Source organism: Sinohyriopsis cumingii, chromosome 6 (genome assembly GCF_028554795.1).
Source record: "Sinohyriopsis cumingii isolate HCF-2022 chromosome 6, ASM2855479v2, whole genome shotgun sequence".
Classification (NCBI taxonomy): domain Eukaryota; kingdom Metazoa; phylum Mollusca; class Bivalvia; order Unionida; family Unionidae; genus Sinohyriopsis; species Sinohyriopsis cumingii.
This window is the reverse complement of record NC_142966.1, coordinates 24,424,621-24,526,104: the sequence shown is the minus strand read 5'-3', so window position 1 is coordinate 24,526,104 and position 101,484 is coordinate 24,424,621. Positions and strand designations below refer to the sequence as shown.

Here is a 101,484-nt window from a genome sequence, read left to right as displayed (position 1 = left end):
TTAGAAATTTAAAGAAAAAGAATTTCCCCGGGTGACCTCACTGGTTAAACTCGATATTTAAAAAGGACCTTGTATATCTTAGGTATTATTCAAAGAACCTTTAATTCCCGTTATTTTGATATATGATTGATGGGTGTAATCGGGGTTATAGAGTATACAGCTTGGCCTTACTTCAAATGTGCATCTTTAAAAAAAATTGTCTGCTCCGCTTGGTCATTTTCACTTTCTGGACTTCAGAGGTATATTGTTAAAAAAAAAAAAAAAAAAAAAAAAAAAAATTCTTTGCATTTTATATATTAGTTTTGTCTAGCCTGGCAAAATTCATTTTCCCTAATTTAATACTTGATACTGATAGTGTACTTTAGACTAAATCAGGCTGATTTTTTAGTACAAAGGAGCAGTCATTTTAGTTAGCTGTGTGGTTAGATCATTTACAATCTCTTCAAGTACAATATCCAAGGAAATTTCAGGCACAGTGCATGAAAGTAACATAGAGGTATGCCAAAATTCTCTCCACTGTGCATGTTGCAAATGTAAATAACTTCACCTTACACCCACCACTTTCTCAGAAGTTCATAATATCTGTAGAAAATAATTCTGGTATTTTCGTTTGTTCCGGTTTGTTCAAGTTTATTCTGGTAAATAGTCTGACGCCTTGACCGGAACAATCCGGAACAAACTGAATCTTCCGGAACAGACACGAAATATAACACCCTCATTAAGTCCCATTTTTCACTGGTCGAGTTTATCTGACGTGAGTGACGAGTGGTAAATTTGTTTTCCCCAGTTCTTTGGTATAATCATATTTAGGTCGCTACCTTTTCGGTGAGTTTATATTTATTGTATATATTTGCATAATATGAACATTGAATCTGTTCAAAAAGAACGAAAACAATGCAGTATATTGCAGAGTATAAATAACAAGGAAGTATATAAGAGGAAATTGCGTCTTAAGTTTTTAAAACAAAACATACATGCAGAACTATTTCAGAAGTATAGTGTTAATGATTTCAGGACTGGAATATCTCTTTCCCCAAATTTCTTCCGTCATATATTGTACACTACACAGTACAGTTGAGTCTTTCGATTTTTATTTGTTTCCATAGGCGAATTTCTCGATCTTAAAGTTAAATGAAATGTTTTTGAACTTTATTTTTGTTGTTGTCATATTTGGAAAATGACGATAATGAGATTGCCTAAAATTCTAACAAACTAAACCCACTTTAAAAACTATTTATACTTTCTGTAGTCCCCTGCAACCTTGCAAGTCATATATTTGTGATTACTATATTGGGGGAGGGGGATATCGGGCAAAGACTGCATTGCACTATCTTTGATGTGGTCTGTACGAAAAATGTCTTAAAACTGAGAAGATATTTTATGGTAAATCTGGTTTGCAGGGTTGAGAGTTTTTGATTTTACTGAATATTTAATGTTCAAGTCATAGCAAACATTTTGATTGTACCAAACATAGTTGTACAATGTAAGACATCGACCCTGATATACCCAGAACATACATGTCTTATATTGTAAGCCTAGTAACAAACCGTGAAAGTCAGTTGTCAGAAAAATCTTTAAAAAGTTTGATAAATAATATTGTAATGACCATGGCTACAGTCACAATGACTTGGATACTATTTTCAGTCTTTGCTTCTATAAAGTTTGTTTTTATAAATATGGTACATATGAATATGAATTATAATGCATGGCAGTTATATTATCTCTAATGTCTATGGACTGTCAAACTAGCAGCCAATCCTGGCAACCGATCTTAACATGTGTAACCTATTTTCGAGGTAGAGGTACTTTCGGTACAACGTCTTTGAAAGTCTGTCATAAAGTTTTCAGAGTGTACTGTTTAGCTTATTTCCTACACATATTATGCACTTATGCTATAACTGTTTGTAATCTATGTAAAATACCTACAAAATCATGATGAGAAAAGTCCATGTATATCCTTGTATCACGATGTCCGCCATTTCGGATTAGCATGAGAGTTTCGTACTTAGATATTCTATAATTTTGCATTTGAAATTATTCTCTCTAATGATAGTAGAGTACTGATAAGAAAGTAATTTGCATGTTTTAGTGATAACATCATTGCATTACCGTTGTATCCATGTATGCAATTCATGTTTTGATGTGACAATAGCCGTCGTCTGCATCAAGTGCAGAACCCTCGTCTACATGAATCGATTCAGTTTATTCAAGACTTAAATTATTATCATAATGTTTAATTTCACACAAACTTGAGCCCATAAAATGTTCTTATTTGTTTCATAGATAAGCCCTACAGCATTCGAATACTTATTGTCATATAATTTATATATTTGTAATGTTAACATTGTATATCATGCAAAACTATTGTTTACAATGCAATACAGGGCACACCATACCTGATTGGTTTCATGGGTTGCCGTGCATTCAGGAGTTGGTTGAATTGTCTCAAGTGGTGTCCAGGAAAGTTAATAAATAAAGGAGTGCTGTCATTTTTGGTCAGAAAACTGACTAGTACAGTCAACGCCAAAATTCAAAGTAATAGAAAAAAAAAAGCAGTGTCGAGTTAGTACGTTTTGGATCTTTAAAAATAGCAAATTTTACAATATCAAATAAACAAGAATAACAGATTTATTCCAACAAAAATAGATTGTAACAGTTGTCTGCCACCACACCTCACAGCCCCCCTCCAGTTTGTTATATTAGAATTACCATCATGTCGGCCATTTCTGCGCGTCAGGTAATTCTGCGCAACGATACGTAATTTCTGTAAACATTGGATCACAAATTACTTGGGTTTAAAAATCCGTTTTATATCAAGAAAGGACGATCATACTTTAATTAAGAAAAGTGATGTTCATAAAGTGTAAAAGTGTACAAAAGTTTCCCACATTTAGGCTCGAAATCCACACGAAAATGTGATTTCTAACTGGCAACATGTAGACCCACTCCATGACCTTCTTGAACATGTAACCCAGAAATTCCGATTTACTATGCATCTTTTAGAATCATACAAATAAATACATTATATAAAAGATGGAAAAGTGTACCTTAAAACAATACTGCATTTTAATCCAAGTTTCCAATTTTGCAAGACGTTGTCCCACACGTACAAAATCGCCTGCTACCCAACATGTCAGCTTGCTGCTAGAACATAAATTCTCAAGAAATTCCCCTGGCATATAGTCTGTTTTTAAATTCTTTAGTAATTTTTCCCCATCAACAAGACGTAAACACATTGCATCGTATTCATTGTTGTTTTTCATCCACATAATAGCTTTTTTTAAAAACAAAATGTTGAACTTTACTTTTTTACAAGATCGATTTAGTTTGATTAATATCTCTTGCCATTTATTGGCATTGTTACATTGAATTTTGTCAAACTAACTTTAAACCTGACATAATTAGTAGACTGAACTGCTGACAGAAACAGTCCAAAGTAATGTATTTCATTTCTATAGCCCAATGGATAAACATTAAATCTTTTCAAAGCGGTGCACAGAATAGGCCAACATATCACGAGGCAGGAAAACACCGGGATGGTATCCCGTGTGTCCAAAATTAAAATTATTTTGAACAGAATATTCTGGTGACAACTGCCTCTTTTCCAATAGTGAGCATTGCTTTATTTTATTTTCGTCAATTGGTCAAAATTCAGTATGCGTTTTGCTTCAGTATTGGGGACGGAAACCTTAGGTGCGCAGAAGTGCCCGACAGCGTTGTCTAGTCATGCACAATAACTATAGCTCTTATTTATTTATTTATTTTTATAAATCATTAAACATTGTCCAATTGTTCTCAATTTTATGTTGATGATATAACCCCTCTTCCGTGGCCCCAACCCCAAGCTTTTGACCTTTTCTAACATAACACTCCCTGTTCCTTTGTACAAATATATGTAGCACCCTTAAGGACCAAAAAGGGTCTTACAATATAAAGATCTTTTTGGATGAGGCAGAATCAACATGCTCAATATTAATATCTTCAAGTCAGATCCAGTAGGTTGTCATACAGGGAAGAGTTGCCCAAATTTAATTTGCTAGATTACAACTCTTCAAAATGTAAACATTTGTAAAAGCACTAATCACCATCAAGGCATGTGTTTGTAGAGCTCATTAGAATGTATTTGACCATGGAAAACACAGATAAGTTCAGATACCATATGAAATATTTTAGAAGGGGAAGAAACTAAATGATTCACATATGTTCATATTGGAATCATTAAAGTGGCCTTCTTTTGGTTACATTAATAGATTCATCAAAGCCCTGAAAGGATTTGATGCCATTTTATAATTTTATTTAGAATATCATGTGTTGTATATATTTAATTTGCAAATATTTTGTTGTTTTTGTCTTTCATTGATTTTGGTTTCACAAACATGTTTATCTCAATCTGAGTCAAGAACTTTGGAAATTTCCCATGAATTCCATGTGTACCTGTTGTTTACTACATTTTATATTACAATTTTAGTAATAGACTTGTAATTATAGCTGAGATTTATCTTGTAAACATTCGGAGCCTTCCAGAAGGCCGCTTTCCATTAGGTAATAGGTTTTTTCAGGAAATGCTAATTGTGCCCTGAGATCGGGCAGAGGTCTACATAATCTTGTTTTTCTAGAAATTATTCATTTGTGCTGTAAGATCTTAGCAAAATCAGTTTTATTATTGTTGTGTCCAGAAATTCTTTTGGGCTGGAATTTATTTATTCAGATTATTTATTCAAGTGATTCTTTGGAAATACAATGTGCTAAAAAATAACATACATGGAAATAGAGATTTGAATTTTAGGGAGAAGTGACTTCTCCTTTTGAATAGTACAGGGAGAAGTGAGAGCTCAACAGGGAGCAGTGGTTGCGAAGCAAGAAACGCAATATATATATATATATAGATGTATACACTGTATATACAATGTGTATTCTCTTATTTGAATTAAGCCCGTAGTTTCCCAGTCTTCATTTTTGCATTTAACATTGGATTTAATCAATACTTTATTTTCAAGTAGAAAATTTTCTGAGTTATTTTGGCCATATGACCCTAAAAGAAAATAATAGAAACTGTATTGTAATTTATTTTAACTGCTTAACCAAATTACATTATTGTAATCGCAAATTAGTCCAAATGCTTAATCAAGTACCCATAATCAATTTTTTAAAATTCTTTTATTTTTTTATTCTTGCTAAAAGTTCACAGTAATTGCACTTTCAAAGATTCTAAACGTCTTTGAAACAACCCCTGTACCATGTACATGAGGGCAAATGCACATGTGTCTTCAGATCATACAGTTTGTCCTCATTTCTTTGTTGCAGATAAAACATTACTGTGACCATTCATACATAATACACTACAATGCATAAAATTACAGACATGGCTCCTTTATAGTTGGTATATGAACTAAACCCTTCTTTCCAACTAAATCAACACCGATGTGAGTCCATCTGATTTTAGAAGGAGGGATTTTTGTAATGTAATCACTCACTTTATATAGCTTCATTACAACAGTCCATTGACAGATTGCAAATTTATGGTTTATTTATTTGTCTATGTACTTGCAGTAATTTTAGCCACTGGTAGTATCTGCTTTGCTGCTTTTTTCCATATTTTCACAAATACGAGTCAAGTCAGAAAACAACTTTGATCTTACAACACTTCTCATGAATTCCACAACATAGCATTGTTCGATACATTTCTGGTCTACATAACTGCATTTTAAAGTTAAATCTTAAATAGAATAATACCTAGGCATTGCTTTCAATGAATTTTGTATTTTTTCTGAATATATTTGCCCGATAATTTATGAAAACAGACAATCTAATAAACTGGTAATTCCCAGGAAATGTGATGTCTGCCATTATTACCCGGTTACTGGTTCACTTACAGTCTGAAGCTAATTTTATGACAAAATATTGTACAAGAGGCAGTTAAAATAGCCAGATCATTGATTCTGATATTAAAACACTCAAATTGCTATTTACATACTATTGTTAAAGTTTCAAAACAAGTTTGTATGTTTTTATCATCAAAGGATAGCATGCGGAAATCGAGCAGTGAATGTGCATGAGTTTGTTTGTCAAAGTAATTGATATCAAAACTAGGCCTAGCTACTGATGGCTTGATGAATACATTTCACTACAACACAACACCAGAACCAACCTGGCTAAGGCGAGGGGGCATCTAAAAAGTATGGTCAGGCAAAGTACCTCTAAAAAAAATCACAGGGCAAAGTTGTTTTCGCTTTCCTAAAAGAAGAAGGCGAAGTTGACCTTTTTTTTGCGACTTTGTTACCCACCTCTCCAGGTAGCATGACTCCTGAGGATATATTCTTGGATTGTATTATTGTGATCCATCAAAAGACTGTTGGCACATGACCACTATATGGACCACAACATACACATCAACACCTTCAGTGTTGGATTTAATTTGGATTTGCACTAAAGTTTATTCAGAACTTTAATCATTAGGACTTGTGTCTGTAATTCTTGAATTATTTTGGGATTCTCAATACTCTAGTCTAAGTTCCTTTATTTTCATTTTCACTTTGTATTCCTGAAAAAAAAGATTATTTGTTTAATTTTAGAAAGCTTGCTGCTTTTCACTCGTTTCTGTTACTTGTTTTAAGATGATAGAGTCATAATATATGTAGCAAGATATCATATCATGTTCCTAATAAGAAAGTTTTAGAAATACCTCCCACTTTTTTCACTGGTTTATCTCTAAAACTTTGCAACATTCTATTTTTAAAATTATCTCCAGGCATAAGTCTAAACATAAGAAATGCACACTCTTAATTTTTACAAATAACAATCTTGAATAAGTCTCAGTTTCTGTGTATTACAAAATCATTATTTAACAATTGATGGGAACATGCCTGTGTTGCATTCATAGCTAATAATAAATTCTCTTCCCTAAAAGGCCAGTTTAATGAAAACCATATTGAAGCTGATCCAATATGTGATTATACAATCATTAAGTTATTAAACAGTCATTTTTTCTTTTTGTCGAAAGTCGTAAGTCTAATCAAGAAAGATGAATCCTATTTATATCTGGACAATTAATTCAAATGTATGATGCATATTATTATGATATGCTCCAAACCTTTCTTCTATGAATATGTTGTAATTTGTTGAATTTCGCAAAGTTTATGATTTTATGCTACACAGGGTCTTCATTTGGATCTTCTTAAGACAGTTCCTTACAGTACTGCTGAAATAGATATGGAAGAGTCTCATCAGGACCAGGGACATGGTTTCAGTAACAAGGTTTGTATTAGATACTATATATTCAACTTGTATCATTACGTATTTTTTTAAATTACAATTTCGTTTTTATACAAGGACACTGAAAATTGATAAGAAAACCCCACATATATCAAATGCTGTTTGCCAATTAGCTAAAAGACAATTGCACACAATTAATTTTGATGCAAAATAATTTGTATACATTTCTTGAAGTACGTACAGTGTTTAAGATTTGCTAAAAGAAAAGTAATGAACCACAAGTTAATCATGCTGCTTTTACACTGATACAAACGCAAGTACATCAGAAACTGAGATTACCCATAATTTTAGTTAACCTATATACAGAATACAGATACTTTCATAACAAATGTTTTCTTTTAAATTCTGGATAATGTGTATACAATCCTAGAAATCCAACTTTATTTGACTAATTTAACACAAGACAGAATGAATATTTTTTTGAACTTTAAAATTTCATATATATCAATGATGACTTTACAAACAGCATTAATAAAAACGTAATGGAAATAATGGATATTGAAAACCACTTCTAAAAGACTAGAAAGATAAATCAACCCGCAAATCTGTGTTGATACTGAGGAACAATTCATTCATTATGATTACAGGTGTGGGGCTGATTTATCAGCCTGCAAAAATACATGAAGGTATTTGCATGGTAGTTGATAAAAGTTTGAATCAAATTCTCAAACACATGCATTATTATATTTCCAGGACTGCTTCAGAGTCAGCATTTCCTTTTAAATGGTAAAACAGTGTTATGATGGACATTTAAGTTAATATGTCAAGAAAAACTTAAGACTAATATGTGTAAGTGCTTACAACACTAAATAACAGAAATCTTTGATATCTTAGCTGAATATGCCAATGGTTAATCCAGATGTTTGTCCTACAGGTTGGTGGAGCACCTGAATCTGCAGACATAAGCAGTATCAAAGTGGCAGTGGAGGATGTGGAACACTGCATGATTGGGTAATGTATCTGATCAGGTCTGAGACTCACTCACATACACACACACACATAATTGTATCTCACAGTTGAGTTCTTTGCCAACTATATTGAAATTCAGAGCATATTTGGTTCAATATTGAAGTTTACATGAAAATATCCATTCTTAGGCTTTTAATAAATGCTGTTGATAACTATGATGATGATGGCTATGCTGATGATGAAAATCATACTACTACTAATATTATTATTTTATTATTAGTATTCTTCTTCTTATTATTATTGTTATTTGTATTAGTGAAATGTCTTAACTGATAGGGATACACCATTTCCAATTGTAGTCAGTCTTAATTGTCTCTTCAGTAAAAATGTACTTTTTTCATAGGAATGACCTGGTGTGAGTGAAACACTAGTTTGTTTTCTCTAGTCTTTTCACAGGAAGTGAGAGCCAAAGCATTTGTGTCAACACGAAGCATTTTCATGATAAAAATAGTAGAAATTAATGATGCTGGTTGAATCAGAGTATAAGGACACATAAATTGTATGTTAGAATTGGTGTGAGGAACCAGCTGGTGGTATTTGGTAGTCATCCTACATTTTTCGTTATCCAAACATATTCCATTAAGCTCTTAGTGCCATTGCTTTCTCATGTCTATTCGTAAGTCCATATATATCCATATCATTACATATGTCTGATTCGGACACACTACATACCAAAGTGATCAGAAAACTCTTAATGTACACATACTAAATTTAGTACCTTCATGTATCACTACTAGCATATGTTTTTGTTTATTAGACTTTCACACATTTTAGGCATTTAGCATCATTTATTTTGCTACCTCTGGGGGATTTTTTTCTATTTTCTCCATTTTTTGTGAAAATCACACAGAAAGTGTTTGATGTAACAAAAATGCCAACAAAGGCTTGGGTATATGCCTAGACAGATAATCTAATTGGGATTGGATGCTATTCAGAAAATTTTGGTATGTTTTACTATTTGGGAGACTGTAAACTTGAAGCTTGTTATCTAATACAAATCTAGTTTTCAGTCATATTTCATTTCACTTGCAGTATCTTGCGACATCTAAGGAAATTGACACTTGATCTGCTCTTGCGTTTGTGTGACCTCTGCTCCAGACTGGGTAAGATGTAAAAAATCTATGAGGTCTTGTGAAAATATAGTTCATATCAGAATGTCCATAACGGAGGAAAGGTATTGTGTGTTGTGCATCAGTAAAGAAAAATATCAGATCATAGTCCTGTCTGTATTCATATGCATTGTATTTTGGCCTCGTGACTTAAGAGCACTGTAGAAGCTCAACACTGTAATAAATTTCAATTGATAGGAGTAACTAGATTACATTATTATAATTGCAAATTAGTAAGAATGCTTAATCAACTGCCCTTGAACAAGAATTTTATTTTACTTTATGAAAGTTCACTGTAAAATGGCAGTTGAACTTTTAAAAAAACAAACAGGTTTTAGACAACCTCTGTAACAAGTACATGAAAGCAAATGCACACTTCTTCATACCATATTGTTCATCTCAATATCCTTGTTACCAATAAAACAGTACCATAACTATTCATAGATAACACATTGAAGCATTAAAGTCAGTATATGAATGCACTAAAACCTTTCCAACTGAATTGAAACAACCAACACATGAGTGCATCTGTTTTTAGAACGATGGGCTTAATGTAACCACTCACATACTAGCTGTGATACAACAGTCCACTGATGAGATTACTAATTTATGGTTTTATTATTTGTCTACATATGTGTATTAATGTCAGGCATTGGTCAAATGGTATTTGCTTTCGCAGCTTGTTTTCCCTGTATTTTAAAAAATTAGTGAAAACAACCTTGACCTTAAAGCACTTCTCAGAGTCTGCTAAAAGTATCTAATTTGTTTTAAATAATTTATGTGCAATGAATTATGCATTATTAAATACATTTAATGATGATGACTTGAAAACTTACTGAGCTAAAGATAAGATAAAATTTGTGGTGCTGTGTGTAATGAACTATACAGTAGTCCCCCTCTTGAACGGCCCCCCTGACCAGCGGCCACCCGCTCCTTATGGCCAGAATCCGTTGGCACCGACGAGTTTGTGTTCAAAAGTACCCCTCGCGAAAGGCCACCCGCCTAACGCGACCAGCGGCCAGCATATTAGTGCAAAATCATAAAATTTACCCGTCACAAGCGGCCGCATTTTATTTGAATATGTATCCAGAACCAGTATTGTATTCATAACGTGTGTTAAGTAATTTGATTTCTGTTTCCCGATGTCAGGTTTTCGTTACTGAAAGAAGTGTTGAGTAAAGTACATTTACCACTAAGGTTAATATTATATCATTTACACCTCACGAGAAGCCAAATTTATTCTATAAAAACCGAGAAAGACTCAAATTTTAATCCAGACAAAAGGGTACGTACATGTAATCGAATTAGCCTTATTGCTGTGTTATCATAAGATGTCCGGTTTAGTCACTCTGATAATTGTTAAGAATACAATTATCGAACAGTAGTAACAGCTGAGAAGTGGCAGTATCGATGTACAATACCAAAGTCAGCAGGAAAATGGTTTAATAGCCTTTATGGCTTCCCTTAGTAAGATGTTGAGCTTGTTCACTTTGGTAATCAGTGGCTATTACTACTGACAATAATTGTCAAAATTACGAATCCTAGCGGCCGCGAGGTCAAATATGCGTGATGTTAATGGTACACATCTAAGTCGTTTTGGTTTCTCTCACCTAGTTTCAAGAAATGTATAAAACAATAGGGTACCAGACTGCGACTAACGAATCACGTGACAAGATCACTTCCTTTAAAAACACACGGCAATTTGTTTAGATGCATACAAAATTGTTTTATCAGTATTGTAGTTGGCAACATGAATAACTTACTGCAAAAAGATCAACATGTCATCGAGGAAAATAAAAATTCTCAGTTTAGAGGAGAACGTTAAAGTTATTCAACTGACGGGGGGGGGGGGGGGAGGGTGCGTCGAGGATCCTTGCAGAAAACTAACGTCGGGAAGACTCAGATAAACAATATCTTGAAAGATAATGAAACAATTCTGCAGAAGTGGAAAGGTGAAATGGACGGAGAAAGGAAGATTGTCTGAGCCAGGAGACGTTTGTATCCTGATTTGAAAGACAAGAAAAAGCAAAAATTTTGTCAGTTGAACTGGGATATGACGAATTTACCGCAAGTAACGGATGGTTGCACAAGTTTCAAGTGCGACACAATATCAAGTGTTGTGTCATTAGCGGCGAATCAGCTGATGTTAATAATGAAGTTGTCGAAGGCTGGAACAAAAGACTAAACGATATATGCAGGGGATATGACAGCAAGGATATTTTTAATGTGATGAGACTGGTTTGTTTTTAGACTGTTACCAACAAAGTGTCGTGATGTGAACTGTAACATAATTATAAAGACAGTTTAAAAACTGTATCAATGGTTATTCATAACATTCTTTTGCAAACGATGACAAAGTTTGTTTTACATTATTTCACATCATGCATGTGATTTTTTAATTAAAATATTATATATTTAAAATTAAATGTACTGTTGACTTTTTTCATATGTATTTACTATTCGCATTTGTCATCCCCCTCTAGAAAGGCCACCCGCATTATAAGGCCACTTCCCTGTTGCATTAGGGGTGGCCTTATAAGAGGGGGACTACTGTATTGTCATGGTGTTGACTTATGATGCTGTCTTTTATGAATGCAGTTCCTGCAAAGGTTAGAAACTCATTCATTTCATTTTCTGACTGTTGTTTTCAACATAATTTTCTCCACTCTTTACAAGTAATAAATCATGCAATGATGAGACTGATAGATTAGCTTTTGTACTGGTAAAATGTAGTCTTGTACCAGTATGAGGACCTGGTAGTAGCAGAAACACTGGATCATTTCTTTTCAGTTTCTCAGAGACTTTAAAAGTTGCACTTCATCGAATTAAGTTATCAACTTAACAGGAGTAAAGATAAGTGTGGAAAAAAAACAGAATGATTTTTTCGGGATTTTAGTCTGCTGTTCCAAATCAAATAATGCAGATATCTGGTCAGAAATATGTAACAGTAAATCCTGAATTTATTTATCCTGTATTCATCCTTTTTCTATATATGTCCTAACAACTGGTATATTTACTAGTGAAACTCAGACATGACTTTTCTCCATTTTAAAGCGGAATCCAACTTTTCATATGATGAGAAAAATCTGATTATTGATGTAATCCATTTTTTTTGTATCATCTCCAATCTGATTTGTAACAAATATTTTCTATGGCCCCACTCAGCAATGATCCTTGTAAAGTATTCGTTTCTTCTGTTAGTTCACACATGAATGTTATAAAGGGTATTCTGCTTGGTCAGAAGTCCCTACTCATTCAGTGAATCTTTGAGTAACAGAAACTGATGGAAATGGAAAGAAAAAAGCATTGTTGCAAGAGAGAAAAGAACACAAACATGTTTGATAAATGTTAGATAAATGTATTTAAATGGCAATGGCAGAAGTGGAAAGTTGATTGAAATTTAGCTGCTCAGTTCATAAAAAAGGCTGAATGCCAGAGGACTGGCATTTTGTGATCTTTGCAAGAAAGATTTGAATTAAGCTAATCGCGGTTGAAAGAGTTTGGAACAGCAGACAGTACCTCCAAAAGAAGCTGCATACAGAGAAATTTAGTATCAGAAGCACAACTTACAGCCAGTATGAAGAGGTGCTTGAAAGGAAAAAAAGATCCTTGTTGAGAGAAAAATTAAAGATTGAACACTGAGCCAAAAACATCAGTGGTGACAAAAAGGAAAACAAAAGAAATCCTTGCCAAGACTAGCATATCAGTATCAACAGGTTGTGTCCAGTGGGGGACAGGTGTCCTTGGGTGAATTATATAAGACATTTGTTTCTAAAAAAGAAGTGTAATATTGCTCTAAATACAGACAAATTATTGTGACTGAATAACTATGTGAACACTGACATGCACATGTAACAAATTCAGCGCTAATATTATTGGAGAAGTCAAAGTGATAATTATCATTGTGAAATTCTTCAAGTATTGTTGGAAGTTTCATAAAGTTTTTCAAATGATGTTTGTTTGGAACAAAGTTAAACTTTGCAATGTATTGTGACTCTAAGGGCCACCAGGAGCAGTTTAATATGACTGTACAGTGCATTTTTGGCTGGAAACCATTGGCCCCTGGGGCCCCAGATCAAGGGCAGAGTGCCTTGAGACCCCGTTGGGGGAGGATCCCCAGTCCCCCTTTTACACATTTTTAATTTTTTCTATGGAGGACCAAAATCATGTCTGGAAACTAACACACTTTGCTGTTAACAAGGTTTGTCAGTATCATAACCAGTAGCAAACTCTGTGACATCACATGCACTGGACATTCTGTGATGAAAAATGATTTTGTCTTTGTAAAATGTTTAATATATTTTGGAAGGACACTTGCTTCTTGATTTATAATGTGTAAAAACACAAAGTAAAGTCTTAAATATTAATGGTTACAGAACTGCTTCTGGGGCTGTTTTTTATATGCAGTAAATGAAATGTGCAGTATCAGCATCAGAATGAACAAAATTATTCGTTTTTCTATTTCTCTAAACTATTTCCATGAAAATAAGAACTGTGGTAAACAGAATCTCAAATGAGTAATGATCTAATGTTACATTTATGAAACCCATTGAATGACCTCCATCTGAGATCGTCTTTGTTTTTTTGTGTGTGTGTGTGACTGGAACATGGGAGATATCAAACATTGATGAGAGAGACATGAGAGATTGCTGATAGTGGGAGAATAGACCTCCCACTCTGGCATTTAACATGTACGAAAGCTGAATATTCTTAATGCCAAGATATTTCTGTCAGAATTGATCAGATTGTATTAAACAGTTTAAGAGAAGAGGCTTCTTTTAAGGCTTTCTAGTTTTAGCAGTGGCAACCCTATATGATATCATATTGGAATGGTTTGTGCAAAAAGAAAGTGCATCACTCCAGGATGCTTTCTGGCGATGTATTTTGTTAAATTCTTTTAAGCTGTTTTTCAGAAAAAAGTCATTGAAATATTTTCTAGTTTTAGTAACTACAACTTAGTAATATTTGAGAGTGTAGCGCCATACATTTTACAAACTTGAAAGTTCTTTATGCCAAAATGCTTTGTTGGAATTCTCTTGAGTGGTATTTGAAAACTCACTTAAATGTTTGTCTCTTTATAGAAATGGTGGCTTTAGTTGATAATTGAGTGGTATTATTTGTATAAAATTGAAAGTCATTCATGATAGGATGCTATCAGTTAAATATCACCTATTCTGTTGAGCAGTTTTTGAAAAGAAGTCATTCAGAAATTTTCCTGTTATTAGTAATGGTGGATATGCTTTACTTCTGAGTGTTATTATTTATATAAATTTGAAAGCCCTTGTGGTAGTAAATTTGTACCAACATTGTATTTGTAAAAGTGGTGGCCATATTTGTGTATTAAACCCCAAATTCTGTTGATTTCTTTTTTAGTAGAAGTCATTTAAATGTCTTTTTTCTTTATAGCATGATCTTTATAAATGTGAAAGGACTGCCAGGATGCTTCCTGTCAAGTTTGTTTAAAATTGGTCAGTTAGTGTATCAGAAGAATTGGAAAGTTGAAAATAGCAATTGTTGACAAACTCTTGAGAGACAATGCACGAGTTAATTAATTGTTCTACCATAGAAGCTTTTATGGGGAAACTTAAATTATCAGCTTAGTTTAATCATATAAAGAGAATGAACTCAGTGACCCAAAAAATGTTATGCTTATTTTAAGGTAGCTTCACCAAACAAATTATGTTATGCTTCATGTTAGCTCGTCTATTCGTAAGGCCATTCAGTCAGTATGGTCCTGTGTTGGGCATGTATTGTCCTTTAGTGATTGCTTTTGTCAAATTCTTCTTGACGAAGGATACACCAGATTCAGCCAAACTTTGATGTATTTTAGCAAGAACTCTTAGATTTGTACAGTGATTTAGAATTTCCATAAAATTATTAGCCAATTACTGAAAGAAAAACATAGCACTTAAATTAATTTTTCTCGGAATATTATGACTAGAGTTTTACCAAATCTGACAGAAAACATCCTGGCATAAATACCTTTCAGATTCTTGCAAACTAATGCAGATCTGCCTTCAAATATGTCTGCTGTTATGTAATAGTGCCCCAGGCAAGGGATACTTTTGTTGCCCCCAACTTGAAAGAAAACCATAAACTCTGTAAAATGGTGCTCCCTAGGGCTAAGTCCTTGGGCAGTTGCCCATTTTGCCCACACCTTATGACAGCCCTTTTGATGATACAAGTCATGAAGAAAATTACTAGGTCATTAATCTCATTTCAGTGATGGATTGCTGCAAAATCTTCCTTGAATGGTAATGCTCCATAAAAGTAGAAGTAGACATTATGATTCTGTTAACTATTTAAGACGAGTGACGTTAATCACATCATGCAAAATCATTACACTTGTTATTAATTGCTTTAAAGAACAGGCATGAAATAATCTCATGGTGAATTATATAAAAAGATATGTAAATGAAAGAGATTATGCAATTAACTGGGAGTAGAGGAGGGTGCTTTCCTTGGATCCTACATGAGAATACTTGATAACATTAGCAGAGTCTTTAAATATGAATAAATGACATCAAAATACAGGTTAGAGAATTTTTAATTTGTTCTCTAGGTCCTGTAAAATATGAAACAAGGAATGTTCAAAGTAAGAAATGTGCATGTGCACTGTGATATTAAGCTCGCAACATTTGTTACTAAAATGGGCCAGTCACCAAGCACATTGTCCCAACTTTTATTGTTGGATTTCAGAATATACAGTTTGGCACCAATTTCATGGCAAGGTCAACAGTTTGTAGAAGTCCACATTTTAGTTTAAGGTATAAGTTAATTTCCAATCAAAATATGCAATGATTTGGGAAAAAAATATTCAGTTGAACCTTTGAAAATGTATCTTCATTTACAATTTCCTTTGTTTTGTAACTTATAAATCATGGTTTGTATATTCATATAAGAATTCATTCTATGGGGATTCTTATTATAGTACATCCTGCTCATTTAATGGTCAATTTTAAACTATCAGAGCAATAAATTTATAGTGATATTCTTTTCCAGAATCACTCCTGATAGAGACAAAGATGTTTGAATGGACTCTGTGTAAAGGAGGCAGTTTTTCTGACATTTGTGAGACTCTTTGATGAAATATTTTTATTGTCAGTTTTTTAAATAATGAATTTTGGTTACACTTTATAATTTATTTGATAGATTATATGGTGAAGTATTTATTTACACTGTTAATATCTTTTAATGTACTATGTATATTTTTCTGCAAAATGCAACAATCAACATATTTTTCATATCTCACTACATATTTCATATCATTTATATCATGTTATTGTACACTTTTATATATAATTTTATATCACTCTGCTTTTGAGAAAAATACATATCAAAGTTCATAATTTAAATTTACTTTTACTAATTCTATTTTTATAGCAGTTTAAGATCATTATGAAAAAGGAATTCAGAATAAAATTTGCATAAATATAGCAATCCATTATGAAAATAATATTTCTTTCACCCACAGTTTCTACTAAAGTCACCATCCAGCTGGTATTGAATATGCTTTTGAGAAGATATGTTTATGCCCACCATAAAGCAGGGCATGTTATGTTATGATGTTGTCTCTCAAACCATCTGTTACCAGTTTCATTTTGAAACAATGACTCCAGTTCCCACTGTACTAGATGTAAGGAAGAACTTGTTGACTTTGGGATTAAAGGTCAGAGTCATTGTGACCAAAATAAAAAATGGTTTTTGCAAAGCAAAATTAGTTGTACACTACTTAACTGAGCAAACCTTTGTGAATTACTTGCACTTAGGGTAGGAAGAATCCTTTCTATCTTGGAGTTAAAAGGTCAAAGGGCAAAGTCACTGTTACTTAAATGAATGAATGGTTTCCAGTAATAACAGTTCTACATCACATATATTGAACACACTTTCTAGATGACTTGCACATGGGGGTAAGAGATGATTCTGTTACAGTAGAGGTTAAAGATCAACGGTCAAATACACTGATGGAAAGAAGAATGCTGGTTTCCACTTTAAAAACTTTCAGTTCTTGACTGTGAACTTTCACCAATGTTTGTTGATGACTTGCAAGTTAAATAATACATAAGCCTGATATCATAAGGTTTAAGGTCTAGGTCACTGACTTAAAGACTTTACATAATCACTATAGTTCTTGACCAGGGTTTATAAATGGTTTACACTTATTGTATGGAAGAGGTCTGTTGATTTGGGGGTCCAAAGGTCAGGCTCATTGCATAATAACTTTATTTTTGAGTATGTTCCTTGTCCAAACTTTGTGTATGCTTGCACTTAGGTTAATATAGAGAAGTGTATTTTCTTGGGTCAGAAGGTCAGAGGTCACACTCATGGTGAGTCTGAGAAGAAAATAATGGTTTCAGCACAGTAAGTTTAGGTTGTGATGGCAGAGCTTGACCAAAGGTCCAGGCCATTGAGACTCACTGGCTAATCATGACCTACAATTGCCAGTATAGCACCTATTAAAGACAGGGCAGCAGATTAATGTGTTGTTCACGATACTGTTTTTTTTCATTGGGATAAATATAAATACATCAATGCTTAATATGGTTTCTTTTATTGGATAGAAATTATAATTTAATAAAATATTTTGCATCTATTCTTCATCTTATATAAGAATGTTATGTATTTTACAGAGAATAAATAGGCAGAGTGAACTATATCTAATAATATCTTTTTGAAGATCCTCTAAGTGATTGGACCTTAACTGGTGGGAGGAGTACATGTAAAGTCATAAGCTGGAGCAATGGAATTGGACAAATTCAGTGTAAGAATTTTTATTTAGACAATATTAAATTCAATGGAAACACACTCTGCAAATTCTTTTTGGTTTCTATATTAATTTGGAAAGGTCTTGTTTCAGCATTTTCTAACTTAATTTTAAAATCCTAATGTTTTTGTGGTTTTGAGTAATATTACAAGTTTGGATTTCAGAATGAAGCATATTTATTATCAGACCAAATAAATATGGGTCAACTCATCACATGAATGATTGTGTCAACATTTTTGGATATAAAATTCTCATACATCAGGTAATTATTCACATGATACTGCCATCATGTTAATTAAACTATTTTGGCAATTTTTTTATGCAGTTAGAAATGGTATTTTGTTGCAACCTTCTCTTCTGTAACATATTTATCCTATCAAGGATGTTCTTTTTGTCCTAGAAAAGGAATGAAGTGAAACTCATTTTTGTTGAGTTCCTATGGGCTGAATCAACATGTCTTAAAATATTTATTGCCTTGTAGCATATCACTTGGTCCTTGTAGATTTTTACTACCAACTAATGTATTTTTACTAACGACTAATGTTTCTTTACCATTAAGATCCATCAGAATTGTTTTCAGTGTTTCATGTTTAATGAGTGATTCATATTTAATCAGAAGTCCACTTGCTGTTGCTTATTTTGTTTTGGAACATCATTTTGTTTTTTTTCTCGTTAGGTTTTGTTGATAAACTACTGTAATTTTATGCATTAATCTAGCTTTATTTGAACCTGACAGTTATCAGCAGTGTTTTGGTGCAGAAGAACTTTATAGCTGAGTGCCAACACACTCTAAGAATATTCAGTGATTACTTCAGGGTTGGAAAAATCAAACATAAACCACATGTATTTTCTTTCTTTTACTTTTGTTTTCCTTTAGTATTTAGCAATATACTGTCCAGTTCTGTCCTTCATTTGCTGTGGTGCAATGAAGACTTCAAGGATACTATGCTACCAGATTTATCTAGGCCTTTCACTTGATGACATTATTCTTCAGTTATAATGACTGCAACCTCTTTACTAATATACTTTATTTCAATCTTCTCAAGTAAGGTTAAACTAGAAATAACTTGGATTAAGTTAAAACTGCCTGAATCCCCATTTAAGTAGAGGTGTCGATCCCTACCAGCTGTAGAGTTTGTAATTGGTATTATGTAGGTGATACTAAATGGGGATTCCAAGTGAGGATAAAAGAACTCTTGAGGGATATCCATAATCAAAAAGATTCCCCAGTGTCCCTGACAACAACGTATCAGTCATCATCTTCCTTTGAAATTGGAGAATGTTAAATGGTACAGGCCAAACAGGACATTTTTCAAATATTGAAATATGAAGACAGAATCTGTATGTTCTGTAACCTCAATATTATACAAACAGAACATCATTTTCTCTCTTCTTGTCCGACATTTATTGTACTGAATGTTCAGTATCTACCAGTGTGTTTGTATAGAAACCCACATTTGAATGCTTGGAAAAGGAAAAACAATCATTATCACATCAGTTTGTACATATATACTATATAGGAAAAAAATCAACTGAAACAAAATTTATTTCTGTTTCAGTATTTACTGTTAAACTATTGCTTGAACATTAAAACAATGACCAAATTTAAATTGTATACACAAAGTAGAACCATTAAGAAAATATGAAAGTTCAATTTAATCGGATATTTGGACAACATAAAAAAATAACATGGGAATACATCATCCTACATAATTGTTTTCTTTTCTTCAGGTGTTGTGCCAGATTTGGACTTTTCAGATTTGACACAAAGGAGAACAAACAATTTGAAAAGGAGAGGCAGTGAGATGCTGGATGTGAATGAAAGCGTTCTACCCCATCCAGGGAAAGCAATCAAGCCAAGGGCAAGACAGTTGTATTTAGAAGGTGAATTGTTATTACAACTCAGTATTTCTTTCTTTTCAAAATATTGTTTCATGACATTAACATAGAAATTTGATATATTCCAAATATATTCAATGGCAAACATTGCTTAAATTAAATAGTGCTAGGTTTAACAGTAATGTAAGTTAATTTTTAACAAAATGATTATGTACTTGTCCATGCCATTGAAGTTGGACATACTTGTATTAAACAATTCATTTTGGTATAATTACTGTCAAAATATGTAATAGTAAAATGTTTTCAAGAAACAACATACATTATATAATTACACGTTATCATGAAAAATAAAATGATAAGTGAATAAGTTTTACCATCTGATGAAAGTGTCAGCATATATATATATATATATATATATATATATATATATATATATATATATATCAGCCATTGAATCATAGAAATCACTTTTATGTGCCAATGTCTTTGTTTATGACTAGTTAATTAGTTCTTTATTTATTTGGATGGAAAGAAAGTTTCAATACTCAACTGTTTTCAGTTAATCTGAAATTTGGTGATGGTATGTTTTTCAGTGACATGCAAATGCTCATATAGATTTGTATTTAAAGAGACATGTTTTTTCCATCTTTTTCTGACTGATGAATACTCAGTCATTTTCACTACAATCAGAATTCAAGAGAGATTTACTTTGATCAGTACTTGGTCAACATGCAGGTAGAGAATGATAGTTAATGGATATTTCTAATTTATATAGTCAAAATACTAACAAAACAAAATCATTTCTTTTTCATGCTTGAATGTTTTAATTACATTGAACCAGCAGCTTGTGGTTCCAAAGTTCTGATTATGAATGAGGTGTAATTATCATGTCTTTGTTACATGGTACCTTTGTTTGGCATATATTAATAAATTAGGAATGATATATGATTATTACACTTTTGTTCCCTGGCACATTTTTGTTTAAATGGTTGCCATTGTTTATCTGGCTTTAGTATGTCAGGTGATAAAAATGTTATAACTGAGCTGATTTTCTCAAGGGAACGACACAAATCAAATACTATAACAAAAGTTAACAAAGGAACAATGACAAGCCTTTGGGAATACATGTTAGTAATGTGGCTGGGGAAGTTAAACTCACATCTTATAATAAAAGAAACATTAAGAAAAAAGTAAAACAACTTAAAATCTGACAATAAACATTACAAAAACTAGTTTTTTAAATTGACTAATCAAATCTATGTTGGGTTTGCACCAAGACAGTAAATCCCAGTCAAGGAGATACATTGCTGCCCACAAGGCTCTGCCTCATGGGGGAGACAAATAATGTAACCCTGTGACTGGGATGTTCTTGTCTTGTTACAGCAATGACATTATCCATCCCCAATGATTCTCAGCTGGTCGATTAGTTCAGACCAGTCAGCACAGTGAGAGAAAAAGAGGAATGGGGAAACTGACCTTTAGATATCTTAATATTTAAAAAATCATCTGTTTTAGAACATGATTATTAGCTAAAAATAAAAAAAACATGAAAAACATGCATTCAAATAAATTACAGTATTTGTATGCCTCCTAACCAAGAAATGTACTGTGAAGTCTCAACAGGCTATTGCATATCTTTATCATTAGTATTGTGAACACTGTAGATAAATCCCATGCAAAATGTACACATGATGTTACAATAACCAACTTGAATGTTATATATAAATATTATTTGCGTGTGTGTGTGTATTCATTTGCATGGGTGGATCATAGTTTTATATACCAACAGTATTGATATATATAAAATTGCTTTGTACCAACACTTGAAAAGTCATATTATATTGTCATATTATATTTAATATGTGATATATATATATATATATATATATATATATATATATATATATATATATATATATATATATAACATACATACGTACATACACATGCAGATGGAGAAACATCTGTTTTAAAGGTGTTATGCACCTCCAACATGTACTATTATGAACAAAATCTTCCATTGAAGTAAAATTTATTGATTGAATTAAAATTAATATCTGTGCAAAAACTAATTAGGCCTATTCAGTTTTTTAAAATTTGGTTTAAATGATAGCATAACAGTTTTCTTTTAAGGTACCAGAGATACAAAACAACTAAGTTTGCTGTTCAGTACATCAAGTGGTGCAAATAATAGAGGTGGTGGAACTGAGGCACCACCTCAGGGACAAGGCATTGTGCCTCAAGAGCCAGCTTATAACACTTCCAGAGGTAGGTCAAATGTGTAAATGCATCAAGAGGAAGATCTGGGTATAAAGTGACTTGTTTGTGTTGAGGTTTCATTCTTGTGTGACGATGGTGTTTCATTGCATAATACTTTTCCACATTCATTTAACAGCTAAACATCAAATACTAGTTATTTTGTATAATACTTAAAGAAAAGGGTGAAAAGTAATATTACTTTTGCAATATGACATTTACTATTGCAGCTGTTCCATGAATTCTGATAAAAATGTCTAATTTACAAGTTCAGATAAAATTTTGCTTTCACTTAACAATAAGATCCAGCAAATAAAATAAAGTAGTTTTCATTGTGCAAGCCTTGTCAAGGTTCTTTGTGTCAGAGATTAAAGATGACTTGAGAATGAAGAGAAACTAAAAATGGTCCTGTCCTAGTGATAAATCTAATCAATTCATCTTATTTTCACATTCATCTCCTTGCATATTAACATGAGTACCCATTGAACCTGATCTGTTGGAAATGTAAAATTGGGAAAAGTGCATAAACTAGAACAGATCTGGCTTATGAGAAAATAAACTTCAAGGCGCCAACAGATGAATCAAGCCTGAAGTGGTGACTTTGTAAAACCCATTTTGAAGAAAAAAAGTTTAGACCCATTTCATGTTTAGTGCCATATCAATATTTCAAGCCAGGTAATTCACTTGTCTCATTTATACAGGAAGAGGAGTACCTGTAGACATAAAACAAGAAAATGAAGCCCTTCGGAAGATGATCAACTGTATTGTATGTATTGATAAACGCAGATGTGTTGTCTTCTTGCCATGTGGCCACATGATACTGTGCTCGGATTGTGCTGTCCATGTAGAGAAAGAATGTCCAGTTTGTCAAAGAGACATTTTGGACAGAAAAATTGCTCAGTTTAATTAGGACTTATTTATCAGTTTATAATGTATTTAAATTAAGGTTGCAACATTTTCATGTATAAATAGCTTAATTTCATTTACAAAATCAGTAAGTGTGTAAATGAACAAAACTACAAACTCCAATAAATTATATAGTTTCAGATTCCTGCTTCAGATCACTGTTTAGTAAGATTTTTCTATTCATTCTTTTTCTACAGTAATGATATTTTTTCAGATAAAATGTAGCATCACTAGGAAATCCATGGTTGAGAAGAATTTGTTATACCACAACAACCATTATACATCAGGTTGATTTACTGATAACACTATTAAAAATATATTTAAGTCACATCAGTTGGCCTTCGAAAAACTTGCTGGAAAGCTAGTTTCGATTAAAGAGCAGCATTTGGGGTACTGCATACTGTGTAAATGTTATAGAAATGTTGGTAAATGTTGCAGCCTTAATTAAAATAGATATAACATTATATGCACAAAAAACAACTAAAAATAATTCTTAACACTTGTGTAAATAATATGAAATATTTCATCAATTGTATTTCATAGAATTATGTTTTAGCTTTCTTTTAAAAATTCGTTTATATAGTTTATTTAAAAAAATGAAAAGTAGTCATTTTGATTCTTAACTCTTGTTTTATATGAATAAGGCAGTGATGTATGATTCACTAAGGTGTTGCATTTTAAAAATATTTTGTGCTAAGCATATAGATATACCGGTAGACAATTAGATATACCTACCTACCTTCCTTCATGGGTCAGTAGCAGACAGTTTGAATAAATGGTGTTGTGTATGAAAAAATGTCAAAGTCAAGGACTAATCTGCAATCAATAAGTTTTGACTATAATGCAAATAACTCATTTCAGTGGTAACAGCCTTAAACAACCACATTGTCAGCAGCATATTGCAAAAAGGTATCGGGCTGAAAAACGTATTGGGCTGTGCAAGATTGTTGCTTCATCTAAAAGATGCAGAAGTCTCCAGTGGAAAAAATGCTCTAGATTAAAAATGGTATTCCATCATAGATCTATTTCTTGAGGAGGGGGAATGGGCTGGGTGGGGGGAGGGGAGGGGAGAAACTACCAGCTACACAGGTAAATTATATTATACTTCAAGATCATGTTGAAAACCATGTAGTATAATTTATTTTTCATTTTTACCTGCATATTATTGGGTGGTAACTCCATTTTTAACCCCCAAAACTGGGCCCTTTCTTGATCACTCAAAAACTGTGCACATGTTTAGGTGCATCCTAGATCAAAATAAAATCAAGAGAGTAAACATCATTCAAACATTAATAAATTTTCTATAAATCCAAATGTTTTCAAATTTTGTACACTGTACTTTAATTTCTTGGTAATTCATAATTAATCCTGATCCTTCACACACACACACACACACAAGAGCATGCATGCATACGCACATATTTGGTATGTCTTTTTTGTGTGCGTATGTTTGTATAGATAGATTAGATAGATAAAATAGATTGAGAGAGAGAGAGAGAGAGACAACATCCATATTTACAGTGATAGAGAAAGGAGAATGCTGAATATAAAAAGAAATGTGTCGTGAAATGTAAGCTATGCAATACAGTGGATATGTATTACCTCTGGAAAACACCTGTATGAATACACAGTTTCACTAACCGTGTGATGGAAGTTGATCAGAATCAGAAATTTTAGCTGTACGTCAATTTGGTTGAAGACAAAGAATCGGAGTAGAATAAAGTTGAAAGGATCCTACACATAGATGTAACTAAATTTCTTGGGTAGTCATTATTTTCCAAAATTAGGGAATGTACAGCAAGGAAAGTTTACAAGGAAAAGAAGATTTAGAAAGTGTCTCTAATCAAGTCACTATTTTTATCATGCCGTAACTTATATCCACCTAAGCATGATAATTATGACATCATGTTAAATAATAACATTCAGAAACCTGATTATTTCATCATTTTTATTAAGTCAAAGGTCAGCAACAAAACTGAAGGAGCCAGATTTTGGTATTAAGATACAAACATTTTTCCAAGACTTATAATAATATACCTTTTAAAATAAGTGAAGTTCATTTGTTTCTATTTCTGTAAACATGTGATAGAAAGATGGCATGTTTCTCATCCACAATCTCATAATGAGAAATAGAATTAATATTCTTTTTATAAATAAACACACAGACCTTTGAGAGCACAAGAAAAGTTTTGAAAATACTACTGTTAATCACAGTTGGTGTCATTTTGGGGTGGACATGTACTAAAAGCTTTACAAAAATGACATACACCTATTTGTATATATTTATCTTAATGTATATATATGTATTTATATTTTTTATATGTACATATGGAGTGGCTGAACCAGTGCACAGTGTATACAGAATCATGGTATTGGAAACTTTTACCAAAGTTTAGTAATAGACAAAACTAAACTTTTGAAAATTAGTTGCAAATTCTCTTCTTTCCCATCAATGAATTTGTTGTTTCTTTACAATGACGTTCAATTTAAAAGGGAGAGTTTTGCCAATGAGGTAAAGTGTGGTCATTGATGCCTTCAGTCATGTTTCAGATAACCTTCTAATTTTTCAGAGAAAGTATTGAGTAATTTTAACATGTTCAACTAGAATAGAGTACAAAGTTGTATTATATTTTGTACCAGATAAATAATTTTGCCATCAACCGATTGTCTCATAAATTTCCAGTACCACAAGCAGTGATCAACTTTCTGCAGTTTTTTTTAATAAAATTTAGCATGGTGAAACAACTGGTTCTCAGCTTCCAGTCATGTGGCTACCAATGATGCAACTAATAAAGAAATGAAATTAACGTATTTTATCTCAAAGACTGATACACCCACTCTATATAACTACAAATGCTTGTATATCATTTTATATTTTGTGTATTTATATTTTCTTTATATTCATACATATTAACCAAGAATATAATATACATTTTAAAATGAATTTTCTGCTATTTTAAGTCTGATCAATATCTTTATAATGCCAATTCAAATAGTGTTTTTGTAGCTACAGTCATTCAGTCAGTCACCTGTCTCAAAGTTTCTTTGTACCATCTCAGAAGGCCTGATGCTTATAATGGCAATGCTGATGGTGTGATAGAGGTCAGTCTAAGAGTGACAACTATTCTAGTTGTGTTTATAAGTTCATTGCAGGGTGACCTTTAGTCAGGAAGTTTAGTTCATTGTAGAAATCAATCTCTGTAAATGGTTTTTGTTTCTTTATTCATGATAAACCATAACACTATTTTATAACCATGTGTGAATATAAATATTGTATGATATTTTAAAGAATGGCTTCAAAACGTTTGTACTTTTACAAGGCTGAGTTTATGAGAGTTGTGAACCACTAACTCTACAAACAATATATACAAGCTAAAGGATGAATATACGTTAAACTCCGTTTGTGTCAAAACTTGTACCTAGATTAATTAACAAATATTAATGAAATAATTAATGAGCTGAATAATTAATAGGCATGCAAGGTTAATAAAACCCATCCAAAATTTTAAAATTGCTGTAATGCAATATCCAAACAATTTTGAATAATCTTACTTAGATATGGATTTAAGATACAATAAATAAAAATGTTTAATAATCAATCCCTAAGAAAACATATCATTACAATTTTATTGGTGGTGTATACAGATTCTCTGTATAATTTTTCCTGATTGATCAAAGGTATTGATACAATTATTGCTCGATATGTTGCAGCAGAACATAAAGAACAACTTTGCATTCATTATCATTCATGTAAAAAGTTTAAAGTCAGTGTGGAATTTTAGGATCAAATCCAGAAAAAGATAAGATATATTTTTATTTAAAATCCAGTAAAGCAAACCTGTCATTTGATCTTATTCATTTTGTGAAGAAAAAAAATGAAAGTAGCACATTCATCAGTATATCTATCATAAATGAAACCCTGATTATGATTTGCTTATTATTTGTTTCAGGTCTCTGTTTTTTGCATATAATTTGCATTACTTGAAAATCCTGTTTCAACTTCTGCAGCTGGAAAGGAGATCGAATACCAGGCTTCATGAGACAGATGAGTGAGACTTTTATTTTTGTAATATACTTGAAATAATGCTCTGTCTTTTTTATGTGGAGAAAGAAACTCGATCTTCACCCACCCATCCCATGATGAGTGCATTCTTTCTGATTCTGTTGTAAAATCATTTAATGGGAATATCTGGGAATCCAGGATGCATATACTTCAGAGCATTTAGATATTCTTTAAGTGTAAGATGACCCTCTAAAATATTGTTCTCTTCAGAAGAAGAGGTGTTTAAATAGAGATTCTATGTTTTAAAAAGAATTATTTTGTTAATTTGACAGTTTTGTTTAAATTTTAAAGGCTTGAATAAAACGTTTCCCGTTTCTATAGTATATGCATCATACTAATATCCTCTTTCAACACCATCCTAAAAAGTTGTCATGTTTGCCAAATAGTCTCTTTTCAAAGTTGCAAAACTATTCTTTTCTGCTTCCATATTTAATATCATTGTTTATTAATAAAAAAAAATTAATCATTCCTTTTATCTTTTCTTACCCAATTTCCTTAAATCTTGTCCTGTTTGACTTATACATTTTTGTTCCCTAATCCTGGATTAGTAATTGTGTTAAATTTGTCACAATATATTTTCTAGGACTGCATCTTTTCTTGCTTCTTGTTTCATTCCTCTAACCTTCATAGGATTCTCCATTTCCCCAAATATCACAAACAGTTATAACTTTCATTTCATATATTTAATCATCTCTAACAGCTCAAGTTAGTTTAGTAAGTAAGATACCACTAAAGTTATAAAAGTTAACTCACTCTCTCAAGGCATATGTGATTGCATCAAACTTTCGTGACAGATCTCATTTGATCACTAATATGTACTTAATTACAGATCTCATTTGATCACTAATATGTACTCAAGTTTAAAAACTTTCATAATATGATTATAAAAACTAGTATCAACTTCAAGAATCGTTACATTTTTGACATATTTTGGCTAGTATGCAAGCTAAGAAAGATTTTTTAAAAATTTCTTATATTTCTGACCTTTGTATTACATAAATCTTTTGAAGCCAAGGAATTTTATCATACCAACTACATATATGTATTCAAGGTGTTCACAGTATTCAGTTTATTTTGACATTTGTTTCAAATTGTATACATGTTTTGTAGGAAAAAAGCTTACAAAAATCCAAACCTGTCATCAAGGTCAATCATTGCAGGGCAGGGGTAACTAAGAGGAAACTCCAAAGGGCTGAGGCCAATATTTATAGGTAAAATAAATAAAAAATGAGCAGGGCCTAATTTTAGTTCTGGTTTTGGATGACTGCTGTAAACTATTGACCACCTGACAACAAAGGCAGTTTGTATTTTTGTATTTTGTTTGCTGTTTATTCACATTTTTGTTCTACTTTTTGTAAGATCATATAAATTCAGTTTTTGACATGAGCAATTTAGCAAGAGAAAATCACAGTTGGTCTATGGTGCACATTTCCATTAATGAATGACACAAAATTATCCTGAAAATTTACAATTCAGAAAAGATTATTTTGTCTCATCTTAAACTCAGATCACATAAATAGCTTGATGAGAAAAATTGTGATCATGATGATTTTTATTTTTAAAAATTATTTTAAAGAATCTGTACAGAGCATTTATCATTTCCAATCATTTGTTAAATCTTAAATGCACCTATTCTCAAAACGTGTGCCCTGAGAAAATCCAAATGGAAATTTAGGAAAATAAGAAATGAAAGGATTAACATTGTTCAGAAAACCATTATTTTATCTGTTATAAAGGAGAGTACATTACTGTTTCAAAAACATAATTTTACCTGCTGAGGAATATGAATTTTAGAACCTGATATCTATCATAATTTCTGAAGTACTCTTACCTGGAATTATTACATAGTAGTGGCACATTAAATGTTAAACATACTTTGTGAAAGAAACATTATTGAAGAAACAAAAAGGTTAATGTATATGCTTGGTCTTTTTTAAATATTAATTTTGTTTGCATTTGCTTGTAGTTTTATTTTCATGTACTTGATACATACATTAGGTTTTGTAAACATTCTAAGTCTCTATGTGTGGTTTCTTTCAAATCTTTTTCTCTCTGAATGTAGCTAATAAAAAATTATTTTAGAGAAATCTTGGGTTCTTTTTTTCCTTTTTCAAATATAAACACAGGTTTGATGAAGAATATTAAATTATATTTATCACTGAGATCACCTTCATAGAAGTTCCCATATCACGGACAATTGACTGAATGGTTAGGCCTTACATTTGTCATACTATAAGCATTAATTGGTACAAGTTGATTTTTGTCTGTAAACAGTCATGTCTCTTTGATTGTAGAAGGTGTTAAATTTATTTGGGAAATATAATTTGTATGGTCTCTCAAGTTATGCAGACTTTCTAAAGAAAGAGTATACATAACTGAGTTTGCTAAGGAGGCAAAGACAGACACGGGGTATAATCCTGTGGAACTGCTTGAATAAGTACAAGTTGGTTGTCTACTTATGCAGTATGCCTAAGATAAATCCAAAGATAGTGCATGCATTGTAGCAAAATGTATATCAAGTTCTCTCGAGTAACAAGCAGAATTTGTTTTCTTTTTTTGGGTTGTAGGGTGGAAGCCTTTGATCACTCTTCTCTCTGACAAGCGACAAGATTTACTGCAATAAAGTATTTAAAAAAAGAATCTCCACTCCTGAAACATAAAAAACAGTGTGCCAAGTCTTACCAAAATCCTTCTCGGAACTGTGGTGTTGAGGGGTTGCAAAAAAAACCCTAAACTTTAGCACTGAAATGATGTTGCCACTGCTGATGGCTGACAATGCTCACAATGTCTCAGATTTGTCTCATAAAAAAGTCAGGTAAAGAGTTTATAGAATGCTGAAGTGACAATGTGAACATTGTACAGTTACAGGCCATGACTTTACCATGTCGTGTAGAATGCTGAAAAAGAACCCAGATGAGATCTCTTAAATATTAAGCTACAAAATATTTGATTGAAATCTGCTTATTATAAAAAGAATTAGGAACTGAAGCATTTATTTTTCAGAGGGGTGGTGTTAGAATTTTTTTGTTTTCTTTTTCCTTAATGTATTTTTGTTCTACTAACATAATATATATAATTAAAGTTCTTTTTTATGCACAAATCAGAGCATGAATTGTTTCAAGGTGTATAGGGACCAGAAACTGAACAAAAGTCACTGCCTCCACACCTCATCCATATGAAATGGATGGCACCTTACTGTGAGGAAACAAAAGTCACTGCCTCCACACCTCATCCATATGAAATGGATGGCACCTTACTGTGAGGAAACAAAAGTCACTGCCTCCACACCTCATCCATATGAAATGGATGGCACCTTACTGTGAGGAAACAAAAGTCACTGCCTCCACACCTCATCCATATGAAATGGATGGCACCTTACTGTGAGGAAACAAAAGTCACTGCCTCCACACCTCATCCATATGAAATGGATGGCACCTTACTGTGAGGAAACAAAAGTCACTGCCTCCACACCTCATCCATATGAAATGGATGGCACCTTACTGTGAGGAAACAAAAGTCACTGCCTCCACACCTCATCCATATGAATTGGATGGCACCTTACTGTGAGGAAACAAAAGTCACTGCCTCCACACCTCATCCATATGAAATGGATGGCACCTTACTGTGAGGAAACAAAAGTCACTGCCTCCACACCTCATCCATATGAAATGGATGGCACCTTACTGTGAGGAAACAAAAGTCACTGCCTCCACACCTCATCCATATGAAATGGATGGCACCTTACTGTGAGGAAACAAAAGTCACTGCCTCCACACCTCATCCATATGAAATGGATGGCACCTTACTGTGAGGAAACAAAAGTCACTGCCTCCACACCTCATCCATATGAAATGGATGGCACCTTACTGTGAGGAAACAAAAGTCACTGCCTCCACACCTCATCCATATGAAATGGATGGCACCTTACTGTGAGGAAACAAAAGTCACTGCCTCCACACCTCATCCATATGAAATGGATGGCACCTTACTGTGAGGAAACAAAAGTCACTGCCTCCACACCTCATCCATATGAAATGGATGGCACCTTACTGTGAGGAAACAAAAGTCACTGCCTCCACACCTCATCCATATGAAATGGATGGCACCTTACTGTGAGGAAACAAAAGTCACTGCCTCCACACCTCATCCATATGAAATGGATGGCACCTTACTGTGAGGAAACAAAAGTCACTGCCTCCACACCTCATCCATATGAAATGGATGGCACCTTACTGTGAGGAAACAAAAGTCACTGCCTCCACACCGCATCCATATGAAATGGATGGCACCTTACTGTGAGGAAACAAAAGTCACTGCCTCCACACCTCATCCATATGAAATGGATGGCACCTTACTGTGAGGAAACAAAAGTCACTGCCTCCACACCTCATCCATATGAAATGGATGGCACCTTACTGTGAGGAAACAAAAGTCACTGCCTCCACACCTCATCCATATGAAATGGATGGCACCTTACTGTGAGGAAACAAAGAAGGATGCATTAAGCAGGTCAGGGTCATAACCCCATCAAAGGCACACAATGAATGCTTAATATGTTTGAACAACATTGTAAGAGATGTTTCCCTTTAACATTTCAATTACAGTGTATATGATTTAGATACTCTAAAGCATCACAAATGACCCATAGAAGGCATTCAGTTGGAAAAACTTAGCTAAAAGCCAGTGAATTTTTTTACTTACATGTCAATACATGTGTATAGAAATAAAATGGTGCAAAATGCCATCAGGTACCAGTAGCCATTATTTGTACAAGTTGATTTTCCCCAAAGTTACACAACACAGACAAATAAATCCTGCAGATATAAATAAACCCCTCTGTCATCAACCCATAATAGATGCAAATTGTGTACAGGCAAGATGAGTGCACATTTTAGCGAACATGCTCCCTCAAAGAGATACAATACAAATGTCAAAGGTCATGCAGCTAGAAGTGGCAGTTTGATTGGTCAGTAGCAACCACTTTCATTTCTTAAAAATAACTACAGTATAAACAAAGCCAAATGAGAGAGACTGATATCTGAATAATGACATGCTATGGATCCATTTCTTTATGCTTACAGATTTACTGATACAAGATTTAGATTTATCCTAAAAAATCACCCAGAAAGTTTCTGATTTTTGTACATTATATTCACAAATCAATTTGCCACTGCACTGCATGATCTTGTGACCAATAAGCTAATATTATCAAGAGATGTAGCTATTTTCATTATTGGCAGCGACTTTGCAATGAGGGTCTCTGGCATCTGATTGTTGTAGTTTTGTTATCACTGAATACCTTTTTACCACTTTAGAGGTTGTAATTTTAGTCCTATTTTGGTAAATTTGGTATACGGCTTATTTGTGTTTATCATCAAGGTCTTGGTTTAATTAGATTACTGGCAGCATCTGCACAGTTATATTAGTTACTTCTCTTGTGAGAGTTAGGAGTATGAGCCTCATCTGGGCCTCTTGGTTCTTTTTATTTTTAATTTTTATAGTTGCAATCAAAGTGAGTAGAACCATTAAATGATACCTTATCATCTCTTTAAAGCGTAACTTTAGATTTTCTTTCTCAAATCATTTGTAATATCCAAGTGATCGCTTGTGCGAAATAGTAAATTATACAGTACAACATTCTAAATGTCTGTAACAAAGTATTTCTCGAAGGAAAATGTGATAATTTGCTCAAATTTAAAGAATTCGGCATGCTATCTTTCAAGACTAATATGACTCCCAGGCATAGTTTTGTTATTGAGCATGATAATGCAAAGTTCCCACGCGAAGAAAATTGTTGAGAAATTTTGTGAAACTTTAGTCTAGCCATAAACTAATTCCCACTTTTAAACATCTAATTAACTTCTGTAGTAATTAAATTATTTTGAAAATGCAGGAGAAATGACAAAAGTGGTTGGGAAAAAACAAGCAAGCAATTAAAAATAAAATTATGAAGCATTTCACATATTAAATTTAGTCATGGTTTTTTAAAAATATGATTACTGGGTTCATGGCCACAGTGCATAAAATATACACTGTTCTGAATTCTGGGAATAAATTGTGCTCTAGTTTGTAAAGGAAATCAATGACAGATTTAGCTATCATGATTTTGCAGTTCACATTTGCAGGGCATCGTGGTAAATATCCAAATATTACTTATGGTCTTACTCACATTAGCATGGTAAGACAAGAATTATCATTTTCCACAATAATGTTGAGGTTTCTTCATTTGCAAGTCAGATATGGTATCATGGCGGATTCTTCAACACATTATGCGGTGTTTTCTTAAAATATTTATATTTCCTTTAGAAGCTTGAACAAGTATTCTGCTCAGTTTGGTGTCTCTTCTATGTCCATGTGCTGGTCTGTCACTGTATGTGTCTGACTTGCAAAAAGCAAGTCTAAAACAATGATGCAGTTACCATCACCTCTGCTCCTATAGTAATCTGACTTGCAAAACTTGGACACCAAATGCCACTGGAAAAGAGACATATGTCTCAATATGCAAATATGCAGGTATGTAAAAAAAAATCAAAGTTGATTAAATCATTAAGATGAATTTTGATTTCCACTGATCAATGGCAACAACAGTATTAGTATATAAACCATGAAATAGCGTTTGGGAGTAGAGTGGGATAGAATAAAAAGCTGCTTAGCAAAATCTTCATTTCTTAACATGAAGTTTTTGAATCAAAGTTGATTGTGCATGAACGATGCTTTACTATAATCATCTTATCTCTTGGAGATCAATGAAAGCTTTATGGTCCTAACCATGTAATAGATAAAAAGGGCGATAATATCACTGTTTGAGCTTCATATTTTTTCCTCTTTATTGGTATGGATATTTTTTTTTACAAGTGGAGAAAATGACGATAAAACTTTGGTGAATTTTTCATACTCTAAAATCTGTGCATGTGAAATAACATCAAACTTTTAAACTCATATTATCAAGAAAAATTATGATTATCAAACACATTATACAGCCTATTCTCATTCAGCTGACAATCACCAGTGCATTTAACGTTTTTTTTGATAAACCTGATTCTTGGATAAATATATACATGTAATGCCTACTGGTAAGAGCATTGTAGAATAGAATGCAAACATACACTTAAAACAATTGTACAAGTTCATTAGAGAGACTGCTATTTAGGTTTATTTACTGTTACAATAACCTCAAAACCTCGTGAACTTGGCACTGGACACATGAAGCTATCCATTTTCATGATTACACTACTTTTCCAGTATAAAACTACAAGACATGGGTTATCTATATATTTCTAGAATCTTTATAGCAAAATGAAACTGGTGGAGTCTGTATACAAGACTGTGAATTAAATTTGTAGCTTAGGTAAGTAAAGAAATGTTTACTAATATTTTGTTATACACATGTGACAGTTGGTGAACAAGAGATAAGGGAAAGTCAAAAGACTTTATATCATTTAAATCATTACTATATGTACAGTGAAACTTCCCTAACTGGCCACTGGGACCAAATATTTCTGACATTTTACAAAGGTGTTAAGTTTGGTTAAAACTAAGGACCAAAAGATGTGATAAGTCTGAAAATAAGAGAGGAATAATGAACGGCTGGTTTAGGGAAGTTTCAATGGATTTACAAAAATCTCGTCATCTCGAGGTCACAGTGAAAGTTCTAATGGAATCAGTTTCATACTAATAGGTCAAGTTTGGAGGAATGCAAAAAACTTGAAAAATAAAAGAAACAATATTTGTTTTGATAAAACATTTCACCACTGCAAACTAAAAAAGTCTAACTTTAAACAAATATGAAACAAAAAAATTTGCAAATTTACAAATGACATTCAGATATGGCCAACTGTGACTCAGGTGAAATATTCCAAAATAAATGATAAATTGTATAAAGGTCTTGTAGAGGTCTTGATTGCTTATAAAACACAAAGTTTATGAACCATTAAGTGGTAGCATCCCATACAAGATTGCAAGTATGTCCTTTATGAATAATCTTCCAACAGATTTACTCTCTTTTGCCCATACTAGGATACCACATAAACCTAGTGAAACGCATGTACCCACTTAGATGAACAATGAAAACCTTTAACCTTAAAACCCTGTAAGATGAATAGGATGCAAACATTAAAACATTTCAAACCAAAACAAATGAGATAAAGATGAGGTACTTTCTTTCAAAGGACATAGTTCAATAAGGGCTCATTTTGGCCCCCAATCAGATTCCTATGAAACTCATGCAAATAAAAGAGTCCCCTCTCTCTTCCTAAACTGTGTTTTTCATTCTTATCCAGGGTTGCTTTTAATACAGAAAATAGACTGTTAAGAAGCCAGTTTTTTTCCTCTGTTGTGGAAACTTTTCATGGATTACAGACAATATTGCTAACACACCCCTTTAAAGCTGACTGCCAAAAGAGAGATATCTAAAATTCTGCATTTGCACACAGAATGCCTAATAGTCAATGATAGTATGTAGAAATGTCCTTTTTTTAAAAAAAAATTTCTAAGTAATGAATATATTGATATTGAGTATAGTTGATTACCTCTGAAACCTATTTTCATTTTCGTTCAAACAGTTATATTTATGTTTATGTTTAACAATGATTAAGCATATCAAAATCTTGACTTGATAGCCACAGAATAACAATGTGTATTTCATTACTGTAAATAAATGCCCAAAAGCTGTGCAGATCTTTTATGTAGCAGCAATAGCTGTTATGTTGCTATAGTGTATAATTAAGAATCAAAACCAAATACATCAGTGATCAAAGTAGTTTTGTGTATCAGCGGGTTAAACCTTATATTATACTTTAGTTTATTACCAATTTGATAAAATTATTCCTTATATTGATCAATGATCACAAAATTAGAAACATAATATTTTTTTTTAATGAGCGAGAGTATATTAGCTGTACGGATTTGTTACATATTCATTGCAAAGACGATGAGTTGACAGGCACCAGTTTCATATTTGATATGATCTGTGACTTGAATGATGGGAAGGAGAATTTAAAAAAAAATTACTCTAAATGTATTTGTTTTAGGTGTACCCCACCCACTCCTCATCCCGCCATTATTTCATCAAGGTCATTACTGTCATCTAACCAATTAGAAGTCATAAAAAAATATTCTTGCTCTGATGTGTTGAAGTAAAAATTACCTATTATATCAATTGCATTAGTGGAAAAAATATTCAGCTAAAAGAAAGAAGAATCTACAGGGTAAAAAGGAAATCCGAACATACCATACCCTCCGAGAACTAAGCATAAAATCAAGCCTTGAATACAAGTACACCAGTTGTTTAATGTTGAATTTGATGATGAAACGAGGAATAATGAAACTTTCAGGTCTGATAAATGTCAAAAAATGCTTTTCTTTATATCAAATGGAATTCTGTTCAAAAGAATTTATAAACACTTAAGCATGCGTGGACATGCACACAGTCAGACATGACATAGAGCTGTTGTGCATTTGGTCTTTTTGTCAGTGGAGTAGCATACTTGAGGATAAATGTAATTTATACCTTATTTTAGGCTGGCAGTCTATTTATCATTTAAATATACATAATACAGGTCAAATTGAAAAATAGAAATAAGCATAAACATTCAAAATACAGCAACACTGGAAAAGCACTAAAGATATACCCAAAAAGCACCATCAGTGCCATATTTTTCTAGTCAGGGTAATTCAAATCTCTCTCTCTTGTCATGGATGGTCTTAGTCAAATATCAATGGAAATATACGCATGTATGATGCCTCAAATTCAGGTATAGCCATATCTCTGATGATATATAGACAGGCATACACGATAACACCATCTCCTCTTAATGGATACATCAGATAAGGTATTATGACCTAAAATTGATCCTCACAAGTCTCATGGGACAACTGACCTTGCATATTAAGTTTGTATAACCATATATTTTTTGCAGTTGAGCTGAGGCCTTATGAAAAGTACCAAAAATAATCTTTCTAAATTCAATTTACCTGAGACGTGCCACCCTTTGTGACATGGGACTCAAAATTTCATTTTTTATTGGGGGTTGGCTGGGAGGACATGTTTGCTTAGTTGGTAGAGTGTCAAATTTGTAATCTTAGAGTTGTGTGTATGATACCTTCCCAAGCCACAGCCTGGGCTGTCTCTCAGTGTCTTCTGGAAAGACACTTAGCTTCCACTTCCTTGGAATGGTATAGCCATCAATGTCTATAAACTGTTATTAAAACCCAACCAACACCCATCCCAGCATTTTTTGACAACATTAATTTGTAAGCCACCAGTAAAAATTACAGTATTTTTAAGAGAAAAAACATACTCTCAGTGTTATTTTAAAACTCATAATTCAAACCTTTGGATAGATAACAATTTGTTTATTCATCAGAAACATGTAACAAATGGAACATAAGACAGAAATAAAGAAATCGTGTGAACAGAATATGCATGAATTACAGAAAGCAAAACTAAACAGAAACTTATTTATATAAAATAAAAGCAAAAAAACCCCACAAAACCCCAAAGAAGCAAACAATAAATAAAAATTAAAGTCTATGTTCAGGCTTGAACAGCTACTGTTTGATATTATTAGTAAAGAATATGAAACGCTATACCTTTACATCAGTCTTCATTACTGGAGTAGTGACAATATATATATATATATATATACATACATACATACACACACACATACATACAATGATGTCGCCTGATGAGGTTCCAATAGATACAACCAAAGCTTCAGCTATCTGCTTTTTGTTTTCTTTTATGAAAAAAAAAACAGTAGATTGTATACATATTGTTGCACTAAAAGTAAACAAACTGCACAGTAATCATTTTCTTCATTATGTATTTCTTTGAAAACTGCTGCAATCAATGTTTTGTGTTATGATGTGACAGTAACCTAATGAGTATGCTAGATCTATTTTAAAGCATGTCTACAGATGATAATTTAAAGCTAGGCACTGTGTGTGTGTGATGTGGATTTATGATGTAGCTTTAAAAAAATTCAGACATATCGCTACAATGCCTGCAGTGTGGCAGTTTATGGTGATGTCTAGCACTGGGGCATCGTGCCGCAGACATGTAGCATGATGTCCCACCCAATCACATTATCATAACACCAGGCCGACCAGTCCTAACACTAACCTCTTAATGCTGAGCGCCTAGCGAGGCAGCTGTTAGTACTATTTTTATAAGTCTTTGGTATGACTTGGCCAGGGTTCGAACCCATGGCTTCCTGCATCCGAAACAGATGCTCTAATCACTAGGCCACAGAAGTGGTTAAGCTAGGTACAAAAATAATTCATGAAACTGAAGCAAATGAACAATGATATGAATGAATGTTGCATCTTTTACTGGATTCAGTGCGGATTTCAAAACCTTAATGCAAGGGTGTGCTTCACATTATTATTCATATGATCCTGAATGCCGATATTTTTTAAATCATAGAAGATTAGAAAATATAAAATAAATGTAACTAAGCATGATCAGGTAATAAAAAATACATGGAGATTTGTTTCCATTATTCCATTTTAGTCAAAAAGTACATCAGCTGCTTCGGTTGTTTCTTTATTGCCTTGAACATCATTCCTGAATGAACCTCTTCTACATTAAGCTGCTTCTTTCCCAAATATTGTGATTATTATTTTCACTAAAGAATGCATCACAATGTGACCTAAACAAAAATAAAAAAACAACATACTATCAGCCATACAAATAGTAAATGACATTTGAACATTAATTTTGTTTAAAGAAACATAAAATTGTGTTTTTACTGTGACGTCACACCCTGATATTGTATGGAAATGAAAATGGCAGCTGGTCTAAGTTGAGCGTTTTGCCTTCATTTTTCTGCTAGTCAGTGGCGAACGCAAATGAGAAACATATATAAAATGTGTTCTTGAATGCACTGTTAGTTTTTTAGGACTTCAAAGAGGTAGAAATCTGGCAAAACTTGAGGTTTTGACTGAACTCAGGCCAACTTGGGAACAAAATTAACTGTCAATTTCATGATGTTTTATTATGTCTTATGTAGATATGTTGCAGCTGATATGTAGTAGATATGGAATAACCATAACAAATACTCTTATAAAAAATTTAGTTTTTTGCTGATTTGGGGGCCAATTGGCCCTTATTGTACCTCTGCCTTTGGTCAAATTCTTTTGAGAAAAACTCACCTAAAGGTTTTTCTACTTGGTTGTAATGCTAGCTGTATCTGATGATGGATCATCATTCATTAGTAAACATCTGAAAGCAAATTATACCAGGATTCATCCTACGGAATATGGCCAAGTTATACTTGTCATTATGGTGGCTATATTTGATGGCAGATCAGCAGTAAGTGTACAAACTTAAAAGTTCTTCATACCTAAATTCTTGCTGCTAAATTTAGTTAAAACTGATCCAATGACTTTTGAGAAGTTTAAAATAGCAAATGCTGATGGACAAATGGTATGTAACCTATAATAAAATTCATTGATTTATCATATAAATTGATTTGAAATGAAGAACATTATGGATTTTTATTTTGTACTACATGAAGGTGGACAAAATGCAAGTTGTCAATTACTTATCACATATTCCACTCAATAATATATTATTTTACACGGGCTTTGTCTTTATTTTTCTTACTATCTATCTATCCTGCTTGGCTTGTTTATTTTTCCAAAGGAGAGTCAAAAAGAAATTAGCGTTTTAGTCAGGAGAATGTTCAACTTAGAGTTCAGTCAACTTGTAAATAAGTATATATGGTACTTTGTGTTTTGGGATTACATATTGCCAAACTAAATTTTCAAATAAATTTAAATCACTACTGTACACATATCTGGAATGAACAAAAGAGATAAATATTGATACTGAATTTCTGAAAAGCAAAGAAAAAAAATGTTTCTCATCTTTTAGTTTCTTACAAATAATACAAAGTCTTTCATCTCTTGATATTTTAAGATATTGTCCATCTTTATTTTGTAGGTCATGAGTACCTGAAGGTACTCACATTTCTGATGTAATGTTTCATAGTTTTGGGAAATTTAAAGTTCAAATTTGTTAAAAGTAAATGAATAATGACAGCTTTCCATCTGACATATTCTCTTGATTTCTCAAGGCAATTATAAAAAAGAACATTTCATTATATTTTTCTGAGATTGTAATATTTTTTTAAAGTTTGTGGTTTAGTCTCTCTATTTGATCATGCATAGTCCTTCATTTTCCTAAGGCACTGATCAGGAGGTTTTAATGTTTTCTGCAATAAATACAATATTTTAGGGGAATAAAGTTTTGGTCTTGTTTAATTCTTTGACTTTGTCTATGTTCTTTTTATTTGCCTCTAACACAACAATAAAGGTTTTTTTCTGTTTTTATATAACTGATCAGTGCTGATTGCAGCAACATGGGAAATCCAATAATCAAAACATAGTGTATGGTTCTGGTAGGTTCCTTTCTGGGGGGGTTACGATTCTTGAATGTTACCATGGGATAACTCTTGTTTAGATCTTCCCAAGGCACTGTGACTTGAATCTGTTTTTTTTGCAACCTGTTTTCAGCTCCTTGCAACTAGCTTTATGTTCCATTATTCACTTTCTTTATACTTTGTAACTCGTTGATTTTGTTAATTACTTTTTCACTTCAGTTGACCAATTCCATCTCATTTCATGTCTCAGGTTCTCATTTTCTCTGGTCACCCGGTTTTCACAGGACTTATCCTTATATTTCTGTTTATGCATCCATCAAATTACATTAATTTTTGGGGCCCCAAGTGGCCGAGTGGTCTAAAGCGCTCTCCGTCACTGTTCACTGCCATCTTACCTCTGTCTGCGTGGGTTTCAGTCTCAGATTTGGCCAATGTGGGTATGTGAGAAAGCTTGCCAGTAGCTTTTCATGGGTCGGTGGTTCTTTCCGGGGTTTTCCTGGGTTCCTCCTCCACCACTAATATTGGCTGCCATGTATAGCCTATTGTGTGCTGAAAAATGGCGTTAAACCCAACAACAACAACAACAACGTTAATTTTCTTTTTACATTTAAGTTTGTTTATTACATTAGACAGGACTAAAATAGTTTTGCAACTGGCTTCTGTTTATTTTTGTTGTTTCTGTAACATTTCAGTGTTCTTTTCTGGTGTTATTGTTATCAACTTCCATTGATGTTATTCACTAGGAGGAAAACACTTTTCAGCTCTTTGAGGCTCGTATTTGTTTAAACATTCAAGTGACTGCTGTTTGCATTGTCATAGTTTTATTCATTTGTTTTCTTTATTTTGGGTATTTGTTGAGAACTAAATACCTATTAATATGCAAAGTTTGACAGGCAAAAACCATGAATTGAAGAACCCATGAAAATGTCTTCTATTTTTTTTTTAAGCCACAAAAATTAAGCCTCACGAAATGAATGATACTACAATATTTCACTCATGTAACTCTTATCCATAAAATGTCTTCACTGTCCCTTTAATCAATGTCCTGCAGATTGGGCATTTCCTCATGGCTGGGGCACAGTCGGAACATGTCACAAGATGACCACAAGGCAGAAAAACCACACTGATGGTATTTTCTAAGCATATTTTACACAATGTTGCTTCACGTAATTCTCTGTGTTCTCTCACAATTTTTTCTGGATCTATATGGGATTCCTCTAACTGGGTATTTCCTGATGCTTCATGCCCTGCAAAAAAGAAGTATTATATATAGAAGTGGAATCTGGCTTATTCAGCTAGAAAGTTACTACAGGGTTCAGGCAACTTTGTAGATGGGAGTCCATTTATCTGGGCATATCACAAGCAGCAAATAGTAGATGCAACAGTTAGGCACTGCTTCAACGCAGGTTAACCAACACATGGTTTGAAAACATATTTACTTCCTGTTGATTCATAAATGCTATGGAGTCCAAAAAATGTTGTGGGTTTAATGCCATTTCTCAGCACAAGATAGGCTATATATGGCAGCCAGTATAATAAGTGGAGGAAGAACCCAGGAAAATCCTGGTAAGAACCACAATCCATGGGAAGCTAATGGAAGCTTTCTCACATACCCACACTGGCCGAGTCTGAGACTTGAACCCACGCAGACAGAGGTGAAATGACAGTGATTGGTAATGGTGAGTGCTTTAGATGACACGGCTATCCAGGGCCCCAGTCACAAAAATAAACTGCATTTACATGAAGACACTGTAATTATAATGAGGTTTGCTATAAATAAATATTGGTGGGCTATACACACAATGCACAAAAGGATATTTAATAATATCCAACATTATAACTGCTTTTCATTAGCTAAGAAATAAAATCGAGTGAAATGAAATAACTAGCTTAATTTATAGATTTAAATTTGGTGCAATTACACACACTTTATTAAAGGGCTACCTGATGATAAAGGTCATTATAGTGAAGGGCCACTGTATATGGTATACAAGGTCTCAACATTGTCCAGAAAACTTTGGAAAGAATTGAAAGCAATAGGCCATGCTCTCTGGGATAAAACCATCCCTCTAGTTTTGACAAACACCTGAACATAGCAAGCTTGCCATTTATGATCTGTCTATCTGATAAAAGTATTCTGTTTTTTAAATGAAAATAAGAACTCACAGATCATATGTCAGGGAGATGGATATATTTAACAGATTTTAGTTTTATTTATTATTTCTCTTATGAAACCTTGTATTCTTTTGTATATATATGCTAAAATTATGCCAATACATGTATATACAGTTCTTACCATGTTGTCGAACTTGTTCATTACTAGCTTGACTGCTCATATTAGCTGAAAAATTAACATGAACATAAATTAACCCCAAATTTCTCCTTGAATGAAATCACCAAGTAGAGGAGCTATATGGGTAAGCAACAGGTGATCAGGAAACTGACAACAACTTACTGTTAATGGCATGGGTTTCATCACATTAATGCCAGTAACTGTCTTTTGTTCAATCTGAGGGCCAAGCTGATTCAGAATTTTCAAAACCACAGCAACTACTACTTAGAACCCTCTGACACAACAGATTATATATTTTACAGAATGCAAATTGTCAAACCTGTGAACAATGTGATCATCATTTAATGCTAGCGAATTGTTAACTTAATCATAAGTGACAACATTTAAACGAACTACCAATGAGCAAAATTGTATTTTGGCAGAAGTTGTACCCCACCTTACAAAAACAAAGATGAGAATGGACTTTGTTGAAAATCCTTGAAACGTTAGCTTGGGGTTTGAGGGCTGCTTTAAGGCCCCAAATCAGGCTCCAGAGGTGAAGCCCTGGTGGGGGCTCTGGGGGCTTTCCCTCTGAAGCTTATGTATTTTGAATACATGTAGCATGCTGAATTTCAAAATCCTGAACTCTGACCTCTCCAGATCATCTTGCAAGCAAATAGGAAGAAAGTTTTATAACATCTGGGTGGGGGGTGGGGTGTCAAATAACATTACATTACATGTATATACAAATGGAACATCTTATCAACAACAAAAGCAACATATCAAAACAAGATATTCTTATCATCTGAAACTATTTTGTCAATCTACATATTGTAATCACCAGCTTTGCAGTCAGTATCATCATAACAACAGTGAGCACAATGCCTTTCCAGTTCTGTTACAACTCCAACAATTTTAATAACTTCATTTTATGATTTATCAATATATTAATCTATTGATCCAACCAAGCCCATGAAAACTTGTTTTTCACACTACCACCACTTCCTGAATCCAGTCATCATCTGATACATTTAGAGTTACATTCAACATTTTTCTGACAAATTGATGATAAGTATAACAGAGAAAACAAAGTAATTCCAATTAATCTTCACTGATATTGAATATTCAACAGCGCTAAATGCATCAAACCATTCATGCAACTAATATGTCTAAACTGTTGAAGAAAACAATGATTCTGATTAGACTGGTCTCAGAACTTCATTATTAGGATATGTACAAGTGACAGTAATCTAAAACTATGACTAGGCACAGAACAGTCCAGTAAATAAGCAACTGACCCTACCCCCACAATTTTCTGAATGAATTTACATAGTCCTGATAATAGTGATCCTGAAAATAGTGGAAAACCTCAAATTCACAGAAAATTTTCATTGCTGATGAAAAGCAATGTGCTTGCATACTATGCTTTGTTAAAAAAGACAAACTCAAGTGTTATTATCAAACTCCAATTGCATGTGACAAAAACTGCTGCCAATAATATGTTCAAACAAACAATCATGGTAGACACCTGCATTTCTATCATACATATTATTTCATGGCCTAAATTTATCAAGCATAAAATCTTAGTTAAAATTAGTTTTCTTGCTACATTCACAAAGACTGTAAGCTTGCTACAAAGGTAATGATTTATAGTAGTCCTTAAATTTGAATGGATTACAGATACTGATAAAGAAAGTAAATGATCTTCAAAAGCTTTAATACATGATGTTAATAATGTTATAAGATTCCAAATGAAGTGAATACTTGCCACGTAAAGGTACATATGATCAAGTTCTAAAAAAAAGACACCCATTACTGAAATAGTCTTTATTGAATTCCTACATGACCCATGTGACTTGTACTATAGATAGGGTTATCGGAACCTTGGCTAGCAAAATACATGTTCATTGAAACGTATTAACACTGATGCATCCTGTTTTGTAAATATGCTACTCTGTATTAGTGCCCTGAAAAATAAATTCACTGGAGCCAAGGGAGTGTGGTGGAGATGTGAGGAGTGCTTCACAATCTTAACATGTTGCTGGCCTATATTGGCACTGCATGAAATCTGTTAATAATACATCACAACAGCAATACATCATACCATTACTACAATGAAATCTCAATTGTTATTGTGTTATTTTAATGAGGCGATTTAGAGCCTATAAAACCATCCAGCACTCCAAATCGCAACTAAAATGGTTGGTCACATTTGTGACTAAATATCTGAAATGGTGACTGAAAATTGTCTGATGATCACCTCTCTGGTGACATTTGGTATTTACAGCAACCAGAAAATGATATCAACACTTTCTTTGTGCAAGTAAATACCATACTGTACAATAAATGCAAATGCAATTTAATCCCATTCTGATCATGAGACTGCAAGTTCCTATATAAATTTGCCATCTTTACATGTAATAGTCTGGCTTACAACCTCTAGGACTTATGCATGGCATGTGCAATCAATCACGGCTAATGGCACAAGTCTAGAGAAATTTGGACATGGAGACAAATAAGCAAAATTTGATCAGCTGGAAGAAGTACTGTCTGTCAGTTGAACTTCCACAAGATATAGCCAAATTTGTATTCATATAAACAATGATCTTAAGAAAAGGAAGGTTACCTTTATTTATCAATGAATCTGAGGCCAGGAAATATTTAGTGTGATTGCTTAGAGAACTCCAATTATAGTGAATTTCATGGGCTGGCCTGATGCTGAAACTGTTGAGAACTATTGACAGTTCTGTTAGACAAATCTATTTATGCTATTAAAAATATGTTAATCCTTTTTATAATTACTTGTTAATTTGCCTTCTAAACCCTTTGGATTTTGTCCTCAACTACCATTAATACCTCATTCAATTGATTTTCTGTTCTCGATATCTAAGGCAGACAAACAAAGTTTTACAATTTGGTGACCTAAATTTTGAAATGTCCTCTTCTACCATTAACAGACCATTTTGTTGGTTTCTATTCTCAACATCTAAAGTGTGCAAACAAATTATGTGACATAAATTTTGAAGCAGCCATTAAAAGTTTCAAATCTGAAAGGTACTAGAAGCACTACCATCAAGGATCATAACTCAATATTAAAACATTAAGTGTAACAATTATACTGTAGAACAATATCTATGACTTAAGTTTTCTTCTTCCCCTTTAGTCAAGATCTGGTCACATATAATAAACGGCAAAAGAAAATGTAGGTTTTCATGAACAATATCAACATTTCAACAAAAACCATTTCATCGTACAGAAAACTATAAATATTACTGCAACTTCCATGACTTCCCATGGAAAATCCTCTTTTTTCTTATTACAAACTGTTCTGCTCCTTCCCTTGACATCTTCCAACTTTTCACCTTGGGTTCATGACCCAAATTCTGTGACATCTATTATGTGCACTTGTGCTGTAACTGAACATGAAGTGATTGGCCAAAAAATATTCAAAAAGTCCCTGTAACTGCAATGTTTGTCTGTTTGACCTTTGATCATAGCCCAAACAACTGTAGCCATGTTGCAGATGGCAATAGTATGGGAAACTTACGGACAAAGTTTGGTGAATTTCCGTCCTGACAAGTTACATCCAGATGGAGAGACAGAAATCAACAATATCCTCAGAAAAATGTGGGGATCCTAAATAGCACTTGTGCTTGTAACACTCCTAACCCAATCAAATTTGTTGATCTATATATTTTAACATACTCATTTAGTAGCCATCATAACATGAACTACTATATGGCTTTAAGTAAACCAAACAAGAATTTATCTGATTGATTGTGTAACTTAGTTGTTTTGTATCCATCTTGTAGATCTCTATGACTGACTAAATTTTTTGTCACACAATGTTTCAAATAACAGCTACTATGTTCACAGCCTCTCTGAATTTTATTTTGGTTAGGTCTGTAGACACATGCAAACCTCATACAAAGGCAATAATTGCATAATGTACATGCAATTTCATTTTTATGTCTACCAGATTTATATTGTTATTCTCCACAAAGTGGTCATATTGAGAAAAAATAAGAAAAAGGTGTCTGCCTTGTAAATTTATTGAAAAGATGGGGATATGTTTATTAATTGACAAGGCTTATTTTTATCATACTTTTGCTAAACTTAAATAGAACTGGGGTAGGGGTTTATCGTCATATGTAGGTTTATAATTGGATAATAATGCTACTAACTCTCTTGCTGTCACAAATGGAAAAATTAAAAGTAAATTTGTTTCAAACAGTCACATATTACCTTTTTCACTGCTTTTATCTCCTTCAGCAGACTGCAAAGGTACTGGCTGAGTTTTATTCAGTGACTTGTCCTCTTCATCAATTTCAAACACAGCTTCCATTATAATTTGTCCAGTCAATTTTTCATTTCCTGGTCACAATTGAAAAAGCCACATTAAAACAAATTCTGAAATAAAGTCTTTTTGAATTAACTGACATTTTAAATAACCAGCATCAAAAACAAAGGTACTGGCTGAGTTTTATTCAGTGACTTGTCCTCTTCATCAATTTCAAACACAGCTTCCATTATAATTTGTCCAGTCAATTTTTCATTTCCTGGTCACAATTGAAAAAGCCACATTAAAACAAATTCTGAAATAAAGTCTTTTTGAATTAACTTACATTTTAAATAACCAGCATCAAAAACAAAATTACTAAAGACTGAAGAATTTGAATGGGTCCATTTTTTAATCTGAAGAGGCATATGAGGTATCAGACTGCCAAATTCATTTTTTAATCTAAAGAGGCATATGAGGTATCAGACTGCCAAATTTTTTAATCTAAAGAGGCATATGAGGTATCAGACTGTCAAATTTTTTAATCTAAAGAGGCATATGAGGTATCAGGCTGCCAAATTTAAGACAAACTTAACCTCAGAATGAAAGTTTGTTTACAGTTTTAGCAAGTCATGAAGGCCAGTAAAAAGATAAACTCTACAAGACTCAACCAATGTTTCATTACCCATGCAGTAGATATCTATGTGGATTGCAAAGGTTTGCACAAGACTGGCAGACCCACAACCTTGAATATTTCAGTGGATTGATATTTTTAACTGGCTTCACTCAAAGGAACACCTGTATCTTTTTTAACACAGGTGTATAAAGATTATGTCTATTCAGCTTATAGAGTATATGGCTTTATCACTAGTCAGGACATTTTTCATCACAGGGCACTGCCATGACATAAGAACAAAATACAGTGTATGTGTATCCACTGAATGACTTAATGTAGCTATAGGATTTATGAAATGCAACTCATCCTTACTGCTATATAATATTATGGAGGCTGTGCACATATATTTAAGAATTAAGCTAATTACATCTCAAACAGATGCAAAATAAAACATAAATGGAAGAATTTTTCTAAAGAAGTTGATAATATTCATTCAAAATGAATTTTTCTTTCATGCCCTTTGACGATTTAACTGAAAATTCTAAGTTATACATGAGCAATTTATTTAAACACAAATATAAAATGACCACTTGAGTACTCTATAATAAACTGTGCTTCTTGTGAAGCAATTCTTAAAATAATTTCATACCATTTAAACACCAACCATTCTTTATCAGCACCCTTTCAATGGCATGCAGTACCAGCTTGGGTTGATAGCCCATTTCTAGTACACTCTGAGCTGCATCTGTCAGCAAGTATTTATGTATCTCTGAATTGCCAGGAGACGGAGTGGATGTTGCCCCCATAACATTGCCATCTGTGGCTCCTACACTGCCTGGCAAGTCTTTGGAAGATGTGGAATTAGTTGTACCACTGTTTTCTGGAGCTATGGAAATGAAGGAAATTATTTCACTTTCAGTACATTAAGTCGGTCAACAGGTGATGTTATTCATTAAATATTTTATCACATGACTACCGATTTATTTGGAATAATATAACCATTATCATAATTTTCTGTATGTAACAAATATAACACCTCAAGGTATCATTAATGGCATCATTATGTGTATGGGAACTGTAAAAGTGTGCAAAGATTTTTTTTTATGATGAGCAGTGTAATTTTACAATCTATTAAAATGTCACCTTTATGAGAAGCTGTGGTAGTTTGTACTGAGTAAACGGTCACTGACACTTTTCTAAAAAATACAATAAAATAGTTATCACCTCAAAAATAAGACAACAAATATTTTGATAGCATATAATTGTAAGCTTCTGTTGTGCCACACTTACAACTCTACAATACCATTATATTATACCAGTTATATTATAACATCAATATGATGGGCTATATCCTTGTGTTTCCTCAAGTTTCGTTATCACAGTTTCCTTGTGGGTTATCCCCATATTACCTGAATCCTTTGCAGGAACTGCAGGGGCTGCTTCACTGCTATTTTGAAGTGCTTGGTTTCCTCCACCATTATTTCTTATGGTTTCCTCCTGATAATGAAAAAAAGTGAACCAAGTCTTAAAACTTTGGATTGAGTCTAACTTGGAAACTGTTGATACTAAAATGCTATATCCTACTGTCCTAAACCATGCTTTTACTCTATTTCATATGCTTTAGAGATTGTAGTTTAATATTACGAACAAGGAAGAGACAAGCAGATAGTTTCTAGACAAAACTCAGCTCTGTTAAATTTCTGATAAATCACCAGAAACAATCATATTTTTTCTCATTGGTGGTACTTTTAACTCATTACGTCCTGGGATTCTTTCAGTTTTAACCTGAAATGGGGTAGGAAATGCATCAACTGGTTACTTCTGAATACATTCAAAAATATGAGCAATTTTCATTTAGCCAGATGCCTTGATGAATAAAAAACACAATGCTTTTGATTTGCTGTTTGGCTTGTGCATGTGCTAAAGGGTAAAAATTTGACTGGCTTTGTTTTGATTAGGCATTATGGATCCACGATTTTTGTGTCCTGGCCACCTTTTACTCCAAATCTCAAACTTATACTACTTTTTGCATAGGTTCACCTGTCCATTTGTAATTTAGATTAGTCTGCTTTCTATGTCAAGGCCAGAAAGTCTTAAATCTTAAAGACAAAACTCTGATTCAGATTTTCAACCTAATAAAACAGGTTCTTAAAAATTATGTTTTTCACACTGTATTTTGTAATGCAAGTAGAAAGTCTACATTATTTGGTATCAATGTAGAGCTACATTTGTCTGCTTTTCTGTAATACAACCCAATTTGGTGTATCATAAATGATGTTGATGGCTCAGAGCTCTTAAGTAAGGGATAACCTCATTATGTGTAAATGGGGCATGCAGGGTTAAGGAATTAATATACTGATGTTAGAGATTCTTTAACTTTTAATAAAGCTAAAATTATGTGATTTACATTCTTAGTTGACATTAATGAATAAATGTGGAATCTATAAGAACTACACTACCAAAAACTTTGATAATGTTAAAAGACAGGATAAAGAAAAGGGGTTGGTGATGACTAATACAATATTGGAACAATACAATGGTCATCATGTAAAAAATCAATAAGCGTATTTTACATTTTTTAAGGAATTTGTTTTTGTTTTTCGTAAATGTAATACACTACCAATGCAGATTTAAATGTCTTACCCTCTCAGCTATCTCTACTGCCATCTTTACCTGGGAGACAAACTCCTTCCCCTTCATCTTGCGCACATATATACATTCAGTTGACCATCGGGCATGTTCAATCCATGGATCGTCTTCACTCATCCAATGTCGCAATCCAACACCACAATGAAAACAGCGCACACAATCACTGAATCCTTCAAATTAAGAAAGTAAAACTTTTTTCAGTATTAGTATATTTTGCATTGAATTAAGAATTTTTCAGAAATATTGTGATGTCAGGGTCGACTAAAAATGTATCGCAATTCATTCACTGTGTCATCAATAAACAAATGTAATTGGGAGATTTAGAATTTTTACCTGTGCTTATCCCCTTTTTCCTGATATAAATCCAAACAACTGTAGCAGGGCATAGGGTTCAAAATTGGCTAAAGCAACAAGTCTCGGGTTTTTAGTTTCAAGACTCAAAATCTAACATGAAGTCAATTATAAAATTTATCATGATACACCTGAAAAACAAAATCCATGCTTCTAACTAATCACCTCCCTTCCCAAACAAACATGTACTTAAAAACAAATGCACAAACAAACATAAACACACCAAACATGTATTCATATGGGTTAATGAAACTACTGAAGTACTATTTCTTTTGTGTTGTTTTGACAACAACAAAAAAGCATTTTCATGGGTACTTAAATTCATGCTTGTGAAAGTCAGCATATTTAAAGGCATTTAATTTAATGGTTAAATTGAATAAATACCTCAATTAAAACATAAAAAAGAACAAAACTATGGTCACAACAAAAATGATAGGTGCTTCAATAGTTACAACAATACAAACACCTGTACAAACACAAATCAAACAAATGTTAGGATAAATCATTTACACTTAACATTATAAATGAACTGATACAGTCAACAACACTAAACTAATGTTTACTGAAGTGCAAGTGTATGATCTCTTCCTAAAACACTGTCCATAAAGTTGCACCATTAATTATTTTCTGATGAAATGGTGGTTGAAGAGCGATAAAATTTCACCAAGTAAATCCCCATTAGCTCAGATAATGCCATAATTCCACTTGTGAACGCAACACATGACCAACTGGACCTTGCTCAATACTATTAGCAGGCAGTTTAAACATCTAATGTGCTTATGAGCCTGTCAATGTGTGAAGATGCTAACTAAATTTAAAAAAACATTGGAATCACTCCTTTGTTTGTGCCTGCCTCCACTTCAACCACCAGACTTTACTTAAAACCTCATCAATCAAGCCAATTCAGGCTGAATGGATGGCTCATGCAAAAATGTGTAAAAGAATGGACATAATTATCTATGGCTTTGGGAATGCTGGACTTATTCAATTTAGCAGTTTTAGCATTATTTAGTTGACAAATATTTTTGTGTACTAGCTTACTTGTTTGATGAGATGTTGATTTTGTGGTTTTACTTGAAAACCAGTGAAGTTTCAATATCAAGAGCTAATAAGTGTAAATACAGTGTTTCATTAGTAATTGTGCCTCAAGTGATAGTTTTAGTATTTTTAGTCACAGGGATTAAGCATGCATGGATAAAATGAGACATGCTTCAGACCTACCAACCCTAACAAGATCGTCTCAGTAAGACAGTTGATTCATTAAGTTTGACCAGTTTTCAATAATGTGTTAGAAAATATCATGTCCTGCTACTGTAAAGTTTGAAAACCGGTAATTTAAATTGTTTGATATTTGAAACTGATGCAGCAATGATAAACATTATGTTCAACTGAAAACTAAGTTTGTAACATACATGTAAATATTATTTACCTCTAGTAGAGTAGCATAAACTTCAGTTCCAAACACCATGCAGCTCAATGGCTCGTTACCATCTCTCAACATGACATAATTATTGGAAGTTTTTTAATTTCACATGAAGACAGCATTTATAACTTCTGCCATGAGACATAAATTGACACATGATGACTGATAAAATGTATTGTGTCCCTTCATGCTTTTATTCACAAGAATCTAAATATTCCTTTTTATTCTTCTGTACTGATTATTAACACATTTTAAGAGGTTATTTTCCCTTTCATCTTCAACATATATCACTTGTTGGACACCATATTCAAAATTTATATAATCAACAGTCTGATCATGAAGACTCTTGGCATGAAAAAATATATGCAGTTTAAAGTGTCTGAGGTACTACTGTAAAGCTAGTCTGTTTTCCCTGATTAACTCCACTAGATCTAATATGAAACCCAGACTAACATCAAACACTGATGAGCCAATTATCTGGATTTTAGTGCAACAATCTTATTTCTGTAGGTTTTGCCATTATTGATAAAGTGAGTATTTGAAAGGTCATTTTCGTAAAGCTTATGGCATGAAACACAGTGGAATAAATGGTGGGGAGCTTCTTTATCATATGTGACTAATTTTTCATTGGGTTATCATATGTGACTAACTTTTCATTGGGTTATCATGTGTGACTAATTTTTCATTGGGTTTTTAAATTCATGGTTCTAAGCAACAACAAAATCCACAAAAGTGATACCCCACAAAAAATAGTGATACTGTCATCAGATATATTTTCAAATATGGGCAAGTTAATATCAAAGTTTTAGGGACTTGGGTTAAATTGAAATTAGGGGTACAATTCATCAAATGCAATTTTGTCATTACATTTAATGCCTTGCACTTTATAAATTTTCCAAAGATAAGTTTATGCTATGCATCTACAAAAGCTGCTAAAGGAATTTTCATCTATGGATACCAGATGCATAATTTTCAAAGGATCTAATAATTGTGGGTTATCAGATATTGAAGTCAAAAACTGAATGTAAATGTACACAGACCGTCATCATGACCAGATGACTCTTCACCAAAAAAGTGCCAAAATTTCAATCGAGTCAGTTTTTAATATTTAATCCACACATGTAGATAGTGGTTTACATAAAGCTGGAGAGTGTATCAAAGCCTACTGTACCTGCATAGTAAAATCCACATTCAGCCATTTCCTCTGGCCTCTGTCGATGTTCTGCTGGCCATCCCTGGAATGACTTAATCCTTGTGTTCTTAACTGCATATTGTGGATACTTGGGTGGTGGCTCTTCCATGGAGTATGTGTCAGCTGAAACAGTCTGCACATTGTCTAATACATTTTGTCTCCCTGAAGCCATCAGCTGATTTGATGGTGAGCGTTTGTTAGTGACCAACATTTGGCGAGACGACGTGTTCAAAATGCTGACCTGATTCTGTTCACTTGATGGAAGCATCAAAAATGACCCACAATGTGCTGTGTCTGATTGACTTGAACCATCAGATCTTTGGATTGTGAGAAGACGAACATCTACAGTGGAATTTGCTTTTCTAATTGGAACATTGACTAAAGCATTACGTGTGAGAAAGCCACAATCTGGAGCCATGTTCTGGTGAATCAATAGTGGGATGTCTCTAAGAACCCAACTGTCCTTACGACTGCCACAGCAATAACATACAACCTGGTCTTGGTGTCCAGCATAATAAAATCCAGCTCCTACTATTCTAATGGCAAATGGTCGATCCTGTCCTGGAAAGGTTTTCATTGTGCAAAGTCGGAGCATCTCATATTTCATAGTAATCTGTGGTCCAGGTACGTTATCTGAAGCAAGCTGTCTTAACATTTCTCTCAGTTCTTCATGTTCAGCAGGAGGTAAGGTAGACCTTCCATGTCCATCACGGGTCTGTTCTTCAACAAATCCAACTATTGCATCCCTGTTAATTCTGGGCAGTGGAAGCCAATTTCTTGGAAGCCACACAATTTCTTTTAGATAGTCCTTTTTCTTATCCTTCAGGTCAATGTCTCTTGCAGTTCGCTTGCCAATTTTAACCACGTACTTCTTTTTCTGCTCACTGACATCAATGTCTGATAGGATATGCTGTTCAATTTTAGAAGCATCTTTCACCTGGTGAAGATTTTTATCGCCTGTTGCAAAGAAAGTTCTCACTGGTGAACTTACCCTATTCCTTCTACAAGACTGTAATTTAACTCCCTCTTTCAAATGTGTTAAGCCCTCTGCCTTTTTCTTGTTACTTTTCAAAGAAACAAAACTTGAAGGGTTCTCTGTGTTTATAAAATGTAATTCTGAACACAAGGCCTTCTTCTTCTTCTTCTTCTTCTCAGTCTCCAGAGAAATGAAGTCAGAGCATTTATCTGCAATTATTGAAGAATGGTCACAATTTTCGTCATTTATTTCCTTGTACTTCTGGGAAGAAGCATCATAAGATTCCTCTGTGGCTATTAATAGAAATTCTTCAGTGTTTGTAACAGGAGTAAAATCTTGTTGCACACCAATGACTGACAGTTCTGACTTTTTCCTGTGTTCCTGAAAACATTTTGCAATCTTGTCTTTCTTCTCTGACAAACCTGGGTCTCTGAATGGCAGGTTAATATCAGAATCTGGATTTTTCTTTAACCATTCCTGACTTGCCATTGAGGTGAAAGCTCCATTTCTTGCTTCACTTTCTATAAATATTATTACATATATATTTAATAGGAAATTCAAATAAATGTCTTCAGTTCCCAGTCATAAAAGTCTTTAGGATAAATACTAAATCTAATAAATACAGATCATTTTGAACTCTGCACTGGTCGAAATTAAAACAGAAAACTTCAGGATTTACATACGTTATGTGCTTCGGAACGTTTGCTTAATTTTCATGATGCTCAGAGAATTTAAGTGTGGCTTCTAATTCTGGATTTTATGATCCAATCTAAAAACAAAATCTTGGAGTTCTGTGACAATAGGGAAATCTCTCACACACACACACACTTTCTTCTTTCCTCTTGTGCAGGACATGCAAGGCTACTGATTAATACATAACTCTCCAAGGATTACGACTTTACTTTTTTCATTAACCTGGCTAAATGTTCTCTGAAAGTCATTGTTGTAAACCATGCATCAAAAACATTTTGTTTGAAAGTCTGTCTGAAACTTGAGATGTTTACTAAACTAAGCCATGAGTTCTCACTTTCCTGATTAATAAACATTTCCATCTTATGAATTTCAAAGAGGTGTTGGCTGCTTACATGTCTTGATGTAAATACTTTTATCTAAACCTTAACATGGTTGCTTGAATCAAACTTAAAATAACATAATTGCTTTCAAATGAAATTTCTTTCTTTTAAATGTGGGAGACAAGGTAGCTCAACTGGTAGAGCATCAGATTCATAATCCAAGGGTTGCAGGTTTAATACCTGCCAAAGCCAGCCTGTGTCCCATTGATGGGCACTTAGTTCCCATTTCTCCAGCATGATATAGCCTATAATGTGTTAAAAGTTTGATAAAACCAACAAAATAAAAAAATCTTGTAAATGTAACATTAAAAATTATTGTTTTGTTTGTAAGCTTGTTCACATATTGCCCTCTTCACCAAATTAACAGCAACAATGTGGACCCTCCTTAGTTTACCTTTAGCTCTGTAACTCTGTTTCTTGTGCTTTTCAGATGATTCCAATATTTCACCAAATTCATCCGGTTGATTTTTCCCCTTGTGTATATCTTGATAGTCGGAAATGTCATTTCTTCTGTATTCAATTTTATCACCTTCATATCTGCACTTTGCTTGGAGAAAGGGTTGATTCATCTTTACATCATCACCAATTTGAAAGTATTGTTCCTTGACCAATTCACATGAAGTAATAGTGTCATCATAGTTTTCATGTTCCTCCTCTTGTATAATCATCTGACACTCTGTCGTACAACTTTCAACATGTTCCTGCTGTGAGGCTTTTAATGTGGTTTTCGAAAATTCCTCAATTGACTTGAACTTACATACTTCTGCCCCTTCAATAGCTTCATCAATAACTTGAACAGATACTGTTCCTGTGAGGTTTTCTTCTACAGTGCTATTAGTGGTCTTGGCAGTGATTTTCACAGTTCCTTTCTTTCCTCTGAGATTTTCAACCTCTGTAAAAAGAGAAGTTTTGGGCAGTGACTTCGTAGAATTCCTTCTTTACTTTGAGATCCTCTACCCCTGTAATATCTGAAGTTTGTGTAGTAACTTCAAGAGTTTTTTTTACTTTACTATGAGGCCATTTAACCTCTGATTCTGTACTAATAAGTCTGGGCAGTGACATTTACAATTCTGCATATTTTTCTTATCAAATATATTTTTGTCCATCCTCTCCTCCGTCAACACTGCATATGACTCACAAAAACTTTAAAACAATTCCACTGGTGAAAAAAGATACCCAAGTCCTACATTTACTAAACATAGTGAGACTATGACACTGAATTAAATAACAATAATAAAAATAAATGCAGACTAATCATAGCAAACTGCATAAGATTTTTTTCTGCTGAATACAAGACAAAATATTAAGATGTCCATTGACTTCCCTTTATAGATAAACCACATCTTGGCTCATTCCAAACATCAGCACACATATCTATATTATAACGAAATTAATTTACATAAGGAAGAGTATATATTTGTTTCATCTGAATATAGCGAGTAATTTTGCAAAAATTTGTTTAGAAGATGAATATAAATATGTGCTAAGTTTCCTAAGATCAAACAAACAATATGAGACTAGTTAAAAGTTGCATTTACAAGATTCTATCATAAACTTCATTCAACTGCAAAATGAAAGGGGCAACAACTCTAAAAAAAATTGCAGGAAGACAGTAGGCACACACCATGAACCTAGCTGCATTCTCAGGATTCTGTCATACATCAAAATCTGGCTCCAAATATATAAAAACATACAATTACTGTATCATAAATTGCTAGGGAGCAGAGATTTGCTGATATGCACATCTTCAGATGGTGATCATATCTCAATTTCATGACAATTTATTTAAATATATGAGACAAAATGCAGAGGCCTACTAATTTGCATAGACATAATATGATACCAAGCTTCTTCCTAACCCTAAGTGAAAGCCATCCACAAAGTATGGTCCATGTCTGTGATGCTGTGTCAATGTGCAGTAACCATTGTTTCTTCTTTTAAGCCACAACAATCTTGACTTTTGACCTTCTGGCCCCAACATTAATAGGCTTCATCCCTAGCTGATGTTCAAGTTATTATGCAGAAACAAAGTTGGTAAAACATGGATGGACAGACATCATAACATAATACAAGCCATCTCATGGCAGGCTTATAAAAACTACAGAAAGAGAGGAATTTGTTGATGCCTATATCATTTGCTGATGATGATAAGATTTAGCATGTTTCACATCAACCCATCAAAAACTGCAGGACAAGTTGCACTAAATAGATTGTTTGCTGGATGGAAGGATAGACAGACAGACATAAGGATTCTTGTATATACTGTATACTGGATGGAAGGATAGATGGACAGACACAGGGATTCTTGTATCTAAAGATTGTACGCTGGATGGAAGGATAGATGGATAAATATAGGAATTCCTGTACAGACTGTATTGCTGGATGGAAGGACAGGTGGACAAACATAGGAATTCTTGCATTTAAAGACTATTGTGGATGGAAGGATATATGGACAGACAGGGATTCTTGTTTGGAAGGAAAGAAGAAAAGATATTGGAATTCTCATACAGACTATGCTGGATGGAAGGACAGATGGGCAGACATAGGGACTCTTCTCTAATTCCACTATTTAAGAGGCAGGGTTATAAAATATGAAACTACAGTAGCTTCTGTTTAAAATAAATTCAGATGTAATATCAGATACTATGAAGTGCATTGGAAATCTCTTCTAGTGTTTTATATAATATTCTGCCTTGGTTATAATATTAAGAAATATACATTGACCTGGGGGATCCTTGGGGCTGTATTAAGTCTTATGATTATTTCTATAAGTTTCTGAAATATTGTAAAGCATTTTTCAGTACTGATTTCATAGAATATATTCATCATGGAATGAGCATGAAGTCCTTGTAATTGATTCTTTCATGTAAATTTTAAGAGAGGTGACATACACAAATGACTTGGAAACCTAGGTAAATCAACAAAAAAACATTCCATAGCAAAAAGGTACCAGGATGCAGCCTTTAGCATGTTGCCAAGACTGATATAAATATGAAATATCTTATAATAAACCTTGCTTACATGTACATTTCAATGCTGTACATGTTGCTGTACTAACTGATTACATGTTATGAACATGTATTATATAGCAGATACTAAATGTACCTGTAGTAATTATAAAAACACCTTAAACCTGACCTAAATGCATAACATTAACCCAAGAGACATGGTAATTTTATATGTCCGCTACATTTGCAATGATAATAAAAACTGTACAAATCAGATAACTGTGATTAGGTACCAGACATTTGTTTTCTTTGTATCGAATTGCTTACCATAATCTGTACATAACTTTATGATGCAGTATGCAGTAAACCAACCAATTATAACACAAAGTATTCCACCTGAAAGAAATAGAGTTTTCTAAAGAGAATATCAACAAGGATATAGAGGTTGTTCACCACTACTTATAATTCTAACTTTGTGACTTTCTTAAAAGATAATATCTAAATGAGTTGCTACAGACAAAGTCAACATCTATCTGTTGACGATGTTAGAATTTAACAAACGAAACCCTATACTCTCCTATTTTTAGAATATAGTCGAGATCAATGTATTTAGTCTGGCCAATCAAACTGCAGCATATGTATACTGGCTTGTGTTAGACTGAGCAGCTGAACCAGTCTGACAGGTCATTCTTGTTGATCTACAGCTGAACCAGTCTGAAAGATCATTCTTGTCGACCCACACTTGAACCAGTCTGAAAGGTCATTTTTGTTGACCTACAGTAACAAAAAAGGTAACATCATTTGCAGCTAATAAAATTCTGTGACAGCTGTAGCTTGTCAATTTGTATGATTAGAATCATGCTGTTTCATTGACTTGCATAGGTCAGTGTCCACAATAGTTATCTGACAGATCAGCATCTGTTTTCAAATGGGTGTTTATGTCATAAGGAAGCTGAAATCCTATGTACAAACTATTTGAATAATTTGATACTTGCTATATTCAATATGTATGATGGTTTGATTCAGCAAGAAAATAATTTAAAACTGAAAGTGCAATAATTTATTACAACTCAAGAGTTTACTTCACTGTAAGAAAATTCAGTAATAAAGCAATGTTTGCTATTAGATTGGTCAATGTTAAAGTTTTAACTAGGTAACTCACATGTAAACATATAAGGTTCAGGGTTCTCAATAGATTTCAAAATGGACGAGTCATTTGACCCATGACCACATAATCTTGTGAGCCAAAATGAAAATCTTAATAGTCAAAACTGAAATCTCAATAGTCAAAACTGAAATCTCAGTAGTCAAAACTGAAATCTCAATAGTTAATCATGCTTTGACAGTCATGGGTTCTCAGCTGGGAGCGTTCACTATTCATGGAGCAAAGTGATGTTTAAGATATCTTGTCTCCTGCTGAATAAAGAAAAATTGCATAGTATTATGTAAGAAACAAACAAGCAGACAGTGAGATAGACATGGCCTAAATGATTTTTGTACAAGTGCTTATATTTTTAATGACTGTATATTTGGCATGTAAAAGAGAAAAAGGATTATCTTATACTTATCATATTCGTAACTTCTTAACATACATGTCATTCTATTTTTAACTTCTAAAATCATCTTTAAATGTATAAATATACCCATGCAACTATTTAAGTTAAATTGGAATCAAATATCTAATTTCTATACCACAACCAACTGAATCTAATCATCCAGTAAATTCTGCAAGGTTGCTTGCCCATGGACAAGTAAATTGTGGTCTGTAATTTGAAAAAGGCAATAGCTGTGTTTATGCAAGCATCATTCACACTTACCAGCAAGTGCAATTTATGTTATTTACACAGTGTATTCTGAAATGTATTAATCAGGACTGAAGCTAAATGCAGCTTCTGTAGTTGTAACCAACTCGAGCTCAGCTTTTGAAGATACTGTTTAGGCAATATCTTTCTTTATGGTTGCATCTCAACATATTTCATTGGCTGAGGAATAAGGCTTTTGAAGGAATCCGTTGTTTTGAACTCCTTGTAACTGTTTCCTTGTAACTGTTATGAGACAATATGATAAATATTTCCAGGAATGTATCTGGTTGGATAATTTTCTAATAAAGTTAGGACTGAATAGTGAAAAGTTTAATGAAAAGTCTGAATAATAGGCTAAACTAAAACTGAATATAACAGGAATATGATTTTAAAAAAAAGAAAATGACTTCGAAAGATTTCTAGCTGTTTGGAGTGTCCCAGACTTGAGTCCAACAGAGACTGAAAGGTCGCATCTTGCGACTTATGCAAGGGATACCTTGCAATTCCAGACAAAACCAGTGGACATCAAAAAAAGTGCAAAGCACAACATATGTCAATTAAAATTTAATCACGAAAACATTAAAGCTTTGAAAAAAGATGCCATGGGTGATTCAGACTGAGAGATCTGTCAATATAATGTGGGCCAAACCAAGCATTACTACTTTACACAGAATAATTTGCTATAGCAAAGCAGAGAAAATCTTTTTCTCTGCTAGATACAGATAGTCATGGCACTGAACTTGGAACTAATCACATCAACCAAACTGCATGTGGAGATCATCAACAATTATCTCTAAGGTCCTACTGAAAAATGTCAAGGATATAATATCAAGAGCTAAATTCATGCCCATTATTTCAGATACCAATATTGATTCAGCAGTTACCAAGAATGCATTCCTGTGAGATTTGAAGACCCTGCCCAATAACATCGAGCTGCTTGCTAATGTTGAGCATCAAGAAAGCTCAGATTCTAATGGTGTGTTTATTGCAGTTAAGAGAACACTTTGTAATATTGACATACAACTGGATGGTTCTGATAACACACAACATAACAGCCCTTAGCTTGTTGGCATTAACATGGATGGTGTTAAACATGTGAACCAAGAACATATTGATAATCCTGTCATTATAACAATGGGTAGTACATTGGTGTTTTGAAGGCAGCCAAGAAATTACCTCGCCAACAGCATTCTGAAAAGACAATTAAAAGATTATACAGATTTTAAATGACCTTCAGTCCTAAAAGTCTTGCAGATCTGCAGAAAAGTTTAGAAATATTAGCCAGTGAACTGACGCGTACTCTGACATCATGTCATTGATATGTGACAAGCCGAAGAAAGGTTGTAAATGTCATTTATATCGTCTTCAAGTAAGCAGTCATTCATTTAGAGCTGGTCCTAGAATCTTCAAAACACACAGACGAAAGTACGCAAGCTATGAAATTTAAGGATGATATAATTTAGGTAAAAATTTTAAAAATACATGCACATAATAATAATAACAATAATGTAACAGCTGTCAGTCAGATGTTGGAGACAAATGAGAAATCCGGGAAGTAGTGAAATGGATGCTCCATGACTTTCCGAGTGAATTGATGAAACTGTCCTTAAGCCCTAAGAGGTGCCTTGACTAAATGACAAAAATTTTTCTCACCTCTTCAAGGCCTCTTAGGGAAAGGAAAACTAACATGCTCCTTCCATGATGACTCTGATTCTCACCAAAAGATGTCCATGGTGGTAGAGGATTACATCTCTCTATAAAGGGAAACTTCATGCTCCAAAAGGGTTGTAAGAGATGATGGAAAGGAGTGAAAATCAGTCTGATCTTCCCTGGAAGAGTGCATAAAGTAGCTCTGTCCCTTTGCTTGGATAAAAAGGTAATGTGGAGGCAGGAGAAAATTTATCCTATCCCTGACCACAGGGGTCATGCTACCAGGCAAAGTGGGTGACTAAGTTGACTATAATATGAAAACTTCACTTCACCATGTGATTTTTTAGATGTAATTTTGAGTGACTGTAACTTTTTAGATGCTCCCTCACCGTAACTGATTATTTTTCGTCTTGTTTTAGCTTAACAGATGTGTTTGTAACAGTTTATCTTTTTCAGAGTTAACTATTTGTTTTTATTGCCAACACAAAGACCTGGTACAATAAAACAACAAAATACTTAAAGGTTTGAGTAAATTTGATTGTTTTGTCACTTGTCAAGTCTTAGTAAACCTTTTACAGCAAAAACAGGACAAGTTGAAATATCCAGTATATTTTACATGGCACAAATCAATATTGCATAAATTTAAGAGGTACAGCTTAAAAAGTAAACCTTTTAACAATCTTGTCTTCCTCTATTCTTTATAACTAAGAACAAAGTACAGACAAGTGTTGTTTAGATGGACAAGTAAACATTTTAATTTACTTGTCCATGGACAACTTGATTTTGACCAAATTTGCCACGTGACCCATGTTATACATTGAACAACATGAATGAGGCAAATTCAGGTTTATCAAGGATGAACATATGAGTCATCAACCTGAAGACTTGTACAAACCATTAAATTTATATCATTGTGGCTTACTTTAACTCATTAACCCCTGGCACCACTTTTACACATCAGAAGGTAGTAGCCTACGTCTGAGCTCTGAAGTGTCAAGGTCATGGATGATATAATAAAGTGGGTGGTATTATAGAAAGGTAGACAGATTTAACTCTACATTGATACCAAGAAATCTGGACATTCTAGGTGTACTACAAAATACAGAGGGAAAAACCTAACTTTGTGGACCTGATTATTTCCCACCCAAATTTCACCCATGGTCAGAATCTGATTTTGTCTCAGGATTTTTATACCTTTTGGTCTCAGATCTAAGGCAGTCCAGTCTGAACTGCACACAGGCGAACCTTTGCAAAAAGTAGGACAAGATGGGCATTTGGAGTGAAGAGTGGCCTCGATATGAAAATGATGGGTCTCTTAAGCACAAAAAAAAACCTTTAACCATTCTGCTCATGCGCGAGCAGAACAGCCAATGAAAAATGATGTTTCTAGCACAACTAGGCATTAGGTTAAGGGGAAATCTCTTGGAAATCAATATATTAGGATGTATTCAGAAATAGCCCCCAAAACGTGTTTCCTACTTGCATTTCAGGCAAAAACAACAAAAACCTCCAGGGGTTCATGAGTTAAACATCATATCCATCAAGACAAATTTGAAAAACAAAGTTGCATGATCCAACGGTCAAACGGTCAAATGGGCAAAAAACAATCTCGGGTAATTATTGTTATTGACCAAAGTCATATAATCATTAAACTTACATGAATATCACTTGTAATTCAACTTGTCAGAGAATTTACTTATAAGAAATGACAATTTTCATCAAATATGTTCGATTATGAATCTATGGGGTTGTGATCACTAAACACAATAATCAGAGACAGAGCTGAACCAATGTACACCTCAAAGTGTTGCAATGCCAATATCAAAGCCAAACATTCCTTCTTGATTGTGGCATAATTTCCCTGGTGTTTATTTATTTACTTAGAAAAAGAGCATGCTGGATGAAATACACCATTTGTGTCTTCTTGAATTAACACTGCTCCAACCCCAACATCACTTGCATCAACAGACATTTTAAACGATTGATATTTGTAGCTGAAAAAAAACTGGTATACTCTTAAGTATGGTCTTTAATTTATCAAAAGCATCCTGACATTTTTCAGACCAATAAAACTTTGTTTTCTTGCTCAACAAATTTGTTAGGGGTTCAGCCAACACTGATAAAAGGATCAAAATTTCTGATAGTATCAAGCCATACCCAAAAATCTCCTCAGTTGTTTTTAACTGATAGGCATAGGGAATTCAGAGATAGATTTGACCTTAGCATCTATAGGTTTAACTTGTCCATGCCCCACGATATGTCCTAGAAATGTACACAATGACATCATTGATGTAAGGATCGCAATTATCTGGACCAGATATTCATTAAACATTAAAAAGTACAATGTGAACATTTCATCCCAAATGGCATCATTTTTATTGATAAAGTCCATCTGATTGCATTCCATAATTTCCATTCTGACTGAGTAGAGTGCAGATTAGTTCTTGCAACCTCAAAAATTAGAAACATAATCAAGAAGTGTGTGTGTGTGTGTGATTTGGACTTTCAACATAGCTTTAAATGTTTTTCAGTCATATCTCTCAGATATCTGCAGTGTGGCAGTTTATAGTGATGTCTAGCTCTGGGGCATCATGCCGCTAACATGTAGCATAATGTCCCACCCAATCACATTATCCTGACACCAGGCCAACCAGTCCTAACATAACCTCTTCATGCTGAGTGCCATTTTTAGAAGTCTTTGGTATGACCCAGCCAGATCTCAATATGGCACAACATTTAGAAATCAAGTTTCTGATAAGACTTATCAGAAGTCCTTATCTCTTCCTACATATGCCTACTGCATGAGGAAACAAGATGTTAGTTCTGATTGCTACAAATTGAAACATAAGCAACAGAATCAAGAGAGACTTATTCCAAATGCTCTTATTTCATCAGTGGTAAAGGTCATGTATTAAAAGCAATACATTTGTTTGGTCAAACAAACCCCAATCTGATTTTATTATGGAGAATTATGAACCATTTTTGTTAACGGGTTCTATATTACTCATGGGTGATTCTGCCTATCCTATCCCTATCAAAATTTTAAGGGACACAGGAGCTTCTCACAGACTTCTATTATCAGGTACTTTGCCTTTTTCTGAGAAGTCTTCCTGCCGGTGATAAGGTTGTGGTTAATCCACTTGTAACTGACAGGTCATGTTGGGATCATAAAGTTGATCCTATTGAAAAAGAAAACCCTGATTTATACCCAGCTTGTGCAGTTACTAGAGCTATGGCAAAGAAATTTCTTGAGAATGACGTTAATCAGGAAATTATTCCTATTATTCCTTTAGCTGACATTTGTATTGCTCAAGCTTTTGATGAGTCTACTTTTGCTCCTAATTTGTATCAGTCAAAAGGTATTGATCACAGTGATCCTCATTTAATTAGTCATTCTCTTTATTCTAATCAGAGTGACAAAGAACATTCTCTTGTTGTCAGACAAGAAACACATCCTGAGATCTCCTGTTTGTTTCAGAGGGATATTAGCAAAACTGAAGCCACATAAGCACCTGTGTGTTATGTTGTTAAAAATGGGGTCATATGAGAAAATGGAGACCACTGGAGGTAAGGCTGGTGACGAGTGGTCAGTAAACTATCAAACTGAAGTTCCAAAGTTGTATAGACAGGAAAGTTTTAGTCTAACCCATGAAACTCCTCTAGCTGGTCATTTAGGGATCCATAAAATGTATCACACTATGTCTAGCACCTAGCATTTGGGCATGATGCCGCAGACATATAGCATGATGTTCCACCCAATCACATTATCCTGATACCAGGCCGACCAGTCCTAACACTAACCTCTTAATACTGAGCGCCAAGTGAGGCAGCTGTTAGTACCTTTTTTGTAAGTCTTTGGTATGACTCGGCCGGGGATCGAACCCACGACCTCCCACATCCGAGACGGACGCTCTAACCACTAGGCCACCGGAACGGTTTCTCTTTCTGTAGCTGCAACTGTCTTTCTCTCGTCTCAGTCTTTCTCAGTTTCATTCTTTATTTTAATTTCATTTCCATAACTTGCATGTTAGAGCCAGACAGAGACTTACTAACTAAACAAACCCAAAGCACTTTTATCCAAAAATAAACAAGATTTATATTTTAAACTAAGACGTAAAAAGATACCCTGGATAAGAGTCAAGTAAATCGTTCTAGAAGGATCTTAGTTATAAGTAGAAAGTCCATCACCAAAGTCACAATAAAACATATCACAATCATCACATAGTCTAGCTGTTAAACAAATGCAATGTCCTTGACTCAGTTGAAGATAATGATCCTCACTCAAAGAAAAAAGAAATGTATACAAAATTATAGGGCTTAGTAGGTGTGCATAACATGATATGGAGTTCCCTGGAAACCATTTGTTAGGTCCATGTGTCACCATGGTAAATCTTCCCCATTCAGCAATGATTGGTGCATTCCCCCTACTGTGATCTGTGATAAGGGGGAAGGGCATGGATGTATGCCATCTGAGATAGAGAGGGTCTCGTAGAACACTGGCAAAGATGATCGACCACCCTTTGATTCTTCCAATAAGTTCAGAGAAACTGGTTTTTGACAGTTGTAAATACAGTAGGACTGTTTCTCAGTGGCATGTGCTCTGGGGGCATTCCTGAGACCATTTTTTGGGGTTGCCTTGCAAATCCCGCCACTGTAGCTGAGACTGAGGGATGGAAAGAAGGTTTCCTTGGTGGTTTGTTCTGAATTCCAACAATCTGATCATTAAAGAAGAGATTAGATGATAAAGGTTGTGACCATAACTTGGCCTATGATGGTCCTGAAGAAAGGCGAAGGCAGAGAGTATTGCATCTTGTTCCACCTGCTGCAAGTTCATAGCTACTGTTACAGCCATGGTTATAGTATGTTAGAACTCTATGTTACAATGGGGACCAGTCTGTAAACATGATATCACTTATTCCATTGAGATTTGTGGTGGGAGAAGGTAAAATGTTTTCCAGCTATTGAAGATCATCAAAGGTATTAGATGATCCCATGGACACGATGTTTCGCATCAGGGGAAAAGAGAAGGCATTTGCAAGAAAAAAATACCCCAGACACTTGGAACTTGTAAATGATGATGTAAGCAGCCCCAAAATGTTAGTAACTTGTCAGATTGCGGTAGCAATTGAAAGTAGATTCTTCCATGGACAATGATCACCTGACGTCGGTACTGTAGACATGGTAAGTCATGTAGAGGAAAGATCACACAACTCCGATGGGAGTTGATGGAAAAGTTCTTCAGTCCAAGCCTACAAGGCGGGCTTTCACTTATCAAAGTAAGCTCCAATTACAACGAGGGAACTTGAGGGCCATTTTTTAATGGTTTTGGATCCAAGTAATGAAGCCCATGTCTCTTGTGCTACCTTCTAATTAGTTGGAGAAAATATTGAGCATATTGGCTCATTACACTTGCTGAACACTATGAATTAAATCCCCTTACTTCTAAGATATAACTAACCAGGGGCTCCCTTTGGTTGGCAGTGGTTTGAGGGCAAGTGAAGAGAAATCTCTTAGGAACTTTGAAGCCTAGATGGATAGCGTATGCCAGGACTGACCAGAGGTACTATGCAGGTAATAATGATCAATGAGAGTGCCCATATAAACTGGGTGTCCACAAGAAGTACCTGTCAGCAATATGCAGGTTAGACTGATCCATGGGAGTGCCTGTATGGATTGTGTGTCATCTGAAGGAAGTGCTTAGCAGCAGTTAGTCTGCTGTATAACTGGTTGCACAAAGTGGGTTCTTGGGTATTGCTACACTAGATGGGACACTGTACACAGGAAGTGCCTAGCAGCACTGTGTGAGTTGTGGAACTGGACAGTCAAGTTAATTTTGTGGTGGCTGATACTATATGATCGATTGCTGCTGTGGCGCATTGTGATCAGAGTTATATGGCCAAGCCCAGTCATGAAGGAACATGGCTATCTTGGATGGCATGATGTCATCTAGTTCTTGAGGCTGAGACGGGGTATGGGATATTGGTCCACGCAGCCAGTCCATAATATGATATGCAAGACTGTAAATGAGGCTGTTGCTCTCCATCTCACTCCCAAGTAAATGTTTTCAAACTCTTGTGTGAAACCTGATGTTTTCGTCCTTCAAGCTGCCCACTGACTTCTGTCCATGATATGCAAGTCCAACATATAATCAAGGAATGATCCAACATTTAATCAAGAAATGACCATCAGAGAAAACTACACATGCTGAGTGCTCAATAGACTGGTTTCACTCATGGTCTGAATCTGTAAGGCAAAACAGAGCAGACAATATATAGTCAAGTAGTGTAGTGAGTGTCCTGCTTTAAGAATTTATGAGTGTTGGTGCAGAGGTACCCACTAAGATAAATACCTGTAAAGGCATATACGTGGATACTAAATAATTATAGCAACAAGTAACCTGTGGGAAAATCAATTCTGACTGCGGATACAGGTAAAATCACTGAACTGTCACTTATAGCAACTGCATGCGCAAAGTGGAAGCCAAATAATCAATTCTAGTAAGAACATACCTATAGAAGGGCCAATTACAGAATGCCTATACAGGTAAAATCACTGAAGCATTGCTTATAGTAATTACATGTATGAGCTGAAGGCTACTGAGTAAACATTGTATAGAAAACGTACCTGTAATTATCCAACCGTTGTGGAAGCTATACAGTAATATAAACAAGTATTCTATGTTACATAAAATCTGCACATAAAGAGGAACTGAAGTGTCATTATTGATACTTATGAAGTAGACAACAATATTATGAGTCCATGGTACCTGTAGGAAAAGCAGAATGAAGTTCTATACAGGTAAAATCACTAAACCATCACATATATGGCTGCGAATTAGACACTAAGACAAGATAATACAGAAATTTAACTGTATGTGTTGAGATGTGATTTGGATTTTTAATGTAGCTTTAACAATTTTTCAGTCATATCGCTACGATGTCTGCAATGTGGCAGTTTATAGTGATGTCTAGCACTGGGGCATCATGCCGAAGACATGTAGCATGATGTCCCACCCAGTCACATTACCCTGACACCAGGCCGACCAGTCCTAACACTAACCTCTTAATGCTGAGCGCCAAGCGAGGTAGCTGTTATTACCATTTTTGTAAGTCTTTGGTATGACTCATCCGGGGATCAAACCCATGACCTCCTGCATAAGAGGCAGATGCTCTAACCACTAGACCACCGGAGTGGTCTTTAACTGTATGCATCCTGACTCTGGGGAAATAATACAGCTATGCTAAATGAGTTTTCTATATCATGCCCCAGATGTGCACTTAAAAATATGGTTATGGCAATGTGAGGGGACACCATCATGACCCGTGCAGGTGCATACCAGAGGCACCTAAGTGTATTTAGATGCCAAAGTGGTAACAGAATGTTAGGAAACTATGTTGATGACAACAGAAAGAACAGAAAACTTGAAAATATATAGATGCCTGGAGTATACTTCTCTTCAAAGAAAATAATTCTCCAACTTGTTTTTAGGTAGAAAATTTCCCATACTGCTTGTGCAGATTTTGCAATGCCTCTCTGTCTGTAGATAGCATGCTACTTGGCATGTGTGGAAATAGGAACTGTTGATTTCATGGGATTTGGTGCCATTCCTGGTATCAAAAAAAGCTCACTCTCTCTGCCTGCCACTCGGTGTGCAGATAAGTTTTAGTTTTTTAGCTAACAAATTTTAACATGAGAGGGCTGGATTGATGAGGTAGCAGTAGTTCTCCTAAGTTAATATGTTTTGAAGAAGAACCACTGACCCAAGGGAAGCTTTCTCACATATGCATATTGGCCATGCAGATAGAGGTGAGTTGGCAGTGATCAGTAAAGAGTGAACACCTTAGAACACATGACAACAATATGTGTGTGTGTGTGTGTGTGTGTGTGTGTGTATGGTGATGGTGTGTGTGTGTACTAATACTCATATTGACAGCCATGTTTACCTTCTGTCAGTATTAAGATCAAATACTGACCATGATACTTGGAATGAATGGCCTCAGAATCAACATCCTCAGTCTGGTTCATTTGTTGCTGTTTTGGATATGTATTTCGCTGGTACACAGAATGTTTGTCACAGTGGGACGTGTTATTTCTAAATGATGATCCAGGCTTTAATTTAATCTTTCTCCTTCCATTAAATTTCATCATATTGTATTTGTATCCAATTTGCTTATTTGGGAAGGATCCAAGTCTTTGGAAATCTTTCAACATTTGAATGCTATGTAAGGCAGCATCTAAAGGAAGGTTCAGTACAGGATAATACTTCTGCTGAAAAAAATAAATACATTTTAAAGCAGTCATATCTAAAGATTTTGACACTACTTAAGTCCTCCTTTACACAAAGCTATATAATATAATATAACATAATATAATATAATATAATATAATATAATATAATATAATATAATATAATATAATATAATATTTTTCAGAGTATTCCCACAATTTTAAAGAATTTCAAAACAAACTTTTACTCTGGTGTCTTATTGCACAGCTACACGAGTAGGTAAGTGCTTAGGCAATTTGAGTAAAGTGGCTTGCCCAAAGACACACCAAGGTAGTTGACCCGAGCTGTCTGACGGTAAGATCTAAACCTGCACACTTTCGGTCATGAGTTTGACACTAATTAATAAGCCACTGTGGCTCCTGAAGAAAAAAAACTTAATGTGTTATATTACAAGCAAATTTGAAATGAAATGGGTCTGATTTGCCATGTACAACAATTTTACAAATTTGATCCAATCTCAGAAGTGTATAGGATGGGGAGGAGGTAAATCAATAGACAATCAGTAATTGAGAAAAACTGTTAGAGATCATGCTGTTATGTCATGATACTGAGTTGACCTAAATAAAAAAACAGAATAAACTGAAAAGCATACTTATTCACTAAGAATCAGACAGCATTTGAGTATTCACTTGCTTTGTGGAAGGTAAATAAGGTGCAAAATAAAAAATATCTAAGATTCGATCACATACCTTTTTTTAATATAAAAAGGAATAATATAATTGAATTATTTATAATTTATTTCAAATCTTGAGGCTACTGAGTAACAAATTTAACTTATCTTTTACATAATTTTTAAGAGATGTGAAAGTGACAAGCATGCTTAGAATATTTAAGAATTTAATGGAAAAATGGCAGGTACCGGTAGTATCAGTTGGAATTTGGGAGGAGGTTACAGAATCAAACAAGGGTGAAGTGTCATGATCATCAGGCATTAGTTATAAAATCAAAGAAATCTTGGTACAAGGGGAGGTTAAAGACTTAATTCAACCTCTATGACCCAACTCTCAGCATCAAGTAAGTCTGCAAGCAACAGATAATATAAATAAAACAGTGAAACCAGTACATGAAGGAGACCCAAAGAACTATTCAAAAATTATATTCTTTGACAATAAGTGTCTTTTATATAGTGGGAAAAGTTAAAGTAAAAACCTGGCAGAAGGGTTTACATAACTTGTATTTTCCTTTATGAACATGCATCATATATATATATATATATATATATATATATATATATATATATATATATATATATATATATATATATAATTATGTTGAAGAAAATTGTTACGAAAACTTGGGATGACTGGTTTTAATAAAGTTTTTTTTATGAACAGGTGTCTTTTATGTTAAGGTGTCCAGGTTTCTCTGTAAATACAAACTGATATAAAAGTTGAAAAATAAAACTTTAATATCAATTGAAATTTACACAGTTTATTGAGAAAGTTTATAGACTTGTTAGGACAATTATTATGGCTCCCAGATAATAATGAAAATGATGAACATCTGAAAGCAAAATGAGTTTGCACAAACATTCTAAATCATTCATAACATAGAGTAACATATTCAGATACACAAAAACTGCATTCCAACATCAAGCAATAATCTTATTAGTGTGCACTGTACCTTCTCTTCTTTTTTGGCAATAATCAATGGCACAATCATAGATTACTTCTTAATGGTTGCAGAACATTCCCACATTTACCCGCTCAAAGATAAATATCAAGAACGTCTGTTTGCTGTGGTTTTTATATATAAATGTCCAACTCTAAGAGTCTCAGTTCATCTATAAAACAACCTCTGCAACACAAAATGTAGAATTCAGAAAACAAACTGCCATGATTGAGAGTAAATTACAACATATTACTGATCTGATCATCTTAATATCGTGCAAGAAGGGGTGGGGTGAGGGTTACGATAGCAAGTGTATTTTCAGACACATAAAGGGTTGGAAGGGATGCCCAACTTAGAACTTTAAAAGCAAAACATTTTTATTTTTCTACATTTTTCATGTGTATCAATGTGTATGCCTAGCTATGCTCCTGTTTTTGTTATTTTTGCCTTTTTTTTCATTGTCAGAGTGGCCATATTTTAAAATGACAATATATAATGCGGACACTAAAACCTGAAAGAATAAGGAGTCATTTATAAGTAACACAATAGGAAATATGACAGTTAAGGAAAATATCTTCTGAGTTGATAATTTCTCAAGGAAATTAAAAAGAATAAATAGAGAATATTTCTTTTCTTACATTAATACTAGCTGTATCTTATTACATGTATGTGGTAAAACAAATGTGATATATAATGAGTACTAAAAGATGAAATGTAACTAGTATTTAAACAGAATTTTTTTCCGCTTACCAAACTTGCTTTTCAATCAAAGCTTAAAAGATTAAACTCTCTCTTCAGTATTTACCATCTCCACCCCTTGTAGCATGGAGTTTTGTATGAATAGTGTTCCCTTACTTATTTAAATAGTTTTATGGACACTATACCAGTATATCATTGGAATAAAAATTATCTCCTCTTAACTTTGCTGTAAAACTGTTAGCTAAATCATATTATTACTAGAGCAATATAGATTGTAATCAGTACTGTTAAGACATTTTTACGACTGTCTCCAGGATTTGGGACCCCATCCCTTTAACTGGGAACTTTTCTTCATAAAATGAATAAGTTTGTGAATTTTAATGCATAGGTTTATTAATTTATACTTCTTAAACCTCATCACTCATAAGTTTTGTTACAATTTATTTTCAGACATCCCTTTACATGGATTAAAATATTAATCTTAAGTATAGTACCTGCTGTTTTTTGTGTTTTTGCTATTAAAGAATATGTTTTATAACAAGTCCTCAGTATGAAAAAATTATCAGGTTATTAAAATAACATTATATAATACAGATCTATGCTGCATTATAATAAATCTGTTAGTTATTTATGGGTGTTATTGAAGTAAAGGTGCCTTACATTGTTTATTTGGCATCATTAGTTTGTTTCACATCAGTTTAAAGGATAGGAATCTTTGCAGCATATTTACCAAGTAGTGACAAACCAACAATCTAGAATATTCAGTACTTTTGAAAATTACATTTTATTTTCAATTTCAAAACAGACCAGAAATAGATTCTGTCATACAATAAAGAAAAAATATTGCCTCAATAGAAGCAAACTAATAACAAAAAAGCTATTTAGCATTTTATGCCAGACAAAGCATACCTTGGTAGTAAATCTCAGGCCATGTGTTAAATATAAGCAATTCAAAGCATATACTGTGTCTTATTGACCATTACAAATCTGTACTGTTAACTATCAAAACTGCTGGACAAACAAAAATCATCTAATTAAGGAAGGACTACATATCTGTCTGCTCTCTTGTCCTAGCCAAGTATTGGTATTTCATTGTGTGTGTGTGATACAGATTTTTAACATAGCTTTAAGAATTTTTCAGTCATATCACTACGCTGTCTGCAGTGTGGCAGTTTAGAGTGATGTCTAGCACTGGGGCATCATGCCGCAGACATGTAGCATGATGTCCCACCCAGTCACATTATCCTGACACCAGGCCGACCAGTCCCAACTCTAACCTCTTAATGCTGAGCGCCAAGCGAGGCAGCTGTTAGTATCATTTTTGTAAGTCTTTGGTATGACTCGGCCGGGGATCGAACCCACGACCTCCTGCATTTGAGGCGGACACTCTAACCACTAGGCCACAGGAGCGGTTTTTCATTGTCTACATACTGCAAAGTAACTATGGGAACTATACAGGCTTCTCATCAATTTCAAGAACACAAGCCTAAAACACTTAATTCACAAATATATCCATACCTGCAACTTTTAAACAATAATATCTGAAAAAAGATACATCATAGCCTCAAGTTACTAACTCTGACAAGGGCAAGTTTATGAGACTATCCTCTGCCACCTATAGTTAGATGCACTCAAAGGTAATATCACACAATGCCAAAAACTTTGTTTCAAATCTTACCTAGGATGGGAGAGAGTCTATGAAGAAGAAGAGTTGCTTCAGCTTGTCAGAAATTATATTTCTGCAGAGAAAGCATCTTTAACAAAGAAAGAAATAAAGAAAATGTTTCATTCATTATTTGGTGGGAAAGGGAATTTTGGATATTAATGATCTGGGTTTGATTTGGCAAGTCTGTCTCTGGTTTTAATAGGAAATTAAAATTAAAAAACCAGATGGAACTGAAATTAGCAAAACTTCAGCTTCAGAAAGAAATAAAGGAAATGCAAATTCAGAAAGAGGAAAGGAGAGGCAAATACAGAGAGAGAGAGAGAGAGATAAATGCTGAGACAGGAAAGGAGGAGACAGAGAGAAAAGGAAGGGAATACAAATGCATATGCAGAGAGAAGAAAAGCAAATAAAGATACAGAGAGAAGAATTTAGGGAAATGCAAAAGAGATCAAGAGAATCTGAACTGGCAGGTTGACCACATTTACCCACAATTTCTGGTTTTGATGTTACCAGAAATATTTGGTTATTATTCCCTTTTCAGAAAGAGAAGTAGATACACATTTTCTTTCACTATGAGAAAATTGCTGAAAACTTTAAATGGCCGAAAAAGCATTGGACTTTGTTATTATAATATGAACTTACTGGCAAAACTCATGAAGTTTACACTTCACCACCATTACAACAGAGCGTGATAATGATGTGTTTAAGGAAAATATCTTGAAGGGTTATGAGATGGTAACTGAGTGAAAAAGAACAACTATTTGGTAGGTGATGCTCAACCAAGAAGATTGATAAAGATATCAATATCTTCAGACAAGTCATGTTAATTGAAGAGTTCAATTCAATCATAGTGATGACAAGACCAATCCTGATAAGCAAAAGTGGAAACTTTGGACAATGCTGCTCACACAACTGATGATTATTCATTGACTCAGAGTTTCATTTGTTAAAAAGACTTCCTCTCAGCATTTATTGGGGTAAAATCACCTTAGTCTCATATGAGCACTTCTAAATCTCAGTGTGGGACAACTTGTAGAAATTAGAAATCCATATCTCTTCCAACAACTTGTGGAAATCAGAAATCCTTATCTCTTCCTATGTGCATTTATTGCACATCATTTCAGATTGATACATGTTTAAGCAACATAATAAAGATTGAACTATTCCAAATGTTCTAACTTCAGATAGGTCAAGGTCACAGTCTTGTAGTGAAAGCAATATATTTGTTGGGTCAAATAAATCCCTGTCTTGTTCTATTTTGCAGACTTGTAAACGATTCGTGTCGGAAAGTTTCATATCACATATGGGTGATTTTGCCAAGCCTATTAAAATATTATGGACACAGGAGTTTCTCAGTGTCTTTTGTTATCAGATACTCTGCCTTTGTCTGGGAAGTCTTCTGCTAGAGAAAGTGTTCTTCAGGTAGTAGAGTGCATCTTTGTTATTGTTCCTCTCCACTGTGTCAATTTGGCATCAGACTTTAGTCTCAGGATCCATGAATGTTCATTTATTTCTAGGCAATGACCTAAATGCAGCTAAGGTTGTGGTTAATCCATATGTAACTGACAAGCTTTGCTTGGATTAAAATGTTGATCCTATTGAAATTTCAATCCCTGATATTAATCCTGCTTGTGCAGTTAACAGAGCTATGACAAAAAAGCCCTTGAGAATGATGCTGATCAGGAATTATTATTTTAGCTGACAAATTTATTGGTCAGTCTTTTAATGTGCTAATCATTACTCAGTCAGAAGGTATTGATCACAATGATCCTCTTTTACTACACATTTTCTTCTATTGTAATCAGGGTGACAAAAGATAATCACTCATTGTCAAACAGGAAAAAGACCATGAGATCACCCATTTGTTTCAGAGAGCTATTTGTGAAACTGAAGCCACAAAAGTTCCAGTTTGTTATTTTGTGGAAAATGGGGTCCTTATGAGAAAACGGAGACAACCAGATGTACCTGCTGGTGACGAGTGGTCAGTGACCTATCAAATTGTCATTTAGAGGTCATATCAACAGGAAATGTGTGACTGGGGAAACATAAAATGGAAGTTTGAATTTGGCTTTCATTGCGAACAAGTCCACTGGAGACTTCTCCTATAGACTGAATGCAGCTGCAACTCCTTGATACAAAGACCATTCTGTTAGGACTACCTTCAGTTGCCTGTTCTGAACAAACTGTCTGCAAGGATGTTTTTATTTCATGGAATGTGATCAACTCTGAATGTAATTACTTCTGGTTCTACCAACAAAGGTTCCAGACTTCCAAACAGAGAGAAGGACCTTGGGTACCTCCTTTGTTGTCTTAAGAATGCCTTGAATAATATGCTGTCCAAGGGAAACTTTGACATAATCTATGTACCATTTTAGGGTGAAGAACATGGCTTTTATTGATAAATTGTTGATGTGTTAGGAGACTTCTTTCTGTGGTCAATATACTTGGTGAAGTACTCCTTCTGGCTCTAAATGAGTCCCCACACTAGAATTGAACATGTCATTGTACAGAGAAAACTAGACTCTAGGGGCTTGCAAAGAAAACACCATGAAAAAATTGTTTTAATTAAACATGATCACTTCAGGTGGCACTGAAAAGTCAACCCTAGAGAAATTTAATCTGACAGAGAGGTCTTGTGAGTTTTCCATACTGATAAGACTAGAAAAGGAGGAGGGCATAAATGGAGTCTTCTTAGGGACACATGATCTGCTGTAGAATTTAAATTTCCCAGAAGAGAGAGAGAGAGAGAGAGAGAGAGAGAGAGAGAGAGAGAGAGATGTAAAGATGAAATGACAATGAAATCTTGGTCTGTAAGGTCTTGAAGAGATCCTGGATTTTGTGTATCCTTTCTGGGGAACATGAACCCTATCAGACAAAATCCTGAGAGGGGAAAAAGATCTAATTTCTCTAGGTTTGGAATAAGTCCTAGGTCACTACAGGCAAACAGCAGGTAATATGACATAATAGGGACTGTTTATTGTTGTACAGCAACCAGTTTACAAAGTATTAAATGAGTGGAATCCCCAGATACCTCAAGTGCATAGCTATTACTCCCATAATTATGGTGGAGATCCAAGGCACTGACACTTGACCAAACGACACAGCTAAGAACTGAAATACTTCCTGTCTGATCAAAACCCAGAAGTATCCATTGTGCTGAGGAAACTTTGATATGTGGAAATATGCATCCCAAAGATCAAAAGAAATGCCAAGTATGCAAGTCTTATAGCATTGTGAACTGATGTTGTTTCTGTCTTGAGGGTTTCCTCAAGCAGAAATTTGTTTATGGGGTAAAGATCTATAACCCTCCTTAGGGAGCAGAAATATCCTGGAGCAGAATGCTAGCAACTGAAAGGGGGGGGGGCACGGTGCACTTCTTCCTTTAACTTCATTACATTTGACTGATATAATATGGGTATCTATCAGAGAGGTGCGAGTTCTGTGAAGCACAGATGCTCAACCAGTCCTTTGAAAACAGGGCCAATGGAGCACCTGCTTGTGTTATAGGAAGAGTTATGCACTGCAGGAGAGGCGAGGTGTCCCCAAGGACCCCCTCCTCTTCCCCTTCTCACCTATTGCAAAAGGGAGAGTAGACAGTACCAGTATATTTTCTTCCCCTGCCAATCCAGTTTCTACATCTCATTTTTATGAAGTGGACTAGGAGAGCTGACTGTTTTGTTGTTGTGGTTGCATACCCTTATTTTCAAAATTTGGTTGCCCCAATGATTCGATCAGGTTGCATTGATTTATTGGCCAGTTTTGACAGGCTGGTAATGGGTGCAAAGGACCTATGTAGGTGGCCCTAAAAGTCCTGTAATGCAACAGCAGGAATGGGACTCTCGAATAAAGTCTCAGATTCCATTGGTGCAGCCTTAAGAAGATTTTTACTATGCTCAAGCAAAACTTCAGAGTTTCCAATGTGACAGTTCTATGTAGGTCCAGCAGGAACTTAGCTGACAATGCCATGGCCATAGTCAGTTCATATCTTGATGTCTTTCATACAGCTTCTAACAGCTGTTGCAAGGCAGGTGCAGATAATGATTCATTTTTCAGTTAACTGAAGGAAGCCACTGAGAATAGATCAGTGTGTGATGCTATAGACACAAAGGACCCAACCTTTTGATTCTAAAGCCCCTAATGATTTAACAGTGAGGTGATCAAATGATCTCTGTGACAAAGTTCCCACTTGTAAGGCTGCATTATCCAATAGTGGGGGGTACTTATTACTGGCCAGGAGAGGGAATGAACCATATAGCTAGAGGATCTCAGTATAGAAAGGGGGACTGACCACTCTTTATTTTGTCTCATCAGTTCTTGTTCTTTGCCCATTGCACCACCTCAAGTGTCCTAAAGAACTCACTACATGGATCACTGCCATCACACCTCTGCCTGCGTGGGTTCAAGTCTCAAGCTCAGCCAATGTGGGTACAAAAGAAAGCATGCCAGTAGCTTCCCTTGTGTCAGTAGTTATTTCCTGTGTTCTTCCTCCACCAGCTATAATGGCTGCCATGTATAGCCTATCTTGTGCTGCAAAATGGCATTCAACCCCATAATAACAATAACTGCCCATAGGTGAGAGAGAAAGTAATACACGTAGCAGGTCTGGTGTGGGTATTGGCCTTGGAAGTTGTTCTAAACATGAAAATGTGGGCTTAGGGAACATATCAGGGACAAGACATTATCATCTTCCTGTTCCATATTTAAGTGGGATACATGATTGTTAGACCTGAAACAATTCTTGTGAGAAATCCGTGAAGTAGTGAAATGGATGCTGCATGACATTCCAAGCGAAGTGATGAAACTGTCCTCAAGAGGTGTCTTGTCTGAATGACAAGAATTTTTCTCATCTCTTCAAGGCCTCTTAGGGAAAGGAAAACTAACATGCTCCTTCCATGATGACTGATTTTCACCAAAAGATATCCATGGTGGTACAGGATTACATCATCCTATTAAAGGAAACTTCGTGTTCCAAAAGGGTTTTAATGGATGATGGGAAGGATGGAAAATCAGCCTAATCTTCCCTGGAGGAGTGCAGAAAAGCAGGCATTGTCCCTTTGCTTGGATAAAAAGGTAATGTGATCCTATCCCTGACCCCAGGGGTCATTCTACCAGGCGAAGTGGGTGACTAGGTCACCTAAGAAATAAAAACTTCATCTTCTGTTAGGAAAGCAAAAGCGACTTCGCCCTGCGATTTTGTTGTTGTTGTTGTTTTGGGGTTTAACGCCATTCTTCAGCAGATGATAGGCTATGCATGGCAGCCAGTATTTTAATGGTGGAGGAAGAACCCAGGAAAACCCTGGGAAGAACCACCGACCCACAAGAAGCTATTGGCAAGCTTTCTCACATACCCACATTGGCAGAATCCTAGACTTGAAAACACGCAGAAAGAGGTGAGATGGCATAGATCCGCAACGGAGAGTGCTTTAGAGCAATTTTGTAGATGTATATTTTGAGTGTCTGTAATTTTTGAGATGCTCCCTTGTCTTAGCAGATTATTTCCGGTATTGTTTTAGCTTAAGGCAAAATGTAGTCATCAAGCCATCAAATAGTTGGTGTTAATTTCAATTGCACCAACAAAGTCTTTCACATTCACAGACATGTGTTTTGATAGATGATTGACCATTAACCCTTTTCTGAGTAAGTTATATCAGAGATGTGTTATATATGTCTATGGTTATAGCAACTGTCAATGGCTGATTTCTGCAAGTCGTCATTTGATATATAAAAAACACACAAATTTGTGTTTTGAAACTTAGACAATAGTATGTAAATAGCCATTTGTGTTATAAGAATAGAATCAGTCATCTGAAGATTTTAACTGCCGCATGTGCATTATTTTCTTCAGAAAATCAGTTTGAAACCATGTGAACCTTTAAGGGGTAAATAATGGCAGACATCACTGAGTTTGGGAAGTGTCTGTTTTCCTAAACATTTATGTAAATAAATTAAGGAAAATATTCAATTCATAGACAGATCTAGAACTTTTTGAAGAACTATATGACCAATTACTTACACACATCCATAAGCAAAATCAAAGCTGTCAGGTTGCACTGTGTGAAATGGCCCCCAGGGGAGATTGTGATGTGTTAGATATCAATAAGGTCATCCGAAGACTGGCAAGTAAATGGAAGTGTGATATTGTTTACAATTACATGAGTTTCCTGGATGAAGAGGGGCAAGTGATGCAACATTTATTTGGAAAAAGAGATAATATTCACCTGTCTACCAAAGGGGTGGAAAAACTGGCAAAAAATATAAATACAGTCATTTGTGTAGTCTGGTCTTACAGCCACATTACAAACTTCATCCGTCCCTATAAATCCAGTGTAGGTCAAAACAGCACCAGACGATATGATCAGCCATATCAGTACCGTCAATACACTTTGGGATGTGATTACTGTGGTGAGATCAAACATTCACCATAGGAATGCAGGCACAGACAGCCAATACAATGCCATCAGTGTGGTAGCTTTGGACACAAAGCCAAAACTCACAATAGATTTATAGAATAGGAAAAGGGCAATGAGGCCATCTGAACTCCACAGGAAGACTCTATTCAGCTTCAGCGGGAGGACCAATCTATCTATCAAGGACTGTCATATACACCATGCAGGCATCCCTTGTCAAAACAGATTTGATCCTCTTGCTGATGCATGTTCTGAATGTGGAAACTTACCAGCTAATTGTACAGATTCAAATACGACTTTACACATAGGTCATTTAAATATTCAGGGTTTTCGTGGAAAGATTGATCAAGTGAAGTTACTGCTAACCTCTCCAAATAATAATATCCATTTATTTGGGCTCTCGGAAACAATGTTAACAGAAAATCAGGGTGAAAATTTCTTGTACATCAATGGCTACGACAATCGTTATCGAAAGGATAGGAAAACAGGTGGCGGTGGGCTCCTTGTATATGTTAGAACCGATACTATTTGTAAAAGACGGGAAGACCTAGAAACACAGGAAATAGAATCCATTTGGCTACAGATCACTCCAGGAAAAGCTAAGCCCTATTTAGTAGGTTTTGTGAACAGACCCCCATCATCACATACTGATTGGTGTGAATATTTTGAACTTAAGTAGATACAATTTCAAAAGAAGATAAAGAATTTTACATTCTAGGCAATATAAATAGAGACCTTCTCAATGATCAAATAAAAGTGAATTGGATGAATTTTATTGCTTCATCAGGTATGGAGCAACTAGTAAATGAACCCACCAGAGTAACATCTACCTCTAAAACACTTATAGATCATACTTATACCAATTCAAAAGAAAATGTTTTGGAAGTAATGGTTCCAAAGATTGGTATAAGTGACCACTTTGCAATTTTTCTAACACGTAAAGTCAATGGCAAATCAACAAAAAATAATATCCATAAATCCATTACTTATAGATCCTTTCAAAACTTTGATCCTGTTAAATTCCTAGAAGATCTGCAACAGATTCCATGGAATACAGTCCAAATCTTTGAAGATATTGATGATGTTTTAGATACTTGGACAGATCTGTTCATCAGTATAGTGAACAAGCATGCCCCTTTAAAAACACATAGGATAAAAAAGACCACCAGCCAGGCTGGATCTCCCCAGATATTTCAGAAGCAATAAAGCAAAGAAACCAACTAAAATCAGTAGGAAATCAAACTGAATATAGAGTTTGGAGGAATAAAGTTAATAAAATGATACATCAAGCCAAATAAGCGCACTATAAAAAAGTGCTTGATGAAAACCAAAATAATCCCAAAGCTATCTGGAAAGTGTTTACAGGGTTTGGTGCAGGCAAATGTAAGAGTAAAGCTGAAATTTTATCCCTCAATCATGAGGGCATTTACACTGATATCTCAAATATTTTTAACAACTTTTTTGTTCAAATTGCTGAAAAACTTAAAGAACCCAGAACTTCATCTGATCATCTGGAACTCAAACATTTTTGTGCTAAAAAAACTACCAAACAATATAAAGTTTGAAATTCCTGAAATGAGTCCTGAATTTGTGTTGAAATATATAACAAAAATGGATGATTGTAAAGCTACAGGACTTGATATGATTGGACCAAGGCTACTAAAGGTAGCTGCACCTGCAATTGTAGAGAGTATAGCTTTCATTTGCAATGAAAGTATTAGGTCTAATAAATTTCCACAAACATGGAAAATGCCAAGGTTATACCACTGCATAAAGCAGGAACAAAAGATGATGTAAATAACTACAGACCAATCTCTATCCTTCCTTGTCTCTCCAAATTACTAGAAAAACATGTACATGATTCTTTTCTCAACTATTTAAACAGTTATAATCTTATTCATGATAATCAGTCTGGCTTTCACCAGAATCACTCCTGTGAAACTGCACTTGTATCTTTGATTGATAAATGGCTGAAAGCATTAGATCAAGGAGAAATGGTAGGCACTATTATGGTTGATTTTCGTAAAGCTTTTGATCTTGTAGACCATGAAATTTTGCTTGAAAAACTAAAAATCTATCAATGCAGTGAAATCTTTCTAAACTGGTTTACTTCTTACTTAACCGATAGAGTGCAAAAAGTATCTTTAAATGGTCAACTTTCTGAAAGTAAAAATATTAATTGTGGAGTACCACAATGCTCTATCCTTGGGCCTCTCTTATTCATACTATTTATCAACGATTTACCTCTTAGGATTGGAACTTCAATTTCTTCCAATGACCTTTATGCAGATGATACTACACTGTCTGAGACTGGTAAAACCAAAACAGTACATGAAAATAACTTACAAGATGCTCTTAACAGACTTCAAGTATGGTGCAAGGAAAACAGTATGATCATAAATACAGAAAAAACGAAAAACCTACTAGTTACAATACAACAAAAACAATCAAGGCTAGATAGCGACAAACTCCAGGTTCTGTTTGACAATGTGAGCCTCGATATGACCTCTCAAGATAGAATTCTTGGTGTATTCGTGGATAACAATCTTACTTGGTCTATTCACATTAAACATATTTCAAAAAAGGTTAACTCTTATCTTTGGCTACTGAGGAATATCAAAACATACATTCCTCTTCAGTATAGGGTCATCTTTTATAAAAGTTATAGTTAGCCATATCTGGACTACTGTAATGTAATTTGGGGTAATACCTCTAATTCAAACAAAACAACACTTTTAAGATTCCAAAAGAGGGCTTGCCATTTAATTCTAGATCAAAGTATAGACAATTTTCAGGATGCAATGAATAATATAAAGATTTTAACAATACATGAAAGAATATTTCTTAGAAAGGCCAAATTGATGTATAAAGTATCCAGAAAAGACATTCCTGTCTATCTAAGGAATATCTTTCACCAAAGAGATGCTGATGGCACTCCAAATTTAAGGTCCATAAGAAGAAAAAATTACATTATACCAAGGCCAAATAAGGAATTGTTTAAAAAAAGTTTTCAATATACTGGTCCACTGGTATGGAACAACATTCCCAGTGACATAAGGCAGGCTCCTAGCATTTCATCTTTTCACAATCAATGTCTTAAATGGATGAAATCTTTAGAAAATTGAAGAGTTCTAGTACAAAAAATACTGCCTGCTTTTCTGTAATTTTACATCATTTTCATAGCTGAATATTTCAATGCAGGATTATATTTTATGTTTTATATATATGTTTATGTTTTCACTGATGCCTGTGAATGTGTTCCATGCTTGATACTTTGAATTTTAAAATTACTTAATTTAGTGTCAAGCCAGACCCTTCACATCATGTTGTATATACTGTATATATTGTACATAACAGATAGAAGGTCTCAAGGTAGATTAGTTCTGTAAATAATTGAATTACCTTCTCTAAATAAAGTCTTTATTATTATTATTATTATTATTATTATAGAAAGCAAAGTCTAAATATTATTTTATTGAAGATTTTTTTCACAAAAATGCAATTATTTAGGTCTCAAACGAATGGGACACTCATATGTTGTGGAATTTGAGAAGCACTGTAATATGTTAGGTCAAAACTGTTTTCAGTCATTTTTGTGAAAACATGGGGAAAAAAGCAGTGAAGTTGATACTTTTTAACCAACTCCTGATGCTACTACATGTACGTAGACAAATAATAAAACCATAAATTTGCAATCCGATCAATGGACTGTCATTATTAAGCTAGAATTATTTTAAGACACACCCCCCCCCTTCTAAGAATGGGTGGACTTGCATATTGACTGTTTCAATTCAGTTGGAAAAAGGTCTTAGTTCATTCATATACAAACTGTAATGCTTCAGATTGTTATATATAAATAGTTAAGGTAATATTTTATTGGCAACAAAGAAATTGAGACGAACAAGATGGTATGAAGACACGTGCATTTGTTCTCATATAAAATAATTCTTGTTTAAGGGTAGTTGATTAAGCATTTTAACTAACTTGCAATTAATGTAATCTAGTTATTCCTAACAGTTAAAATTCATTACAGGTATAGTTTCTACAGTGCTCTTTTAAAGTCATGTGGTCAAAATACACTGCACATGAATATGATAATTTGTACACACATACAAAATGCATTTATAATGTATATACAACTTGGAAAATTTTCTGCCTGAAACAAAATATTGCTTAAAACCAATGTTAATTGCAAATATGCATCCAGCTAAATTGAGGGCAAATTCAAAAAAGAGAATGAAAACAAATACACACATACATATATACATATATATATGTATATTGCATGTCTTGCTTTGATATTGCATGTCTTGCTTTGCTTCCACTTCTCCCTGTTCAGCTCTCACTTCTCCCTGTCCTGTCCAAAAAGAAGTCCTTTCTCCTTAAAGTTCAAGTCTAGTTTGATCTCTGCCTGACCCTATACCTAGATTTAGCATGTATTAATGCTAGTGTCTGGTGAGCGGTACCCTCAATGGTGTCGGTGCCTGGCAAGTGGTACATGGTGACCAGTCACTTAACATTAGTGGCAATCCAGATCTGAGGGAACCTCCCTCAGAACTAAAAAGTTAGAAAAACATTACCCTCTTAGTTATGTGAACAGGCCATTAACTCACCTCAGATGGTTGGCAAATGTTAACTCTGCCCCAAAGGTCCATAACATGGCTCAGTTGTATCACCTACTGAGGTTAACATAACACTACAGTGCTTGTGTTTTGGTAGGTGCTTCAAGGGGGGTACACTTGATCCCAGACAGCTTAAAGCCCATAATGGTTGATGAGGTTTTCTTCTAGAAAACCATCTATCTTTTTCATGGAAGGTGCTGCTCTTATTTGTGGGAGTGTACTTAATCAACTTAGAAGTATATGTCATTCCTCACAGGGTGTAACAGTAGTTCCCTCATGGAAGATGCTGTCTCTCCTTCTTTGACACAGGAAGACACAATCAATTCCAGGTAGATTATGAACACGGAGATCTAACTGATCCAAAAGAGATGAAGAAGAACGTAATTCATTTTTCTTTTAATATGTTTAGCAACTTTCTGCAAGATCCCAAAAATGGTATTAAACCCTAGAACAACAACAAAAGCAAGATCCCAGAATCTGATGTTGCCTCATCACAAACATAAAAAGGGTCATCCAATCATTTGTGTACATTTTGTGCAAGAAAGTCATGGCATGTGAGTGTTCTACCACACTATGAGACATCTGTAACTACATATAAAACTTCGGAAACAAGAAACTATGATAAACAAAAACTGAAAAAATTAAATAATAAAGACGATTGTGTCAATCTCATTGTTACTCTTTACCATTTATTCTGAATGAAAACAAAAATGCCCAAGTATTACTAACAGATTAACAGTTGTAACAATAACAAAAATAACAATAATATATCAATGTCTATATAACATGTAAATATTGAAGGGATAAATGTGATGGCATGTTAGTAAATATCCATAGTCCTGCAGGTATTTACCATATGCTTTTTATGAGGAGTGGGAAGGGAAGGTGCGAGTATCTAAATTATTCCAGGTACTTATCAGAATATTCTTTGATAATTATGGAATGAGGGATAACTTTTTTTTTCAAAAGAGTAAGAATATCAAGCCCTGATATTTAGCAAAACCATCATTGCAGAATTTTTCTTCAAGCAAATGTTTCCACTGTGACATAAGATGTTGTATGGAAAAGAATGATGAAGTGCTATTTACTGCATCGGCTAATGAAACATGTCAGATTGGCTTCATGCCTGTGTTCTAAGAATTCCTAGAACAGAAGATGAGGCATCTGAAGAAGAAAAATATGAAGTCATCCAAAACTTTCTCAATGACGCAAAATCTTGGCAAAATTTAACATTCATATCATCAATGGATGGGAAATTTCCAGTCATTATTATGGCAAAAGTGACAGTACTCAAACAAAAGGACAAAAAGAGATGATTGTATTGTTTAATTTTTTGGTTTCAGAAGGTGGTGTAGTAGTCTGAACAAGGAGAAATAATTTAAAATATGTGTACATAATAGAAAAAGTCTTTATTTTTAGACAATAAGAAACTTTGTCATTTTTTTAGATAAAAATAAATCATTTTTTCTCTGTATATTTTGTCCTTTTTAGAAAAAAAAAATGTTTTCTTACATTTTTTGCATACCATATTGTATCATGTTGCAGACTCAAACATTTAATTTCTTAATATGTGAAACTCCTTTCTTAAACTTAGTTGAAATTTTCATATCATTTTATATTCTTTTCTAATAAAGTTATTAGATTTATGTCACTTAACTAAAGATTCATTGCACAATTCATCATGTTTCTCTTTCTTCATGAGATTAAAATCTGAAAATTGCATATTTATAAGGTTTTAGAACTATCAACCTTCTTTAACCTTTAGGGGGCATGGAGCAGTTTTTATGCACAAATTTAATGCCTCAATCACTGACTTGTATAAAAAAATCAAAAAAGAATAAAATACACAAATGCCAGGTCAAAAACTACATATTTTTGGATACCTATATTAAAACAAAGCATAAGAATATTATCCACTTGACGAGAGAAGTCAAGGGCAGTTCATAGCAGAAGAAGTTTATACACACCAACCCCTAATTGATACCTGCAATTTTCACGTCCGAAGGTTATTTTTGACACCATGCATGTGATGCTCACAGTGCAAACACAAGCCCATTTTCCTAGATGATAATTCTGCAAAACAATGTGTACTAAACAGGCTGATGCATTTGAAATTAGTTGTCATTCAAGCCATTTTTGAGATATTCTACGTACCCCAAAACCACTTGTTTGCTGCAATGGAAGGCTAGCTCTTCTTCCTAGCCGACTATTGTTATTTCACTTTTTGAAGGTGTACATGCCTGATATCAATTTCAAGAACAACACGAGCCTGAAACACCTAGTTCACAAATATATCCATATCTTTAATTCATAAACAATAATAGCTGAAAAAGTCACACCATAGCCTTAAGTTACGAAATTTGCCAGGGGCCAATTTATGAAACTAGCCCTTGCCACCTTAGCAGTTTTATTATGGAACTGCTGATAAATTTCTTCTTGATTTTCTAGAACAGATTTGGAATGTGGAATGGGACTTTAAATTATAAAGGTGTACAACAGTCATCTTAAATGATATCAACAAGCAAAAGATAAAAAAATAATAAAGAAACAATAATATATAGCAGTCATTCCATACCAAATCACACAAATCAAAAATTCTTCCCAGGTGACTATCTCAGATTTTCATGAAGTTTTGTCAGGTGTACATTATATAAATGATGACAAATTTAATTGCAAACATTCCAGTTACTTATGAAGTTATTGCCAGATGAACTGGGTAGGGTAGCATTGTTTTTTCACTCGCAAATTAGTTGCTTAACAATGGAGGATTTTCAAACTGCAGTAACAAACTGAAGCTGACATTTACTATACAATATTTATGGCCTGGGGAATATGAATCTCAACTCAGATATTTGTAGAGAAATACACTCCAAAATTTGGTCATTTCGTTCATTATATTTTCTTCAGATTTTAAGGTATCTGGTCATACATCACAAAACCAAATATGAATTTATTTGAAAACTGTACCTACAGGGGATTCTAAAAAATTAATCTGACCTAGATAACGTCACAGGGGCTCGTATCGTTGCTTACAACTGACTTTCATACATGTACTATCCCCTGTGGATAAAGTTATTAATAATGAAATAAATACAAAGGTATTATCATTTTGAATTCTTTTGGAAAATTGTCTCATATATATTTTGACTGTTAGATTAATGAATTGGGAGGTATGGTATAATGTTTATCCTGAATCGCGATTAGGATCCGTCAAGAAAATGTTGATTAGAGATGTGTTGATATACATAAACTGTATAGTGTATACCGAGTACCGCAAGGTTTGTATAGCAAACCATTTACTACGCCATCAAATTCGCATTATTGTCAATGTACAACTCAGCATAATGCATTTATCATATTGGTACTGTTTCTTAAAGAATTATATGCACACTCCATTCAGTATATTACCCGTAACCGCCAATATATTTGAAATTCTAAACAGTTTGGTTCCCTTGGATTTTCGGGTATGACTAAAGTGCGAAAAGTAACGAAAAGTTGCGAAAGGTGCGAAAAGTAACGAAAAGTTGCGAAAGGTGCGAAAAGTTACGAAAAGTTGAGAACAGTTACAAAAATTACAACAAATTACAAAAACGTTGAGAAAAATAAAAAGCTAAGGCGAGAAAAGTTGCCTTGAATTGAGTATTTAAGTTTATTTGTTCCCACAAAGTACAACAAAGTCATTTTCTCGACATTTTTTAAAATAATTAAAACAAGTAACTAATAGCAAAGGTGTTCGTTATCTTCATTTGCGTCAGCGTAAATACATATATCGAAACAGCTATAAAAACTTGGATTTTGGCATCGAAAAATAAAGTTAAAACCGGTGGAAAAAGTGCTTATAAAATCTTTATTTTGTAGATTTCTGTCAAGACGGCAAAAAATTTTTTAATTTGTTTAATGAGTCATTATGTAAATATTGTCTCTCGTTTTTAGGTTTTTATTCTTGTTTTGGTTTTAAATTTTCTTTTTCTTTCGGATGTTGTTATTAATGGTATTGATGTTTTTAATTTTACTTTTTTTCACGAGTGTCCATGCACCATGCTAATGAATGCAGTAGCAGCAGAGAGGGCGAATCCCACAAACTATTTCGCTTAGCAGAGCCTTCTATCGAGAACATTTTAGATAGAGCGGTTCTTTTCACAAAATAAACCCTCCACTCAGTATACATGATAAAATAGGCTTTCTCTGCTGACATGAAGGGTTATCTCATGAAAATATCTACCTATACAACTATTTCTGCTAATACAAGGGTCTATCTTGCGAAAACACTCGGTGCTGTTCAGCCCTCTCTGCTGCTCTCTAGTTCGAGAGGTCGCCGCCTACAGCTGTCAGACGTTGAAATAGTCTTTTATAAAACGCACTGATGCTGTAAACGCAATGACGAAGTCATCATTGTCGCTGTTGTCGTCGCCCTCTCTGCTGCTCTCTAGTTAAAAATTGTATCTAACCCGACTCGATATCGTGTTCGAGGATCATGTAAATTTATCGTTACAAATCCATGTGGTTTTGCCTGAGCACGACTAAAGAAATGTTTAAACTTATTTATATCCATATCGCCGCTGCACCAAGTCTGATGTATATTTCGTAACGTGTGTGTGTCAACGCCGTTAAATAGCGCAAGGATGTTAACGTTGTCTCTGATCACTTTCGGGATTTGTGTATATCGTTGAGTTACATAAATCACATCCACGTTTTTATGTCTGCCGCGTGAGAATATCCTGGCAGGATTTGATTGTTTGTCTAACATCACATCATCGTACACGACTAAATTGTTAATTCTCCCATCAATATCATCGATACTTGGTGATTCATCAATACTAGTAATAAATTCAACAACATCATCACCGTCCTTTAGCGACTTTACACTTTCATTAAAATCTTTTAATACGCTGTAGCATCGCTGATCGTCCACAGATGGAGATACCAAATAAACTTATCCCACTTCATCCACTTCGTTATTAAATTAAGTAACAACTGCGTCTTACCGCTCCCAGATGGGCCTATAATTATCATTCGAATTGAATTTGGTAGTACTGAGTTATGTTTGATTGGCTCTCGTCGTTTTGTAACAGAAAAGTCAGTGATCTCCATTAGATATATTATAAAATAATATGGATTTATATTGTGTGAAATGTAGAACACGTACCCCAGCTGCAGACATGACAACCACTACAACAAAAAATAATCGATCTGCGCTTACAGGCAAGTGTGAACGATGCGGTACAAAAAAGTTCAAATTTATTCCGTCGAGTAAAAAAAAAAAGGAGGTGATATTGCAGCCAAGTTAGGAAAATTACCAGGAGCTCCGTGGGCTAAATACCCAGGAGAAAAACATCTTCCAGGATATAATTACTGTGGTCCTGGAACCCGACTTGATATCAGACTTGATGCCTTAGATCAACCCAATCCAGGTGAGTATCCGATAAACGCTATTGATAAGGCGTGTCATGCGCATGATGTAGCTTACCGAAGTAAGGATTTGCAAAAGCGCCATCTCGCGGATGTGAAATTAATTCACGCGTTAAATGCCATCACTGATAAATCTTTCAAAGAAAAGTTAGCTAGTTGGCTAATAAAATCCGCAATGAAAGGTAAATTAGCGCTAGGTGCTGGTAATTAATTATAATGGAGTCGATTTATTATTCCCCAAAAGGATATTGGAGAGGTAGCGCAGCAATTAGTAAACTCGCTGAAGCAGCAAAAGTTACGCGAGTTACAGCTAAAAATTGGTTATCCCAACAGGCAATATGGCAAATTTATCTACCGCGTCCTAAACAAATTCATTTTGCACATTTTAATGTTAGTGTACCAAATGAAGTTCATCAAGCTGATATATTATTTCTGCCACACGATACTATTAAAATCCGAAGACGTCAAAACACATATAGGTACGCGTTAACTGTAGTTGATGTTGCAAGTAGATACAAAGATGCGGAGCCGTTAGCGACTAAAACAGCATCTGAGGTTGCTTCTGCGTTTGAACGAATTTATCAACGAGGACCTCTACGATGGCCAAATCTATTACAAGTTGATCCTGGCAAAGAATTTCAGGGTGAAGTATCATCGCTGATGAAGCAACATAACGTTACCATCAGACGAAGACATACTGAAATTCATCGTGATCAGGCAATTGTTGACCGATTTAATCGAACACTTGCTGAGCGGTTATTTGGATATCAATACGCGAAGGAATTCATTCAAGATAAGAGATCGCGCGAATGGGTTGCAAGATTACCAGGTGTGATAGCTGCGCTAAATAATGAAATTACTCGAACAACCAACATGAAACCTGCCATCGCGATCACAAAAAAAAAAACATATATCCGTACAACGTGATTCTTCAGCACAACCAATACTGGGTGATGTCACTGTGAGATATTTATATGAACCAGGTGAACTTGAAGGTGGTAAAGCGAGAGCGACTGATCCTATTTGGAGCATCACGACACATAAGATATCTAACATAATTAGATCCACTGGTAGACCAGCAATCTACAGGCTGGATTCGACTGCTCCTCAACGTGGATTCACACGTGAGCAATTACAAGTAATTCCCGAGGACACACAATTACCTCCTAGATCACTTAACTATCGCTGGCGCCAAGGGTGCCTGCACCCCGACGTCGATTACATTCAAGACAGGTCAGCATCACATTTTCGTGTGTATGACCGCGACTGTTATCTTTTCTATCTACCGTGAATTGTCTTGAATTATTACTCGAATACTGCCATAGCATTATACAATTACAGCTCGCACAGTGATTATTCTGCTGTTGTTTCAGTGTCATGATAAATTCAACATCAAGGTCGAAATCGAGATTATTTTTTTTGTCACTCTGTTTGTAACCGGCTAATTTTCTTTTTATTATCTCCCTGTTGTTTTCATTGTCCGCGTTTGACTCTTCCAAGACAATTCTTCGTAGTTGAGATATTCTTCTGACTCTGGACACAGCTAAGTAAACTAAATTTGACCATTCGATTCGATCATCAACGATCCAGACAGTTGTATCACTGATAGTCAGTCCTTGAGATGAATGAATCGTCATTGCCTATCCTAGCGTCCACGGGGATTTATTCATTTTTAGTGCGTCTTTGACAGCATTAATATCAACTAGCACAATATCATTCAATACTAAATTCTGTTTCTCTGTCATGTTCCCAGGAATATCAACATCTATATTCTGTAACCGCGTATCAGCTGGTCTATAACATAACGGCACTGGCAACATTGGAAATTTTTCTTGTTGTAATTGAAATAGCTGTTGTTGAAGTGTGTCTCTAACTATCTTTCTACTTGCCACTATTAAATCGTCTGGTTTCCATGTTTTCCAAAAGTCGTTCATTGAAGTTTCAGAAATCATCTCGCGCATAATTTCGCATTGAATTTTATTCGGTTGTAATCTGATTAATGTTTTAAATTCCTTCAACGTTGCATCAAGTGCTCTATGATCATCAGACACTTCTTCATAATAATCAACAAAATCTTTTAACCAATCATGTGGAGATGGACCAACAAGCGGAGGTGGCTGACCGTGATCGTCGCACATTATCACTGCAGTATTCGCTGTTAGCAGCCAATCCAGGAATAATTTTAATATATCTAACGACACTGTGCATATCTCATCCCAAATTATTTTCCCAGGAATATATTTTGTTCCCATTCGATCTGGAGTCCATACACCACCGCTGTATTTGAAAAAGCTGTGCCAAGTACAAGAATTGACTCCTCGTTGTTTCATCTCCCTGGCAAGTCTGTGTGTAGGTGTTAGCACAATCATATCCAAATTTCGAAATAATTCAATCGCTTGAGTTGTCTTACCGGACCCTCCCGGTCCGTTCAAATAAACAGTTTTGTGTCTAGTGATTGGATCATACACAGATGGTGCAGAAGACATTTCTGATAAGTCTGATTTACAATAATTATCCTTAATCGTAACATGAGCGGATTCACAATATCCAAGTAACATCTCCGCTTTTATTCTCCACGAACTCCATGATTCATCGTTGCTTGTAAAACGAGCCAATGATTCTGAGTATCTGCTACTAATATATAATGAATCCGTTGCAACTCTAACTGCCGTGTCAGGAAATCGATTTATCATTGATAGCAAATTTATAGAAACATAAGCCAACATCGAAGATCTTAAATGTGTGTATTGAGGCGATTCTCCGCTAATATAACTTACAATTGTGCCCAACTTTTCCCCGTCGGACAAGCGCGCATCCTCTCGATTACAAAATATATTTCTCGCAGTGGCATCAGCAATTATAAAATTTAATTCAGCATCATCGATAATCAATCGTGAGTGATGTAGTTTATGATCATATGCACCACCTTGAGTAAATTTACCGATTATTCTTCGTCCGAGATCTTTTGCTGTTTTTTTCACTATTGCTGAGTTTCATCTCGAGAACTTTAGAAGCTTGACCAACAATGACATCCATGGGAGTATTTAGACTCTCTCGTGCGTACTCGCCAATGACATTATCGAGACTGATACGCTCCGGTGTTGGTAACCAAACTGAAGTCTGCGGTCGATATGATACGATTGCTTCACTGACCGTCAACGATACCAGTATTCGGCTGTCAAGCATATATCGCAATAACACTATTGGTGCCCAACGCTTTTCACTAAAGTGTCTGCCAAACCAAACATAACAGCACGGATGAAGTTTTTCCGCGAACTCAAACGAAGTCACACGAGCAAATCCTGTCAGGGGAAAATCGGGTAAAGGACCGTTTATAGCAACTAGTGTCATCGAGTTCGTGGGATGTCCAAATCGCTTAAAATATTCGTTACACTCGCCCATCCCGAGAAAGCTTCCCGGGTATCACGCAGTCATATCCACAGAAATCATATCCCGGTAGTCATACTGGGTATTCCACAGCCCGCCATGTCCATACTCGACACAACTCAATTGTATATCCGAAAGAAACTCACTTCGGGTTGGTCTCCACGAATTTCTTTCTCTTGCAGCGTGGGCGACAACACTCGGAACTGTAAAACAATTAGTTAATAACTGCTCGGTGTTTATAAAATCCTCGATTTTCACATATTTCTCTGCGAGTTTTTTTCATTTGTTGTTGCAACGACTCCGTTTGGTATAATTCGCCGTTAGGTTTTACAAATTGATGATACTCGCCATCTTAAGAACTTTTAAACAACCACATCGACAGAGGGTCGGTTTTACTTACCTGTTTAATAAAATCAAATACATTTCCCTGATAATATTTCACAACACGATCCCGCGGAAATATCGTAACTGCGTTAGTCCAAGCGTGAGCGTTATGATCAATGATTTTTATTGGAGCTCCGTATCGATTATATTTCGATTTGTATAATACATCCACTGTTATCGTTGTTACGGTTATGGGAAATCTTAATGCTTTTTCTAGCTCGGCGACATCGTTTATTGACGCTCCTGTGTATTTGACTCGCTCAGCCCACGCTATTATTTTGGACTGTCTTAGCGCAGTCAAACCGTTTCTCCGCATCGCATTTTTAAAATGTTCCATTACTCGCTCGGCTACACAATTCAGCCCCGATGACGAAGTCGTCAACGACGTAGTCGTCCTCATCGGGGTGAGTTTATCAATTTTTTTTTTTTTATCGGATAAATTCCATAAATGACTGCGGTCACAGGATATGCTCGAGCGTAATATGGTTTATCAATCCCGGTCAGCATTCCTGGTTTGGAATCTTTACTTAACAGAATGGTCTTTCCGCTAGCAAGGACAGGGTCCAGTTTGTCACGGATAATCCACGTATCGGAATCTGCTTGCACAATAAATTTTATTCAGAAAAAATATTTCCGACTGCCTTGATGTTCATCATGGGGGAGATAATTGATAATTGTTTTCGCCCGTGCATCATTCATTGTAGCATCGATGACTCCGTCAACGACATTGACACCTTCGGTGTCGCGTATAATTTTAATTGACGACCATACGTGAGATGCGCCGTCGTCGCGGAATTCTTTTTTGGCATTCCTGATAATATCAAACAGATCAGTCAGGTCTGGTCGTCGCGAGTCAGGGGTTAGTCTGTCAAGATCGAATCTCCCGGTGCCAATGGTAGATAATCTTTCAAATTCCTCCATATTATATTTAAGACAAATATTTAAATAAGAAAATATTATATATAGAATGAATAAATGCAAGTGGCTTCAAGTTGGGTCCGTAATTCCTTGTAATAAATCCTGCAGAGGTGAATTCTGAGGAAACCATTCGCAAAGCGTCTGAAGGGGAAGTTGGTGCGATGTGGTGTTGGGGTCAGGGGTAAAACACATTGATGTGCAAATGGCGGAGGAAAACGATACCGTGAACTCAAGCGATATTACAAAATAAAAATAAAAAAAATAACGACGTTGCGTTGAAATGCGAGCGTGATTATTTAACTAAGTTTTCAGACAAATTATAAATTAGACAAATATATTATTATATAAACCAGCCAAGAATTTGTCCCACATCCAACCATTAAAAATTACGAAGCGAATCGCGAGGGAATAGTCAGAAATTGCAGGCTGAAAAAACCAGTTGGTTTTGTTAATAATTCTGGTTATCTAATGTTTGCTGTTGGGAAAAAGAAGTTATTATAATCATAGGTTCGCGTTCGAGTGTTTCTTTGGAAAGATCAAAGACGGTCTTGTAATTGATCACATTGATGGACAAAGACTTAATAATATTTTTTCCAATCTAAGGGCTGTCACACAAAGCCAATATTGTAGGGCTGGTAATACTGGCCATGGTAATAAGAGCGCCAAGAGAGTTGTATCCATAAATTTATATACAAATGAAGAAATAATATTTCAATCGATGAACTCAGCTGGCAAATATTTTGATATTTGCGTACCCTCGGTACGAAAAGTCGCAGAAAAAATATACAAATCCGCTCTGTCAAAAAAATATAATAAGCAGAAAATTGTTTTTCATTATCACTGAAATCCGAGAATTTCCAATGGGAGATAACTCCGTTAAGCATATCTTATGCAATTAGTTTCCTCCCTTTGTCAATGTGCAATACTCCTTGAGATGTCATTGTGGGTAAATTTATCCAGCGCGACTTAGCGGTATTTTTTTTTTACAGCTGGTCTATAACACTTCCGCGTTCACAAATACAGGTATTTTTCAAATCAGAATTTAAATTCAGCTTAGAATTTAAATTAACGATATATACTACAGACGGATAAATGGTTCTCTGTGTACAGGTAACACGATCTCCAATTACTCCCCCTTTGACTTTGTCAAAGTGACTTTTGTCAAAGTGACTTCGTCAAAGTGACTTTGTCAAACACGGGCGGGTGTATAATATTTTTTTTTCGTGGATAAAATCTTTATTTTATTACACTTGTTCGGTTTTATGGTTCATCTGTATTTTTTCTGCGATTATATTTAAGAAAAAACAAATAAAACATTTTAAACAAGTCACGCCCATCGAGTGAGCTATTTTTGAACTTTCAAGTATCAGTCAACTTAAATACGATACGATCTTATTAGAAGACGGAGTCTTCGAAGTTCAACAGCAATCAATACCATCTCGTCATATCCGCTCATGGCGGATGCTTTTTGCGTCATCCAGTGGCTGATTTCGGGGGGATGGTATATCCGCCGTTGAGTGTAGAAAATGACTCCGTTAGGATAAGTCGTCTTACTGTAAATACTATATGTTGTACCGTCCTAGGATAAGTTAGAATTAAGTTATATATACTCGTTGAACCTTCTGCTCACATACTATATGTTGTACTGTCCTTACTGTAAATAATGTAAATACTATATGTTGTGCTGTCCTTAGTTACTACTGTAAATAGTGTAAATACTACTGTAAGCTTGCTAAAATGCGGTGGCAATTTAGGAGCTTACAAATGTAACTACTATATGTTGTGTTGTCCTACTGCAAACTTGCTAAAATGCGGTGGCAATTTAGGAGCTTTACAAATGTAAATACTATATGCTGTGTTGTCCCTGTATAAACCCGCTAGCATATCATTTGGTAAGCTAGGGGTTCACATGGGGAATGTCTCGTTGCTCGCAAACACACCTTCTGGGTTCTCTAGACTGTTATTTGACAGGTTAGGGGCTCACATGGGGGTCGTGTTTCCGCTCCTGAGTTTGGTAGCCTATCATTTGATAAGCTAGAGACTCAAGGAGATGTGGTGTCTTTTTTTCTTTTAAATATATAATATTTATATATATGAATTTCGAAAATATCAATAATGTGATTGTTGCTATTAAAAAATTAGAAGAGCGCGGATTTAATATATCACTAAATTCTGAAATAATTATGTCTGATTTTGAATCACTACATGAAGCTAAATGCGCAGGGCGTTATATTCTTCCAGCTCAGTATCGATTCATAAAAAGAATTCAAAATAATCTGTATAAATCGCTGGCTACAGTAGAAGAAACACAAATAAATGAATTTGTTTCATTATCTCGTGCAATTGAAAAGATTAGGTTGGCATTGGCTCAAGAGTATGAAATGAAAAATATAATAAATACTCCTGTAAGGAAATTAAAAAATTGTATGTCCGTTGACGAAGTCACTGACGAAATCAAGACTGACGAAATCAAGGACGACGAGGAAGTAAATATCTCACCTTGATTTACTTGGAAATCACCTTGATTTCATCAAGTACTTGGAAATGAAATTGAAAGGAAAAAAATATATCACTTTTTTACTTCCTCGTCAGCGAGATAGTATTTTTATTGGTCGGTTGGGTTTAATGCAGGAATGTGTATAATTGAGAATTTGATCTCTGTCACATACAATTGAAATAATATGCTCTCGTCTGAGACTATCTAACTGTTGCTGTGTTAGTAAGAAATCTTCGTCTCAGTATTCATCAATAATGAATTTAACGTTAATTTCTTCTTGTGCAAATGCAGCCCTAACTGCTTGCTCGAGCGCTTGTTTGTCATACACGAAAACATCTGTGTGGTGGTACATATTTGAGATTTATAGATTTATCAATCTAAGATCTAAATACGCGTATATATTCGAGGATTTGATGTATACTGCAATGCGCGATCACAACATGATCTTTTGTTAGTCGCTGTAGTTGCACTTCAGTCAGTATAAAATTATTACCGTATATATCAACAATTATTTTTTCCGGAGTAACTTTTCCGGTTTTGACAGCTTCATCAAGAAGTTCTTTATTATGTATGAAACATTTCACGCGGTGATACATTATATAATACTTGCTTGATTAATTGTGAAATATATTTTTCTGCAGATTTCAATATTTATTTTACTTTTTTTTAACTAATTTCTGTGATTTTTACTAGTAAATACCCTATCAAAATTGAGAAATTGGTCGATTTCTGTGATTTTTACTAGTAAATACCCTATCAAAATTAGCAAATTGGACGATTTCTGTGATTTTTTACTAGTAAATACTCTATAAATTTCAGTGAATTTGTCAGTGTGCACAATATATATATAAAATAAAATATTTTTACTGGAAAGTCTCGAAAATCGTTTTACGATTGGAAGTATATGACTTCTAGGACTTGGAAATCCTTAGGATTTCACCAGGAGACTAATATGTAGTGTTTCATTCCGCAAATCAAGAGGATTCCCACGCTGGTCTGTCAGCGCGAAATTTATTCTGGTCAGCCACGGATTATGACATCGTAGATAGACCGGATTGATCGGCTCTTGCACAATCAGAAATCCAGGTTGTTCTTTCGGAGTAAATGAATAAAGAATAAATCCTTGCTGGGCTTGATTTGATACTGTCGTGTCTGTGCTCTAACTACCATCAATGACATCAGACACAAGATTGACCACGACCACTTCAGTTATGTTTACGATGCCCGGGGATACATGCCGGCCTTGCCCTTCGGAGTTATTGTTGTGTCTGAGGACAGTTGGCTCCGGTAGTGTTCGCCTGTGTTGTGCGAGTATGTCGTCGAAGGACTCATTGATGAGGTCGGTGACGGATTTTCTTAACTCGGGAACATTATACCCAGGAAATTTAAAATTCGGCAGCGTGGCTTCCGTCAGTGAATAATGGGTTAGAAATTGTAATTTATAAAGATTTATGTCATCAGTGTAATCATTTGTTGCCTGAATTACTCGCTGGTTATTATACTCCATGTCGGCGGCAAGCTGGTTTAATATTTCAATCCGCGTAATAATTTCGCTGCGTGAACTTGTTATATAAAAAAGATGTTCTTGGAAGAGCCGCCGTAGCTGCGTTAGTTGTGTTTTATGTAACTCCTTAATTTCTCTAAAACATTCAATAATATGGCCCAGGTCAATAGTAAAAAATCTAACTCCTTGGGACTTCGTTCATAAATAAAACTCCACCGAATATTGTACGCACCGTAGTAGCTAAATCTACTACCCAACGATGCACTTTTTATATTATCCAGACGCTGTTTATATGACGGGGTAATTTCATGATATGATTCTTTGTCAGTGACATAGTCAGACTTTCTAGGCGTTGGTGTTATTGGTTGTGCCGGTGGAGCGACTTCAGGCCATCCTAACACTGTTCTGATCGAACTATTATATATATCCACGGCGTTGTCTGGAGTGTTTATTTCGATCGCGGATGACAGCGTTGCCTCATGAACAGTTATTTCTATTTTGGATTCCTTTGTTGTAATATTTTTTATTCGACGTTGTAATTCCTCATTGATTTCTTCGATTTGATAAGACCCGGTTGGTAACCCAATGACGTTCCAGTCTGGTGTGCCATCGGGTTTATTTTTATATGCAAACACAAACGAATTATTTGCTGGTAATTCACCAAACGACGCTGATCTAATATTGGGCCAACTGTGATATACTCGTAATTCTGCTAACGCGATTTAGCTTACTGGAATCGCAGTTGGAAAATTAATACTAAATTTTGGCTTAGTTGAGGTTACTGTTAACAAAGATGTTCGCGCCGGGTTTGTATTTGCGACTATCTGCTAAGTAATTCCGTTGACATTGTTGTTATTTATCTGCTGTCGTTTCAAATCGAAGTACTTTACACTCTGAGTATAATCGTTGTATATCCTTGCCATTTGAGCGAATTCGGAATCTGATATTGTTGTATCGTCAAGACTAGATGATATCAGCGCCGACAATTTCGAGTAGGTGCTTGTAGCCGCGCTGTTTAACTTTTCATACTCGTGCAATTTTGTTAGCGCACATGAGGATATTTTTTCGCGATAATATTGGCAACTCCTGCAATTGTCGTTGATGTTGAAACTGTAATTGCGACCACAGCTGTAGCTGCGATTGCAGTTGTCACTGGTGTCAGCGCTGATAATAATACACCCGTGGATGCAACTATCGCGGATACCGAATATACTATTGTGTCTAACACGGTTACACGCCGTTTGTATTTTGTTACCTTTGCTGTGTATTTGTTAATAGTATTTTTTAACTCTGACTGCCATTCGCGTACTTGATCATATCTGTATTGTTGCGCTGTTGACTTCATCGTTGACTTCGTCAATGAGGCCATTTTATTATTTTACGCAGTAACCAATTGAGGCGTTTCAGCTACAAATTCCAAACACCAGCAGTAAGATGTTGCGGTTAATTTCTTGTCGGCGGATTCCAGTATAAATGTTTCTTCGGTTCCGCTATTTAATATGATAGTCAAAACCCCGGGATACTTGTCGGTGGAATGTCTCCAGGGATATGTTGTAAAGATTTCAAATTTAACGGCACTGAACACAGACAGCCTGTGCACTCCAGTGGCTGTTGCTGTATATTTGATAGTATTATTTTGCCGAGACCATGTTGCAAATCCAGATGATACCGTGTATACTATGTTGGTGATATGCCCGGGAGTAACTCCAGTGGGGACTTGAATCAAACTGGTTTTGTTAACGATCTCAGGAATCCCCGCTACGATGTTTTGCTGTGTTTGTTTGATCGTGTCAATGTTAGTCTTGATATCAGAAAGTTTTATGTCAACGATGAACGGAGTGCCGAAGAATTTATCTATGACCTCATCAGTTTTTTGATAATTTCTGCGAAATCGTGTAAACGCGCCCACGTGAACATCATACTCAGCCCGCAACGTGGTTAGTTTACCGTCAATGGCACTAGCGCTTGCGTCAACATATTGTTTGTTTGCGGCATCTTCCGTCGATGTTGGATCCGCTAACATAGTTATTTTGTTACCACTGAGATTGAGTTTACCTGTCATTGTATCACCGGTCTTTTTTACACGTTCCCCTGCAGCTTTTTGCGTATCATCTCGCAACGCCGCGATTGATTCAGCGAATCTCTGATTTTTCCGCTATCAGTGAACACAGGGATGTTACCCGGAGTAGCTCCAATAACCCTACGAATTATTTCATGCCATTTGATATCGCTGGTTTTTAGTTTTCCGTGCCGGTCCTGAAAAATAACAACCTCATCTGGGTCTATCCCGGTTAGA

The 101,484-nt window shown here is 34.7% G+C and overlaps 2 protein-coding genes across 4 annotated transcripts; one reads left to right on the top strand and one right to left on the bottom strand.

Annotated features, from left to right (window-relative positions):
* The first annotated feature begins 706 nt into the window (after window positions 1-706).
* On the top strand, window positions 707-29,265 carry LOC149796500 (uncharacterized). 3 transcript variants are annotated; one of them, XR_016421706.1, is made up of 10 exons: window positions 707-825; window positions 7,156-7,254; window positions 8,147-8,223; window positions 9,274-9,344; window positions 16,353-16,421; window positions 18,028-18,111; window positions 19,846-19,998; window positions 22,087-22,221; window positions 22,911-26,217; window positions 27,066-29,265. XR_016421706.1 is itself a non-coding variant. In XM_089961218.1 (10 exons), the coding sequence occupies exons 2-10, from the start codon at window positions 7,210-7,212 to the stop codon at window positions 27,084-27,086; spliced, it is 720 nt and encodes a 239-aa protein (XP_089817344.1). In that variant the 5' UTR covers window positions 707-825; window positions 7,156-7,209; the 3' UTR covers window positions 27,087-29,265. The 3 variants fall into 3 exon arrangements, 2 of the variants coding, with proteins under 2 accessions (XP_089817344.1, XP_089817343.1); XM_089961218.1 differs by having other exon boundaries at window positions 22,911-22,975; XM_089961217.1 differs by having other exon boundaries at window positions 22,911-29,265.
* Window positions 29,266-37,516: 8,251 nt separating this feature from the next.
* Window positions 37,517-78,032, bottom strand: LOC149796499 (uncharacterized). The gene is made up of 12 exons (XM_089960618.1): window positions 77,949-78,032; window positions 69,771-70,065; window positions 58,673-58,741; window positions 55,792-56,289; window positions 53,328-54,845; window positions 50,377-50,552; window positions 49,143-49,230; window positions 48,383-48,619; window positions 47,308-47,397; window positions 47,084-47,212; window positions 42,863-42,907; window positions 37,517-41,813 (listed from the first exon to the last, which is right to left on the bottom strand). The coding sequence occupies exons 1-12, from the start codon at window positions 78,030-78,032 to the stop codon at window positions 41,572-41,574; spliced, it is 3,471 nt and encodes a 1,156-aa protein (XP_089816744.1). The 3' UTR covers window positions 37,517-41,571.
* Window positions 78,033-101,484: the final 23,452 nt, after the last annotated feature.

Excerpts from the sequence above, each read along its gene's own strand:
- LOC149796499 (XM_089960618.1), bottom strand. The coding sequence starts at position 78,032 with ATGGCCATGGCATTGTCAGCTAAGTTCCTGCTGGACCTACATAGAACT. Across the intron at positions 70,066-77,948 it reads TGAAGTTTTGCTTGAGCATA|CAGAAGTATTATCCTGTACT; the intron begins GTAAAAATCTTC and ends TATTTTTTTCAG. Across the intron at positions 47,398-48,382 it reads GAATGGTTGGTGTTTAAATG|GAAATGAAAAATTGACTGGA; the intron begins GTATGAAATTAT and ends AATTGTGACCAG.
- LOC149796500 (XM_089961217.1), top strand. The coding sequence starts at position 7,210 with ATGGAAGAGTCTCATCAGGACCAGGGACATGGTTTCAGTAACAAG. Across the intron at positions 7,255-8,146 it reads GACATGGTTTCAGTAACAAG|GTTGGTGGAGCACCTGAATC; the intron begins GTTTGTATTAGA and ends TTTGTCCTACAG. Across the intron at positions 8,224-9,273 it reads GTGGAACACTGCATGATTGG|TATCTTGCGACATCTAAGGA; the intron begins GTAATGTATCTG and ends TTTCACTTGCAG.